The sequence below is a fragment of the Musca vetustissima genome, unplaced genomic scaffold, assembly GCF_032173495.1.
Source record: "Musca vetustissima isolate MV318-11 ecotype Yass unplaced genomic scaffold, APGP_CSIRO_Mvet_v1 utg4512, whole genome shotgun sequence".
NCBI lineage: Eukaryota > Metazoa > Arthropoda > Insecta > Diptera > Muscidae > Musca > Musca vetustissima.
Genome location: NW_026880922.1, coordinates 46,936 through 159,591, shown reverse-complemented (window position 1 = coordinate 159,591; position 112,656 = coordinate 46,936). Strand labels below are relative to the sequence as shown.

General features: G+C 36.2%; 2 protein-coding genes across 2 annotated transcripts; both read right to left on the bottom strand.

The window, feature by feature from the left end:
* Positions 1-4,392: 4,392 nt before the first annotated feature.
* On the bottom strand, positions 4,393-6,605 carry LOC133326873 (glutathione S-transferase 1). Its single transcript, XM_061535485.1, has 5 exons — positions 6,493-6,605; positions 6,374-6,422; positions 6,177-6,238; positions 4,809-4,950; positions 4,393-4,740 (listed from the first exon to the last, which is right to left on the bottom strand). Exons 1-5 carry the CDS (start codon positions 6,588-6,590, stop codon positions 4,405-4,407), a joined length of 687 nt encoding a protein of 228 aa, XP_061391469.1. The 5' UTR covers positions 6,591-6,605; the 3' UTR covers positions 4,393-4,404.
* Positions 6,606-31,540: 24,935 nt separating this feature from the next.
* LOC133326876 (uncharacterized) lies at positions 31,541-102,400 on the bottom strand. The gene is made up of 20 exons (XM_061535489.1): positions 102,293-102,400; positions 66,852-66,968; positions 66,103-66,560; positions 65,836-66,036; positions 65,498-65,787; positions 53,838-53,944; positions 45,732-45,933; positions 45,508-45,652; positions 45,247-45,436; positions 45,027-45,163; positions 44,886-44,963; positions 44,683-44,822; positions 44,528-44,603; positions 38,098-38,250; positions 37,223-37,964; positions 36,447-37,000; positions 35,764-36,188; positions 35,598-35,699; positions 35,422-35,525; positions 31,541-31,759 (listed from the first exon to the last, which is right to left on the bottom strand). The coding sequence occupies exons 1-20, from the start codon at positions 102,378-102,380 to the stop codon at positions 31,605-31,607; spliced, it is 4,464 nt and encodes a 1,487-aa protein (XP_061391473.1). The 5' UTR covers positions 102,381-102,400; the 3' UTR covers positions 31,541-31,604.
* Positions 102,401-112,656: the final 10,256 nt, after the last annotated feature.

Sequence of the window (112,656 nt, the reverse complement as noted above, 5' to 3'; positions counted from 1 at the left end):
CTATCGCATTTTCGTTAATACAAACAGGTTTATTCTTATGTAATTTCGAACCATATTAAACTAATTTTTTAAGGAAATATTATATTACTATATGTATATGCCCGAATGTGCCCACTTTAAAATGTCGAATCTACCCCAAAGGTACTTTCTATAGCTTTTTATACCCTTCACTACACTGTGGTACAGGGTATTATGTCTTTGTGCATATGCTTGTAACAGGCAAAAATAATCGAGATAGACCCATGGTTGAGAATATGCATAAAATCACTTTCTGAGTCGATTTATGCATGTCCGCCCGTCCGTGAACAAAGTACAGGTCGCATTTATGATCCGATTTGGATGAAATTTGGCACATGTCACTTATTTGGCCCAAGGACGAACTCTATTGAAATTGGAGAAAATCGGTTCAGATTTAGATATAGCTCCCATATATAGTTTCGTCCGATTTAATGTAAATGGGGTACCAAAGTCCCTATGTATCTAGAATGATGTGTGCTAAGTTTCTTGAAAATCTGTTCAGATTTAGATATAGCTCCCATATATAGTTTCCACCGATTTTAGGTACCAAAGTCCCTGAAAATCATTTGATTTGCACGAAATTTGATATAGCCTACTGAATTAAGTCTAGAAGGATGTGTGCTAAGTTTTGTGAAAATCGGTTCAGATTTAGATATAGCTCCATATATAGTTTCGCTCTATTTTAGGTAAATGGTGCACCAAAGTGACATAACGTATTGAATTAAGTCTAGAATGATATGTACACCTCCTATATATTTCCGTCCGATTTTAAGTAAATTGTGCTGTGAAGATCCACAGCTAGGCCGATTGACACAACGTACTGAAATTAATATAAATTAGTCCTTGGCAAGTTTGCTTCAAATCCGTTCAGATATAGATATATTGTAGCTTCCATATATAAATTCGGCTTATTTATGTCTGATTGAGATTAAATTTTAAACAGTGCAGCATACCGAATATCGTGAAGTTTGCTTTAAATTGATTTACACAAATCTGTCCCACTGTGCGCAAACGACTCTAAACTTGTCCAAATGAAATGAAATTTAGCATAGGTTCCAGAAAGACATAAAGATCTCATATTTAAGTTCGTTCAATTTCATGTAAAAATTCCTTCAAAAAGCGACGTCTTTTCGGATACATATGTAGAATATACCCAAAGTGGTGAAGGGTATCATATAGTCGGCCCAGTCCGACTTTACTACCTTCCTTACTGTTTTTTTTTTCATTTTTATAACCTTCACCACACTGTGGTACAAGGTATTATGTCTTTGTGCATATGTTTGTAACAGGCAAAGGAAATCGAGATAGACCCATCGTTCCTTTTGTGAATATGCATAGAATCACTTTCTGAGTCGATTTATGCAAGTCCGTCCGTCCATATATTTTTGTGAACAAAGTACAGGTCGCATTTATGATCCGAATTGGATGAAAATTGGCACATGTCACTTAATTGGCCCAATGAAGAGCCCTATTGAAATTAGAGAAAATTTGTTCAGATTTAAATATAGCTCCCATATATAGTTTTGTCCGATTTTATGTAAATGGTGCACCACATTCCTAATATTTGTTCAATTGAGACACAATAGTGACAAGTTACTGAATTGGGGCCAGATTGATGTATGCAAAGTTTTGTCAGGTATAGACTGATGTATGCCAAGTTCTGTTCAAATCGGTTCATATTTAGATATAGCTCCTATATATAGTTTCGTCCGATTTTATGTGAATGCTGCACAAAACTCCCAATAATTGTCCGATTGAGACAAAATTTTGCAGAGAGTACTGAATTAGGTCTAGATTAGCCAAGTTTTGTTCAAATCGGTTCAGATTTTGTTACAGTCCCATATTTAGTTTCTTCCGATTTTATGTGAATGATGCCCCAAACACCCAATATTTGTCCCATTACGACCAAATTTTGCACAGCGGTTTAGCATTATATATAGCTACCATATAGTTTTTTCCGATTATATGTAAACTCCCAATAGTTGTCCGATGGAGAAAAAATTGTGCATAGCGAATGCAATTGAGTCAAGAATAAAGTGTGTGTAGGATCGTTGAAATCGGTTCTAATTTAGATATAGGTCTTATATATATTTTCGTCCGATTTTATGTAAATTGTGCATCGAATAGCCTATGTTTGTTCGATTTACGCCAAATTTGTCAGATTTTATAAAATTGAATGTTGAGCTGCAAAAACCAAATGGTGTATGCAACGGTTGCTCAATTAGGTTCATATTTACATACATACATAATTTTGCTCGATTTCATGAAAAAACCACAATGAATCCAAGTCTACCGTTTGACATGCAATTTTTCATTGATTTCAGAATGATATGTCTATGGGTTTCATGGGTTCAAATATCTATGTAGATCACTCATTTAAAATTGAAAAAAACTTATATATGTGATTTTTATGTCTTTCTGAAACCTATGCTAAATTTCATTTCATTTGGACAAGTTTAGAGTCGTTGGCGCACAGTGGGACAGATTTGTGTAAATCGATTTAAAGCAAACTTGACACACGATATTCGGTATGCTGCACTGTATAAAATTTAATCTCAATCAGACGCCTATTGATTTTTTGGTATACAATTAACATAAATAAGCCGAAATTATATATGGAAGCTACGATATATCTATATCTGAACCGATTTGAAGCAAACTTGCCAAAGACTAAATTTCAGTACGTTGTGTCAATCGGCCTAGCTGTGGATCTTCACAGCATAATTTACTTAAAATCGGACGAAAATATATATAGGAGGTGTACATGTCATTCTAGACTTAAATCAATACGCTATGTCACAATTCGTGCAAATCAAATGATTTTCAGGGACTTTGGTGCACCATTTACATAAAATCGGGCGAAACTATATATGGGAGCTATTTGTAAATCTCCTCCTAATGATAGAGTGTATAAAAATAAAAACATCAGCTTTTCAAGTAGCTCGTTTCAGAAGTGATTCGAGTATTGGATAAAACGTTAGCGGTACATACCTGATGCGACTATTTATTGCTGCATAAATAAACGATCTATTTTTTTTAATCAGAACTCGTAGAATCTATATGAGTTATCGAACATAAACTCAAAAATATTTTACTCCCGTTATAGCTTTATTTTTCTATAGTTATTTATGTAGGTTGGTGTGGATGTTAAAGAATAAGATTCGCTGTTGTTAGTATGTATATAGAGATCATATTGTGTTTACAGTTGCCCACATCTGTAGTACTTAGTTCACCTAATTTGTAAAACAAATTTTGAAATTAAAGGAGTAGAAAAATGTTTCAAAAAGTTTTGCCCCATTTTTTATTTCAGTTGTGAAAAGTGTTTAATTCTAGGACTATACTACTCCGCTATAGTGAGCGATGCACTTGACCGATTAGTTCCTTAATAGCTTCTTCGCGACATCTTTTCCGAATCATGTTTTCCCGGAGTAAACATTTACAACATAAGATTCAAATTTTGTTATTAAAAAAATTGGTTCATTTGACCCGATATATATTGAGATAGCCATTCGAATTAGTTGGTCAACTCGCCTTCGCTATGGGAAATTTGCTATGTTCCACCCCTAAAAATAAAGTCTTTGTAAAATACAAATTTTGATAGGCCAAAAATTGTGAATTTTTCAAGCCCTTTAATGGGAGGTAGACAAAATCTTGATTTACCTCCCATATAAGGGAGGCCAATAATAAGCACTTGTGCAAAATTTTATGTACCTACGATAACACCTTATGTTTTTGGCTGACGTAAGGATCACATACACTCCATAGCCCGGTCCATGATGCAATAATGTATCAAAACAAAAACATTTGTTTTTGTCTTGATTATCCGTCAAATTTTTCTTTATAATATTTGAAATGGTTGGCAACACTGCACATCGAATTCAAGTAAAATTACCCATTTTGGCAGTTAATCGAGACATCAGCTGCGCTAAATGGACTACATATTAATTGTGCCATGGTCCGGACTATGGAACTTTACCTTAAATATTCTTCAAAAAATACCCTTTTGGACTTGGAAATCCACGCCTTGGTAGCACTTTAAGAAAAACAATTTTAAAGAAAATACATGTTAACAAATTTTTAAGTTATCTCCTTGTCCTTGAAAAAATATTCTTTTAAAAAACACACACCGTTGTAGGATATTTGCTTCTTTTAAAAGATTATAGGACCTTTGAAAAATTGCATATAATAAACGGGAGGTATGTTAGGATTTTAAAGATGTTACTTTAAAAAATTTCGTTTAAAATATCAACGTAGTTGATGGACCTTAAAAATCTTTCAAAAAAATATTCACGTATATGGTCTAATTTTTATTTTCACAAAAACCCTGGATATCCCAAATTGTATTATTACAGAAATCAATAGAAAAAATCAAAATCTACAGTCTCTTCACTTTCCAGCAGCTGCCTCACGCGTAGCACTCATAACACCTTTGATGCGTGTACACAATGCCTCGGCACCCTTAATATTAACCTCATCATAATCGGGTAATGTTTTCATGCGTTCCATCCATGCCACAGTCAAGGGATATTTTTCAGCGCTGACCGGCAGCAGCAAATTCAAAGTAACCAGAGTGGTATTAATCGAAATATCGGCCACAGTCATTTCATCACCAACCACATATTTTCCTTTTGTGAGGAATGCTTCCAAGAAACTATAGGCATTTTCACAGAGAGTAATTGTTTTCGGATTAAAATCACCTTCACCGCCATAAATGTTGCGGGCCTGAAAGGGAAGAGGGGAATTTTTTTATAATTCACAATTTTTTATATTTTCTTTGAAGAGATACTAACCACAATATCCTTGATTACTTGAAATAGCACACCATTCTCATAGTGCATACGATGATCAATGTGAGCTCGGGTTTTCAAATCCTTTGGATAGAGTTTGTCATCCTTGGCATATTTACCAACCATAAAACAGATAATGGCGTGACTGAAAATATAAAGAAAGAAAATCAGATCTGAACAAATATTCTTTAAAAAAAATTCAAGCCTTGGCGGGACCTTTAAAAAATATTTTAAATAATACAAGACCTTTAAAAATGGTTTCTTGAAAAATCCACGCCTTTTTGGACCTTTAAAAATATTTTTTAAAGAATCCACGCCTTGGTATGATGATTAAAAAATAATATTTAAAAGATCCATGCCTTGGTAGGATGATTAAAAAATAATTTTTAAATTGCGCTCAAGAACCTCAAAATACCGAAAAATGGGGGTGCCCTTAAATGGGGGCTACCAGAAAAGGTGGACCGATATTTATAATTTTCAGTAGAGATATTTGGTACCCAATAAGAACCCAATGTACCAAATTACAGCGAATTCGGTTGAAAAGCGAGCTCAAGAACCCCAAAATACCGGAAATTGGTGGGTACCCTTATATGGGGAATATGTGAAAAAATTTACCTATATTTATAATTTTTTGTGGAGAGATTTGGTACCTATTAAGAACTCAAAATACTAAATTACAGCCGATTCTGTGGAAAAATACGATAAAAACCCCCAAAATTCTGAAAAATAGGAGGTACCGTTATATGGGGGCTACCAGAAAAAGTGGACCTATATTTATAATTTTTTGTGGATACATTTAGTACCCAATAAGAACCCAATGTACCAAATTTCAGCGTATTCGGTTGAAAAACGCGCTAAGGAACCCCAAAATACCGAAAATTGGGGGGTACTGTTATATGGGAGCTATACCTAAACGTGGACCGATATATCCCATCTTCGAACTTGACCTGCCTGCAGACAAAAGACAACCCTATGCAAAATTTCAGCACCCTATCTCAATTCCTTCAGAAGATAGCGCGATTACAACAGACGGACAGACGGACGGACATGGCTAGATCGTCTTAGAATTTTACCCTAATCAAGAATATATATACTTTATAGGGTCGGAAATGAATATTTCGATGAGTTATAAACGGAATGACAAAATTAATATACCCTCCATACTATGGTGGAGGGTATAAAAAATCCATGCCTTGGTACATCTATTTAACACACATTTTTCTTCGGGTGTATTGTTATTATAATTTTGTGCATTCGACTCTCTTCGTCTGGGGGTTCTCTTTTGCAGATTTCTCTCCCTCCCGAAAGAAAAAAATCTGTTTGACAACAGTTCAACACATGTTCTGCTGATTGACACATTCGCACACTCACCTGTCAATGTACACTTCACCGTCGGTATCCACAAAAACCGGTATCTGATGTTGGGGATTTAACTGCAACAAAAAAACCAAACAACCAAAATATAAACATGAAGAAATGTAATACGATTTTTGTGGTCGGTTTTGCCCTTCTGGCGAACTATTATTTCCTGGGAACTCTTTGGGGCTGAGTAACCTCTACGTGCTTACCTTTAGAAATTCTTCACTCAGATGTTCTTTTTGCGAGAAATCAACAAATCTGAAATATGTATACAATATATAATTATATAAGTATATCGTGTGTTTAGCAAAAAATTCTGTTTGCATACTTCAAATCCAAATCGAGACCAATCAACTTAGCTGTTATCATGCAAGCCCTGGCCGGAGGACTAAATAGAGCATAGTACAGAGTTGGTTTGTTGCTCATTGTAGCTGTTTTTGTGTTATTACAAATGGATTCCTAGTTGTTGTTGTTTTTGTTAAAATCGAAACAACTTGGCGTTTGTATTTTAGCGACCGAGAACGTTCTAAGAGCTTTGAATGTTGAAATGCAACTGATTCGCAAACGAAAATGTGTTGGCACTCGCAGATGTTTGTATGCCACTATTCGATGGGATTCTATGAGAGAGAAAGAGTACATTGAGGCTCCCATTGGGAGCCAAAGTTTGGGTCTCTTGACAATACTCTTATCTATACTAATAAAAGAGTAAAGTGATTGACTGACTGACTGACAGATTTTACGATTCATCAACCCTCAGACGAAACGGCTGAAGCTAGAATCTTGAAATTTTGGTTGAGGGTCACTCTTGGTCCAAATGTGACAGGCTGGGTTTTTGGAAATTCGTACTATAACGGTACGAAAAGTACTAAAAGGTACTAAATGTGATACCATTTGTATTTGGCGAACCGGTGGAGCTAGAACTCTGAAATGTGGTTTGGTGGTCGTTGATGGAGTGTTTTTTGTTTAGAAATTCGAACTATAACTATCCGAAAAGTACGAAAATGTACTAAATTTGGTACAATTCTGTAGCATGTGAACGGATAGCGTTAAAAACTTGAAGTTTGGAGTGTAAATTAAGGTTGAGATGTAGGGTCCATTTAAGGAGATGGTTTTGAATGCGCTTACTCATGTGTACGAAAAGTACTATTGGTACTATATTTGGTACAAATTTAATCTATACTAATAAAAGTGTAAAGTGATTGACCGACTGACTGATTTAACGATTCATCAATGCCCAGACTAAACGGCTGAAGCTAGAATCTTGAAATTTTGGGTGAGTGTCACTCTTGGTCCAAATGTGACAGATAAGGCTGGGTTTTTGGAAATTCGTACTAGAACCTTACGAAAAGTACTAAATATGGTATCATTTGTATTTGGCGAACCGGTAGAGCTAGAAATCTGAAATTTGAATTGAGGGTCACTGATGGCGTTTAGAATAGATGTAGCAAAGGACTTTTTGGAAATTCGAACTATATGTATCGGAAAAGTACTAAAATGTACTAAATTTGGTACAATTTCGTAGCATGTGAATGGATTGATCTAAAAACTTGAAATTTGGAATGCGAATTAGGGTTGAGATGTATGGTCTATTTAAGAAGATGGTTGTGAAAGCGTGTACTCATGTGTACGAAAAGTACTACATGGTACATATTTAATTCGGAGGTACAAATCGAGCTGGAATACTGGAATTTGAAATTAAAATTTCCGTCGGAGTGTAGGATTGGGATATGAACGTAGTTTTGAAAATTTGTTACTTATGTGTACGAAAAGTACTAATCGTACTATAATTGGTACAAATTGGATTTGGGTGAACCGATAGAGCGGGAACAATGAAATTAGGAGTCAGGATCATTGTAGGCGTGTAAGATTAGGGTCAGAATTCAGTTTAACAAATTAATACTTATGGGTACTAAATGGTACTAAATTTGGTACACTTTGAAATTTAGATGAACCAATAGAGTTAGAATCATGAAATTTAGAGTCAGGATCACTTTTGAGGTGTAAGATTGAAATATGTAGGAAGTTTTAGAATTTGTACTAAAGTGTACTAAATTTGTTACAATTTAAATTGTGGGTGAAGCAATAGAGTTGAAATCATGAAATTTTGATTTAGAAGGTTAAGGTTGAGAATTAGGGTCGATATGAGGAGAGTTTGGAAAGTGTGTACTCATGTGTACGAAAAGTACTATGTGGTACTATATTTGGTACAAATTTGATTTGGAGGTACAAATCGAGCTGGAATCTTGGAATTTGAAATTAAAATTACCGTCGGAGTGTAGGATTGGCATATGAACGTAGTTTTGGAAATTTGTTACTTATGTTTACGAAAAGTACTAAATCGTACTATAATCGGTCCAGTTTGGATTTGGGTGATCCTATAGAGCGGGAACAATGAAATTTGGTGTCAGGATCACTGTATGGGTGTGGGATTGGGGTCAGGATTCAGTTTAACAAATTAATACTTGTGGGTACTAAATGGTACTAAATTTGGTACAATTTGAATTTTAGGTGAACCAATAGAGTTAGAATCATGAATTTTGGAGTCACTGTTGAGGAGTAAGATTGAAATATGTAGGAAGTTTTAGAATTTGTACTAAAGTGTACTAAATTTGGTACAATTTAAATTGTGGGTGAAGCGATAGAGTTGAAATAATGAAATTTTGATTTAGGATCACTGTGGAGGTATAGTATTGAGGTATGTAGGAAGTTTTGGAAATTCGTACTACTGTGTACTAAATTTGGTACAATTTGAATTGTGGGTGAACCGATAGCGTTGGAATCCTGAATCTTGGATTTAGGATCACTGTAGGGGTGTGGTTTGGGTTAAGTTGGCAGTTTTTGAGATTCATACTACTGTGTACTAAATTTGGTACAATTTGAATTGTGAGGAAACCGATAGAGTTTGAATCCTGAAACTTAGATTTAGAATCACTGTGGGGGTGTTGCTTTGGGTTAAGTAGGAAGTTTTGGAAATTCGTACTACTGTGTACTAAATTTAGTACAATTTGGATTGTGGGTCAACCGATAGCGTTGGAATCCTGAAACATAGATTTAGGATCACTGTGGGGTGTTGGTTTGGGTTATATAGAAAGTTTTGGAAATTCGTACTACTGTGTACCAAATTTAGCACAATATGGATTGTGGGTCAACCATCAGCGTTGGAATACTGAAACATAGATTTAGGATCACTGTGGAGGTGTAGGATTCGGGTATGTAGGAAGATTTGTAGAAATTGGTACAACTATATCCTAAATTTGGTACAAGAGGTATTGGAAATTCATACTACTGTGTACTAAATTTGGTACAATTTGAATTGTGGGTGAACCGATAGAGTTTGAATCCTGAAACTTAGATTTAGGATCACTGTGGCGGTGTTGGTTTGGGTTAAGTAGGAAGTTTTGGAAATTCGTACTACTGTGTACTAAATTTGGTACAATTTGAATTGTGGGTCAACCGATAAAGTTGGAATCCTGAAATTTGAATTTGGAATCATTTTGGGGGTGTAGGATCGGGGTATGCAGGAAGTTTTGTTAGATGTTTGAGGAGGGTACTTATGGAAATAATGTGCGCTAAATGGAAAATTTGGATTTGTGTGAACCTTTAGAGTTCAAATCATGAATTTTTTTACTAAATGGTACTCAAATTTAATTTATGGTCGATATTAATGTGTGGATTGTTTTTTGTGACATATGCAGTTTTTTTTTGAAAATAAAATAATATGTTAAGACCTGTTTAAATATTTCCTACATTCGCTAACGAAGTTGCGGGCATATGCTAGTATTGAATATAAATAAAATTCCCTTGAAAAGGAAACAAACCATAAAAAAATATTTTTATGCCCTCCACCATAGTATGGAGGGTATATTAATTTTTTTTTGTAACTCATCGAAATATTCATTTCCGACCCTATAAAGTATATATATTCTTGATCAGGGTAAAATTCTAAGATGATCTAGCCATGTCCGTTCGTCCGTCCGTCTGTTGTAATCACGCTATCTTCTGAAGGAATTCAGATAGGGTGCTGAAATTTTGCATAGGGTTGTCTTTTGTCTGCAGGCAGGTCAAGTTCGAAGAGGGGATATATCGGTCCACGTTTAGGCATAGCTCCCATATAAGGGTACCCGCCAAATTTCGGTATTTTGGGGTTCTTGAGCGCGTTTTTCAGCCGAACTCGCTGAAATTTGACACATTGGGTTCTTATTGGATACTAAATGTCTCCACAAAAAATTATAAGTATAGGTCCACTTTTTCTGGTAGCCCCCATATAACGGTACCTCCTAATTTTCAGTATTTTGGGGGTTTTGATCGTATTTTTCCACCGAATTGGCTGTAATTTAGTATTTTGAGTTCTTAATAGGTACCAAATCTCTCCACAAAAAATTATAAATATAGGTCAATTTTTTCGGGTAGTCCCCATATAAGGGTACCCCCCAATTTTCGGTATTTTGGGGTTCTTGAGCGCGTTTTTCAGCCGAATTCGCTGAAATTTGCTACATTGGGTTCTTATTGGGTCCTAAATGTCTCCACAAAATATAATAAATATAGGCCCACTTTTTTTGCTAGCCCCCATATAACGGTACCTCCCAATGTTCAGTATTTTAAGGGTTTTGCTCGTATTTTTCCGCCGAATTAGCTGTAATTTAGTATTTTGAGTTCTTAATAGGTACCACATCTCTCCACAAAAAATTATGAATATAGATCCATTTTTTCGGATAGCCCCCATGTAAGGGTACCCCCAATTTTCGGTATTTTGGGGTTCTTGAGCGCGTTTTTCAACCGAATTTGCTGCAATTTGGTGTTTTGTAGTCTTATATGGTAACAAATCTCTCTACCAAAAATTATTAATATTCGCCTCCTTTTTGGGGTAGTCCCCATATAATCCCCTTTTTTATATTAAAATAGTTATCTGATTTGTTCCGCGTTTTGAGTTTGGTTCTAAGAATCTGTTGTAATCATTTCACCTGCGGAGGATAGCGAGATAAAAAATTAGAACTTAAGGTTCGATAGCCGCATTTAGACCTAGCCCCTGTGTGGAGGTTTCAGAAGGAGTGGACCGATATTCCCCATCTTCGAATTTGAATTATCAATTAAAAATTTCTGAAATTTTATTATGGTTTACATAATCCGTTTTTAGACATGTCGGTATAGGTTCACGTTTTGGTATGTTCCCTTTATTTTCATTTTTAGTACCTGTCAGTATATCAATGGTGGAGGGTATCCAAAGTTCGGCTCGGCCGAACTTAACTCTTTTTCACTTGTTTTTTTAAATTCACGCCTTGGTAGGAGGATAAAAAAATCCACGCCTTGGTAGGAGGATTAAAAAATCCACGCCTTGGTAGGAGGATTAAAAAATCCACGCCTTGGTAGGAGGATTAAAAAATCCACGCCTTGGTAGGAAAAATATTCTTTTAAAAAATCCACGCCTTGGTAGGAGGATTCTTTTAAAAAATCCACGCCTTGGTAGGAGGATTCTTTTAAAAAATCCACGCCTTGGTAGGAGGATTCTTTTAAAAAATCCACGCCTTGGTAGGAGGATTCTTTTAAAAAATCCACGCCTTGGTAGGAGGATTCTTTTAAAAAATCCACGCCTTGGTAGGAGGATTCTTTTAAAAAATCCACGCCTTGGTAGGAGGATTCTTTTAAAAAATCCACGCCTTGGTAGGAGGATTCTTTTAAAAAATCCACGCCTTGGTAGGCAAAATATTTTTTTAAAAAATCCACGCCTTGGTAGAAAAAATATTCTTTTAAAAAATCCACGCCTTGGTAGGAGGATTCTTTTAAAAAATCCACGCCTTGGTAGAAAAAATATTCTTTTAAAAAATCCACGCCTTGGTAGAAAAAATATTCTTTTAAAAAATCCACGCCTTGGTAGAAAAAATATTCTTTTAAAAAATCCACGCCTTGGTAGGAGGATTCTTTTAAAAAATCCACGCCTTGGTAGAAAAAATATTCTTTTAAAAAATCCACGCCTTGGTAGAAAAAATATTCTTTTAAAAAATCCACGCCTTGGTAGAAAAAATATTCTTTTAAAAAATCCACGCCTTGGTAGAAAAAATATTCTTTTAAAAAATCCACGCCTTGGTAGAAAAAATATTCTTTTAAAAAATCCACGCCATGGTAGAAAAAATATTCTTTTAAAAAATCCACGCCTTGGTAGAAAAAATATTCTTTTAAAAAATCCACGCCTTGGTAGAAAAAATATTCTTTTAAAAAATCCACGCCTTGGTAGAAAAAATATTCTTTTAAAAAATCCACGCCTTGGTAGAAAAAATATTCTTTTAAAAAATCCACGCCTTGGTAGAAAAAATATTCTTTTAAAAAATCCACGCCTTGGTAGAAAAAATATTCTTTTAAAAAACCCACGCCTTGGTAGGAGGATTCTTTTAAAAAATCCACGCCTTGGTAGGAGGATTCTTTTAAAAAATCCACGCCTTGGTGGGAAAAATATTCTTTTAAAAAATCCACGCCTTGGTAGTAAAAATATTCTTTTAAAAAATCCACGCCTTGGTAGGAAAAATATTCTTTTAAAAAATCCACGCCTTGGTAGGAGGATTCGTTTAAAAAATCCACGCCTTGGTAGGAGGATTCTTTTAAAAAATCCCCGCCTTGGTAGGAGGATTCTTTTAAAAAATCCACGCCTTGGTAGGAGGATTCTTTTAAAAAAATCCACGCCTTGGTAGGAGGATTCTTTAAAAAAATCCATGCTTTGGTAGGAAAAATATTCTTTTAAAAAATCCACGCCTTGGTAGAAAAAATATTCTTTTAAAAATCCACGCCTTGGTAGGAGGATTAAAAAATATTTTTTTAAATTAAAAAATATTATTTTTTTTAAATTCCCCTCTAAGTCAAAAATAAAAAAACTCCGTTTCATATTTTATGTGTTTTTTCTTCGTCTCTTTATTTAGCAAATTATTGCAGTATAAGAAATTATACATTTAAGTTTTTTGTTGTTGTTGTTTGTTTTTCCTCATTTCAGTTAATTTGTTTTTGTTTTTTCTGTTAATTTTACATTAAGCTACATACATACATAGAATGTTCAATGTTGTTTTTAATGCTATGCTTTGTTTTGTTAATTTTTTTGTTGGTAATTAATTTTGTTTATTAATTTAATTAATTATTTTTTATTTTTTCTTTGTTAATATAATTTTTTTCTTGGTGGTTGTGTTTGCAAGTGATTTTTCTTGAATTTTGTTTTGTGTCGTCTTCTTCATCTTTTTCGTCATAGTTTTGAATTACTGGTTAATTTCTTTTCAAATTAGTTTTTCCTCAATTGGATTTTGTTGGGGGAAATTTATTTAATTTTTGTTATTAAATTAAATTAATTACATTGTTTTTTTTTAATTTTTGCCTTGCTTGATAATAATACCCAGGCATATACAATATATGTAGTGTATAAATTTAATAGTTGTTGTTGTTGTTTGTTAATTAATATTTAAATTAATTATTAATTATTTTTTTTTTTGCATCGCTTCATAAGACAAATTAGCGGTTTAGTTTGTTTAGCTATTTTTCTTCTCTTTTGTTTTGCAGCAGTTACAATATTTTGTGGGTAGATGAAGATGATGCCGGGTAGACGGGTTGGGAAATGAAAAACACAATTCCAAATTATTTAAAAAAATTTTGACTAATTTTTTTTTTTTAATTTCCTTTTTCTAGTTTTTGTTTTGGTATTACATTTTGATGATGATTGTTACATTTTTGTTTGTTTTTTTGTCGTTGATTTTGGTTTGGTTTCTTCACATTTAGTTTTTTGATGATAGGAAATATGTTTGTGTAATTGTTGTAGATTCAATGAAGGACACATTTTCTTTTGTTTTGTTTTTTTTTTTTTTTTAGTATTTAAGATGATGCCCATTGAGGAAGGTGCATCGCTTTGTTAGGTTTTATTTTTGATTTCTAATAATTGAAATTATTTGTTTTTTCTCTGAGTGTAATTGTCATATAAACATACGTTGTGTGTAATGGGAGTTTGAAATTGGAATAAAATCTTTTTAATTTTTTTATTATTAATTTTGGACGGAAAGGGACTTTTGTAAAGCATTGAAAAAAATTTGTTAATTATATTTCGTATACTAAAAACATATATATGTATATATTATTATCACATTTTATATAGATTGTTGGATGAAAAAAAATATATTAAAAATTTTAATTAAAAACGAAGGAAAAAATAAAATAATATACTTTTGTGAGACATATTTTAAAAGGGATATACATTAGATATTGATATATGTAGACAATAACATAAAATAATTAAAAGGAAAACAACTTCGAACTTCGAATTGTCACAAGAGACATTTGGGTTTGAAAGGTTTTTTGTAAATAAACCATTAATAGCTTCTGGGGAGAATATCCCAACAAAAAACTAAGGGAACTGATGAGGATCAGTGGCGAGATCCGAAATTATAGTCTTCCCTGCCTTAGCCCTCGGCGGACAATGCCATACATTCCCCACTAATAAATAGTTGTTTTTTTTTTATAAAAACAACAAACTGGGATTAAGCCTGACTATTTTGCAAAAACAAAATACAAATGGTATCCCAAATAACCCGCCAACACTACTTAATTAGCAATACCAACAACAACGTTATGTACATTCGTCACGACACATAGCAGTGGGAAATGTATTGTAGTTGTCTGTAAATGCCTTGTTGACCACGAAGTCAGGCGCCAACGAAACGAACTTCTCATTGGGGTCGTATCGCTGGTAACGTATGAACTTCGAATTGTCAAAGGAAAACATTTATTGTTTTGAAAAAATCTTTGCTACATTGTTTCAGGAAAAAAATATTCTTGTCAAATCCCCGTTTGTTCTTTAAAAATCCACCCATTCATAGCAATTTGGTACTTTATAAGAAAAAACCAGTAAGGGATGTTGTAAAGTCGGACGGGACCGACTATATAGGACTATATAGGAGCTATATCTAAATCTGAGCCGATATTCACGAAACTTAGCACACGCCATTCTAGACTAAACTAGGTACTCTATGCCAAATCTCATCTAAATTGAAAGATATATAGGAATTTTGGTACACCATTTACATTAAATCGGACGAAACTATATATGGAAGCTATATCTAAATCTGAACCGATTTTCAGGAAACTTAACGCACATCATTTAAGAACTAAATCATTAGGCTTTGCAAAATTTCGTGCAAATCGAAAGATATATAGGGACTTTGGTATACCATTTACCTTAAATCGGACCAAAATATATATGGGAGCTATATCTAAATCCGAACCGATTTTCACGAAACATCATTCTAGACTTAATTCATTACGCTGTGCCAAATTACGTGCAAATCGAAAGATATAAAGGGACTTTGGTATACCATTTACCTTAAATCGGACGAAAATAAATATGGGAGCTATATCGAAATCTGAACCGATTTTCAGGAAACTTAACGCACATCATTCTAGACATAAATCATTAGGCTGTGCAAAATTTCGTGCAAATCGAAAGATATATAGGGACTTTGGTGCAACATCCTTGTGCCAAATAAGTGACCTATGCCAATTTTCAATTCCAATTTGGATCATAAATGCGACCTGTACTTTGTTAACAATTTAACATAGACAGAAGGGCGGACGGACAGACGGACATGCATAAATCGACTCAGAAAGTGATTCTATGCTTATTCTCAAAAGGAACCATGTGTCTATCTCGTTTCCTTTTGCCTGTTACGAACATATGCACAAATACATAATACCCTGTACCACAGAGTGGTGAAGGGTATAAACAGCACCATTTGTATGAAGATAAAATTGAGTGGAAATTGCTACGATTTTTTCTATATAAGTTTCTGCACAAGAAATTAAGACTACTGTCATAGAGTTACTCAGTTATTTCGTTAGGAACATTGAGCAAAATCGGACACATATTTCATCTTTATTCTATTGACTGCATTTCTTTAACTCTAGAAGACCGGTAGGTGGATAGATAACCTTTTGTTTACATCGCCCGTATAGTGTAGAATAGAAGGAAGAAATGAGGTCTTAAATTTTTTGGAAGAGGTACTGAAAGCATATTATCTATCTACAGCTACATTTAGTATGGTTCGGCATCATTTGCCATTTCCTCTGAAAAGTTTGATATTTATGGTATTAAGGTACTCAGTGCTGTTTTACGTACGGCCACGTGTTCTGTAGTTTACGGTGACCTGAAAAATTAATTTTGTTAAACAAATGTGTGAAGTCAGGAACATTTTTCTAGGGCAGAAGTGCATAGAAACGCCATTTCATCATTCAATCGTGGCCAACACCAATACTAAGGCCTTGGAGGACGTCAAATAACGACCGTCATGCCTCCGAACAGTAGGCCGTGCATGAACTGATAAATCAAGCCGTGGACATTTCTTTCACCAGCTTTTTGGTCCATTGTATGAACACCTGGCGTAAAAAAAGGTTGGGTCACATTGGATCCTGCCAAATTTTGACAAATGTTAAAAAAGTCTCGTATCGCTACTTTAAAAACCTATATAAGATCCGACTGTAACGAATCATGAATTTACGTATATGAGCCCGAAACAAAGCATCAATCGATGCATTGTTGGTGGAATAACCATTTCGAGCACAATTTGTTTTTAGCTGTATATTTCATAGAAAGTCAAAAAAAGATCCTTGGTAGGATCTGTAAAAAATATTCTTTTAAAAAATGCACGCCTTGGTAGGACCTTTTAAAATTCCAAGCCATGGTATGAATTAAAAAAGATCTTAAAAAAATCAAGGTTTTTAAAAATTCACGCCTTGATTAGACCTTTGAAAATATTCTTTTAAAAAAGCATTGCCTTGGTAGGACATTCAAAAAATCCTCGCCTTTGTAAGTCCTCTATAAAATATGTTTTTAAAAATCCACGCTTTGGTAGGCCCTTTGAAAAATCCACGCCTTATAAGAAGCTTTAAAAAATGTTATTTTAAAAAATCCACGCTTTGGTAGGACCTTTGAAAAATTCTCGCCTTGGCAGGACCCTTGTGCTGGTGACGAATGATAACACCACTTGTGAGCGTTACCGGCCGAAATGTTGAGAAGATTATGCCAAAATTGGGCTAAGAGGATGGACCATTTGAGGCGCCATCTCGGTTAACATTTGCATGAATTAGTTATATTTTGTTTTAACTTTCCTATGAAAAGAAAAAAATCCTCTTCAACAATTTTTGTCGTCAGAAGGGGTCTTAATCGAAGTTGGTTGGAAATTGGATTTTTTTAAAAGCATTGCCTTTGTAGGACATTCAAAAAATCCTCGCCTTTGTAAGACCTCTATAAAATATGTTTTTAAAAATCCACGCTTTGGTAGGATCTTTGAAAAATTCCTGGCCTTTGTAAGTCCTCTATAAAATAGGTTTTTAAAAATCCACGCTTTGGTAGGACCTTTGAAAAATCCGCACCTTGTAAGGACCTTTAAAAAATGTTATTTTAAAAAATCCACGCCTTGGTAGGACCTTAAAAAAAGTTCTCGCCTTGGCAGGACCCTTGTGCTGGTGACGAATGATAACACCACTTGTGAGTGTTACCGGCCGAAATGTTGAGAAGATTATGCCAAAATTGGACTAAGAGGATGGACCATTTGAGGCGCCATCTCGGTTAACATTTGCATCAATTAATTATATTTTTTTAACTGTCCTATGAAAAGAAAAAAATCCTTTTCAACGATTTTTGTTGTCGGAAGGGTTTTTAATCGAAGTTGGTTGGGAATTGGATTTTTTTAACTTTTACCAACAGCTATAGGATTCTGGAGTATACCCAGAAACGAACTTACAAGCAAAATTTCGTGAAAACCTGTACATGAGATACAAGTTATAATGGACAGACGCTGGTCTAGAACCAATATCTCTTGGTGTTGCGTACTCATAGATATAGAATATAAAATGTGTATAATGCCATATTTTGTCATAATGCCAGGTTATAGGGTTCCGCCCTATTTTAGCAGCGCTTGCTGTAATATCAAACGTAAATGACTGTAGTTGTGCATTTCTGAAGGAAGGAAATTCATCCTTTGTATTTCGAATTTTATATTCGCATTTTCAAATCGAAGTATTTTCGGATCAGAACCCAGAAGAATGGTATAATAACAATGTGCACGGGATTTTGGTTATGGGGTGGGAAAATTCCTTATTTGAATTAAATCTCTTGATGGGTATAATTGGAAGCCAGAAGGACTAATTTACCATAGTTGAAGTTTTTAGTTATGGCGCAATGTATTTTTTGCTAGTAGCTCTAAAGTTCATGAAGAAAAATCAAAAAAAAAAAAAAAAAAAAAAAACTGGCGTACTCAAAAACAAGAGATCTATATTCTATGTACCTTTTTCTTGGATGAATGATGAAATTTCTATTGGGGATAAGAGGTTTTGGTGAGTATATGAAACCCCCAAAAAAGAAAAAAAATCGCCATAGGTCAACGATCGGATATATGGCGTGATCATTTTCACTACATGTACTTCGATTAAAGAAAATTAGACTTATAGAAGGTAGGTAGTTCTCCAGTAGTTCCATTTCCAACCGAAGTAGATGGTCTGTAGGTCAAGGCTTTGAAATATTTTTAATTTAAGATTATCATAATTATTGCAAAAATTGGTTGTTGTGTAAAAAAGGGAGGATTTGACCTCAGACACCTCAGTCCTGATGACACTGTGCCACAAATTTCAATTTTTTTTTTGATAATTAGCGGGAAATTTCAACAGATTATGAAATAGGGGCTAAAAAAAGAAGACACGTGGAAGGGGGGGGGGGGGGGCAATATTCCCCCTTTTCAAGAATTTTGATAATTTTCTATTTATGATTCCTTGAAATCCTTGCATTTTAGGTATATAGTGTCTTCGGCAATATTACTGATAAAATATCGACTCATAAAAAGGATCTTTTCGGGGTCATTTCTTTTTACACCCTTCACCACAGTGTGGTACAGGGTATTATGTCTTTGTGCATATGTTTGTAACAGGCAAAAATAATCGACATAGGTTCCCTTTAAGAATATGCATAGAATCACTTTCTGAGTCGATTTATGCATGTCCGTCTGTCCGTCCATGTATTTTTGTTAACAAAGTACAGGTCGCATTTATGATCCGATTTGGATGAAATTTGGCACAGGTCACTTAATTGGCCCAAGGACGAACCCTATAGAAAATGGGAAACATCGGTTCAGATTTAGATATAGCTCCCATATATATTTTCGTCCGATTTAAAGGGAAATGATGTTGCAAAGTCCCTATATATCCTTCGATTTGCACGAAATTGGGCACAGCGTACTGAATTAATGTTTTAAGTTTCCTGAAAATCGGTTGAGATTTAGATATAGCTCCCATATATAGCTTCGTCCGATTTAAGGTAAATTGTGTACCAAAGTCCCTATCTATCTTTTGATTTGCACAAAATTTGGCATAGCGTACTGAATTAAGTCCAGAATGATGTGTGCCAAGTTTCGAGAAAATCTGTTCAGATTTAGATATAGCTCCCATATATAGCTTAGTCCGATTTAAGGTAAATTGTGTACCAAAATCCCTGGAAATTTTTTCATTTGCACGAATTTTGGCATAGCGTACTAAATTAAGTCTAGAATGATATGTGTAAAGTTTCCTGAAAATCGGTTCAGATTTAGATACAGCTCCCATATATAGCTTCGCCGATTTAAGGTAAATTGTGTACCAAAGTCCCTATCTTTCTTTTGATTTGCACGACATTTGGCACAGCGTATTGAATTAAGTCTAGAATGATGTGTGTAAAGTTTTGTGTGAAAATAGGTTCAGATTTAGATATGGCTCCCATATATATTTTCGACCGATTTTATGTAATTGGTGCACCAAAGTCCCTATATAGGATACATCTTAGGATATATATGTTGAATATACCCAAAGTGGTGAAGGGTATCATATAGTCGGCCCTTTAATAAAGTCTGACTTTATTACTTTCCGTACAGGTTGAATTATGATTCCTTGAAATCCTTGCATTTTAGGTATATAGTGTCTTCGGCAATATTACTGATAAAATATCGACTCATAAAAGGGATCTTTTCGGGGTCTTTTCTTTTTTTTTGAGTTTTAGTCTATTCTGAGACCTATAGTAAAATGTTATGGCGAAAATTTCTGTAGAATATTCTGAGCAGCTTTAACAGTGTTTTCAATGGGTTTTCAATCACTCCTTGAAAAGGGGACCGAAAAGACCCCTTTTATGAGTCGGTTGAGGGTTAAAGTTGCATATCAAAATATTCCTCGATATTTTATCAGTAATATTGCCGAAGACACTATATACCTAAAATGCAAGGATTTCAAGAAATCATAATTCGAAAACCAGTGAGCGGAGCAGTATAGTCGAACGGGGCCGACCATCCGAAACCCTGCATAACTACCACGGAACTCAAATTTTCTGCGCATGTTTATTCCGAGCCTGGGCAATATTTCGTGATATTTGCTCCCTCTTGCCCGATTAGAGGTAAACAGCACCTCTTCCTCACACTGACATATCTTCCGAATATTACGAGTATTCAGTACAGCTCTTGTCCAGATTCCCTTCACCGCGGGTTGTGTTGTGATATTCGGCTTTCGTTTGTAGTCTATAGATCGACTCGAAAATAACACATTCCAAAATTATTATCTGATCATCACCGAAAATTATAGGCGATGTCCTTGACCATACCTGGAACCTTATGGAACATTTCAAAGCGATCCGCGCTATAGTTCCGCTCTCTAGAGTGATAATGGGTTACTAAAGTAACCCAGGGGTAAATATATACGCTATAGAATACAAATTTTGTAATTTTTCACACAATATTGACCGATCTTTATGAAGACAGGCATGCTTATTCTTTGGCCTGATCCCCTTCTCCATGGAAAATTTCACGATGTTTGGGCCATTATTGCGGCCTCTGGAGCGACCAGAAAAACCAACAAAAATTTAGTATTTGGTCCATTTCATCCCCTAAATATTAACCGATCTTCCCCAAAAACAATAGGGGTCTTCATTGGGCCGAACCCATCCTACATGCAAAATGTCGTGAAGATTGGTCCATAACTGTGTCCTGTATCGTGTTTACAAATTATAATGGACAGACGGACACACATGTCTAGATCGACTCAGTTAGTCGAGATATGACGACCGGTATACTTAAAGGTGGGTCTAGGACCAATATTTCGCCGCGTTACAAACTTTTGGACTGCACAAAGCTATAATACCCTGACAACATAGTTGTGTAGGGTATAATTATCAAATTTCTTGAAAATGGGGAAACAACCACCCCCCCCCCCCCCCCCCCCCCCCCCCCGGGCTTTTAGTTTATCTCCCGACGTAAACTTTCAAAACGCCGATACACGTGTCTTCTTTTTTAGCCCCTCTTTCATAATCTGTTGGAATTTCCTGGTAATTATTTTTTGTGTTGCACAGTATTATAGGAAGCCAAATGGGTCGTATGTAAAAAGTCAAACATGTCTTCTAATATGAGTTGTATAGGTATTTTTAATCTTTACTATTTTGTATTTTTTTTTTAATATTACGATCATGTAGTTTTATTTCTTAAACAAAAAATTAATTAATAAAATTTATAAGAAATTCTCTTAAAAATAAATTAAAAAAATAAAAATTTTATACTTTTACAGTGAACAACAATTATATATGTATGTATATGTACGACAATTACACCCATTCCGATTAGTGATCACATTAATGTTACATTAGCATTAGCGTTTTTTGGTTCGAAGGGAGCAAGGATTAACAGACAAAGAAAGAAGATCGTCGTTTACAAATATGTACTACAAAAGCCCAGTGAGTTAGTGATTGAGTGAGTGAGTGTGTGTGTAACAAACAGAATGCCCAAAAAAACGGGGGGGACTAACAACAAACACAATAAAGACTAGTGAGGAGGAGGAGGAGGTGTAGTTTCTTTTTTCTTTTTGGTTTTTTCGTCTTCATGCTCTTCTTTCATTTCATTTAAATAATTTTTGCTATAAAAAATTCGTTTTGTTTTTTTTTTGTTTTGTTTTGCATTTTATTAAATATATATATATGTGGTTGTGTATATAATTGTCTTACACTCATATATATATAGTTTCAGTTTGCCTTTTTTATATATATATAATATTTTGTTTTTGTTTTTTGTTTTTAATAGACTTAGTTGTTAATATGTATATATAATAGTATAACTAACACTACAACATTTAATATGTATCTCGTTTCCATTTATTATTTATTTTTTTTATTTTTCAATTTCATATATAAATAATAAAGTCTCTATATACGTTTTTTGTTGTTGTTTTGTTTTTTGTTGTTGTCAAATAATATGCAAGTGTATAATTATAATGCAATTGTTTGTATATAATTCATGTTTTTGTTCTTTTTTTCTTAAATAACTCTAGCACAGTTAGTGAGTAATGCAGTGAGTTTTTTTAATGTTATTATTTATAATATGTATATATTTGTTTTTTTTTGCAAAATTATAGGCGCTTAATTTGTTTTTGTTTTTTTCTTTCTTTCTTCTGCAAAATTTTCTTCCATTATCAGTTGCCAAAATAATAATAAAAAATTTCGAATGTACTAAAAATTTCCGAATCCAACTCATCTAACATAGCTGTTCCAGTTTAAACTGAGGGTTTTTTTGTCTAAATTCCCTTTTTAATTTTCAAAATATTTAGTTTTTTTCTCCTAAAAAAAATGTAATTCTATTTTTATTTTGTTTCTATAAATATTGACAGTCACAGGTTTTATTTTCTTTTTATTTATAAGTGAAGCTTGTGTTGTTGTTTTTGTTATTAAATAATTTAGCTACAATTAGTTGTGTTGTTGTTGCTGTGAGTGTTAGTGTCTCGTTGAATTTTTTTGTTGTTGTTCGTCCAATTGTGTTAAAACTCTTTTGAGAAATGGCAAATCACATTTGAGAAATTTTGTAACCTTAAAGGTTGATAAGAAGTGAGTTTTTGTATTTTGGGGGGAGGAGGAGGGGAGCATGAAGCCTAAATGTTTACAAGGAAAATAAATTTAATTTGAAAAAAACTTTAAAAAAATATTTGGGATTAAAAGAAAATCAGAAAATTATGTTTATACCCTACACAACTATGTTGTTAGGGTATTATAGCTTTGTGCAGCTCCAAAAGTTTGTAACGCCGCGAAATATTGGTCCTAGACCCACCTTTATGTATACGGATCGTCATAACTCGACTAGCTGAGTCGATTTAGACATGTGTGTCCGTCCGTCCGTCTGTCCATTATAATTTGTAAACACATTACAGGCCACAGTTATGTTCCAATCTTCACGAAATTTTGCATGTAGAATGGGTTCTGGCCAATGAAGACCCCTATTGTTTTTGGAAAAGATCGGTTAATATTTAGGGGATGAAATGGACCAAAAACTTTCTTGTTGTCGGTTTTTCTGGTCGCTTCTGAGGTCGCAATTATGACCCAAACACCGCGAATTTTTGCATGGAGAAGGGGATCGGGCCAAAGAATAAGCATGTCTGTTTTGATAAAGATCGGTCAACATTTAGCGGGTCAAATGAACCCCGACTTTTGTGTGAAAAATGACAAAATTTGTATTCTATGGCGTATATATTTGCATGTGTGTCCGTCCGTCCGTCCTTCTGTCCGTCCGTCTGTCCATTATATTTTGTAAACACGTTACATGCCACAGTTATGGACCAATCTTCACGAAATTTTGCATGTAGAATGGGTTCTGGTCAATGAAGACTCTTATTGTTTTTGGACCAATAACTTTATTTTTGTCGGTTTTTCTTGTCGCTCCTGAGGTCGCAATCATGGCCCAAACACCGCGAATTTTGGCATGGAGAAGGGGATCGGACCAAAGAATAAGCATGCCTGTTTTGATAAAGATCGGTCAATATTTAGCGGGTCAAATGAACCCTGACTTTTGTGTGAAAAATTACAAAAATTTTATTCTATGGCGTATATATTTGCCCGTGAAGGACCAAGGCCCGAGAAGTTTATAGTGTGTTCAAGAGGAGTGATTGACCTTTAAATTGATATGGTCGTATATACTCAGATGTGGGAGTTACACTTAAATATTTGCAGACATTATTTAGTAACCCAATACCAGACTAGAGGGCGGAAATATAGCGCTGATCGCTTTGAACATTTCCATGAGATTCCAGTTATGGTCAAGGACAACGCCTATAATTTTCGGTGATGATTCCATAATAATTTTGGGATGAAGTCGACCGAAAACTTAACTCTTTGTGCTATTTTTTTTTTTTTTTTGACTCAATCTAGAGGCCACAATTGAAAGCCCAACATCATAACATAACTCACGGTAAAGAGAATCTGGACAAGTACAGCCCTCGTCTACTGAATATTGCTAATATTTGCTGACCTCAAGAGGGTGCAAATCAAGAGGGTGCAAATAAAGCAAAGTTAGATTTTCGTGGAAGTTGTGTAGGGTATTATATGATCGGCCCCGTCCGACTATACTGCCCCGCTCACTCTTTTTTTTTTTTAGTGAGCAGACTTGTAAAATCCGATAGGATCGTCCATGTGATACCCTACACAACTACCACGAGACTTAAATTTTTACTGGTTCGAAATCTCGATCTTGTGAAAATTTTCGTGGCAGTTGCCCCCTATTTGTGCCTCTTATTTATAGAACCCTGTGAATATTTTGAAAATATCCGATCACATGCATCATGTAATGTAATGTAATAGTTCGTGTTTTTTAGATCATAAACATGAACTGTAGAGCGATTAGAAAAACGGACAAAAATAATGATGTTGGTCCATTTGATCCCACAAATGTTATGCGATTATCACCAAAAATAATCCTGAACATTAAAAATTTGTAATTTTTCACACAAAAGTCTTGGTACGATCATCATCAAAACAGTCATGTTTATTCGTTGAGCAGATCCCTTTTTCCATGTAAAATTTTGTAATATTCGATTCATAATTTGATCTCTAGAGCGACCAGACAATAATAAAGTTGTTGGTTAATTTGATCCCTTGAAAAACAATAGGTGTCGAATGTCGGTCTGTACTTAGTTTACAAATGATAATATATCGATATAATAAACGGTGGGTTTGGGACCAACAATTAGCTTAAACCTGTAACCTAGAATAGATATAACTCGGGGATAGTAAAGTCGGACGGGACCGACTATATGTACATATGTATCCTTCCTCGAAAGAACTTACTCATGTCTTTCTACAACCTATGCTAAATTTAATGTTATTAGGGCAGATTAAGAGTCGACTGCGTACCTTGGGACAAGTCTCAATGTGATACGTTATGCAAAATTTCGTGTTAATCGAACAAACATTAGGAGTTTTGTGCAACATTTATGTAAAATCGGACAAATATATATGTATATGTGGGAGCTATATCGAAATCTGAACCGATTTTCCCGAAACTTGCCACACATCATTCTAGACCCAATTCAGTACGCTATGCCAAATTTCGTGCAAATCGAAAGATATATAGGGACTGTGGTGCCCCGTTTACCTAAAATCGGACGAAAATATATATGGGAGCTATATCTTAATCTGAACCGATTTTCACGATACTTAGCACACATCATTCTAGACCTAATTCAGTAGGCTGTGCCAAAATTCGATATATAGATATATACGGACTTTGGTGCCCCATTTACCTAAAATCGGGCGAAACTATATATGGGAGCTATATCTAAATCGATTTTCACGAAACTTCATTCTTAACTTAATTCAGTACGTCATTCTAGACATAATTCAGTACGATATGCGGAAATTCGTGCAAATCAAACATTTACATAAAATCGGACGAAAATTTATATCGGAGCTATATCTAAATCTGAATCGATTATCTCGAAACTTAACACACATCATTCTGGACCTAATTCAGTACTTTGTGCCAAATTTCGTGCAAATATAGGGACTGTGGTGCCCCATTTACCTAAAATCGGGCGAAACTATATATGGGAGCTATATCTAAATCTAGACCTAATTCATTAGGCTATGCCAAATTTCGTGCTAATCGAAAGATATATAGGGACTGTGGTGCCCCGTTTACCTAAAATCGGACGAAAATATATGTGGGAGCTAGCTATATCTAAATCAGAACCAATTTTTTTCAGTAGGGTTCGTCCTTGGGCCAAATAAGTACCTTGTGCCACATTTCATCTAAATCGGATTATAAATGCGACCTGTACTTTGTTGACAATATAACATCAACAGGCATGCATAAATCGACTCAGAAAGTGATTCTATGCATATTCTCAAAAGGAACCATGGGCCTATCTCGATTCCTTTTGCCTGTTACAAACATTTTAAGCAACTCTACTACTGCTCATTACGATTGGAGTTTCTTCCACCTTACCTCTCTCTAATAAAAACTCAGAGTTGTATATAAATAAACCCAGAGAACCAAGTCTTCTAAAGGTAGAACATCCACTGTCCCGTTCTACTGTTTATAGAATATACCTAAACGATCTTCTATTTGGCCACTTGCAGGTTTTCAGCAAATAGGAGGCTTTCTTCTATATATGGAGACGGCCTAAAAGTTTTTCCTACGGTATTTCAGTAGCTAGAAAATAATATCATACACGGCTTTTACAGAGGATAACCAGAACCATATGTGCGGATTGTTTAAGAATATTAAATCAACAAATTTGTATTTTATCAGAATGTCCACTATATGGATGATGTAAAAAAAAATTCTCATAAACCATCTGCTATTTTCAAAGACCTGCAGATCGAGGAGATCACCAGATCCATAAGGCTCAATGACCACCAGATCCAAAATAGTGTATATTATAGAGTTGATAGGCCACCAGATTTAAAGGCTTTAATTTTTGTAAAATAAAAACATTTTTGGTCCAAAAGCCGTGGATTACTGTAAAAAAGGACCTTCAAGTTTTAAGGTTTAAATACTATCAGATTTTTTCAAGGAACGACAGACCCCATGACTGCAGATCTACCAGATTCAGTATAAGCCTGCATTTTTGTAAATCTTTTGCAGGAACATAAGGATCCCTAGGCATAGATTTGTATACCCTCCACCATATAATTTGGGTAGCAAATTTTCATACCAAAAATTAACAATATTGATCCACTTTTTTAGCATAGACCCTATGTAAGGGGCCTTCAAAATGTCAGTATTGTCACGACACGGGTTTTTAACATAAATTGATCTAATTTAATATTATAGATTCTTATTGGGTACCAAATATTCCTATCAATAACACTGTGGAACAAAATCCGGGTCATGGTCTGGGGGTGGAAAATGCCTATTGGTTGAGTGTATGAAAATTCCAGAAGGAAAAATACGCCATAGTTTGGAGATATGATGTGATCTTTTTTTTATGGCAACCCTTGTATGTTTTTTTTGGAGATCACATTTTTACAGTAAAATGTAATGAAGAATATGTTTGTAGAACACTTCGTCCTTCTAACTCGTATCCTTGTATATCTCTTTCATCCTTTATTTATTGAACCGGACTCCAATTATCACAAAATGCTTTTTTTCATCCTCGCAATATTCAATAAAAATGTTGTTCATGAGATTTTAGTTGGGGTCCTCAAAGATGAGAAATCGTTTTAATGGGATTTTCTCAAATTTATACGGGTTATGTTACAAAAAAAAAACCCCTATATGTATTTCAATATATTCAGTACAATTATTTATTTTCTTTATATTGAAGAACTGGCGAATTCGTCCGAATATGCGAATTATTCCAAAAATGCAAAAAATAACCAGTGAGCGGAGGAGTATAGTCGGACGGGGCCGACCATATGATACCCTACACAACTTCCACAAAAAGTTTGTGTGGTTCTATATCAGAGCTTGGGCAATATTTCGCGATATTTGCACCATCTTCATCGACTAGAGGTCAACAAATATTACTAAATATTACCCTTCTAATTAATTGTCCTTCACCGTGGATTGTGTTGTGATGTTTGGCTTATAATTGTGGCCTATAGATCGACTCGAAAAAAAGAACACAAAAATTAAGTTTTTGGTCCACTTCATTCCAATATTGGTTTCTGATCATCACCGAAAATTGTCCTTGACAATAACTGGAATCTCATGGAACATTTCAAAGTGATCAGCGCTATATTTCCGCTCTCTAGAGTGGTAATGGGTTACTACATAATATATGAATACATAGGCACCTGTACATATTTAAGTGTAACTCCGATATCCGAGTACATACGGCAATATAATTGGTATCAATTTAATGGTCAACCACTCCTCTTGGATATTCTATCTCGGGGCTATGTCCTCCACGCGTAAATATATACGCCATAGAATACAAATGTTGTCATTTTTCACACAAAAGTCAGGGTCCATTTGACCCGCTAAATATTGACCGATCTTTATCTTTAAAGATCCTTTAGTAAGGGTGAACTTGGATTTTCTGAAGGATCTATAAGTGTGGTCTTAATAAGAATAAAATTCATAAAGCAGATTTTTAAGAAGATTATTACAAGGGCTGTCAGAATCAATGGCTTTAATTTGATGATGTAAAAAAGTTTTTTCAAGATTCAGTTTCGATTTTTATAAGAATTTTTTTGTGGGTGCCACCAGATCCGAAAGCTTGGGTCTTTGTAAGAAGATGGGAGGACCCCTAAGTTCTCCGAGGATAAACAACTAACAAATTAGTTTTTTTTTTGTAACAGAGATATGATCAGATTTTTGGTCAAGATTTTTACAGGGGTCAATTGGAGTGTGCTTTAAAAATATTGTTAAGAACGACCTAATCCCTAATCGCAGGGATTTTCTGGAATCGCTATGTATAGATTTTTTTTAAGAAGATCCCTTAGCCAGGACCACAGTGAATTTTTTCAAGGATGTTTAAGTGTGGACGTAAGAACAAAAAAATGAATAAACGCCGATTTTTTTAGAAGATTATTTCAAGATCCATCAGATTTATAAGCTTTGATTTGTATAAACACAATTAAGAACCACCAAAGCCTCTTACCTGGTTATTTTTCAAGAAGTGTTTTTGAAGTACTACCAAATCCGACGGTTTGGTGTTTTGTAAAAAAAGTTATTTGGGTCAAGTATCTACAAACACATTTTCTTTATAGATATCCCGTTTAAAGATTCTCGACCTACTTTGGATATTTTGAAGGTTCTAGCCGCATTTATAGGCCAGGACGTAGATATATTTTTAATGTGGCTGATTCTTAGAAAATGTTCAATATCCGTCCATATTTTAATTTGGCCGCTAAATAGAAAAAGGCTAAACCATTCGGAAATTGCTCGAAAACTTGGAATAATTGTTGGTATTTTCTCTCCCACTTTATTTTGCGAAGTTTGGAATCTTGGAAACCCGTTTCTATATAAGAATTTGTATGAATAGACCAGATTGACTAGATTTTCACTCTGCGCCAAATCCTGGAAAAGACCCACGAAAAACACATCGACACATACCACCTATTTGTCGACTATAAAGCCGCATTCGACAGCCCTATCCGTTCAGAGGTGTTTAAAGCCATGTCGGCGTTCGGCATTCCTGCAAAATTAATACGGCTATGCACGATAACTTTAAGTGGCACAAGGTCAGCCGTTAAAGTAGGAAAGGACCTATCGGAGCCCTTCAATACCGAACGAGGATTCAGACAAGGTGACAGTTTGTCGTGTGATCTTTTTAACATCCTACTGGAAAAGGTCATACGAGACACAAAGGTGAACAGAAATGACACTCTGTACACCAAACAACATCAGTTACACGCCTACGCCGATGACATCGATATAATGGGTCGAACATTGCGAGCGGTAACAGCCACCTTTGAACAAATTAAAAAGGAGTCTGCCAAAGTGGGTCTGGCAGTAAACGGCGAGAAGACCAAGCTGATGTTATCAACGCGCAAGACGTCCAGTAGACTCGGACCAACTGTGGAACTTGAGAACTACAGCTTCGAGGTAGTTAAAGACTTTATATACCTTGGTACCGCCATAAATAAAACGAATGTCATCAGTTTTGAAATTCGGAGAAGGATTGTGATGGCCAACAGATGCTACTATGGTCTAAGTAAGCAGTTTAGAAACAAGGCCACCTCTCGCCAGACCAAACTCACACTTTACAGGACGCTGATACTACCCGTGCTATTATATGGATCAGAAGCATGGGTACTTGCGCAAGCAGATGAGGCAGCGCTTGGGGTGTTTGAGAGAAAAATTCTCCGAAAGATCTACGGGCCGATCTGCGTCGACGGTGAATATCGGCGTCGAATGAACCACGAGCTCTACAATATATACGCGGACATCGACATAGTCAGTCGTATTGAGCTGCAGTGACTACGGTGGCTAGGCCATGTTGTGCGGATGAATGAAGATGCCCCAGCTCAAAAGGCATATAAAAATGAGCCTACTGATGGTTCCCGTAGAAGGGGAAGGCCACGAATTAGATGGAAAGACCAAGTAGAAAACAACATTTTGGAACGTGGTCATCCAAATTGGTGGACTTGCGCACAAGACCGACGCACTTGGAAATCATTTTTAATCTCGACTTTTGGAACAACCGTTCTGTAACAATCCAGCTAAGTAAGTATGAATAGATCTCGTTTCGTTGAAAAGACATACATTCATTTCAGCCCCTACTTCTGCCCCCCCTTTAAAACATTGGATTTCTATCTTCATTTCGACAGAGATATGTATGTACCATGGTAACACAGAATATTTGATATGTATTTTCGTATTGCTTTTTATTCTCAGAAGAAAAAGATATTTTTCAATTTAAAATTTCGCCATTTCTCAATTAAGAAGAGTACTATTATGTGTCAAGAGAGAAGAGAGATCGAAACATTGCGAGGTGTCACATAAACACCACAAAGGTGTCCTGACACCTTTTAGGGATGTTTATAATCAACACATGGGACTCTCTCTTTTATTTGACTGTTTTTGTTTGTGTGTGTGTGTATCTCAATATCATTCAATTTGTTTAGTTAGTTTTGTGATTGTTTCAATTTAATATTTTTTTGTAATATATCCTTAGTTTGTTTTTCTATAATTTCTTTATATTTACTTATAAATAAAGTTGTCAGTTTATAAAATTTGTTTTTCTCTTTTTTGTTTTGCTTTGTTTTTGTTGTTGTTTTTTTTTTGTTATTTCAATAATATATATAGTTTAATTCATTATTTAAAAGCGTCTTTATACAAACATATTGATTACTTTTTTCCTTTTGTTTTCCCATGTGTGTGAGTGGGTCATAGTGTCTCAGTTTGTGTGTGTGTGTAGCTATGGCGTGGTTGTTTGGTAGGCTGCTTAAAAATTCGAGGTGAGGAAGGGTGTATGCACTTTTCTTTATTTAATAAGGATATTTATGTAATATTGTGTGTGTGTTGTGTATTTGTTGTTGTGAAAATATGTCTCTTTTTCTCTTGTTCTAGTTTCTATGTACTCTGTTGTTGTTGTTGGTTTTTTGTTGTTGTTGTTTTTTTTATTGTTGTTATATAGGCAAAGTAAAATCCCTTAAAAAATAAATGATAATTTCAACTATTCTTAAGTTATGCGAAACATCAACGCATTAACGTTTCAAAGTATGCCCGTCTCAACATTGTGAGCTGTCCCCAATGTATTCGGATCGAAATTCATTTTAAACTCGCCGGATATAACAATTTCCGATATACAGCCAACGATGCCGTTCGTATATCTTCGTCGTGGGAAATATACCGAGTCGGGGAGGCCACCTGTAAAAAAGGAGAGAAAGAGAGAGAAATGTAGATGGATGAGAGAGAAGCATGGGGAAGAGAGTTCGAGGTTGTGTTAAAGTAAAACTAAAAAAAGTTCTTCTAGCTATAGAATAGTTTAAATCATATTTTATCTCATATATACAGTGACTCCATCGAATAATCGGACAAGTGGTTGTCAGATATAATAATGCTATACATTTCCAAAAAATTGTCTAAATGTGTAGTTTTTTTGCTTTTATTTACACATTACTTACTTATATTTCTGAAGAATACAAAAAACTACAACTTTCCTAGTGATAACAGTAAATTTCGCCACAAAAACAAAATTAATTCAATTTATTGTGTTCAACGCAAAATCGGACAAAGCAAAGTATCAGTGTAAAAAATGCAAAAAATGGAGAAATTAATATTTAGTTGCATATTCTTTGTTGTCCAGAACGGCCTGTAAACGCTTCGGTATTGATTTGACCAAATTCTGGCATACCTCCGGCTCTATGGAGTTCCGCGAGTCCAGTAAAGCCTCCTTAAGCTGTACAAAGGAGTTAATTTTTTTTTTCATACACTCTCCTATCTAATTCTTCCCAAAGATGCTTAATTACGTTAAGGTCTGGGCTCTGTGCAGGTGTTTGTATAAGTTTGGGGCAATTATGGATCAACCAAAGCTTTGCAACACCTGATGTGTGCTTGTGATCGTTGTCTTGATAAAAGGCAAAGTTTTTCGCGATATCCAATTTGTCTGCACTTTGCTTTAAATTTTGCTTTAAAATGTTGAGGTAGACAAATTTGTCCATTTTGCCATCAATAAAATGCAAATTGCCTACTCCCGCACTCGACATGCAGCCCCAAACCATAACAGAACCTCCTCCGTGCTTAACAGTGGCTTTTATATTCTTATGATTAAATTCAGCATTTGACTTATCTTTCCATCTGATCCGTGCAAATTAAATTTGCTTTCGTCAGTAAACAGAACATTAATATAATGAAAACTATCAATAGTGTTTAACACTTTTTATAAAGTTCAGAATACATTTATATTAGAAAAACTTTTGTCCGATTATGCGATGGAGCCACTGTATATATATATATATATATATATATAAGCTCTTCTTGATGATATTACAAGACTCCTATTGATATAGGAGTTTTAAAAATGTTTTTCTGTCCTTAGAAAGGCTGAATAAGATCTTCTCTCTCTCTTCTATTTATAGAAAAGCTGAATACGACCTTAACACTTCTGTCTATAGGATAGCTGATTTATATCAGCTCTATATCAATGGAGGTTTGGTCAAAGTTCTTCTAAATATTAAAGCTCTTTTACCTATAAAATAACTATAAACTCTCCTCTATTTATATGAATCTGTCTAAAGAAGAGCTTTAAAAGTCTTCTTTATAAGAGCTGCAAACACTTTTCAATCTGTATATCGACGCCTCCGAACCATAGTATGCTAAGTCTGAAACCCGAGTTTTTCAGTAGAAGCTTTCAAATATGGAAGTTTCTTTAATCGTACGTGCCATGCTAAGTACATTTTTGCTTATAACTTTGGTTTGGATTGGCCGATGATTACCAAAATTTCAGTGAATGTAAATTAAGGACCGTAGTATCTAAAAACGTAAAGAACTTTAAAACATGGAAAGTCGACTTAGCATACTATGATTCGGAGGCGTCGATATAGAGACCTGTAAAAGCTCTTCAATATACAGAAGATCTTTTAAAGTTTTCCTGTGGAGCTTTCAGAACCCATTAATATATAAAAAATTGCAAAAATTATTCCCTCAAGCTTTTTAATGTTTAAAATCAGTTATTCAATCTATAGAAGACCAAAGCTTTTCTACGTAATGTAAAACTGTGGAAATATAACAGCTTTTATTCGTTTAAGAGAAACCTTGTCAAATTCTGTCAAGCTTTTTAATGTATAAAATAACTGCCAAGTACTTCAATCTATAGAAGACCTGTCAAAGCTTTTCTACGTACAGTAAAACTGTGGACATAAAAGTGATTTTAGGGCTATTCTTTTAAGAGAATACCTTTAATTTGTAAAGCTACCAAAGTTCTTTTATGAGCTTTCAATGCTGATCTATCTATCTAAGGAGCTGGCAAAATTTAGAACTGTCAAATTTCGTCTAAGGTTGAAACAGCTGTAAAAGCTCTTTTATATTTAGTTTTTTTAATTTTCCTCTAAAGAAGAGTGGTTATGAAAGCTCCCTTTTATAAGAACTGCAAACCATTTTCAATCTATATATAGACACCTGTAAAAGCTTTTCAATCTACAGCAGATCTTTTACAAATTTTCTGTGAAGCCGTTTGTATATTCAAAAATGTCAAAAGTATTCCGTCTATAGGATAGATGTCAGAATAACTGTCCATGTATAGAATAACTGCCAAAGCTCTTCAATTTATATAAGTGCTGTCAAAGCTTTTCTACGTACCTTAAATAGAAAAGCATTTATAGCTATTCTTTTAAGGAAAGGCCTTTTAATTTGTGGAGGAGCTATAAAGACTCTTCTATGAGCTTTAGCTTTTCTAGCTACAAAAGATCGGTAAGAGATATGGCGCGAACTGTCAAATCTCTTCTATAGTTAGAAATGCTGTAAAAGCTATTTTAAATTTTAAAGAATTTTTAAATTCTTCTCCATCTTTAGAAAGCTGTTAAAGCTTTTCTATCAAGCTTTTCTATCAATTAAATGTACAATAATGATGACAAAGCTTGTATATTTAGAGATGTGTTGTCAAAGCTCTTCTGTAATTAGAAGAACTATTAAAGCTCGTTTAAATTTAGAAGATTTGTAAAGCTTGTGTATAATTAGAAAGCTGTCAAGTATCCTTTGTTTTATAGAAGAGCCATTAAATCTTTTTATCCTATGGAGGAACTGCTAATGCTCATCTAATGCTCCTTAAACACTCTTTCTTTCGTAGAGTGTTTAATCTCGTATATCTTATGAAAAACCTTTAAAGCTTTTCTTTTCATCGAAAATCTATGAAAACTTTTATTTCTGTAGAGCCGATTTCTCAAGTGTTTTGTCGATAGAGGAGCCGTCAGGGCTTTTCTATTTAGAAAATAGATTTCAAAGTTTTCTTGTTTTATAGAAAAATCGTTAAAGCTTTAAACCTGTGGTCTTAAATTCTCTCTTCTATTAATCGAAAACCTATTAAAGCTTTTGTTTTCGTAGAGCAGCTTTCACAAATGTTCATCTGTAGAAGAGGCACCAAGGCCTTTGTATTTAATAAAGAGGTTCCAAAGTTCTGTTATTTTATAGCTCGCCTATCTTCTGAACGACTTTTAAAGTTCTTCTATTCATCGAAGAGCTATCATAGCTTTTATTTCTGTAGAACAGCTTTCACAAGTGGTTTATCTTTAGAAGAGCCGTTGACGCTTTTCTATTTAAAGAATAGATTTTAACGTTCTGTTTTTTTTTTGTTTATAGAAGAGACGTTAAAGTTTTTTTGGCCTAAGGAGGAACTGACAAAGCTCTTCGTCTATCTTCTGAGAGGCTTTTGAAGCACATTAATGTTTAGAAGAGCTTTCAAAGCTCTTATAGAGTTCTGTTCATAGAAAATTTAGTCATTCTATGAACTTCCATCTCGGTCTTCGTCACTAGAAGATCTTCATTTGGGTCTAATGTAGGTATCCTCTAGATTACCGTTATAGAATTTAACTTACCAACATATAAACCGGTATCCGTGTTTAATTGACGTAGTGTACCCGGCGATCTAAGGGTTATGCTCTTGCGACCATCTACCTCCAGATAGCCTTCTTGGTTATTTCTGGAAAAGAAAAAAAAACAAATTTGAAATGAAAAAATTCTCCAACATCACATAATCCCATTAAATCCTTACCTTATGGCCCTGACACGATGCCACAGACCATCGCTAATTTTGGTGGCATTAAAACGAATATCCACCTCACCAGAACCCAGATTGTAGCGGAAGTGCAGATACCTGCCAAAAGAAAGTTTAATTTCCATTCTGAACAAAATGTCCTTCCCTTCCTCTTTCAACTTACCCATCCTCTATACCCAGCGACAGATAATCATCCGAATCCTGATCCATGGTACCCACACAGGCTGTCCACAAAATGACACCATGTTCAGACCTCGTTTTTATTCTCAAATTCAAATCGATATTATTGCTAATAATTTGATTCATTGTATCCGGATCATTGTAATGGAAATAGGATTCATGACCGACAAAACAGGCACCGAAATTTTTCCTCACTCCAATGGGTGGGCGATTTTCATTCGAGGGTAAATCGAATTTACTTAGCAGACTCCAATCGGTGTGGGTTTGTGTGGGATCACCCGATGAGGGGAGTTTCTTTTTAATTTCTTCAAATTCTTGGGACTCGAAATCATCGTCGTCGTCGTCATCATCATCCTCATCATCGACTTCCTCATTCTTGCCTTCATCGTCGTTGTTGTTGTTTTTGTCCTCCAAAGAATTGTCACTACTGCTGAGATCGTTATCAGTGTTAGCAAATTTCCGATTATCTTCCAAGGAGGATTGTGCGGGATATTGTTGTTGTTGCTGTTTTTGTATAAACGTTGATGCCGATTGCAATTTATTTGAATTGTTTTCCTCATCAATGTCATCCTTATTTTTATTGTTGTTGTTATTATTGATATTATGATCCTGTTGCTTGTTATCCTCCTCCTGCTCTTCGGCACTATAATCATATTCGGTGATTACCAATTTCGGCTGTTTGGGCACATAATGACCCTTGGTATTGGCCATAATACGTTTCATGTCCTGAGCCAATTGTTTGCGCTGATAATCCTCGGTGCCATCATTTTCATCGAACAAGGACTCATCCATGACGAAAGTATCCTCACTGGTTGTTTCAATATTGGCTTCGTTCACGATGTTGTTATTGTTGTTGTTGCTGTTGCTATCCAGGCTAACATATTCACCTGGTGGCTTTACCTCCTCCTCCTCCGGCTCCTCCACGCTGTGCTGTTGTTCTTCACTTGAGGAGGTGGACGACGATGAGCCCGATGCCGCATTAAAATCCTGCCATTGTTCTTCCTCAAGTGCCACCGGATCTTCAAAGGTTAAAATGTCACTTCCGGTATTGGTTTGAAAGCTTTCGTAGTGGGTCGGCAAACGACTCAATTTATGCTGCGGTTTGTCCATGACGGGTGTCTTGTGGTGTGGATCCGGTTTCGTCGAATACAACGACGAGGAATATTGTTTTTGTTTGTAAGCCTTTCGTGTTGTTGTGGTCGAAGGTGTTGTTGTGCGTGCCGTGGTGGTTGTCGATGTTGTTGTTGTTGTCATCATGTGTTTACGTTTATTGCGGTTTGTTCGTTGTGATTTCATGTTGTTGTTGCTGCTCCTATCATGATGGCCATACTGGGCCACTTCCTTGGCCAACTGTCTTTGTCTGTTTTGTTCCTCTTCTTGGGCATGTATTGCAGCTTCTTGTTGTTGTTGTTGTTGTTGTAGCAGCTTTTGTCTCTGTTGTATTTGCTCTTGTTCTTGTGCCAGCTCCTGCTGTTCATGCATGGCCTTAATATCACGGAATATCATATCATCTTCCATTTCATCGGCCTCCTCGTCCTGTTCGTCCTCATCCTCGTCGTCATCGAGTACCACTTCATCGGTTTTCATTTTCTCCATAATACGTTCGAGGGTCTCTTGTGTCTGTAGGATATCCCGATTGATGTTTTCCATGTCTTGCCAATTCATTGTTGTTGTGGTGGTTGTTGTTGATGGGGTGGTGGTGGTGCTGGAAGTCGGAGCAGGGGTAGTTGTCCTTGTGGCTGTTTCTGTCATTGCACTTGGTTTCAAATTCTGCTGTTCCTGCTGCTGCATGGCTTTATAGCTTGTTTTGTGCCACAACAAGTGTTGTTTCTTGGCTTTCTTGTGGCTCTTTTGCTGTTGTTGTTGCTGTCCCTTTAATTCACTGTCCTTAACACTGAAATCATTGTAGCCCAAAGAACCAACACCCTTACTGGCTTTTACTTTTGATTGGATTTTTGGTTTCTTGTTGTTGTTATTACTGCCTTTCTTCACATTGCTGTTGTTGTTGTTGTTGTGGCATTGTTCATTATAGGCACTGCAACGACATTCATAGCCTTCCATTTGCGGCACACACTCCGCCAATGGACCACATGGCCTTGCCACACAAGCATGCGGACAATTGCCAATATTTGTGCCACCCAGCGCCTCCGATATTATCGACAATGGATGGCCATTTATTTCAATCTGTTTTAATGAGAGTAGCCCCCACCCAAAAATGAAATGTTATTAATGTGAATTGTTGTTGTTATTGTTTTTTTGTTTGTTTTCCTCTTTTGGGTTCATTGTATTCCCCGCCCACCCACACACACACACTTACCTTCTGTATGCAACCCACAAAGAAGGGTTTATTTTTCAAGTCCATGGGCAATTTGTCGATGTGATTTACACCACCCACAAATAAGTTCTCCGGCAATGATAAATGCCAAAAGCCATTTGCCGAAATTGTCATTACCTCAGGCATTTGGTCAATCTGGAAAAGTGCCAAAAAGGGATGGAGGGTTATTAGACGTTTAGTTAAATTGAGATAAGCGGTAATTTTATTGCAACATATTAAGCATATGCGGAAAGACTGTGGAGGATGGGAAGATGGTTGTAAATTGCAAGCAATATCCTAAGCAATATCCTTAATCCAATTCAAAATGGGATGGGGATTTTTCAATTTGCTGTTTGCTCCTTTTAATATTGTTGTATCGGAATTAAGTATGTATGAAATTAAAATTACGATTTTTTTTATGGTTTTTATGAATCAAATTGAATTGTTTTTGCAAAATAGTGAGGCTGAATCCCAGTTTGTTGTTTTTATAAAAAACAACTATTTATTAGTGGGGAATTTATGGCATTGTCCGCCGAGGGGTAAGGCAGGGAAGATTATAGTTTCGGATCTTGCCACTGATCATCATCAGTACCCTTAGTTTTATTTGTTGGGATATTCTCCCCAGAAGCTATTTACTGCTTCTTTACAAAAATGTTGACGACCCCCGCAAACCTATAAAGGACCACGATGTGCGAATCTGCACTTGGAAGTGCGCACGTTGTACAGAACAGGCGCAGTGTTCGCTTTGGCGGATGTACTCAAGATTCCCCAGAACCAATAAGAGATTATGGTATAGAGTGTATACCACCTAGCCAAGATGAGGTCATAAAAGCAATTAATCGGCTCAAGAACAACAAAGCAGCAGGAGCCGATAGGTTACCAGCTGAACTATTCAAGACTGGGGGTCAGATGTTGGTAAGGAGCATGCACCAGCTGATTGGCTAGAGGAAAGCATGCCCAATGATTGGAACCTCAGCATCCTGTGTCCCGTGCACAAAAAAGGAGACAAGACGATATGTGTCAACTATAGAGGAATAGTCTCCTTCCAATCGCATATAAAGTGCTATCCAGTGTGCTGTGTGAACGATTGAAGCCAATGGTCAATGAAATCATTGGACCATAGCAATGCGGCTTCAGACCTGGCAAATCCACCATTGACCAGATTTTCACTCTGCGCCAAATCCTGGAAAGACCCACGAAAAACACATCGACACATACGACCTATTTGTCGATTATAAAGCCGCATCCGACAGCCCTATCCGTTCAGAGGTGTTTGAAGCCATGTCTACGTTCGGCATTCCTGCAAAATTAATACGGCTATGCAGGATAACTTTACGTGGCACAAGATCAGCAGTTAAAGTAGGAAAGGACATATCGGAGCCCTTCAATACCGAAGCAGGATTCAGACAAGGTGACAGTTTGTCGTGTGATCTTTTTAACATCCTACTGGAAAAGGTCATACGAGCCGCAAAGGTGGACAGAAATGGCACTCTGTACACCAAACAACACATGATACTCGCCTACGCCGATGACATCGATATATTGGGTCGAACATTGCGAGCGGTAACAGCCACCTTTGAACAAATTGAAAAGGAGTCTGCCAAAGTGGGTCTGGCAGTAAACGGCGAGAAGACCAAGCTGATGGTATCAACGCGCAAGACGTCCAGTAGACTCGGACCAACTGTTGAACTTGAGAACTACAGCTTCGAGGTAGTTAAAGACTTTATATACCTTGGTACCGCCATAAATAAAACGAATGACATCAGTTTTGAAATTCGGAGAAGGATTGTGATGGCCAACCGATGCTACTATGGTCTGAGCAAACAACTCAAAAGCAAGGCCACCTCCCGCCAGACCAAACTCACACTATACAAGACGTTGATACTACCCGTGCTATTATATGGATCAGAAGCATAGGTACTTGCGCAAGCAGATGAGGCAGCTCTTGGGGTGTTCGAAAGAAAACTTCTCCGAAAGATCTACAGGCCGATCTTCGTCGACGGTGAATATCGGCGTCGAATGAACCACGAGCTCTACAATTTATACGCGGACATCGATATAGTCAGTCGTATTGAGCTGCAGCGACTACGGTGGCTAGACCATGTTGTGCGGATGAATGAAAATGCCCCAGCTCAAAAGACATATAAAAACGAGCCTACTGATGGTTCCCGTAGAAGGGGAAGGCCACGAATTAGATGGAAAACCAAGTAGAAAACAACATCTTGGAACGTGGTCTTCCAAATTGGTGGATTTGCCCACAAGACCGACGCGCTTGGAAATATTTTTTAAGCTCGGCTTATGGAACAACCGTTCTGTAACAAGCCAGCTAAGTAAGTATGTAAGTCAGTCTGGTTGGAATTCAGATCCTCTAAAGGTTATATTTTGTTTGAATATGCGATTCATTCTTTGACTTTTAAGGCTATATTTTCTATAGGCGGACGTTGACGTCTCAAGGCCACACACATTATCGAAAATAGCTTTTCCTTATATATGAAATTACAAACCATATTAAAGAATTATTTTTAAGACAGCGCCAAAAACATATAAATAAAATAATATAGCTCTATCTCTATATGGCCGAATGTTCCCCACTTTAAAATTCCGAATCTACCCCAAAGGTACTTTCTATAGTTTTTTTTTTCATTTTTTCTACAAACATTATACTTTTAATTATTTTTCTAAAAATGTATATTGTACTTAACGACGTTTTTATAAAAATATCCTGACAAAGTAGTAATAAAAAAAAAATACAGAAACCCTGCATCTAAATAAGCTTATTAGTTAGAGATTTCAAACTTTACGACAGTTTTTTATTCTGACATTTGATAAAGATATCGATATCGGAATCTCCATTGCCGAAGATGCTCCAATGCCGAAGCTGTCCAATCTCCCCAACAGTAGAACCTTTGTATGTATTCAAAATGCTAACATGCTTGAAATGAAATGTGATGACTCCTAGTTAGAGTTCGATAGAAACAAGTAAACATTTCGTTAAGTTCTGGTGATGCTAACTTTTTCTAACCTCCAACATGAGTTGAGAATGTTATGCAATTCTACCTTTTTGGTATGCAGATTTGACAACCAATGGGAACTCAGTTGGTTGTAAAAAGTGTGGGGTGAATACTCAAAACTAATTAGAAGCCTTTTATCCTCTAAGGAACCCGAAACGGCTTAAAAATTCGTCGACTACCTTTAAGTGTCAAAAAAAAGTAAGGAAGGTAGTAAAGTAGTACGGAGCCGACTATATGATACCCTCCACCACTTTGAGTATATTCAACAGATGCTTCCTAAAATATAGATAAATCCATAAACATGTTAATATATACTAAATTTTTAATTTGGACAGATATAGAGTCATTTGTTTACAGTGGGAAAAATGGGAAAAATTATGCAAGTCTCAATCGGACAAACGCCATTCTATGCTTAGTTTCGGACGTTGTGCAAAATTTCGTGTCAATCTGACAAACATGAGGAGCTTGTGGCACCACTTACTCAAAATCGGACAAAAATACATATGGGAGCTATATTCCAATCTGAAACGATTGCAACAAAACTTGACACACATTAGGCTGTTCTAACTGTTCAGTATGTTGTGCAAAATTTTGTGGCAATCGGTCTTACTTTGGGTCTTTCGTACACCATTTACTTAAAACGAACGAAACTATATACGGAAGTTATATCTAAATCTGAACCGATTTCAATGAAACTTTCTACACGTTAGGTTTTACTAATTTCGGTACGTTGTGCCGAAACTAAACAAGGGAGCTATATGTAAATCTGAACCGACTTTTTCCAATTCCAATAAGGTTCGTCCTTGGGCCAAATAAATGAGCTGTATCAAATTTCATCCAATTAACATAATAAATGTGGCCTGTACATTGTTTACTATTTAACATGGACATGGACAGACGGACGGACGGAAATGTATAAATCGACTCAGAAAGTGATTCTATGCATATTCTCAAAAAGAACCATACACAAAGACATAATACCCTGTACCACAGTGTGGTGCCAGCAAAAATTTTCCTTTTCATAGATCCTCGAAGGACAATATCAGCCACTGCGATTGTGAGAACCTGTCAGCCTGCAGATGTCATCCCTTTAGGTTGGTTAGTTTGTGAATAGTATAATTTCCATGGAATTGCATTCGAAGGCTTGCAAAAGCTGGGCAGTGGCATGGGAAATGTTTCAGCCAATTCCGCTACCTTACCCAACGTTCTTCACCGGTTGTTTCCCTCGCGTCCAATCTTGTGTTGGGCCCTTGAGATGTTCTGTGAGAATACCTGTCAGTCTGCTAGACAAAACTAAATTGTGGGTCTATTTTGCCCATGACCTCATTTTTTGATATATTGCGGTAGAAGGTTTGCCGTTATTCACACCTATAGTCAGTAGCACTTCTGGCGAATAAGTTGACTATTTCATTGCTATTATTCCGGTGCCCATTCGTATTCGTATAAGACCGGTCGCGAGAAATTATTTATGGTTTTTACTGTTTTGGAAGTTATTGCTTTTAAAGCTTGTTTACTATCTGTCATGATATTTATTCTATATTTTAAACTTAACCAGTTAATACACTCCGTTATAGCTTGAACCTCCGTATAGGGAATCAGTTCGTCCCAAAAAAGCCCCAGCCTGTACTATATTTTTGTGTGCGGTATTTGTATCCGGTGTCGATCAACACGTTCATTGCTTTAAGTCTGAATATCAATTGGGTGTATAAACCATATGATACCCTTCACATCTACCACGGAACGCTAACTTTCTGCGGATTTTTATTCCGAACCTGGGCAAAATTTCGTGATATTTGCACTCTCTTGCTGGTTAGATGTCAACAGCACCTCTTCCTTACACTGCAATAACTTGCGAATATTACCAATATTCAGTATAGTATTTTTAATTACTTATCCAGATTCTCTTTACCGTGGATTATGTTGTGCTGTTCGGTTATAATTGTGGCCTATAGATCGACTCGAAAAAAAAAAACACAAAAGAATTAAGTTTTGGGTCAACTTCATCTCAAAGTTTTTTTGACCTGGTAATCACCTAAACTATAGGTGTTGTCCTTGACCATAACTGGAACCTCATGCAAAATGTAAAAGCAATCAGCGCTATATTTCCGCCCTCTAGTGTGGTAGTGGTTTATTAAATAATATCTGAATACGTAAGCAACTGTAAATATTTAAGTGTAGCTCCAGCATCCGAGTACCTACGACAATATAATTGGTATCAATTTAAAGGTCAACCACTCCTCTTGGATATACTATCAACTTCTCGGGTCTATGGCCTTCAGGAGTAAATATATACGTCATCGAATACACATTTTGTAATTTTTCACACAAAAGTCAGGATTCATTTGACCCGCTAAATATTAATCAATCTTTATCAAAACAGGCATGCTTATTCTTTGGCCGGATCCGCTTCTCCATGTAAAAATTTGTGATGTTAGGGTCATAATTGCGGCCTCCGGAGCGACCAGAAAAACCAAAAAAAAAAAATAATATTTGGTCCATTTTACCTCCTAAATATTAACCGATTTTTACAAAAAACAATGGGGGTCTTCATTGGCCAAAACCCATCCTAAATGCAAAATGTCGTGAAGATTGGTCTATAACTGTGGCCTGTAACGTGTTTACAAATTAAAATGGGCAGACGGACACACATGTCTAGATCGACTCAGCTAGTCGAGATATGGCGATCGGTATACTTAAAGGTGGGCCTAGGACCAATATTTCGCGGCGTTATAAATTCTTGGGGCTGCACAAAGCTATAATACCCGGACAACATAGTTGTGTAGGGTATAATAAAAATTCTATATAGTTAGGAACTTCTGGATATTAATACAAATTTATTGTAATATATAAAACACTAAAAACATATGTTCTATGACAAATAAATCGAGAAAGACGAGGTGGCGTATACGTTGCGACAGTAGTTATACTCACACTATCTGCCAGAGCTTATTTTGTCGGATGGGCTATGGCCAATGAAGACCCCTTATTGTTTTTGGTAAAGATTGCTTAATATTTAGGGGATGAAGTGGACCAAATACTTAATTTTTATCGGTCTTTCTGGTCGCTCTAGAGGCCGCAATTATGACCCAAACATCGCGAATTTTTTTTATAGAGAAGGGGATCGGGCCAAAGAATAAGCGTGCCTGTTTTGATAAGGATTGGTCAATATTTAAAATGTTCCATGAAGTTCCAGTTATGGTCAAGGGTTACTGAACATAAGTAATAATTGTCGGCCTCTAGTTGGTCCAGATGATTCAACTATCGAGAAATATTGCCCAAGCTCAGAATATAGATCCACAGAAAGTTAGTTTTTCGTGGAAGTTGTGTAGGGTATCATATGGTCGGCCGACTATACTGCTCCGCTCACTGGTTAATTTTGTGGTGAATTCTAATTTAAAATATTATAACGCAAGTATTCCTACCTTCAATACGGCCAAGCGCGCGGTTCGAGATATTCGAATGGTATGCCATTGGCCAATGGACAAAGGATATTCGCTCCTAAAAAATATAAAACAGAAATAATAAATTTTAGGAATTAAATCGACAACAGCCATATGAATATATCGTGATAACTCACCTTACAACGGCAGGGCCATTGCCCAAATTAAATGAGAACTCCACATAGCCGTTGTTCAAGGATAAGGCAATAAAATCACCATGATGTTTTGGTCCCGAATACATGATAAGGCCATCCGCCTGTTCGGGTTTTAAAATTACCTGGAAATTATGGAAAACAAATTAAAGTAATAAAAAAAATTCAAGAAAATGTTAGCAACTCACATTCAATTCCAGCCATATTAACACACTATCACCCAAGGGGGCATAACGCAAAAATGAGGAGCCATTAAATGAAGGAACCTGGAAAATGAAAAATATTTTTTATTAATAAACCCCTAATTTAAACCTTTGTTTATAAAATACCTGTAAATCCATGCGTATCTCACACAAATCTCCCACAAAACCTATGGGACACAAACACACGGCACCCTGATCGGAGGGTAGGCATTTGCCACCATGTTGACAGGGATATTTGAAACATTTGTCGGTAATACAATCCTCTGGGGAAAAAAGAGAATTACAATTGTATTTGTGGATTAAAAAAAAATATTTAAAAATAATTTAGAATAAAAAATACACTTACGTATATCAAAACCCTTGGTTACATCTCCCACCGGATGTTCCTCAAACTTGTATTCATGATCATTTGCAATAAAGTGGCGAATGCAACCCAAAAAGCCCGATGTAATTGGTAAACGATTAGCCAAACCTGTGATATTGCCGGTGCCACCCAAGAATACAGGTTCACGGAATGTTATGCGTGAGAATAGGCCCTAAACAATAAAAAATAAAGATATTTTATTAATATTCCTCTCTCTCTCTAAAGATTCCCGTACAAACTTACAGTTGATCTACCCTGAACCTTAGTGCCATGATTCAACACCAACCAAGCATCCCAACGATGGCGATAAATTACCACTGAATTCCATTCATTTAACAGTATCGTTTCACGGGAACGAACACTGCCTGCACCACTGCCACAATCAAACCTGAAAGCGGGGCATATGAAAGTCAATTTCTTCAAGTTCTCAGAAGATAATTGTTGTTTCTTTCTTCCCGTCAACTTACCAAAATTCCACAAATCCTTTATTCAATAGCAGTGCCATAAAATCTCCCGTCAAATCATCACGTTCGCCACTCAGTAAAATAATACCATCAAACGATTCGGGACGGAATTCTATACGTAACTGAACATGCTTGTAGGCGCCTTTTAGTGCAGGAAATGCCAACCATGAATGTTTGGAAAATTTCGGTACTCGTACTTTGATGTCTGAAAGAAAATGCGAAATGTGTTATAAATTATTTGGTGTACCATAGTGCGTATGATCTTTGTCAATACTTATACGCCACACATACATACTGAAGTAAATACGTAAGGAAATGTTGGAAATATTCAGAAAATAAAAGAAATAAAAATAGAGCAGTTTAGAAGAACGAGGTCACCCAGCAAGCGAAAATGAGCTGGTTTTTCTTAAGACCAATATAAAAAATTTGGACCTTGATCACGATTTTGAGAAGCTGCTGATGTACAAAAAGGTCTCCCCGGATGACCTTTTTTATAGACCTTAGAGATTCCCAACTCTATGGAGCATGTGCTTCATTTCTATTTTACCGAGGCAGATGTCATGGTTCATCGCCCAAAAAAATCCCATTGTAACGTTGTACCAGTATAGAATTACGCAAGATGGATTGTACATCTTAAGTTCTATTGACAAGAAACGAGGGAATGGGCACATGAGACCCACTAAACCCTTTGGGATAATGAGGGGACAGGAAAAATCACCAAAATCTTATGGGGCGACCCAAGTGAAGACAAAACTAAGCAAATCCTAAAGAAATAATCCGACTGACGGGTGTTCTGACGGGACACCTCGGCCTGAAGGCACATCTACCCAAGATTGGATGCGAAGGAAGTAACGAGTGCAGAGCGTGTGGGGAAGACAGTGAAACGCTGGAACATTTCCTATGCCATTGCCCAGCATTTACATGCCTTCGGAGACAATTCTTGCGAAATGACACTCTTCACGGACTAAGCGATCTGAGGGGGTGTGAATGGAAAAGACTGAAGTAGTTCGCAAAAAACACGGAGTTCCTAGATTCATAGGTAATCAAAACCAAATGTTTTTCTTTATAATATACACTTTCACTAATTCTTGATTTGTAATTTCTCCGCACATCTAGAGCGCACAACAGGCCTCATATGGCTTAAGTGTATGTCCTTCTCATGTTGGACTTGTGGTGGTATCATCCACCCCTCTTTTCAACCTAACCTAACCTCACCTAGGTTCTATTGATCAGCAATTAACACAAAGCGACCATCAACTTGGGATTTTCGAGTTCCGAATTTAGTGTAGATTTTCTCGAGGAGTTGGAAAACATACACGTCTCTGAGATCTGAAAAGTCGGTGTGAATGGGACGTAATGAAAGCCATACATCCTCGCAATACCATCATAATTAATCAATGGTGCACCAGGGCGTATGACTACCAATACAAAGTATACGCAACCAAAAATACTTCAACACGGAGCTAGATTTCAGGGCATAAGGTGTATGTCGATTTTTGGCTTCCAATTTCTTTGGTGAACACTTATTTCCTGACTATTCTGTTTTTTTCTTTTTTCCGATTTTATCTTTTTAACTGTCCTCAACACATTAGGCATGTCGAGAAATCCCCGCCATTCTGACTGGACAATATGAAAAAGGATTTATAAAAGATATAATCAAAAGTATGATTTTAGCTAATCTACTGAAAGGAGTGGATTCCCTGATAAACTGCAAATTTATGAGCCACTGACTGATGGTGTTGAGGTTCCATCAATTGCATTTTCGATACGTCAGCCGTCGATACCATAACGACTATCTATTCAGAACCCGCAATTGGTATAGATTTTCTAGAGGAGGTGGTAAAAAAAAACACGTCTTAGAGATCACAAAAGTCATTGTGAAGCGATTAGCACATCAGGCCAATTGGCACATCAGACTTCGAATATAGTCGAAAAGAAATTGATGTATGGTAAGCAATTCTTTATGGTTACATGGCACACACGCTATACGTTGGGGCAATCGAGTCTTGTGACGTGATCAGCTGAATGGAGTGGATCCCAAAGACCTAAAAACTGCAAATTTATGAGGCACTGGTTGATGGTGTTAAGGTTCCATCAATTACATCCTCGAAAATCTAAATGTCAATACCATCTATTAGTATCAGGTCCCAAAACCCTCAAAGAAGAAACGAACAAAATGTTTTCTTGTCACTGGCGAATTCGTTAGAGGATGGTTTAGCGAGTTCGCAATAGAACACATTCTTAAGGCCGTTTACTTGAAAATAATATGCAGTTTGGGAAAGTATGACCGGTGGGTAAGACTTATGGGCATTGTAAGTTTAGACAAAATAAAATTATGAAATTCTTTATTTAAAATATCGTGTTATTCAAAATTAACAAAGGAATAAGATGAGAAGGAGCGACAAGGATTATCATATTGAAATTTTAAGAAGATTGTCTGCAAGAGCAGGATCATTGAAGATAATGAAGAACCTCCCGGTCAAATCTAGATTATTAAAATACTATCAACTTGATACCATTTTACAACCCAAGTGAACGACTTTCACCAAAATATATATAAGAGGTATAGAATGCCGGACAAGGTTACACCTTTCCGTACTACCAACATCACTATCGAACTAAATATACTTTCGTAAAAAAAATTAAATTAATTGAAATAAAGATCTGTTTAGTTTTGCGATTTAAAAATTGTACCTCTTTAAATAGCATATATTTTTCTAAGAGAACATCTGGGCGTATGACTACTAACACAATGTATACGTCACCATGTACCCCATATTTATACCATACAAAAATATGTTGTCTGTGTATTATGGCTTTGTGTGACCCCAAAATGTTTGTAAAGTCAAGACCCACCTTTTTTAGTACACCGATCGTCATATCTCGACTTGCTGAGTTGGCCTAGCCATGTGCATCCGTTTGTCTATCCATTATTCTGCTTTGTAAATACGCTACAGGGATCAGTTTTGAACCAATCGTCACAAAAATTTGCCAAAGGTTCGGGCCAAAGTAGTACACTATTGTTTTTGGTAGTGATTCGTTAATACATAGGGGATGAAGTGGACCAAAAAACTTGATATTTGTCTGTTTTTCTGGCTTCGAAATTGTACATGCAGCCCAAAGAGTTTGTAACGCCGCGAAATATTGGTCCTAGACCCACCATTATGTATACCGATCGTCATATCTCGACTAGCTGAGTCTATATTTATATGTGTGTTCACACTGTCCGTATTATGTCCATTATAATTTGTAAACACGATACAGGCCACAGTTATGGACCAATCTTCACGAAATTTTGTATATAGGATGGGTTCTGGCCAATGAAGACCCCTATTGTTTTTGGTAAAGTTCGGTTAATATTTAGGGGATGAAATGGACCAAAAACTTTATTTTTTTCTGATTTTCTGGCCGCTCCAGAGGCCGCAATTATGGCCCAAACATCGCGAACTTTTACATAGCGAAGGGGATCGGGCCAAAGAATAAGCATGCCTGTTTTGATAAGGATATATAGCGGGTCAAATGGAATTTGGCATAGCGTACTGAATTATGTCTAGAATGATGTGTGTTAAGTTTCTTGAAAATCGGTTCAGATTTAGATATAGCCCCTATATATATCTTCGTCCGATTCAAAGTAAATGGTGTACCAAAGTCCCTATATATCTTTCGATATACACGAAATTTGGCATAGCGTACTGAATTATGTCTAGAATGATGTGTGCAAAGCTTCGTAAAAATCGGTTCAGATTTAGATATAGATCCCATATATATTTTCGTCCGATTTAAGGTAAATGGTGTACCAAAGTCCCTATATATCTTTCGATTTTCTCGAAATGTCTAGAATGATGTGTGCAAAGCTTCGTAAAAATCGGGTCAGATTTAGATATAGCTCCCATATATAGTTTCGCCCGATTTTAGGTAAATAGTCCACTAGAGTCCCTGGAAATCTTTTGATTTGCAAGAATTTTGGAATAGCGTAGTGAGTTAAGACTAGAATGATGTGTGCAAAGTTTCGTGAAAATCGGTTCAGATTAAGATATAGCTCCCATATATATTTTCATCCGATTTAAGGTAATTGGTGCACCAAAGACCCTATGTATCTTTCGAGTTGCACGAAATTCGGCATAGCGTACTGAATTGCATCTGTAATAATGTGTGTGTCAAGTATCATGAAAATCGATTCAGATTTAGATATAGCTCCCATATATATTTTTGTCCGATTTAAGGTAAATGATGTACCAAAGTCCCTATATATCTTTCGATTTGCACGAAATTTGGCATAGCGTACTGAATTATGTCTGGAATGATGTGTGCAAAGCTTCGTAAACATCGGGTCAGATTTAGATATAGCTTCCATATATAGTTTCTCCCGATTTTAGGTAAATAGTCCACTAGAGTCCCTGGAAATTATTTGATTTGCACGAATTTTGGCAAAGCGTAGTGAGTTAAGACTAGAATTATGTGTGCAAAGTTTCGTGAAAATTGGTTCAGATTTAGATATAGCTCCCATATATATTTTCACTACTTTCGTTATTTATATTTTTATGTTGATCTCAAATATTTGTATTCCTCCTGTCAGTTTAAGGCCAAGTTGTAAAAGCTAATTTCTATTCCCCCTTAAATTTTTATGTTTTTGGGTCTTGAACTGATGTATTTTTTTATTTTGGATCTTCAACTGATATTTTCCTTAATAATTTTTTTGTTGAATTTAATATTTATTCTAATATATCGAATTATCGAAGTATCGACGATTTCGCCCTGTATTATAGCTGCCATGAAACGAGACATGAATTTGGCTGCGGATTTATGGTTAGCAGGAGAATAAAAGACCTTGTCTCCAGATTCACTCCAGTAGATGAGCGAATTGTTATAATCCGTATAAAAGCGAAGTTCTTCTACATCAGTCTCATTTACGCCCATGCTCCGACCGAAGATAAAGATGAACAGACCAAAGACATATTTTACGAGCGCCTAGAAACAGCATATGACCGTTGCCCTGGCCATGACATTAAAATTCTGCTAGGAGATTTTAATGCAAAAATCGTAAGGGGAAATATCTTTGGCTCCACCGTCGGAAAATTCAGCCTCCATGAAGAAACATCGGACAACGGCATGATGTTGATTGACTTCGCGGCAGCAAAAACATGGTAGTTAGCAGCGACAGATTCAAGCATCAAGCAACGAGAAATCAAATTGATCATGTTGTGATAGACGGAAGGCATTCATCCAGTGTTTTAGACGTCCGATCGATCCGAGGAGCGAATATCGATTCGGACCATTACCCTGTGGCAGCCAAGGTACGCACCCGTCTTAATGTTGCAGCAAAGGTGCGATCTAATACAACACGGAAACTCGACGTCGAAAAGCTGCAAACACAACAGGTAGCCGAGGCCTACTCCGCTCAACTTACCCATCTGCTTGAAGAAAGCACTTCTTGTCCCGATAATAGTATAGAAGAAAAATGGCAAAGAATTGCCCACTCCCTACAAACTGCAGCAAAAGGAACAATTGGGTACCAAAAACCACCTTCAAGAAACCCATGGTACGATCAGGAGTGTCGTAATGGCCCCCCTGCCTACGTCCCTGCACCTAGCTAAGATGAGGTCATAAAAGCAATTAATCGGCTCAAAAACAACAAAACAGCAGGAGCCGATGGGTTACCAGTCGAACTATTCAAGACTGGTGGCCAGATGCTGGTCAGGAGCATGTACCAGCTGATTAGCACAATTTGGCTAGATGATGCATGCCCAATGATTGGAACCTCAGCATCCTATGTCCCGTGCACAAAAAGGAGACAAGACGATATGTGCCAACTATAGGGGAATAAGTCTCCTTCCCATCGCATATAAAGTGTTATCCAGTGTGCTGTGTGAACGATTGAAGCCAATGGTCAATGTCATCATCGGACCATACCAATGCGGCTTCAAACCTGGCAAATCCACCATTGACCAGATTTTTCACTCTGTGCCAAATCCTTGAAAAGACCCACGAAAAACACATCGACACATACGACCTATTTGTCGACTATAAAGCCGCATTCGACAGCCCTATCCGCTGTTTAAAGCCATGTCTGCGTTCGGCATTCCTGCAAAATTAATATGGCTATGCAGGATAACTTTAAATGACACAAGGTCAGCAGTTAAAGTAGGAAAGGACTTATTGGAGCCCTTCAATACCGAACGAGGATTCAGACAAGGTGACATTTTGTCGTGTGATATTTTTAATATCCTGCTGGAAAAGGTCATACGAGACGCAAAGGTGAACAGAAATGGCACTCTGTACACCAAACAACACATGTTACTCGCCTACGCCGATGACATCGATATAATGGGTCGAACATTGCGAGCGGTAACAGCCACCTTTGAACAAATTGATAAGGAGTCTGCCAATGTGGGTCTGGCAGTAAACGGCGAGAAGACCAAGCTGATGGTATCAACGCGCAAGACGTCCAGTAGACTTGGACCAACTGTGGAACTTGAGAACGAATAAAATAGATAAAACGAATGACATCAGTTTTGAAATTCGGAGATGGATTGTGATGTCCAACAGGTGCTACTAAGTTCTAAGTAAGCAGTTTAGAAACAAGGTCACCTCCCGCCAGACCAAACTCACACTTTACAAGACGCTGATACTACCCGTGCTATTATATGGATGGAGACAGCTCTTAGGGTGTTTGAGAGAAAAATTCTCCGAAAGATCTACGGGCGTCGACGGTGAATATCGGCTTCGAATGAGCCACGAGCTATACAATTTATACGCGGACATCGACATAGTCAGTCGTATTGAGCTGCAGCGACTACGGTGGCTAGGCCATGTTTGCGGATGAATGAAAATGCCCCAGCTCAAAAGGCATATAAAAACGAGCCTACTGATGGTTCCCGTAGAAGGGGAAGGCCACGAATTAGATGGAAAACCAAGTAGAAAACAACATCTTGGAACGTGGTCTTCCAAATTGGTGGACTTGCGCACGAGACCGACGTGCTTGGAAATCTTTTTTAAGCTCAAGCCAGCTAAGTATGTAATTAATATATCGAATTGTCATTCCAAAGCCTTTAAAATTCCAAATAATTTAATAATCCCCTTTAAAAAATAACTATTTTTCTACGAGTACCGCAGGGCGTATGAGAGCTAACACCATGTATACGCCACCACTCACCCAATTCTGGCTGCTATTTAAATACTACTTCCACTACATTCATTATTTATTATTTTTTATATTCTTCCCAACTGTTTTTTTATTCCTTCCTTCCATTCCAAGGCCAAGTTGGAAAAACTAATTTCTATTTTTATGCACATTCAACATAATGCAGTAAAACGAACATTAATTCATGGACTTAGGTTGCAATTCTGGTTTTTTGTATTTCATTTTTAATTTACAGTTAGTACACCAAGACAATAGTTGTTATCCCATGTACACAGCGAGTAAACACCCAAAGAATTTACAGAGCTTAGTTGTTGCTTTGCTTCTTCTTAGGAAGGACAATAAAGGAAATGTATAATTTTTACAGTCTGTTGACGTACAGCCAAACTTCGTAGTGCCGTAGTCCAAAAACAAACAAATGGTAGTTTGTTGTCGGAAATATTTTTGTAGACATTTTAATATTAGTTCATGTTTATGGACATGGACACGGATGCGAATGCGGATACATGAAAATGACGGAAGTCATAAAACAGGGGCCGCCACTACACACACACACATTGGTCAAGGTTCCTTGCCACACACAGGGGCAGCAATGTCATTGTCTACAATAACCTTGACTTGTCTTTGGTGATGACTCAGTTTTTATTTGAATTTTAGTAGGGTCGTGCGCGTTGTTGTTGTTTTGTTGCAGTTGTTATTTAAGATCAAAAACATTGTCCAAGTGTCCTTTTGTGTCTGTGTGCGAAGCAGAAGAGAAACGACGAGGAGACCATTAATGTGACACTGACAAAGTAAAGTGAAAATCATTGTCTTCTCTGGTAGGTCATGAATTGGCCATAAATAAGTCTATTGGACAAGTTTTTAGTTTGAAGAGGTGTATAAGGGCACACACACACACACACACAATATAAAAAATGTGTGTATGTGTGTCATTTAGAGAGTTAGCCTGCATTTGCAGGTGCTTTACTTACCCTCCATACAGTTGTTGCCGGTTTTACCAAAAGGACATAGACAGCGGCTGCTTCCATCCGATGATCGTTCACACATGCCCTCAATTCCACATTCTAAATTACAAATTCTGAAAGGAAATAATAGGAAACATTTAATAGTATTAAGCGAAAATTTTTAATTTTCTCTGGAAATTCTATGAAAATCACAATGTCGATGAGGAAAAAAATAAAATTTTTCATCAGCAATGAGTTCAGATTTTCGTGATTTTCTTATATTAAAATCTGTATAAATTTAGTATAAATGCAGAACTCTTCCGAATTATTTACAAAAATATATAGTTATGCCAAATACGTAACAAACCAATGAGTCGGGCGGGGCCGACCATATGATACTCTACACTAAAAATCGAACATTGTGTGGTTCCATATCCTGAACTTGGGCAATATTTCGCGGTATTTGCACCCTCTTGACCGACTAGAGCTCAACAAATATTAAACATATTCAGTACAGCCCTTCTAATCACTTGTCCAGATTCCCTTCACCGTGGGTTATGTTGTGATGTTCGGCTTGTGTTTAGGCCTATAGATCGACTCGAAAAAAACACCAAAAAATAAGTTTTCGGTCCACTTCATCCCAAAATTATTATCTGATCATCGCCGAAAATTATAGGCATTGTCGGTGACCATAACTTGAACCTCATTGAAAATTTTAAATAGATCAGCGCTATATTTCCGCCCTCTAGTAATGGGTTACTAAATAATGCATGAATACGTAAGCACCTGTAAATATGTATGTGTAAGTCCCGCATCCGAGTACATACGACAATATAATTGGTATCAATTTAAAGGTCAACCACTCCACTTGAACATACTATCAATTTCTCGGGTCTAGGACCTTCAGGTGCAAATATATACCCCATAGATTACAAATATTGAAATTTTTCACTCAAAACCCGCTAAAGCAGGCATACTTATTCTTTGGCCCGATCCCCTTCTCCATGCAAAAAATTCGCGGTGTTTGGGCCATAATTGCGGCCTCTCGAGTGACCAGAAAAACCGAAAAAATAAAGTTTTTGGTCCATTTCATCTCCTAAATATTAACCGATCTTTTCCAAAAACAATAGGGTCTTCATTGGCCAGAACCCATTGGTCTTCATTGGTCCATAACTGTGGCCTGTATAGTGTTAACAAATTATAATGGACAGACAGACAGACGGACGGACGGATGGACACACATGTCTAGATCGACTCAGCTAGTCGAGATATGACGATCGGTATACTTAAAGGTGGATCTAGGTTGGGGCTGCACAAAGCTATAATACCCTGACAACATAGTTGTGTAGTGTAAAAGAATTGTTAGGGATGAAAGAACCGGTTTTCTAGACTTTTTCACCGGATATTGGGATAATAAAATCGATAATAAAGCTGATTCGTCCAAATTATTTACAAAAACATAGATAGATATACCAAACAAGTCAAAAAAAAAAAAAAAATAAAAAAAATAATAATAATAATAATAATAATTATAAATAAAAAAAAACAGTAAGGAAAGTTCAAAAGTCGGACGGGGCCGACTATATGATACCTTTCACCACTCTGGGTACATGCAAGACATGTTAATATCTACATATAGAAATTCCGCATACATCAGTCGGGACCTAATTCAGTACTCTGTGCAAATTTTTTGCTCCTATCGGACCAATATTGGGAGTTTGGTGCACAATTTACTTTAAATCGGACGAAACTATATATGGGAGCTACTTCTAAATCTGAACCGATCTCAACAAAACTTCGCATTCATCAACGACCTAATTTAGTACGGATAAATATTGGCAGTATGTTGCTCCATTTACATAAAATCGGGCGAAACTATATATAGCATATTTAGATATAAATCTGAACCGATTCCAACAAAATTTCTCATATTTTGTTGCTTTAGTCGGACCACTATTGGGAGTTTGGTGCACTATTTATATACATCGGAGCTATACCTAAATCTAAATCGATTTCAACAAACCTTGGCATATAACTATCTAGACCTAATTCAATACTCTGTGCAAAATTTTGTCTCAATCGAACCACAATTGGGAGTTCAATAAGTTAAAATGGGACGAAAATATATATGGGAGCTATATCTAAATCTGAACAGATTTTCTCCAATAGGGTTCGTCCTTGGGCCAATTAAATGACCTGTGCCAAATTTCATCTAAATCGGATCATAAATGCGATTTGTACTTTGTTAACAAAAATACATGGACAGACAGACGGACATGCATAAATCGACTCAGAAAGTGATTCTAACCATATTCACAAAAGGAACCATGGGTCTATGTCGATTATTTTTGCCTGTTACAAACATATGCACAACGACACAATACCCTGTACCACAGTGCGGTGAAGGGTATAAAAAGGGGGTTATAAGGGGACCACCCCTAAAAGGGGGCGAATATTAATAATTTTTGGGATGGGAGGTTTGTTACCATATACGACTACAAAAAACCAAATTACAAAGAATTTGGTTGAAAAACGCGTTCAAGAACCCCAAAATACCGAAAATTGGGGGGTACCCTTATATGGGGGCTATCCGAAAAAATGGACCCATATTTATTATGTATAATGGAGAGATTTGCTACCTAATAAGAACTCGACGTACTAAATTACAGTCAATTCGGTCGAAAAATACGATCAGAACCCCCAAAATACCAAAAAATTGGGAGTACCGTTATATGGGGACTACCAGAAAAACTGGAGATATATATACACAACTGGGGGTACCCTTATATGGGAGCTATCCGAAAATATGGACCCATATTTATAATTTTTAGTGGAAAGATTTGCTACCCAATAAGAACTCAAAGTACCAAATTTCAGCGAATTCAGTTGAAAAACGCGCTAAAGAGCCTCAAAATACTGAAAATTAGGGGGTACCCTTATATGGGAGCTATGCCTAAACGTGGACCGATTTTCTCCAATTTCAATAGGGTTCGTCCTTGGGCCAATTAAGTGACCTGTGCCAAATTTCACCCAGATCGGATCATAAATGCGACCTGTACTTTGCTCACAAAAATACATGGACAGACAGACAGACAGACGGACGGACATGCATAAATCGACTCAGAAAGTGATTTTATGCATATTCTCAAACGGAACCATGGGTATATCGATTATTTTTGCCTGTTACAAACATATGCACAAAGACATAATACCCTGTACCACAGTGTGATGAAGGGTATAATTAAGGAAGAAAGATCGGTTTTCTAGATATTCGGAAAAGAAACCATCTTGTAAAGAAAATTTAGCGCCTTTCTTAATTACATTTCTAAGCATTAAAAACGGGTTTATTAACATCCGACTTAATCCGACTTTTGTTCATAATAAAGCATGTATAATGAATTTTTTGAAATTTCCAGATATAGGGTTTTAGTGACATGATACGGTAAAATGGAGACCATAGGACATTAGAACCTTAAAATATTGATAATTCGTCTTTGCGGACCCCACCTAAAATCTTATGAGCCCAATTTTTGTAGGATTCAATGAGGATAAAAAATCTTATCTTATGATAAATGAAGTCCAGTTCAATAAATTCAAGACGAAAAGGACACACAAGGAATCGAGTTAGAACATTTTTATTATGGACAGAAACTGTACTGACCGCCTTCTTTTTGAACTGGGAACTGGAAGCAAAGGCAGATTGGGAAGAAAGAACACAACAATAATAACTGCCACAACAGCAAAGTTCCGATTTTTCTATATAAAAATAAACAGCCTCAGAGCAATGAGGAGGAGATTTTTTTTCACGAAAAATGTCAGTCTCAGTTCATAGAGGAAATGACATTTTATTATGGAGAAGAATGCCAATCTCAGGTCATCGGGAAAATTGCCAGTCTCCATTCTCACTCTGGTGATATTTTCCTGCCGGAAAATTGTCAGTATACATTTTTTGACCATTTGTGGGAGAGGTACTAGAATGAGAATTGGAGTCCAGTTCAATAAATTCAAGACGAAAAGAAAACACATGGAATAGAGTTAGGTTAGGACGAAATGTTCTACAAACAAAAACATCATTCGATTTGACTGAAGGAATATTATCTCAAAAAAATACATTCAATAGCTAAACGAAATCATGATATTGAGCTATCTCTTCATCTATCTCTTCACTATAGGGTTGCTAGCAAAAAATATTTCGCCATATCTCTGAACTACACTAAGGTCATTCATACCAAATAGGAATTTTACACCCGCGGACCATGCCCTCATTTTGTCTCACAGTCTTTTAAAAGGTTCGTACGAAAGGTGGAACATTTGCTTTCCTACTACATAGCTCTGTTCATTACAGGACAATGTAGGTTGACTATAGTTACCCATACATAAAATGTATTGAAATATTTGCGAAATGTGGTACTGCCGAGGTAGAACTTCTAAATATGTATATTTCTGGGTTGACCGAGCAAATGGATATATCAACGTTTTGACGGTGAATGAGAATGGATCCAATAGGATAAGGAATGATTGCCTCAGCTCAGCGGACATATTCATAATGCCTCCGGTAACATGGCAGTGAGTCTTTTCAATCTGGTCAGATGCTTTCCCTACAATCATATCCATAAAATAACCTCTGAATGCCATATTTCTTAATCAGGTTAAAGCAAATCGGTAAGAGTTCAGAGATTTCATCTAACGTCTCAACTGAGAACTGTCCAATACTTCTGATGTTCGGGTAGCAGAAAGAAATTTCCAATACCAAAACAATCACAGCGTTCGATATATACCTGTTGGTCGACTACACGAATGTAGACTAAATTGCCTGGAGCGGCGACGAAATTAGCAAATGAGCGTGATGAGCTTTGCTATAATAACCCCAGTGACATTTAAGGGAACCCCCCCCCCCATTCTCGATTTGAATTTTTTAAGATTTTCAATGGGCTGGTAAATCAATACCAATGCTTGTTAAGGTTTGTAACTTTGCACATATATAATTGAAGATTAAAAAAGAAGAAAAATAATTTACAAAAAATTTTTGTTATTGTTTTGTTGTTGTTTTTTGTAATTAAAGAAAAGTCCTTATTTTTGATGGCGGGCATGATAACTCCTCACTGGAACATCGGAATCCGAAAATTCCAACGGTGTTAGAAAGAGTACATGTCTGGCTCTCGTATGAACTAGGATTATTGACTTCGCTCTAAAATTAACAAAACGGTGGACCTTTGAAAAAATATTTTTGGAAAATCGCCGATTTTTGACCAAAAACCAAATTATAAAATAAGGAAGATCTTCACCGATTGGCTTTATCCTAGTTCATACGAGAGCTATACACTCCCAGAGAAACGATGCAAAATTTGGAACCGATTGGATTATTAGTTTTTGAGTTATCGTGCCCGCCATTCGCAAAAAAATGTTTAGAGAAAAACGCGTTTAAAGTTTGAGAAACCCTTTAGCCGTCACTTGATGCTGACACACTAAATCGGATATATCTTCAACAGTTCTTGAGATTTTCACTTGAAATTTTGTAGAGACGTTCTTTAATCAGTGTAGATTCGAATTATATCAACAAAAATTTTGACCCCGAGAATGGGGGGGGGGTCCCCTTAAAGGCACTGAGGCGACAGACAGAACCGAAGACGATCTCGTATCTTGGATCTCTTCAGGCCCATGAAAAATTATCACAATTTACGTCGGAGGATGAAGCGCATCCCAGTAAATTGTGGTCAACGGCGAACACATTAAGGAACGATGGAATTTTGGTCTCATTTACCGGCACCTAGGCAACAGAACTGAATATATGTGCAAAATATGTTAGCTGGCAATATATAGAGCACCCCGAGAGCGATTGACCGAAGAGAAGAGTATTGTGTCGCAGGGCCAAGAGGAATCACCACAATTCATGTTGGAGGATGAAAACACTTGGTAAATCATCCAAAGAACTAGGACCTGATGGATAGTAATGTTAATGCAATGGATCCAAGAGTAGAGTTGCTGAGCAATACTCCCAAATTTGTCACTAGCCAAACTTATAGTTACCGATGTCTGGAAAATGGGCATCCTATACTAAAATCTGTTCATATACTAAAGTCAGACAAGGATGTTAGGCACCTTGAATGACCTAACCTCTAGCCAGGTTTGAAACGTTGGATCGTTAACTATATGTGTGGTCGCTGGTCTTACTAGGAATTCAGAAATAAAGGTGATAATATAATATGTTCGGAACTATTTTATCTCCGCCTTCGTGACATTCCAAACTGACGGCATTAAAATTATTGCTTCTACGCTTATGGTGACTGGGCTATGGGTCTATCCCATTGACATTGACCAAAATTGATTTAAAAATGCAAAGAATTGAAAAATATGTTTGTCGGCAATGAAATCAGAAACAGGGACAAATTTGTTGGGGATCTGATAAATGAACAAATATTCAATTCTATCAAAGTGTAGCCCAGAAGACTGCACCAGGGTGTCATCTGGTGTAAGTCGTGGAGATACCCAGATAGAGTCTTCCTGTGCCTGTGTACGCCGAAAATTATGCTCACGATCTATAAATAGAGATTCAATGATACTAAGGAAAGCCTTCAGATCTATGAGCCTATAGAACAGGGTTGAATTGTATTCATTCTGCTTCAGTTGAGAAGAAAATTCAGGAATAAAGGATGAGTACAATACTTGAAGGATATCCGCCACCTATAGCAACAGAAGAGATACTGCGACCATCTAAAGTTATTTTGTCATCATTGGTGGAGTCTGCGTAGAATGTGGTAATGATACGCTACAACTATTTTGTTGCCCATGTCATTAAGTAACTGGGTTTACTTAACCAAGTTTTTATTATGGACTGAAACTGTATTGGCCGCCTTCTTTTTGATCTGGGTACTGGAAGCAAAGCCAGATTGGGCTGAAAGAATGCAGCAATAATAACTGCCACAACAGCAAAGTTCAGATTTTTCTATATGAAAATAATCAGCCTCAGAGCAATGAGGAGGAGATTTTTTTTCTCAGGAAATATGTCAGTATCTGTTCACAGAGGAAATGACATTTTATTATGGGGAAGAATGCCAATCTCAGATCATCGGGAAAATTGCCATTCTCCATTCTCACTCAGGTGACATTTCCCTGCCGGAAAATTGTCAGTATACATTTTTTGACCCTTTGTGGGGGAGGTACTTGAAGGAGTGGACCGATCTTCCATATCTTCGAATTTGACCTAGATTTGATAAAAATACGACGATGTGCAGAGTTTGGGTCAAATTGGATTTTTAAATATGGAAAATGTTGATCCTTTGTGGGGGAGGTACCAGAAAGCAGTGGATCAATGTGTCCCATTTTCGGACTTGACCTATTTTGACCCATTTTGTGGGGAGGTATTAGAAGGAGTGGGCCGATCTTCCATATCTTCGAATTTGACCTAGATTTGATAAAAATACGACGATGTGCAGATTTTGGGTCAAATTGGATTTTTAAATATGGAAAATGTTGATCCTTTGTGGGGGGAGGTACCAGAAAGGAATGGATCAATGGGTCCCATTTTCGGCCTTGACCTAGCATTAGTAAAGATAATAGGTTTTGCAAAAGTTGGTTCAAATTTCAGCAAAAGTTTGATTATTTTATGGGGGAGGTACCAGAAGGAGTTGTGCGATATTCCACATCTTCGATCTTAATCTATGTTTGGGAGAATTTATTACGATGTACAAAATTTGATGAAACCGGTTACACCCTTCCAGAGTTATCGTTCGCACCAGCAAACCAGGCAGACAGACACAAAAACCGACGGACGGACCGACCGACATTTATAAACTGGCTTTAAATTGTGTGAAAAGGAGTTGGTCTACAGAAACACAGGTTCTAATATTTCGATGAGGCACATTTTGTCTTATCAAAGAGTATATACCCTCATATTCCCCATCTTCGAACTTAATCCATGACCCTTCCAGAGTTATCATTCGCACCCGCAAACCAGGTAGACAGACAAACAAACAGACCGACATTTGTAAACTGGCTCCAAATTGTGTGAAAAGGAGTTGGTCTAAAGAAACATAGGTTCTAATATTTCGATGAGGCACATTTTGCCTTATCAAAGAGTATATACCCTCATAACCCTTAAGGCTGAGGGTATTAAACTTATTTCTATGGAAAAATTCTAACTTTAGTTCGCTGAGGAGGAGACATTTTTCTGTAGGCATATTTTTTGTCCCGATTAACTTTTGAGAGAATTATTATTATTATTAGGAAAATATTCCTTCTCATTTCAATCAAGAGAACATTTTCCAGTAGGAAAACTATAAACCAGGATTCTTCATGAGGTGACATTTTCATATAGGAAAAATGGCAGTTTTAGTTCTTATGTAGCCGACAGCGAAGTGAGGTTGAATATTTACCATAGGAAAATGGACTCAGTAAGCAGAGGACTGATCCTGCAAAGGATGGCAGTTTTAGTTCTCATGTAGGCGACAGCGAAGTAAGGTTGAATATTTACCATAGGAAAATGAACTCAGTGAGCAGAGGACAGATCCTGCAAAGGATGCTCTGGTCAAGGACTGTACAGAGGTACTTTGCTTCCAAAGAAGGTTCGAAAGCCTCTCAAGCCTAAGGACATTTTACGATATTTTGCGAGTATAACTTTTTTTATTTTTTGCTCGTTTGGCCCAAGACCCAAGTTTGAAAATCAAGAAACAGCAAAATGAAATCATTTTATAAATTTGTTTCAACTTGTATAATAAAAACAAATTTCGAATTTCACTCGCACACCATCAAAGTTCAAAGGGTTCAATATCCTATTTTTGTAAATATTTGTTTTTTTTTTTATAATTTCTACCTTGTTTTTGTGTAAAACAATTAATTGAATACTTGTGGTTGCTTTTCAAAACACACAATAATAACAACAACAAAACAAAACCTAAATTAAATAAAAGCAAATCAAAACACAATATTAAATTCTAAGAACTGTGATAACAAAAAGAAAGAGGATTATGAGATTTTGTTGTTGTTCTTCTTCTTCTGCGTCGTCATCATCATCGTTTTCGATAAAATAACCAAAAACAGTAGCAGAAGAAACAAAAAAGAAGCAAAGAAAAACAAATGAAACAACATGAAATCTGATGCTGCTGCTAGTGCTGTTGAAAATACCATTTAAACAAATTAAGTTTTATGAAGGCATTTTTACTATAGGACAATACATGCACAAACGTTATGTGCAGCTGTGTATGTGTCTTTGTCTGTGTGTACTTTTTGCTCAGTATGATATTAAATGCACTTTGACCTTTGTTAGTTCCACTTAAATGCGATGATATCTCAGGTCAAAGTAGAGGAATATATGAAATGTAGTTTTTTTTCAAAGGTTACAAGATTACATAAGTGTGTGTGTGTGTGTGTGTGTAATATTTACAGAGAAAAAATGTGAGATTTAAGTGAACTATGAAAAGAATTGTTTTTTAGAGGAAAAGTAGTTTTTTTCCTTTTGTATATCAACAGAAATGTTTTTGAGTAGTAGACATCAAAAATAAAATGAAAATTATATTGAGAAATTGTATTTAAAATTAAATTGATTTTATTATATAAACTTTTAAATGGCTTTACTAAATCTTGAATCTGCAGAGAATTCGTTTTCATGAAATATTTGTCATCTAGAAAAATGTTTAAACCATCTTATTTAAAGTCTCAAATTTACGATATTACATTATAGGATTAAGGTGACGTATACGTTGTGTAACTAATTATACGCACCTCATTTTGTTGCTATTCGGACGCGTTGGAATAAGAAGAATGAGAGGAAACTATATAATAAGTCTTTACTAAAATTAATTCGAAATTTATGAAGAAATGTGGGGACAAAAGGCTGTCAATCCGGTAAATACTGACTTGTGTTTTTATAGCCTTCACCACACTGTGGTACAGGGTATGTTTGTAACATGCAAAAGGAAACGAGATAGACACATGGTTCCTTTTGAGAATATGCATAGAATCACTTTCTGAGTCGATTTATGCATGTACGTCCTTTCGTCCATCCGTCCGTCTGTCTGTCCATGTTATATTGTAAACAAAGTACAGGTCGCATTTATGATCCGAATTGGATGAAATTTGGCACAGGTCACTTATTTGGCCCAAGGACGAACCCTATTGAAATTGGGAAAAATCGGTTCAGATTTAGATATAGCTCCCATATATAGTTTCGTCCGATTTAATGTAAATGGTGTAACAAAGTCCCTATATATCCTTCGATTTGCACGAAATTTGGCACAGAGTACTGAATTAGGTCTAGAATGATGTGTTTTAAGTTTCCTGCTAGAATGATGTGTGTTAAATTTCGTAAAAATCGGTCCAGATTTAGATATAGCTCCCATATATATTTTCGTCCGATTTAAGGTAAATGGTACACCAAAGTCCCTATATATATTTCGATTTGCAAGAAATTTGGCATAACGAACTGAATTGAGAGTAGAGTGATATCTACCAAGTTTCGTGTAAATCGGTACAGATTTAGATATAGCTCCCATATATAGTTTCGTCCGTTTTTATGTAAATGGTTCACCATTGTCTCTATATATCTTTCGATTTGCACGAAATTTGGCACATAGTACTGAATTAGGTCGAGAATGATGTGTTTTAAGTTTCCTGAAAATCGGTACAGATTTAGATATAGCTCCCATATATATTTTCGTCCGATTTAACGTGAATGGTGCACCAAAGTCCCTATATATCTTTCGATTTGCACGAAATTTGGCACAGCGTACTGAATTAGGTCTAGAATGATGTGTGTTGAGTTTCCTGAATATCGGTCCAGATTTAGATATAGCTCCCATATATATATATTCGTCCGATTCAATGTAAATGGTGACCCAAAGTCCCTAGATATCTTTCGATTTGTACGAAATTTGGCATAGCGTACTTAATTAAGTCTTGAATATTGCACGTTAAGTTTCGTGAAAATCGGTTTGGATTTACATATAGCTCCTATATAAATTTTCGTCCGATTTATTGTAAATGGTGTACCAAAGTCCCTATACATATTTCGATTTGCACAAAATTTTGCATAGTGTACTGAAATGAGTCTGGAGTTATGTGTGTAAAGTTTCCTGGAAATCGGTTCATATGTATGTATAGCTTCTATATATTTTTTTTTCCGATTTTATGTAAATTGTGCACTAAAGGCCCAAAGTTTGTCCGATTGCCATACAATTTTGTACAATAAACTGTAGTTAATATAAGTTAACCTCTGTCATTCTCATTAAAATCGGTTCAGATTTTGATATAGCTTCTACATATATATTTTCGTCCGATTTTACACAAAATTGACACAAATTTAGGTAATTTTCTCCCATTGTAAGAAGCAACCCTATATCTGAACAAATGAAAAATTTAGTATAGGTTGCAGAATTCGACGTCTGTTAGCATTCATCTGTTGAATATACCCATAGTGGTGAAGGGTATCATATAGTCGGCCCAGTCCGACTTTATTACTTTCCTTACTGGTTTTGTTGGGATATTCTCCCCAGAAGTGTTTTATTGCTTCTTTACAAAAAACCTTTCATTCCCAAATGTCTCTTGCGACAATTCGAAGTTTATTTATTGTAGTGTGTAGAAAATACAATAGTCGAAATTACCGGCCCAATAAATTTCTTTTTTACCTTCATGATTTGTTTTGTTTCATTTACTTTAATCTTCTTATTCTAATTTTTATTTCTTGTTCTACTTACTCGCTTGTTTCAGCTGAACTTAGATTTAATGATATGTTTGTTGATAGTTGTTGTTGTTGCTGCTGTTTGTTTGTGCCACTTGTGGCAGTTGCATAATTCGTAGATGCTGTTTGTGCCGCTGTGGCAGTTTTCAATAAATTGTTGTTGTTATTGTTATTATTATTGTTATAACTACTATAGGTATTGTGATACTGGGCTTGTTGTTGTTGGTGCTTCTGCTGTTGCTGCAACTGTTGGTGATTGTTGTTGTTGTTTACTTGTGCTTCCATTTGATGGTGCTGCTGCTGTTGCTGCAATTGTCGTTTTTGTTGTTGTGGCTGTTGATGATGTTGTTGTTGTTGCTGCTGTTGTTGCTGCTGTTGTTGTTGTGGCTGAAGCTGTTGATACTGCTGATATGTTAAATGACTGATTGGCCTTAAATTCAATTGATTATTATTAACATCATCATAAATGGACATATCCTGCTTCGCATAATAATCATCCAGCTCATCTAGATTTTCATTTGGCAACGTTGCCTCCGTTGTTGTTGTTGTCGTGGATGTGCTGGTTGTTGTTGTTGACTTTGTCGTCGTCGTTGTTGTACTGGGTGGTAATGAGGATCTGGCTTGATTTTTATTAATCGCTTTGTGATTATGATGTAGCATCATGGCAATTGGCTTTGCTGTTGTGATCGCCGCCCTCTGATGTTCATAAGGCTCATCGTCGTAATCATCCTCGCTTAGATCACGATCCAGGCCACCACTATCCAGCTCACCACCCTCATTTGATATGTAATAATCATTGGAATTGATTTTCTCCCGCTGGGCCATTAGACCCAAATCATCCGAGATATAGGAGGATTCATCATCACCATCGATAATGTCCTCATCGGAGTCTCGATTAAATGAGGATGAGGAGAGACCACCGGAGGAACCACCAGCACCTCCGGGAGATTGGCTGTTGCCTATGTGATTATCATCGGCATTGTCATTGGCCAATTTGGCACTAAACGATGCTCCTTTTTGATACAGCACATCTTCGTCAGATTTGCTGTGGCCATCACTGCTGTTCGTTGAATTTATCACTGTCATAAAAATCCATCACGACCATTAAAGCGAGGGAGAGAGAGAGAGAAAAAGGAGTAAAAAAGAGAACACACGACATGAGTTCGTGATTGTAAGTCATATCAATGATATATCAAAAGGCCATCTAAAGGGGGTTGGCGAGCGGGGCACAGCGCGGAATTGAATTATATCCAAATGATAGTTAAGGGATATGGATAATGGCGTGTGTGCTACACACGTCCTCCCCTCCCCAGCCCCCTTAGAGCATGACGACAAACAACTTCGTATTTGTATTTTATTGTAGTACCTACCTTGACAGCTATAACCATTTTTATTGAGTTCATAACCTTCGATGCAATCACATTCGTACATGCCATCATGTATTTCATAGCACAATTGTTCGCAGGGGCTCGTGTGGCCACAGTGTCCTAGAAAGATACCAACAACAACATGAAAATAATCACATGAAAGAAATCGACATCAACAAAAATGTTCTACAGCAGTTCCGAAAAAAGCAACGGAAAAAAACAAGGAAATAAAAATTGATTGCCACAAAGTAGTAATGGGAGAGCTAGTAGAGCAGCAAAATTCAAAGGGGAGTATTTAGAGGGGAAAAAACAAAAACGGAGTTATAAAAAAAGAAAAACTAAAGGATATAAAAACAAGGATTTTTTAAAGGTCCCATTAAACCGAAGATTTTCAGAGAATATTTTTTAAGGGATACCAACAAGGCGTGGATTTTTAAAAGAATATTTTTTGAGGGATACCAACAAGGCGTGGATTTTTAAAAGAATATTTTTTGAGGGATACCAACAAGGCGTGGATTTTTAAAAGAATATTTTTTGAGGGATACCAACAAGGCGTGGATTTTTAAAAGAATATTTTTTGAGGGATACCAACAAGGCGTGGATTTTTAAAAGAATATTTTTTGAGGGATACCAACAAGGCGTGGATTTTTAAAAGAATATTTTTTGAGGGATACCAACAAGGCGTGGATTTTTAAAAGAATATCAAACGATTTTTTAAAAAAATCCTTCCGGCGCATTTTTGAATAATATTTTTTTAACGTCCCTCAATTGTCAATTTTTAAAAGTTTTTTTCCGAAGACCCTCTGGGATCAATTTTTAGAAGAAATTAATTTTACTATAGCGTGCATTTATTTAAATTGTTTTTTTTTTAAGAAAATAATTTGTTTTATTATGTTCTTCATTTGTTTGTTCACAATTTCTACTTTAATGTAATTTGTCCTATAAATTACCACATTTTTCCCATGTCTATATACATTAACAATTAAATCCATCACGATTCATTTAACCTACATGTCAAATGGTTATACTACCACACACACATTCACCTACACGTGGCCGTGTGAGTGTGTCTGTGGGTTTTTTGACAGGTGTCCATTTACAATGAAATTTATCCATATTTAGTATTCCGATTCGCTTTTTGTGTCTCATTTATCTATTGGTATATCCTCCCTCATCGTTCAGCGCCCACCCATAACTGAACCGAACCGATCCGAACAGATGTAGCGACAAAGGTGAGCTACAACTTGTCTCCAAACAAATGAAATCTGTAACACATGTCCAGTTGTAATCTTTGACAGTCAAAGACCAAATAAAGAAATGTTCGGAATACTTCATTGGAAGAAGGAAAGAGGGCGATGTTTGCAGAGACCAGGTGCCGGAGGTGGTAGCATTGCTGGTATTGCAAATTTAGTTTCACTTCAGGCAAAGTTTCTCGGGGATGTACAGCAGCAGCATCATAAGGACGACAGAACAGACATAAAGACTGTGATAAATGACAATACCAGTTGTCCAACAATGAAGGAAGACAACATCACTATCTTTCTCTCGGTGCGGGTGGGTGTGTGTGTGTGTGTGCGAGATTAATGATGTAAAACTCCTGTCTCCGACTGATGTCGTATTGTTCGCTGGCTGGCTGGTTGGTTGGTTGAATGGTTGTCGGACTACTGCTGATGTTGTTGCTGTGCCTCGTCACACTTCTGTTTCCTGCATCTGAGTGTACAGCCAGAAACGGTAGTGACACACATCCGCCCTGCAGCATCCATGACACTGGGTTTGTGGAGCATTTTAAGATGCTTCAAAAGAAAAATTAATTTGTTTGATTTAATTTAAACACATAGCACGTAACGTATTACGGAACGTAACGTTATTATTTAAATGTTCGTTTGCTTGTTTGTTTTTCCATTCAGGGGAAAAATGATTCGAAGTGAAAAGGAAATACCTACATTTAAATAAATGTTAATGGAGTGCCAGAAAAGGGGTTGAGGCATTATTTGAAAATTAAATAAAAAAAATAAATTAAATAATACATTAACCTTTGTGGTATCCATCAAAAAATATACTTTTAAAAATCCACGCCTTGTTGGTATCCATCAAAAAATATTCTTTTAAAAATTCACGCCTTTGTGGTATCCATCTTTTAAAAATTTACGCCTTGTTGGGATGTCTAAAAATATTCTTTTAGAAATTCACGCCTTGTTGGTATCCATCAAAAAATATTCTTTTAAAAATTCACGCCTTTGTGGTATCCATCTTTTAAAAATTTACGCCTTGTTGGGATGTCTAAAAATATTCTTTTAGAAATTCACGCCTTGTTGGGATGTCTAAAAATATTCTTTTAGAAATTCACGCCTTGTTGGGATGTCTAAAAATATTCTTTTAAAAATCCACGCCTTGTTGGGATGTCTAAAAATATTCTTTTAAAAATCCACGCCTTGTTGGGATGTCTAAAAATATTCTTTTAAAAATCCACGCCTTGTTGGGATGTCTAAAAATATTCTTTTAAAAATCCACGCCTTGTTGGGATGTCTAAAAATATTCTTTTAAAAATCCACGCCTTGTTGGGATGTCTAAAAATATTCTTTTAAAAATCCACGCCTTGTTGGGATGTCTAAAAATATTCTTTTAAAAATCCACGCCTTGTTGGGATGTCTAAAAATATTCTTTTAAAAATCCACGCCTTGTTGGGATGTCTAAAAATATTCTTTTAAAAATCCACGCCTTGTTGGGATGTCTAAAAATATTCTTTTAAAAATGCACGCCTTGTTGGTATCCCTCAAAACATATTCTTTTAAAAATCCACGCCTTGTTGGTATCCCTCAAAAAATATTCTTTTAAAAATCCACGCCTTGTTGGTATCCCTCAAAAAATATTCTTTTAAAAATCCACGCCTTGTTGGTATCCCTCAAAAAATATTCTTTTAAAAATCCAAGCCTTGTTGGTATCCCTCAAAAAATATTCTTTTTGAAATCCACGCCTTTGTGGTATCCATTAAAAAATATTCTTTTAAAAATCCACGCCTTGTTGGTATCCCTCAAAAAATATTCTTTTAAAAATCCACGCCTTGTTGGTATCCCTCAAAAAATATTCTTTTAAAAATCCACGCCTTGTTGGTATCCCTCAAAAAATATTCTTTTAAAAATCCACGCCTTGTTGGTATCCCTCAAAAAATATTCTTTTAAAAATCCACGCCTTGTTGGTATCCCTCAAAAATATTCTTTTAAAAATCCACGCCTTGTTGGTGTCCCTCAAAAATATTCTTTTAAAAATCCACGCCTTGTTGGTGTCCCTCAAAAAATATTCTTTTAAAAATCCACGCCTTGTTGGTATCCCTCAAAAAATATTCTTTTAAAAATCCACGCCTTGTTGGTATCCCTCAAAAAATATTCTTTTAAAAATCCACGCCTTGTTGGGATGTCTAAAAATATTCTTTTAAAACTCCACGCCTTTGTGGTATCTATCAAAATATATTCTTTTAAAAATCCAAGCCTTGTTGGGATGTCAAAAAATATTCTTTTAAAAATCCACGCCTTGTTGGGATGTCAAAAAATATTCTTTTAAAAATCCACGCCTTTGTGGTATCCATCAAAAAATATTCTTTTAAAAATCCACGCCTTTGTGGTATCCATCAAAAAATATTCTTTTAAAAATCCACGCCTTTGTGGTATCCATCAAAAAATATTCTTTTAAAAATCCACGCCTTGTTGGTATCCCTGAAAAAATATTCTTTTAAAAATCCACGCCTTGTTGGTATCCCTGAAAAAATATTCTTTTAAAAATCCACGCCTTGTTGGTATCCCTGAAAAAATATTCTTTTAAAAATCCACGCCTTGTTGGTATCCCTGAAAAAATATTCTTTTAAAAATCCACGCCTTTGTGGTATCCATCAAAATATATTCTTTTAAAAATCCACGCCTTGTTGGTATCCCTGAAAAAATATTCTTTTAAAAATCCACGCCTTGTTGGGATGTCTAAAAATATTCTTTTAAAAATCCACGCCTTGTTGGTATCCCTGAAAAAATATTCTTTTAAAAATCCACGCCTTGTTGGTATCCCTGAAAAAATATTTGTTTAAAAATCCACGCCTTGTTGGTATCCCTGAAAAAATATTATTTTAAAAATCCACGCCTTGTTGGTATCCCTGAAAAAATATTCTTTTAAAAATCCACGCCTTGTTGGTATCCCTGAAAAAATATTCTTTTAAAAATCCACGCCTTGTTGGCATCCCTGAAAAAATATTATTTTAAAAATCCACGCCTTGTTGGTATCCCTGAAAAAATATTCTTTTAAAAATCCACGCCTTGTTGGTATCCCTGAAAAAATATTCTTTTAAAAATCCACGCCTTGTTGGTATCCCTGAAAAAATATTCTTTTAAAAATCCACGCCTTTGTGGTATCCATCAAAATATATTCTTTTAAAAATCCACGCTTTGTTGGTATCCCTGAAAAAATATTCTTTTAAAAATCCACGCCTTTGTGGTATCCATCAAAAAATATTCTTTTAAAAATCCACGCCTTGTTGGGATGTCAAAAAATATTCTTTTAAAAATCCACGCCTTGTTGGTATCCCTGAAAAAATATTCTTTTAAAAATCCACGCCTTGTTGGTATCCCTCAAAAAATATTCTTTTAAAAATCCACGCCTTGTTGGCATCCCTGAAAAAATATTATTTTAAAAATCCACGCCTTTGTGGTATCCCTGAAAAAATATTCTTTTAAAAATCCACGCCTTTTTGGGACCTTTAATTGTTTTTGTAAATCCATTTTTGTATTTAATATTTTAAAAACTTCTTGCTTGGCGTTTCTCGAAAATAAATATATTTCAAATAGAAAAAAATCTGAATACATGTCCTTATTCATCAATAGTGTATCTTATTTCTGTGGAAACCTCCCCTGCTTTTCTTCCTTTCTTGAATTAATTTGCGTTTGAATTTCATTGGGTTTTGTAACTAAAATTTCGATTAAATGAAACCTGAACTACAAACAAAAGTTCTATACAATTACTAAGTAAGCTGATTTTGCTATGAAAATCCAAAGCACACAAACACCCGCACAACCATTTACGAGATTAAATTCAAACTCAAACCGCACTCACACACAAACATACACAAACACACAGAGAGTCGTGTAATGTGGTTTTTGGTGATTTAAGATTGCTAATTGTGAATTGTAAATTGTGTCAGATTAAATTAGGAACACAGATTGTCAGATTGAAATTGAAAATCCACACAAAATGAAAATGACCTCAACAAGAGCAATTTTCCGAATAATAACAAAACAACTCTACAACAACAACAACCAATTAGATGACAACTAAAAACACTAGACACTTTCACATAAATAAAAATTAACATTTTCACACAAATTCCTACTTATTTGGCAAAAATACATACATTAACACAAACACACATAGTCACATACACACACATATACATAGTGATACTGGTATCTGTGTAGATATTTGTTTTTGTTTATTTATATATATTTTAAGCACTACTAACAAAAGTGTTACGATATATATTTTTTAAAGATTATCCTAGTCTTAAAATTTATTCAGTATATATTATACCCTCCCCCTCCACTTTCACAGTCTCTCTTCTTAGTCATCTCTGTCACATAGCATGCTGACTGGCCGAACGACTGGCACTTTCATTTGCATTTTCCATTTTCTGTTTATTTAACAAACTGACACGAAACATTTCATTTTCTTCTTGATATGATCTACTGGTAGCAACAGCAGTAGCATCGCCCCCACCACCACCATCACCGACACGACCAACAGTCCATTGCATTGCATCCGGAAGCCACAAGAACAACAACAAAACTTATACGGAATAAGAAAAACGAAAATGTCAAGTAAAATGTCCTGCTACCAACGGGAAATAAACAACTTAAGTGTCACATACAGAACACATGTTAAATGCATTGTAAATAGTTCCAGTAGGCCAGGCGGAGGGTTGGCTAAGGCAGGGAGTGTGATGAGCAAAAATGTACTCAAAAATATATTATATACAAATCAGAGCTTTTAAGAGCTTTAATATTTTTTAGACATCCCACCAGGGTGTGGATTTTTAAAAGAATATTTTTTTGAGATACCACCAAGGCGTGAATTTTTAAAAGAATATTTTTTAGACATCCCACCAAGGCGTGGATTTTTAAAAGAATATTTTTTAGACATCCCACCAAGGCGTGGATTTTTAAAAGAATATTTTTTAGACATCCCACCAAGGCGTGGATTTTTAAAAGAATATTTTTTTGAAGACATCCCACCAAATATTTTTTGGCGTGGATTTTTAAAAGAATATTTGCGTGGATTTTTAAAAGAATATTTTTTAGACATCCCACCAAGGCGTGGATTTTTAAAAGAATATTTTTTAGACATCCCACCAAGGCGTGGATTTTTAAAAGAAGATTGTTTGAGGGATACCATCAAGGCGTGGATTTTTCAAAAGAAGATTGTTTGAGGGATACCATCAAGGCGTGGATTTTTCAAAAGAAGATTGTTTGAGGGATACCATCAAGGCGTGGATTTTTCAAAAGAAGATTGTTTGAGGGATACCATCAAGGCGTGGATTTTTCAAAAGAAGATTGTTTGAGGGATACCATCAAGGCGTGGATTTTTCAAAAGAATATTTTTTGAGGGATCCCATCAAGGCGTGAATATATTTTTCTTTTAGAAAATCTACTTTTCTTTTAAATATCTTTATTTTCTCCTGATATTCTACCACCATCCTCCCAACCAGTTGATATCTATTTACCTTTGGCAAAGTCAAATGCATTCTACATTCATTCGCGTTGGCCCCTAATGCCTCCATTAATGTAACCCCATATCGGATTTGGTTTTGCATGTAAATGCCGTGTGTTTCGATGTTATTTACAATTCCATACATTATCGTTAGTATTTCGCCATGTTACGGTGTAATACTTATAAATGGCAAAATGCATTGTCAAGCCATACAATAATCAACATCTCTACAAATGAAAGCGTGTACCAATACAAAGACACCAGAGCCCACATATACATACCCCCAACTATTGCCGTGACCATAGCTCATAAAATACAATTTACTTGTATAATGACTTGCAGGATATATTTGTATACTCACACACACACACACGAATGCACACACTTACATTCATATTGCGGATACAATAGCATTTTCAACATTTCGTAATATTAAATCACATGAAATGTCACAACGATATGCTATGAAACGAGAAAAAAGCAGCGATAGGACCTCATGAACGTCGGAACCAAAACCCAACCGAAACCCCATTCGAATCCAAAGCATGTAAACAATTTACAACAGTTGCTTTTGTGGCAATTCTTTGGTAAATGCAGGCGCAGACATGTAATAGAAGGCGAGGATGGGGTTTCAGCAGGGACTTGGGGTGTGGGAAGAATATTTGAAGGACATTGTTGGATATCAGCAATAGAATCAACCAGTTGGCCGCCTGTCGACCATCACACCCCACACTCCAGTCCCCAAACCCACATATAATCAGTAACACCCGTATATGCGTATTTACATTATAAAATTGACAAATACAAGGATATGCAGACACATACACACATGTACAACATGTTAAGAAGATTTATGTGTGACAGTATGTGTGATAATATAGACGACTTACATGTGTATATGTGTTTATAAGTGTGGATATGTAACAAATGTTCAAGATTGGATTTTATTCTCTCAATACCCTTTTGCCTCCCTCACGTCATGGTAGGGGGTTTAGTGCGTGTGTGTGTGAGTATTGATCTTGAAGGAATTTGTAGAATATAAACACTTGAATTTTGCATGTGTGTAAGTGAAATGTGAGGTGAAACAATTATAATGAAATTGTTAAGGGGTTTTATGTTAAACCTTCTTTCTTCTTCCTTAATTATATCCTTTCTGTATAAAATGTATTTACAAGTGTTTAGCAGGTGGTATAAAAAATCGAAGCATTAGTAGGATGATCTAAAAAATATTTTTTTAAAAATCCACGCCTTGGTGGTATCTCTAAAAAATATTTTTTTAAAAATCCACGCCTTGGTGGTATATCTAAAAAATATTCTTTTAAAAATCCACGCCTTGGTGGTATCTCTAAAAAATATTCCTTAAAAAATCCACGCCTTGGTGGTATATCTAAAAAATATTCTTTTAAAAATCCACGCCTTGGTGGTATCTCTAAAAAATATTCCTTAAGGGAACCCCCCAAATTCTCGATTTTAATTTTTCAAGATTTTCAATGGGCTGGTAAATCAATACCGATGCTTGTTAAGGTTTGTAACTTTGCACATATATAATTGAAGATTTAAAAGAGAAGAAAAATAATTTACAAAAAAATGTTGTTATTGTTTTGTTGTTGTTTTTTGTAATTAAAGAAAAGTCCTTATTTTTGATGGCGGGCATGATAACTCCTCACTGGAACATCGTAATCCGAAAATTCCAACGGTGTTAGAAAAAATATTACATGTCTGGCTCTCGTATGAACTAATTATTGACTTCGCTGTAAAATTAACAAAATGGTGGACCTTTGAAAAAATATTTTTGAAAAATCACCTATTTTTTACCAAAAACAAAGTTAAAAAATAAGGAAGATCTTCACCGATTAGCTTTATCCTAGTTCATACGAGAGCTATACACTCCCAGAGAAACGTTGCAAAATTTGGAACCGATTGGGTTATTAGTTTTTGAGTTATCGTGCCCGCCATTCGCAAAAAAAATGTTTAGAGAAAAACGCGTTTAAAGTTTGAGAAGCCCTTCAGTCGTCACTTGATGCTGACACAATAAATCGGCTATATCTTCAAGAGTTCTTGAGATTTTCACTTGAAATTTTGTAGAGACATTCTTTAATCAGTGTAGATTCGAATTATATCAACAAAAATTTTGACCCCGAGAATGGGGGGGGGGGGTCCCCTTAAAAAATCAACGCCTTGGTGGTATATCTAAAAAATATTCCTTAAAAATTCCACGCCTTGGTGGTATCTCTAAAAAATATTCTTTTAAAAATCCACGCCTTGTTGGTATCTCTAAAAAATATTCTTTTAAAAATCCACGCTTTGTGGCAGCCCTCAAAAAATATTCTTTTAAAAATCCACGCCTTCTTGGGATCTCTAAAAAATATTCTTTTAAAAATCCACGCCTTGGTGGTATCTCTAAAAAATATTCTTTTAAAAATTCACGCCTTAATGGGATCCCTCAAAACATATTTTCTTTTAAAAAATCCACGCCTTGTTTAGATTTCTAACAAATTTTCTTTTAAAAAATCCACGCCTTGGTTAGATTTCTAAAAAATATTCTTTAAAAAAATCCACGCCTTGTTGGCAGCTTGAAAAAATATTCTTTAAAAAAATCCACGCCTTGTTGGCAGCTTGAAAAAATATTCTTTAAAAAAATCCACGCCTTGTTGGCAGCCCTCAAAAATATTCTTTTAAAAATCCACGCCTTGGTGGTATCCCTCAAAAAATATTCTTTTAAAAATTCACGCCTTAATGGGATCCCTCAAAAAATATTTTCTTTTAAAAAATCTAAACAAATAACAAATTTTCTTTTAAAAAATCCACGCCTTGCTTAGATTTCTAAAAAATATTCTTTTAAAAAATCCACGCCTTGTTTAGATTTCTAAAAAATATTCTTTTAAAAAATCCACGCCTTGTTTAGATTTCTAAAAAATATTCTTTTAAAAATCCACGCCTTGTTTAGATTTCTAAAAAATATTCTTTTAAAAAATCCACGCCTTGTTTAGATTTCTAAAAAATATTCTTTTAAAAAATCCACGCCTTGTTTAGATTTCTAAAAAAAATTCTTTTAAAAAATCCACGCCTTGGTTGTATCTCTAAAAAATATTCTTTTAAAAATCCACGCCTTGGTGGTATCTCTAAAAAATATTCTTTTAAAAATCCACGCCTTGGTGGTATCTCTAAAAAATATTCTTTTAAAAATCCACGCCTTGTTGGTATCTCTAAAAAATATTCTTTTAAAAATCCACGCCTTGTTGGTATCCCTCAAAAATATTCTTAAAAAAAAACACGCATTGGTGGTATCCACGTCTTTATCGGTATGCCTTATTTTGAAAAAAATGTATTTTTTTAAATCTTTCCTCCTACTTTCACATTTTTTTCGGGAAACCCACGCCCTTGCTGGCGTTTTAAAATTCGATTTACGACAACATGACATGAAAATTTAATTTCATTGCCAGTCATCAGTTTACGACAATGTTGCAGTGCGTCGAGAAACTTTGTCGACGGCTATAATCATTTCAATTCGGCATGATGGTTAAACTCTTGGCTAAGCATTACGAATGTGTCCTGAAATGGAGTAGGTTTTTGTGTATAAAACAAGAACAAAAAAACGACAAAGAATGGCAAGTGAAATTTAAATCTACCCACCATCACATTGGCCCCCCTCAGCGATTGCGTGAGTATGGGCTCGCTCGACACACACACACCCTGTCTGGCCGCCGTCATCATCAACAGCGCTATGTTGTTTAACATGCGACTCGCATGAGAATTCTTTTCATTCGTAATGCATGTGTAGTTGTAAAGGATATACTATGTCTTTTGACATGCTTTTTTGTATGGTGGGGAGAACACCCCCTCTCCCCTATGTTTTTTTGAATGTTATTTTTGTTTGGTTGGGTGTGCATTTGCAATGTCGAAAAATGTTACATATTGAGACATTCATTTCATGAATTTTTTTGTTGGATGATTTTGTTTTTTTCGGGGTGATCTTTGCCATGTTTAAATTGTAAGAAAATAAAACGCAGTGAAATAAACAAACGAAAAATGTGTGAATTATAATGTAATTTTTAGTGGTTATTAGTCGTTGTCACGCTCTTTTTTCTGACTAAGTCAACAATAAAAAAATATATGGAAAACGTCATGTAGTGGCAATTACGCTGTGAGCAGAATATTTTTTTGGTATTTAAATTTCCGTGTAGAGAATAAAATAACTAATGGAAAATATTTACATGAAATTTTGGTATTTTAATTAAAGTATTTTTGATGAACGTATTTTATTCTTATTAGAATATTTAGAGGGCAATTGAATAAAGTGGGGGAATAGTAGGCACAGAATATTCGAAATTAGTGAACTTTTAATTTCCCATTAGTATAAATAAATTAAAAAATGAATAAAGGGCGCTGTTGAACAAAAATGTTGGAGATGTATTGTTTTCTTTAACATAATTTATTCGAAACGAAAACATAACACAATTTCAGACAATAACCAGTGAGCGGAGCAGTATAGTCGGACGGTACCCTACACAACTACCACGGAACTCGGATGTTTGTTCCGATTCCCTTCACGGTGGGTTCTGTTGTGATGTTCTCCTATATATTCGACTAGAAAACACAAAAAAAAAAAATTAAGTTTTCGGTCCACTTCATCCCAAAATTTTAATCTGATCATCATAGAAAATTATAGGCGTTGTCTTTGACCATAATTGGAACTTCATGGAAAATTTTAAAGGGATCAGCGCTATATTTCCGCCCTCTAATGAGGTAATGGGTTACTAAATAATATCTGAATCCGAGTACATACGACAATGTAATTGGAGTCATTTTGAAGGTCAACCATTCCTCTTGGATACACTATCAACTTCGCGGATCTATATGCTTCACGAGTAAATATATACGCCATAGAATGCAAATTTTTTCATTTTTCACACAAAATTCAGGGTCCATTTGACCCGCTAAATAGTGACCGATTTGTCAAAGCAGGCATGCATATTCTCTGTCACAATCCTCTTCTCCACGTAAAATTTCGCGATGATCGGGTCAAATTTGCGGCCTCTAAAGCAACCAGAAAAACCGACAGAAATTAAATATTTGGTCCATATCATCCCATAAATATTAACCGATCTTTAGCAAAAACATTAGGGGTCTTCATTGGCCAAAATCCTTTTTATATGCAAAATTTCGTGAAGATTGGTCCATAACTGTGGCCTGTAATGTGTTTACAAATTATAATGGGCAGGCGGACGGACGGACACACAGGTCTAGATCGACTCCGTTAGTCGAGATAAGACGCTCGGAATACATAATGTTGGGTCTAGGACCAATATATAATACCCTGACAATATAGTTGTGTAGGGTATAAAAATTCCCAATTGTAATCATCTTGAAATTTAATGATCAGATGATAGGCGAATAAATGACATAAGAGGTTATGGTCATTTATTGAGGCCCACAACTATGTTGTAAGGGTATTATAGCTTTGTGTGACCCCAAGAGTTTCTAACGCCGCGAAATATTGGTCCCAGGCCCAAGTTTTAGTATACCGATCATCATAACCCGAACTGGTGAGTCGATCAAGACTTATGTGTCCGTCCGTATGTGCGTAGTATTTTGTAAGCACTGTACAAGTCACAGCTATGAACCAATCGGATCGGCTTAAAAATATCCCATATTGTTTTCGGTAATAACCAGCTAATATTTAGGGACCAAAAATTGTATTTATGTCTGTTTTTCTAATTGGACTGTAGGCCGCAACTATGATAAGTATGACTCTTTTTATGAGAATCGGTGAAATGGACGCAAATGGCGTATTTATTTACTACTGAAGTTAAAAGTATATTCTAGAGGAGTGGTAGACCATTAAATTGATACCACTTATATTGATGTACGTTCTCGGATGGGGGTGCTATACTTACATATATTCAGGGGTCTACGTATACTAATATGTATATATTTAGTATTCCCATTACCACATCAGGTAATGGGCTGAAATGTCGGGCAGATGGATATGAAACTTTGCATAAAGTTCCAGTTAGAGACTTATGTATGACTTTGTGTATTTTTTCAAGTCGTTTAATAGGCCACAATTATAAGTTAAACATAACACGGAGGAGGGGTTTTCGAAAACTTATTGGAAAGGTCAGTCAATGATCGTCAATATTTTGCGGGTCAAACCAAGAACTTTCTGTGTAAAATGAAAACATGTGCATGTTATAGCGTAAATGTTCACCCCAGGAAAAAATATTCGGGAAATATACCAAAAATCTTCCAAAATACTGAAAATGGGGCAGGACCTTCATATGGGGCTATGACAAAACATGGAACTATACTGAACAAGCAGCGTTATTTATCGAATTCTACGCAGATGTGTGCCAGCATTCAAAAGTTTGAAATGCAAAAGTATAGATTTTTCGATTGGAAAAATGCCGAAAATTTGGCGCGTACTTCATATGGGGGCTATACTATAAAATCGAAAGAATATATGGAAGCTATAACTGAATCTGAGCCGATTTTCACGAAACTTAGCACACTCATTCTGGACCTAATTCCGTGCGCTATCCTATCGGACGAATATATAAAGTGCCGGTCACGTAATTAGCACACACCTGAAGGGAAAATTGTTTTGGAATATTTGGAATATTGTTTGGAATATTTTTTAAATAGTTTTTTATTGAAAGCGCTTATGTGTACTGTACTGTAGATCAATTAAGTGTGAGAACAGACAATTATCACGGGAAATGTGTGATATATAACGGTATTTATGAAAAAAGTCAAATTTTGGGGGGGACACGTAATTAGCAGATCTTGGAATTTTTAAATTAAATGTCGTTGATATTAAAAAATATATATTTATAATGTTTTGTGAAGAAATTTGGTACCCAATGTACTAAATTTCAGCGAATTCGGTCGAAAAACACGCCCTTAAATTTTTTTGTGGAGAGATTTGCTACCCAGTACGAACTCAAAGTACTAAACCCACGAAAAATGTGCTCAAAACCCACAAAATACTGCAAATTGGCGGGTACCGTATATAAGGGCTACCAGAAAAAGTGGACCTATATTAATAACTAGGGTGATTAAAACAGACAAACGGACATTTTTAAATCTTCTTAGAACAATGATCAAAAATATATATACTCGTAATGCGAGCCGATATATTTCATTCTCAAACCTGACGTCCTAATTCTTTTCCCCCTCCGAAGATAACATGTTTAAACAGATCAGAGATTGTGACGACCAAAAAGTCGTTGCACTCATTTTTGCCCACACCATGTATTTTTCTGTTGTTTAATAAATAAGAAAATATTCTAAAATCCCTGCATTCTTCTTTGTCGCGGTCAAAAGAAAACAACAAAATACAAAGGGTTACAGTTATTCTCCCGCATCACAGCCATTGGTTGTGATGATCACAGCCAATGTTGTTGTGACAAGTTGATCAAAACAAGTTCCCGTTATCCCACGCCAGAACACGTGGTTGGGGCTTGCTATAAAAGGCAGATCAACGAGTGAGAAGGGACAGTCAGTGCCGGACAACGACAGAAGACACATCCATCCCAGGTGAGTGATACATTGTATGACAATTCTTATAGCCGTCCTAGGGTACTTATCCAGGTCCCTATCCCCAAAGAAGTCCTTCCGTGTCCTTGCTTGAGTACTTATCCAGGTCTCTTGCAGTCTAATCCTAGCCTAAGTAGAATCCTTGCGTATCCTTGAATAAGTAGAATCCTTGCGTATCCTTGCCTAAGTAGAATCTTTGCGTAACCTTGAATAAGTAGAATCCTTTCGTATCCTTGCCTGAGTACTTATTAAGGTCTCTCGCAGTAGAATCCTTCCGTATCCTTGCTTGAGTACTTACTAAGGTCTCTTGCCGTAGAATCCCTTTCGTATCCTTGCTTGAGTACTTATTAAGGTCTCTCGCAGTAGAATCCTTACGTATCCTAGCCTGAGTACTTATTAAGGTCTCTCGCCATAGAATCCTTGCGTATCCTTGCTTGAGTACTTACTAAAGTCTCTTGCCGTAGAATCCTTTCGTATCCTTGCCTGAGTACTTATTAAGGTCTCTCGCAGTAGAATCCTTTCGTATCCTTGCCTGAGTACTTATTAAGGTCTCTCGCAGTAAAATCCTTCCGTATCCTTGCTTGAGTACTTAATAAGGTCTCTTGCCGTAGAATCCTTTCGTATCCTTGCTTGAGTACTTATTACGGTCTCTCGCAGTAGAATCCTTTCGTATCCTTGCCTGAGCACTTATTAAGGTCTCTCGCAGTAGAATCCTTACGTATCCTTGCTTGAGTACTTATTAAGGTCTCTCGCAGTAGAATCCTTTCGTATCCTCGCTTGAGTACTTATTAAGGTCTCTTGCCGTAGAATCCTTACGTATCCTTGCTTGAGTACTTATTAAGGTCTCTTGCCGTAGAATCCTTACGTACCCTTGCTTGAGTACTTATTAAGGTCTCTTGCCGTAGAACCCTTACGTATCCTTGCCTGAGTACTTATTAAGGTCTCTTGCAGTAAAATCCTTACGTATCCTTGCCTGAGTACTTATTAAGGTATCTCGCAGTAGAATCCTTTCGTATCCTTGCTTGAGTACTTACTAAGGTCTCTTGCCGTAGAATCCTTTCGTATCCTTGCTTGAGTACTTATTAAGGTCTCTTGCCGTAGAATCCTTACGTATCCTTGCTCGACTACTTATTAAGGTCTCTTGCAGTAGAATCATTACGTATCCTAGCTCATTTCCCCAATAGACCTACGTAACTGGAAAATCCGAATCCCAGTGAGAGTATCCTGTTGTGAGAGTACTTACCCAGGTCTCCAACTCCCAGTATCCCAGTCCATTCCCCACCAGGAGTACTTATCCAGGTCTCCATTTCGAAGGACGGCAAAAGTTACCCACCTAACCTCGGACAGACGTCATCCCTGTAGTTTTAAGCAAGATCTAAGTTTACTTTGTAAATACCTCTATTGCGTACGAAATAAACATTATAGAACGTAAAACACTCGTCTTTCTCTTTCTCTCTCGCACACAAACAAATTTTCTGTTACGAACCGTGGCCCCGGCGAGCTTACTCCAGCCTAAGGGGAAACCTGTCGTTACAAGATAAATCTGCCGCCTAAAAATTATTAATATTCGCCCCCGTTTTTGGAGGTATTAAAAGGAGGAGGATATTAAGGTAGGGTACACTTATATGGGAGCAAGAGACAACTCTATGTAAAATGTTGGCTATTTTTCAATTCGTTTAGAGACTAGAGTGATCACAGGCGGACATACCTAAGTCGCCATCGAATTTTACGGGTTTTACGGGTTTCTGGCAGACATTTTATATTCCATTTAATATACCATGGATTAGGCGGCATAGAAAATGTTTTTCCCCAAACCGATTTCATGGAGTATTTTTTGATGTAGACTTCGATATGGCTTTCATAAAAATCGATCAAAGTTGATGAATCCGTCCGATCAACCCGAAATTTAGTATAGTATAATATTTCCGATTTCATAGCATTTAATTCGTGTATTCGCTTTACACGAAATCTTTCACATATTGCCATATTTTCTTTACAACGCGTTCGGTTAAATTATATATTTGGATTTATGGTTTATAATATGTTCTCCTCGAATTGTATCTCCATAACATTACGAACCCTTCCCTGATTTCTATAAACATCTCTAAATCTAAATCCCATACTATAACCACCCCACCACCACCATGGTGGCATAAATATGCAAATTAACATTTCCAGGTTAAAATGCCATAAAGAAGAAAAACACAACAACCACAAAAAACGATAACAAAACATTATATTAACAATTAAAATTTTATGATGCATGGAAGAGAGAAGAAGAAGAAGAAACAGTAAGCAAGGATTAAGGCGAATCATAAATACAAAAGGAAAAAAGATAACAGTTTTTTAATAATCAGCCATTATTGCAAATACCAGCAAAAAATGAAGGCATTGCGCATAAAAACCAAAGAACACAACAACAACAAAAACTTTTTGGCAGGAATTACAAAATGTTGTATTTTAATCCTTGTCAAGCAGAGATTTTCAACCCTAAATACTGTAAACTACCAAAAGAAAACTTGCGGAGGGGGTGAGGATGAGGGGGCTTGCTGGTGAAATGGTGGTGTTGCTGATTTAACTCATATGTCGGCATTAGTCACGCCAGATGTTTTATAAGTTTGTTGCTGTTTGTTGGTTTATAATTTTCGTGAGGGTGGGTGGGTGGGTGTTTGTTTGCGTGGGTGTATGTGTGTGTGACTGTCAATGTATGGGAGCCAAAGGCAAATAAACTAAACAGAGTTTAAACTACTGCCACAACACACTTTACATAACATATGTAATGATGATGATGATTCCAGTTGTTGTTTTGTAATTTTTGTGTGTGTGTTGGTTTTTTATGTTTTCTGGTCGAAAAGTTGGAAGAAAAGTTTGTTGTTGTTGTTTTTTTTAAGGCCAATCTAGTTTTTCGTTAGGGGTTTAAATTTTTATGAAACAGAAAAAAAGTTTCGTTATTTTTTTATTCTTCCCCCCACAGTTGTTAATGACGATTAGTTTTTGGTAATCCTCAAAAATAGCAAGAGGTGGGTGCATTCAAATTAGAAAAACATTTTGAAAAAAAAAAACACTAAATAAATACACAACTACTTCTACTACTTGGAGGGGCGTTAACATTTAATGTGTCAAACCAACAACCAGAAAAGGTATAGAGAGAGAAAGATAATTTGAAAATTAGTGTTAATTTTTAATGAACTCAACGAACAACAATCATTAAGACGAATAAAGTCAATGTGATGAATAAAAGGACGGGGGAGATAGAGAACATTTTGGAGGACTAACTAAATACACTGCTGGCAAAAATGTCAATACAGAAGAGATTGTTAGTTTATCTGTATTTATTTGCAGTAATTTAAGGGAACCCCCCATTCTCGATTTTAATTTTTCAAGATTTTCAATGGGCGGGTAAATCAATACCAATGCTTGTTAAAGTTTGTAACTTTGCACATATATATCTTTGAAGATTTAAAAAAGAAGAAAAATAAATTACAAAAAATTTTTGTTATTTTGTTGTTGTTGTTTTTTTGTAATTAAAGAAAAGTCCTTATTTTTGATGGCGGGCATGATAACTCCCCACTGGAACATCGGAATCCGAAAATTCCAACGGTGTTAGAAAGAGCACATGTCTGTCTCTCGTATGAGTTAGGATTATTGACTTCGCTCCAAAAATTAACAAAATGGCGGACCTTTGAAAAAAAAAATATTTTTGGAAAATCGCCGATTTTTTACCAAAAACCAAGTTAAAAAACCAGTGAGCGGAGCAGTATAGTCGGACGGGGCCGACCATATAATACCCTACACAACTTCCACGAAAATTTAACTTTGTGTTATTTGCACCTTCTTGAAACCCGACTAAAGGTCAATGAATTTTACTAATATTCAGTAGACGAGGGCTGTACTTGTCCAGATTATCTTTACCGTGAGTTATGTTATGATGTTGGGCTTTCAATTCTGGCCTATAGATCGACTCAAAAAAAAAAAAAAAAAAATAAATAAGTAACACAAAATGTTAAGTTTTCGGTCCACTTCATCCCATAATTATTATCTGATCATCACCGAAAATTATAGGCGTTTTCCTTGACCATAACTGGAATCATGGAAATTTTCAAAGCTATCAGCGCTATATTTCCGCCCTCTAATGTGGTTTTGGGTTACAAAATAATGTCTGAATACGTTAGCAGCAGTAAATATTTACGTGTTACTCCCACATCTGAACACATAAGACCATATAATTGGTATCAATTTAAAGGTCAACCACTCATCTTGAACATACTATCAACTTTTTGGGTCTAGGTCCGTCAGGGGCAAATATATATGCCATAGAATTCAAATTTTGTTATTTTTCACACAAAAGTCAGGTTCCATATTGACCGATCTTTATCAAAACAGGCAGGCTTATTCTTTGGCCCGATTACCTTCTCCATGCAAAAATTCGCTTTGTTGGGGCCATAATTGCGGCCTCTGGAGCGACCAGAAAATCAGACAAAAATAAAGTTTTTGGTCCATTTCATCCCCTAAATATTAACCGATCTTTTTCAAAAACAATAGGGGCCTTCATTGGCCAAAACCTATCCTACATGCAAAATTTCGTGAAGATTGGTCCATAACTGTGGCCTGTGTCGTGTTTACAAATTATAATGGACAGACGGGCGGACGGACGGACACACATGTCTAGATCGACTCAGCTAGTCGAGATATGACGATCGGTATACTTAAAGGTGGGTCTAGGGCCAATATTTCGGCGTTACAAACTTTTGGGGCTGCACAAAGCTATAAAACCCTGACAACATAGTTGTGTAGGGTATAATAAGGAAGATCTTCGCCGATAGCTATACACTCACAGAGAAACGTGTAAAAGATGGATTTTCATGAATGGATTTTTCGATTGGGTCATTAGTTTTTGAGATATCGTGCCCGTCAGGAGTGCCCAGAAGGAGTGTAGCGACGGGACCCACCTTTGTATTTGTTGTAGGTAAGGTAAACATATTGAGATGAGAAAAGTCTGGATGATATTTGGATATTCCGCTTTATATGAGATTTACAAATTCTCCATTTGTGAACGAGGTACCAGAAAGGAAGGACCGATATTTCCCTTCTTTCAACAGTATACAGGCTTGGTTAAAATAGTTTGTTCGCTTGATGTTGTAAAATTATTCCAATCGCAATTTTGGCCATTATTTGGCGAATATTCCAGAAGGAGGGGCCGATATTCACCTTCTTCGAACTTGATTTAAGCTTTGATGCATTTCCAAACTATTCATTGTTTTGTGGAGGAGAAATGGACCTAGTGGTCTCATCTTCGGACTTGATTTAGAATTGGTAGAAATACTACGATTTGCAATGTTTGGTTCAAATCGGATATTCTGTGCGATAGATATTGGATTTATAAATTTTTAAGTTTTGCTATTTTAGATAGATCTAATAAAAATATTGCGATGAATTAAATTTGGATGAAATTGGATATTCCGTACTAAAAGGAGTGGACCGACCCCATTTTCAAACATTACAAATGCTTGATAAAAAATTTCTTTCAAATAATCACTGCCCTTACAGTCAAAATTCAAATAATAAAAATCTTAAGAAGAAATTTGACCCTACCCATAAATGTCTTTTGTAATAAAGCCATATACGCTCGAGTTGTGAAGCATATGTTCCCATCTTGTTGAAACCACATATTCTCCTAGTCGTATTATTATATTGCAGGCAAAAAATGGGTTATAATATGACCATAACGCTACGAATTGGTGACAATCATCACATTGTTGTTTTCGAAGATGTAAGGTCAAACCAGTGAATTTTTTTGGATGTAATGAAGAAAGTCATCCATTCGAAAAAAGTCGTCCACTTCGAGAAAGGAAATTTGTTTTCGAAAAAAACCCTGGATGGCTTGGGAGATTCGGAACAAAGGTACAGGGGTCCGAATACTCTACAACCGAATGTAATAGAGACAACAGAAGGAACAATAATACTCCTCATGAGAGCTCACTTCCCCTCGAACATATCAACATCCATTCAAATCAGCTGGCGTATACTCTAAAATGCCCGGAAGCCAGTGAATTCTTCATACCGTGGTCCGGCAAGGCAAACTATGCAACACCAAAACCCTTTCGGCCAATAAGCCTAACTGCCTTCTTACTCAAAACTATGGAACGTATTTTCGACATCATGATAAAGGGCAACATACCCAACGATACGCTAAAGTACAAACAACACGAGTACGTAAAGATACGATCAGTGGAAATCGCTCTACACGATGTGATAATCATATCACCCTAGACAGAAAACTTAAGGGGACCCCCCCCCATTCTCGGGGTCAAACTTTTTGTTGACTTAATTCCAATCTACACTAATTCAAGAATGTCCCTGCAAAATGTCAAGTTAAAATCTCAAGAACTCTTGAAGATATAGCCGATTTATTGTGTCAGCATCAAGTGACGGCTGAAGGGCTTCTCAAACTTTAAACGCGTTTTTCTCTAAACATTTTTTTGCGAATGGCGGGCACGATAACTCAAAAACTAATAACCCAATCGATTTCAAATTTTTTAAATGGAAATACCATATACGGGAACGGGTAGAAAAAGCTCACAAGTATAAAAGATCTGAAGGCTCTAAATGTGGTTTTAATCCAATATGATATAACATACGTCTTGAGCTTTTCACCATTCAAAGCAGCACTCTTCAACTCGTGTATACGGCTGGTGTTTACTCGTAAAAAAGCCGGACAAGAAACCAGGGTAGTCTTCATACTCATGTCAGGCAAGGCAAATTATGCAACACCAAAATCCTACGGGCAATAAGCCTACCTTCTTTCTTACTCAAAATAATGGATCGTATTGTCGACATCATGATAAAGAGCAACATATCCAACGATACGCTAAAGTATAAACAACACACGTACGTAAGGGGAAGATCAGTGTAAACCGCTATACATTACAACCTCGTGTAGAGTGAGAAGAAAATGTTTACTTTAGCTGTATGCAATGATATCGAGGGAGCTTTCAATAATGTCGACACTTACCTTAGAGTCACTTCGAGTTTACCAGGCAATCATAGCCTAGGTCAGTCACATGCTAAGGAATAGATGCAGCTTACAAGACGTAAATATCAGGGACAAAGTACGATAAGGAGTACAACAGGGAGGGAATTTACCACCGTTGCCGTGGGTCACAACTATCAATAAATTGTTAAGGACCTTAACTGAGGAGTGATTTGAATCCATTTGCTATGCAGACAACGTTATAATACTTCTGAGGGGAAATAACCCTAACTTTGTGGGGCAATGAAAACAGTGGATATTTTCCATATTCGAACCTAATATATGTTTGGAAGAAATATTACGATGTGTAAAGTTTCGATGACACCGGTTAGTCTCTTCCAGAGTTATATTGTACCCCACTCAGACAGACGGACGCACATTTCCAAATTGCCTGAAATGAATTTGACCCAATGAAACATGGGGTTTAAAACCGTTATTTTGATGAGGCAAATTTATATGGTAGCATTAAAACTTCCTACATATTTCAATCTTACACCTTAACAGTGATCCTGACTCCAAATTTCATGATTCTAGTTCTATTGGTTCACATAAAATAAAATTGTACCAAATTTAGTACCCATAAGTATTAATTTGTTAAACTGAATCCTGACCCTAATCCTACATCCCTACAATGATCCTAACTCCAAACTTCATTGTTCCAGTTCTATTGGTTCACCCAATTCCAAATTGTACCAATTATAGTACGATTTAGTATTTTTCGTACACATAAGTAAAAAATTTTCAAAACTACGTACATATCCCAATCCTACACTCCGCTGGTAATGTTACTTTTAATTTTCAGGATTCCAGCTCGATTTGTACCTCCAAATCAAATTTGTACCAAATATAGTACCATATAGTACTTTTCGTACACATGAGTACACGCTTCCTAAACTCTCCTCCTATCGACCCTACTTCTCAATCTTAATTTGCATTCCAAATTTAAAGTTTTTAGTTCAATCCATCCACATGCTACGAAATTGTTCAAAATTTAGTACATTTCAGTACTTTTCGGATACTTATAGTTCGAATTTAAAAAAGTTTTTAGCTCTAGTCGTTTCATCTGGCCGTCGATGAATCGTTAAATCAGTCAGTCAGTTAGTCAATCAATTTACTCTTTTATTAGTATAGTAGTATTAGTATAGATTAAATTTGTACCAATTATAGTACCATATAGTACTTTTCGTACACATGAGTACACGCTTTCAAAACCATCTCCTTAAATAGACTCTACATCTCAACCCTAATTGACATTTCAAGTTTTTAGCTCTATCCATTCACATGCTACGAATTTGTACCAAATTAAGTACATTTTAGTACTTTTCGGATAGTTATAGTTCGAATTTCCAAAAACCCTTTGCTACACCTATCCTACACTCCATCAGGGACCACCAATCCAAATTTCAGAGTTCTAGCTATACCGGTTCGCCGAATACAAATAGTATCATATTTAGTACTATTTAGTGCTTTTAGTACCGTTCTAGTACGAATTTCCAAAAACCCAGCCTTATCTGTCACCTTTGGACCAAGAGTGACCCTCACCCAATATTTGAAGATTGCAGCTTCATGACATAAAGGAGGAATAGCAACTATTGTCTTAGAAAAACAGCTCCCATTTTAAACCAGTAAGGAAAGTAGTAAAATCGGACTGGGCCGACTATGATACCCTTCACCACTTTGGGTATATTTTACATATGTATCCTAACAGACGACGCGTTTTGTTATAAATCTATATCTGAACCGATTTCAGGGAAACTTGCCAGAGACTAATTTATATAACATCAGAACGTTGTGTACATCGGCCTAGCAATGGATCTTTTCACGAAGCTTAGCAACATCATTCTAGACTTAATTCAGTACCCTATAACAAAATTCGTGCAAATCGAAAGATATATAGGGTCTTTGGTGCACCAATTACCTTAAATCGGATGGAAATATATATGGGAGCTATATCTAAATCTGAACCGATTTTCACGAAACTTGGCAGACATCATTCTCGATCTTATTCATAACTCTGTGCCATATTTCGTGCACATCAAAAGATTTCCAAGAACTTTAGTGGACTAAAGCTATATCTAAATCTGAACCGATTTTCACGAAACTTTGCACACGTCACTCCATACTTAATTTAGTACGCTGTGCCAAATTTCATGCAAATCGAAAGATATATAGGGACTTTGGTGCACCATTTACCTAAAATCGGGCGAAACTATATATGTGAGCTATATCTAAATCTGAACCGATTTTCACGAAGCTTGGCAGATATCATTCTCGATCTTATTCATAACTCTGTGCCATATTTCGTGCACATCAAAAGATTTCCAAGGACTTTAGTGGACTATTTACCTAAAATCGGGCGAAGCTATACATGGGAGCTATATCTAAATCTGAAACTTTGCACACATCATTCTATACTTAATTTAGTACGCTGTGCCAAATTTCGTGCAAATCGAAAGATATATAAGGACTTTGGTGCACCATTTACATAAAATCGGACAAAACTATATATGAGAGCTATATCTAAATCTGAACCGATTTTCACGAAACTTAGCACACATCATTCGTGACCTTATTCATTACTCTGTGCCAAATTTCGTGCAAATCGAAAGATATATAGGGACTTTGGTGCACCATTTACCTAAAATCGGGCGAAGCTATATATGGGAGCTATATCTAAATCTGAACCGATTTCAATAGGGTTCGTCCTTGGGCCAAACAAATGAGCTGTGCCAAATTTCATCCAATTCGGATCATAAATGCGGCCTGTACTTTGTTTACAATTTATCATGGACAGACAGACGGACGGACGGACGGACATGCATAAATCGACTTAGAAAGTGATTCTATGCATATCCTCAAAAGGAACCATGGGTCTATCTCGATTATTTTTGCCTTTTAGAAACATATGCACAAAGACATAATACCCTTTACCACAGTGTGGTGAAGCAAGTGAAAAAGCGGCAAGTCCGGCCGGGCCGAACTATGGATACCCTCCACCATAGATATATTGACAGGTACTAGAAATGAATAGATTGGGAACATACCAAAAAGTGGATCTCTTCCGACATTTCTAAAAACGGACTATGTAAACCATAATACAAATTTTAGAAATTTTTAAAGGATAATTATACCCTCAGCCTTATGGCTAATGAGGGTGTATACACTTTAACACGATGAAAATGTGCCTCATCGAAATATTGGTTCTAGACCCCATGTTTCTTTGGACCAAATCCGTTTCAGAAAATTTAGATTTCATCCAAACTTTGCCAATCTTATTATTTCTTCCAAGCATAGTTCAAATTCTGGAACTTTCAATCAGGGGCTAGGTTTAAATGCGGCTATAGTTCATTATCGAACCTTACGTTCTAATTTCGTATCTCTCTATCCTCCGCAGGTGAAATGATTACAAAAGAGTCTTAGAACCAAACTCAAAACGCGGAACAAATCAGATAACTATTTTAATATAAAAAGGGGGTTATATGGGGACTACCCCCAAAAGGGGGCGAATATTAATAATTTTTGGTAGGGAGATTTGATACCATATACGATTACAACATACCAAATTGCAGCAAATTCGGTTGAAAAGCGTGCTCAAGAATCTCAAAATGCCGAAAATTGGGGTTACCCTTATATGGGGGGCTATCCGAAAAAATGGACCTATATTCATAATTTTTTGTGGAGAGATTTGGAACCTATTAAGAACCCAGTGTACTAAATTTCAGCGTATTCGGTTGGGGGGTACCCTTATATGGGGGATATCCGAAAAAATTCACCTATATTTATAATTTTTTGTGGAGAGTTTTGGTACCAATTAAGAAGTCAAAATACTAAATTACAGCCAATTCGGTGGAAAAATACGATCAAAACCTCCAAAATACTGAAAATTAGGAGGTAACGTTATATGGTAACGTTAGGAGGTAACGTTATATGTTGAAAGGTCACTTTTTGGTATGTTCCCGTTATTTTCATTTCAAGTACCTGTCAGTATATCTATGGTGGAGGGTATCCAAAGTTCGGCCCGGCCAAACTTAACGCTTTTTCACTTCTTTCTTTTCAGTTGAAAGTCTGACATTGGCCAAAAGTGTATCGTTAGACTATCTCTCAATGCATAAAAATGATATAACCTACAACCAAAATGACGATTCTGCATCATATCGTGATTTTACAGGAAATAATGTTGCAAAAATTATGAAGAAATTTGAAGAGAATGGAGCGGTTACAAATATTATGAGGCCTGTGCATCATCGTATCCCTCGTTCCGTTGAAGATATCACTGCTGTAAGTGAAAGGGTTGCCGAAGACGATTCCTCGTCGTTCTCAGGAATTAAGACTGTCCCACGGCACATTATACCGTATTTTGTATTTAGATCTTCGCCTACATCCAAATAAAGTCTAGCTCACTCAATAACTGAAACCAGCTAACCAATCACGACGTCGTTGGTGGAATGAATGCTTGAACAGCATTTCTAAGGAATTTTTTATATTAATAAACAAAATTATCATGTTTGGGGATCTGAGAATCCTCAAGTAATTGAAGAGAGGTCATTACATCTAAAATATATCACTCTTTGGTGCGCTCTATGGTCTGAGGCTGTGATGGGACCTAACTTCTTTGAAAACGACTATGGAACGACTGCCACCGTCAATTCGGATCGTTATGATTTGCCTGCTATTGAAGAATACTACTTGGAGAATATGTGATTTTAACAAGACGGAGCCACAGGAAATGAAGAACATGATATAAAGGGTGGCGTATACATTTTGGCAACTATTATACGCACCATATTATCAATAATATTTGCACTCCTGAAAATTTAAAATCTTCCTCCAACAGGGGTTAGTTTTCACACAAATACCTCGGGATATTTGTCAGTACGTGGCTTCATTTTTTAAAAGAATATTTTTAAAGGTCCAGGAAAGGCGTAGATTTTTTAACGAATATGTTTAAAGGTACATGAAAGGCGTGAATTATTAAAAGAATATTTGTTAGAGATTCAAAAAAAAAAAATTGGACTTTTAAAAGAATATTTTTTAGAGATCCAAACAAAACGTGGATTTTTAAAAGAATGTTTTTTTGAGATTTTTTGAGAGATCCCAAGAAGGCGTGGATTTTTAAAAGAATATTTTTTAGACATCCCAAGAAGGCGTGGATTTTTAAAAGAATATTTTTAGACATCCCAACAAGGCGAGGTTCGATTATTAAAGAATATTTTTAGACATCCCAACAAGGCGTGGTTCGATTTTTAAAGAAATTTTTTTTTGGTGATCCTACTAAAGGTTCGATTTTTTAAAGAATATTTTTTTGGTGATCCTACCAAAGGTTCGATTTTTTAAAGAATATTTTGTTGGAGATCCCACCAAGGGTTGGATTTTTTAAAGAATACCCAAAATACCGAAAATTGGCAGGCACCTTTATATGGGAGCTATGCCTAAACGTGGACCGATATATTCCATCTTCGAACTTGCAGACAAAAGACAAACGTATGCAAAATTTCAGCACCCTATCTCAATTCCTTCAGAAGATAGCGTGATTACAACAGACGGACAGACGGACGGACGGACATGGCTAGGTCGTCTTAGAATTTTACCCTGATCAAGAATATTTATACTTTATAGGGTCGGAAATTAATATTTCGATGAGTGACAAACGAAATGACAAAATATACCCTCCATACTATGGTGGAGGTTATAAAAATGAGGATAATGTTCAAGTTAATTTGAATTAAGGCCGTAAATGCAAATTAAGACTATCGTCTGTCTAGGCTATTATATGACAATATTAATTCATTTATATTCGGAATTAATTGTGAATTATGATATTTATATATAAATAGGTTTTTGCAAATTGCTACCACTTAATGTCAAATTGACCCACTTAACAACGTATAAATTCAGTTCATTTTTTGTAAATAAACTCTGCGAAGTAGAGGCTACAGGGGGTTTTCATTTCATGTTTTCTATGGAAATAAAATAATTCAAACCACCATGATCAATATTATTGTTGGTTATAAGTTTTTGTCATATATACATATATTATTTTTTGTTGCTTTGTTTTTCGGTTCGAACCAATTCCTGCTTCTATTGTACGGGAATGTTGTATTGGCCGGGCTATTTAATGCACACACACAGAGTGTGGGTGAGTGTTGACAAATCATTTATTCTTCAACTTTTCTCATTAAAGGCAATTTCACAGTTTGTGTTGACCCACACAGAACAATGGTGGCAAAAACAAAAAAAAAAACCGATATTGAATTATTGCTAACGAAACCAATAAAAATCGAGTGGTTGGTCGGTTCATTTGGCCAAATATGGTTTTTGTTTGGCCAATATTTTATCAGACACAATCAGCCATCCAGCCAGCCAACAGAAGTGGTGACAGCGGCAGTGGCTAATGTTGGCATCAGTGGCAAGTGGAAAATTTTTATTTATGAAAGGGGTGTAATTTTTGCTCTCCAATAACAAAACATAAAATTGTTGACATTTCAAGTAGGTGGTGGTTACATGTCAAATGTCAGAACAGAAAAACATGTTTTATATTAAAAATAATTTTTTAACACAAAAAACTGATCGGTGGTGGCAGGAGAAACAAAAGAAAAAAATGAAAATCAGGTGAATAAATTTCATGTGCCAGCAACATCAATGTAAACATTGGTTGGGAAAACATGTTTTATGGTTATTACATACATAATTGATGGCTAAATAGCCGAGCCGGGTACACTTGCAAACACCTGCTCTTATACACAAACGTACGCCACGCTTACCCGCTCATCAAATAAAAAAAAAATACAAAATAATAATAATGACAAATAATGAATTTATTGGCTGTCATTTGCATGGCAACCAAAATGACCAGAGATATGTGTGTGTGTGTATGTCTGTCTGTCACTGCTAATATTTGTTCGTAAATTGGAACATCGATTCCATGACAAGAGAAATATGTAGTAGGTGGCGAATACAAAAACGCACAACCTGAAATAAAAATTGTATTCTAACCTACTTGACGAAAATGTAAGGACACGCACTTGTCATTTTGTTTTTTTCATAAAATTTCATACTTATGTCATGTCGTTATGGAAAATATTTATGTAAAGAAAATAAACGGAAAAACTCGCCCACTTGAGTTTTTTGTGTCAAGAAAAATGAAAACAATTTGTTGTTCCGAGAAGTATGGAAAATTTTAATATTCCAATAAATGGTATTGTGTAGGAAGTATTTTGAGAGCTAAGTGGCGTATGGTTAGGTTCGGGATGTACGGTTGTTGTAACAACCGTCCACTCGGAAACTATGTCCATTGTGATCATCCTTTATGTATATATGTACCTATAAAGAAAAGAAAAAAGGTAGTGGAAGAGTAAAGAGAAAAAATAGTGAGAAAGAAGGGGGCGGAAGAGAAATTATTTTAGCCAAGTCAATTTTTTGACAAAGCCTAGAATTTGGTTAGGGTCTATTTTGGAGAAGAAGACTAGATTATCAATTTCATAACTTCCAAACTGTTTATGTCTTCTGCCGATCAGCGATGAACATTTGCAGAGGATGTGCTCAATTGTTTCTCTGGGACTCTCCACTGGAGTCCCACTTAGAAGTGAAAGATCTAATTTTGCAGTGACCAGTTATGATCCCCACAACGATTTTTATCCCCCTCTTATTGTGTTCCAGCAGCTAAGACGTTCATTTACGAGAGAATTCAGGCCATATATATTTAGAGATTCTGCAAGCAGGTTCCCTTAGCCATCTGTTACCGACTACCTCGTAATGGAACGCACGGATTCTGCCAAGGAAATAGCTAATGGGGGGTTTCACAGATCTCTCAATCAGAAGACTGGACGACTGTGATCCCCCTCGAGCAAGCTCGTCGGCTATCTCATTCCCTTCAATGTCGTTATGACCTGGAACCCAGCATAATCCAACTATGTGTCGTATATCATTCAGAGCGGTCTTACAATCATGAACTGCTTTTGAATTTATAGTATGCGACTTCACCACTTTCAGGGCCGCCTGACTATCTACATAAATAGTCACCGGTCCCGTAATGTCGGCATTAAGTGCTTTTACTATATCGGCCGCTTTCGTGATTGCTAGAATCGCTGCTTGAAAAACGCTACAGTCATTGTGGAGTTTATATGAGTTCTGTATACCTAATTCCCTACAGTAAACGCCTGCGCCAGTGCCTTCCTCCATCTTCGACCCATCTGTGAAGATTGACAGACCTGGCAGAGGTAGGGAGCCACTAGTCCAGGATTCCCTACTAGGAAATTCAACTTTGTTGTCGTTAAAGTCCCTATGGAGGGGAATATAATCAGTGATATGACTATCTCCCCTAAAAAGGTCATAACCTGGCGTTATGTTTAGGTTGCTGGCATGACCATAGTTCAGCGATTTCAAGGCATCTGTTTCTCGGAGTCTCAGGGCACACCTGACCGCCTGGAATTTGATCAAAATATCCAATGGTTGGAGATTCAAGATTGCATTCAAGGCTGCCTGTGGTGTACTTCTTAATGCTCCGGTGATCAGAATTGAAGCCGATCGCTGTACTGAGCTCAGTTTTGTTCACTTTTTGTTCACCCCCGGCCACCAGACAAGACAACCATAAGTAAGTATGGGTAAGACGATCGTCGTATACAGCCAGTGTATAATTCCGGGTCTTAATCCCCAACTCTTGCCTATGGAATTCTTGCATGAATAGAGTGCCAGCAATCCCTTCTTGAAGCGTTCCTCAACATTCCTATTCCATAGTAACTTGCGGTCTAGGATAGTGCTAAGATATTTAGCTTCGTCAGAAAGGGTTAAGTCACTCCTCCAAGTGATGGCAGACGGAAACTAGGAATTTTGTGCTTCCTAGTGAAGAGCACAAGTTCGGTTTTAATGGGGTTTACCAAGACTTTTGGTGCAAACCCTATTAGACAGGGTTGAAAGGGCACCCTCCAGGATGTCTGATATTGGCGTTATAAACTTACCCCCAGCCAGCAAGACTACATCATCGGCATAGGCTACCGCCTTTATCCTGAGATGATTGAATTTCATAAGTATCTCATTTATCACCAGAAGGCACAAAAGGGGGAAAAGTACTCCTCCCTGAGGTGTGCTTCTGTTGACAGATTTCCTCACGGAATTCTCTCCTAAGGATGAGTTGATAATTCTGATTTCCAGTATTCCATCAATCCATTCCGTAAGGAGTGAGGGGATACCTATGCCTACGAGAGCAGAATGGATGGCCTCTAGCTTCACATTGTTGAAAGCTCCTTCGATATCGAGGAATGCTGCCAACGTGTAGTCAGAGGACTCCATGTTCTTCTCGATGCATCCAACGAAGTGGCGTATACGTATTGACAACAATCATACACACTATAGTACAGGGACGTAAGCAGGGGGGGGCCGCTTGTTCCGCTAAAAATAATCCTGATGTATATGAACGTGTTGTCGAAGATCCGAATAGCAAAATGTTCTTAAAAATGTTGCACATTTCTCACTTGTTGGTTAAGTTAATATTCAAAATTGTCGTAATTGAAAACGTACCATTAAATCCAGAAAAAGTCACTGTTTGGTGCGAGCTCTATGGTCCGTAGATGTGATTGAACCTTGCTTCGTCGAAAACGGCGATAGAATGACTGTTACCGAAGTGTTATGGTCATATGAAAACCGAATTTGTTGCCTGATATTGAAGAATACTACTTGGAGAATATGTGGTTTTAATGGAGAAGCTGGTATAAAGGTGGCGTATACATTTTGGCAACTATAATACGCACCATAGCAGTATGCATTATATAAAACCTCCGTTCAACTGGGGTTAGTTTTCACATAAATACCTTGAGATATTCGAAAGGCGTGGGTTTTTAAGAGGATATTTTAAATGGTCCATGAAATGCGAGGATTTTTCAAAAAGAATATTTTTAATGGTCCTAGAAAGTCGTGAATTTTTAAAAGAATATTTTTAATGGTCAAAGAAATGCGAGGATTTTCAAAGGTCCATGAAAGGCGTGGATTTTTAAAAGAGTATTTTTATAAGTCCAAAAACGGCGTGGGTTGTTAAAAGAATATTATTAAAGGTCGAAGACAGGCGTGGATTTTTAAAGAATATTTTTAAAGGTCTAAAACAGGCGTGGGTTTTTAAAAGAAAATTTTTTAATCATCCCACCAAGGCGTAAATTTTTAAAAGAATATTTTTAAAGGTCCAAGACAGGCGTGGATTTTTAAAGAATGTTTTTAAAGGTCCAAGAAAGGCATGGATTTTTAAAAGAAAATTTTTTAATCATCCCACCAAGGCGTGAATTTTTTAAAGAAAATTTTGTAAGTGATTATTTATACTCTTTCGAGTCGAGCTTAAGCTCGAAACGCGTCGCCACATAGCCCAATATGCCTGATGAGCCGCATAACCAACGGCGAAACGTGTCGCTTAATGGTGGGTACGTAGGTTCTTCTCCTGGCTTTCCTTTTCATTGCAAAACTTAGATTATTAAGCTCGACTCGAAAGAGTATAAATAATTCATTTCAAAATTACTTTCAAATGATCACTGCCCTTACAAGGCAAAATTAAATATATATATGTATATAGGGCAAGGACTTTGTAAAAGAATATTTTTTTTAGAGATCCCACCAAGGGTTGGATTTTTTAAAGAATATTTTTTTAGAGATCCCACCAAGGGTTGGATTTGTTTAAAGAATATTTTTTTAGAGATCCCACCAAAGGTTGGATTTTTTAAAGAAGAATCCAAAAAAGGTGGATTCCTGTTACACCAACTATTTACATTTATTACAAACCTAGGACTTCACCTAACACAAAATCTATGCTAGTGTTTATTTTACTGTGGTGCTCCGATGCATATAACTGTTCTCATAACGTATACGTCATGGCTTCAATGCTGGGATTTATTTTCATAGTCGTTATTATAAAAAAGCCGACCGACGAGAGCAACAAAATAAGCAGCTTTACGATGGCGAGGAAAATGAGAAAAGTGCAGCTCATTAAAGTACAAGAACAAAAAATAACGAAACCAGTGAGCGGAGCAATATAGTCGAACGGGGCCGACCATAACATAACCTACAAAACTACCACGGAGTTATAACCTTCTGCGGATGTTAATCCGAGCCTGGGCAATATTTCGTGATATTTGCACCCTCTTGTCCGATTAGAGGTCAATAGCACCTCTTCCTTACACTGACATATTTTCCGAATAATACTAATACTCAGTACAGCCCTTCTAATTACATGTCCCGATTGTGGGCTATAAATCGACTTGAAAAGTAAGTTTTCGAATACAAATGTTGTAATTTTTCTCACAAAAGTCAGGGCCCATTTGGCCCACTAAATATTGACCGACCTTTATCCAAGTAAAATATCACGATGTTCGGGCAATAATTGCGGCCTCTGGAGCGACCAGAAAGACTGACAAAAATTTATTATTTGGTCCATTTCATCCTATAAATATTAACCGATTTTTACCAAAAACAATTGGGGTCTTCATTAACCAGAACCCATCCTACATCCAAAATTTCGTGAAGATTTGTCCATAACTGTGGCCTGTATCGTGTTTACAAATTATAATGGGCAGACGGACGGACGGACACACATGTATAGATCGACTCAGCTAGTCGAGATATTATGATCGGTATACTTGAAGTTGGGTCTAGGACCAATATTATAATATACCCTGACAACAGAATATTTTTTAGAGATCCCAAAAAGGCATGGACTTTTTAAAAGAATATTTTTTAGATATCCCACCAAGGATTGGATTTTTATACCCTTCACCACACTGTGGTACAGGGTATTATGTGTTTGTGCATATGTTTGTAATAGGCAAAAGGAATCGAGATAGACCCATGGTTCCTTTTGAGAATAAGCATAGAATCACTTTCTGAGTCGATTTATGCATATCTGATGATGTTAAATTGTAAACAAAGTACAGGTCGCATTTATAATCCGATTTGGCTGAAATTTGGTACAGCTCATTTATTTGGCCCAAGGACGAACCCTATTGAAATTGGAAAATCGGTTCAGATTTTTGTCCGATTTACGGACTTTAGTCCCTGCAAATCATTCGATTTGTACGAAATTTTGCATAGCGTACTGAATTAAGTCTAGAATGATATGTGCTTAGTTTCGTGAAAATCGGTTCAGATTTAGATATAGCTCCCATATATAGTTTCGCCCGATTTTTAGTAAATGGTACCTGAAAATCTTTCAGTACGGCATAGCGTACTGAATTAAGTCTAGAATGATGTGTGTTAAGTTTCGTGAAAATCGGTTCAGATTTTGATATAGCTCCCATATATAGTTTCGCCCGATTTTTGGTAAATGGTACACCAAAGTACCTGAAAATCTTTCGATTTGCACGAATTTTGGCATAGCGTAATGAATTAAGTCCAGAAATACGTGTGCTAAGTTTTGTGAAAATCGGTTCAGATTTAGATATAGCTCCCATATATAGTTTCGCCCGAGTTTACGTAAATGGCGCACTAAAGTCCCTGAAAATCTTTCGATTTACACGAATTTTGGCATTGCGAACTGAATTAAGTCCAGAAAGACGTGTGCTAAGTTTTGTGAAAATCGGTTCTGATTTAGATATAGCTCCCATATATAGTTTCGCCCGATTTTTGGTAAATAGTGCACCAAAGTCCCTCAAAATCTTTCGATTTGCACGAATTTTGGCATAGCGTACTGAATTTAGTCTAGAATGTTGTGTGCTAAGTTTCGTGAAAATCGGTCCAGATTTAGATATAGCTCCCATATATAGCTTCGCCCGATTTTTGGTAAATGATGCACCGAAGTCCCTCAAAATCTTTCGATTTGCACGAATTTTGGCATAGCGTACTGAATTTAGTCTAGAATGATGTGTGCTAAGGTTTGTGAAAATTGGTTCGGATTTAGATATAGCTCCATATATAGTTTCGCCCAAGTGCACCAAAGTCCGCATATATCTTTCGATTTTGGGATAAGGTGCTGAATTAAATCTAGAATGATGTGTGCAAAGTTTCGTGAAAATCGGTACAGATTTACATACACCTCTATACATATTCCCGTACGATTTTAAGTAAATGGTGCACTAAAGATCCATAGCTAGGCCGATTGACACAACCTACTGAAGTTAATATAAATTAATCTCTGATAAGTTTCCTTGAAATCGGTTCAGATATAGATACATATGCTGAATATACCCAAAGTGGTGAAGAGTATTTTTTTTTCACAGATATCAACAAGGTTTGGATTTTTTAAAGAATATTTTTTTGGAGATCCCAACGAGGCGTAGATTTCTGTCACACCCATATTTGCATTTATTACAAACCTTGGACTTTACCTAACACAAAAACTATGCTTGTGTTTAGTTTATTTTACTACAGTGCTCTGGTGCGTATAAATATTGTCATATCGTATACGCCACGGTGTCAATGCTTGGATTTATTTTCATAGTCGTTATTATAACAAAGCCAACGACAGAGTCCCACCAGATTGGATTTTTTAAAGTTTTTTTCACAGATATTTTTTTTTAAAGAATATTTTTGGAGATCAACAAAATAAGTTGCTTTACGATGGCGAGAAAAATGAGAAAAGTGCAGCTCATTAAAGTACAAGAAAAAAAAAACAAAACCAGTGATCGGAGCAGTATTGTCGGACGGTGCAGACCATACCATACCCTACACAACTGCCACGGAGTTCTAACATTCTGCGGATGTTTACTTCGAGCCGGGGCAATATTTCGTGATATTTGTACCCTCTTGCCCGACTAGAGGTCAACAGCACCTCTTCGACTCAGCTAGTCGAGATATGACGATCGGTATGCTTAAAGGTCTAGGACCAATATTACGCGGCGTTACAAAATCTTGGAGATGCACAAAGCTAAAATATCCTGACAACATAGTTGTGTAGGGTATAAATACAACTAACCCAATAAAAAATCTAAGTCAAGTGCCTCAATGGACCTCTGTGTAAGTGGGGGTATTATACAGAAATTTACCACCTCGTTATAAAAAAAAAACGAATAAAAACTACAACGAAAATGCATAAAATAAATAAACACGGAAAGGAAAGAGGAGGAGGAGAGAGGACCTGGTGTAAGTCTAAAGGTTAGGGTAGATTTTAAATTGGTATAGTACACAGTAGATAGAAATATATATATACGAGACAACACAATTCAATTACCTTGAAAAGCAGCTTCCATGGTAATTTCCGCTTCGGCACTTTTGGCCGTTGCCAAAATAGTCACCAAAATAAAACCATGCATCAGCATGTTATTATCCTTTCGACTACGTTTCGATGCTGATGATGTCCCCGCCATTCTCCAATGATGTTTTGTCAATGCTTGACGATGCCGACGATAATGATGACAAGTTGTGCAGAGAGTGCGAGGGCTGGGAGCTTCCCAATAAGAGAAGTGGAAACTGCTTTTTGAGTAGAGTGTTAATGACAGCCGTCACAATAATGATGTTAATGCCACCACCCGTTTATAATATTTCCAGAGGCTGTGTTTATGTGTATGCAGACCCTGTGTCTACTGGTCGTTTTGTTCCTTAGTTGTGTGTGTGTGTGTGTGTGTGTGTGTGATAGAGAGATGCTTTGCTTTTGAATAAGGCAGAGTGTTGTTGTTATTGTTGGAGGGCACTGTTATGATCTTGTTCTTGTTGTTGTTGCTTGTAGTCCGAATAAAAATTGTGATGGCGCCTATGGTTCGTTCGTTGGCAAAAAAACAAAATTGTGCTTGTTATAGGAATTGAATATGGAATGGATGAAACGACAATGTCCTATACAATGTGGTTGCTTGGTTGGTTGTTGTTGTTGTTGATATGTTGGCTTGTTTGCTTGCAACAGGCACTGCGAAGAGCTGTTACGATGATTGATGTAGTCGTATCGTGTGATGGCTCTTAGTTGTCGTTCTACTACTCTCCTTTTTTTACAATTGCATTCGTTAGGCTTGTTATGTTGTAGTAGTAGTAGTAGTGGTGGTGGTAGTGAGTAAGTGGAGATATATGGGTTTTGTTGTTGCTTTTGATATGGTCTGGTATTATGTTGCCTCGTTGTTGGTGTTGGGTGTGCGTCTGAGCTTGGTTGGGCGTATGAATGAATTGCAGGTTGCTGTATGACAGATAGACAGTCAGTCAGTCTGCCTGGCTGATTGTTGAAGTGCCTTCACTTAGAATTGTTTTTTTTCACTCTCTGTGTTTCACTCTCTTCTCCTTTTTTTTTAATGGGAATTTGGATTTTTGTCGTTGGTGTTGGTTGACTATTGCAGGCTCTGTGTGTTCGTTGCTGTACGATAATATGGTTTGATGCTGTTGTTGTGGTTGTTTTTTGCTGCTGATGTTTCTGATGCCAAACGAAACGTTGTGATAATTGCTGATAACGTTGATTTAGTTATGTCTGTGTGTCGCTGTGTTAGTAGCGTTATTGGAGATATGTATGGCAGGCGGGCAGGCAGGCAGTGGAACTTTTGTTTTTATGCTGCTGTCGTTGCTGCTGACACGTATCTGTGACTAGGTTCCGGATGTGATGATGTATTATATGTATGTGTATATGGGTGATGTTCCAATGATTACAAAAAGAGGACCAGCATCAGCAAAGTAGGCATTAAAGCTGTTGAGATTTTTCTGTGTCAATTGTGGGAAATATCTGAGTGATTTTTTTCTCGTTTTTTTTTCACTTCTGGTCTTCCTTTAGCAATTACATGTGTCTGGCAAAGACAACAAAAAGTTGATGTTGTTGTTTTTTCACAATTTTTCAATTATTGTTGTTGTTGGTGGGCCACTCTCCCCTCCACAAAATTTTAGTTGCGGATAAGTTTCGCTGGTCCCTCCGACAAACTCTCTCCGCCAAGGTCTTGGTTGAACGAAGCTGCTGTTTTTCTTGTTATTATTGCCAGTTGTTGTTGTTTTTGTTCGTTTGTTTGTTTATATCCTTCGAGCTCAACAAATAAAATAAGTTGAAACGAAACAACAACAAAAAAATACAAACTTTTTTCCCTTTAATCCACAAAAGACATGCCTCAAAGGCCAAAAGGAAATCTGTAAAGACAAGAACAACAAAAAGTATAGAGAAAGGAAAAAATTAGCGAACATAAAAATGCTGGAAGAGATACAAAAACACACACATACAAATAAAGTAGCATAATAGCATTGTTATAAAAGTTGTTTTTGTTTTCTCTAAAAAAATTTTTTTTACACCATACAACAACAATAAATATTTTACAACAAGGGTCACAATTCAAGATTTAAAATTATTTTTTTTTTTCGCACATTCTATTTAAGCTATGAACAAAAAAAATTCTCTCAGACACTCTTGGCTACAAAAAAAAGAAAAGAAAAAAAAAAACAAAAAACGGATATTTTCCTAGCTTTTCAGGTTTTTCAGTATTTCTCATATTTTCCTATGTTTTTTATTTCATTATTGTTATTCTTATTATTTTGTTTTTTTTACACTTCGTTTACCGCCTGCCGCCTTCAATTCAATTAAATTACAAAAGCAAAAACCCTTTAAATTGCCCAGAAAATAGATGAAGGTCAAGTTGGACAGTTTCTTTGTTTTCAAGACCTAAGACAACGCCTCATTAAGACCTTTCTCAAAGTGAAAGGGATTTTAAAAATAATTGGATGGCTGAAAATATTTCTGATGCGTTAGATAATTAATTGGAGGTTACATAGAGGAAAAATGGTCGCAGATTCGAATTTTTTTACCCAACTGAGGAAAGGTTGGAAAATGGATGACAGATCATGATGAGTATGACATGAATTGGCGGAATTTCGTAAAATTAAATTTTAAAGATATGACAGGGCTTGGTGATAAGACTTTTTAAAAGAGGACAATAATGTAGAAATCAACCACAAAGCAATATAAAAGTCTCGGTCGATTTCTGGGGCATTTTCGTGCAACAAGATATTAAGGTGTGAAACATATTTTTTTGGGCAGGAATACCTTTGGCAATGCTCTTGATAATCCAGAAGAGGAAAATCGCCATGTACCATTTTTTAGAGTTATGATGTGTTTGAAGCTATCGGACGTAGTTTTTGAGTTTATTTTTCTTCATTCAAATCGGAATATTTTGTCCACTTAACTTGACTCTTTGCAAGTCAATTTTGTCCTTATTTCCTTGATCCGCAACCTAAAGGCGGGAATTTTTTTGACACAGAAGTGACAAATAAAATTTTGGATTGGGTTCCAACACACAATAATTCAATATTCGAATATTTTCATAGCCCATTTACCCGATCTTTTCTCAGAAAACTTTATATCTATGGACATAAAATAATTTTAATATAAATTGAAGAGAAAAAATCCGAGTTTAAAAGTTTTTCCGACCCGCATCCAATATTTTTTTTTCATATGGCAATAATGTTCGCTAGCATCGTAAATAACTTTTGCTAGCTTTTTCAGTTGTCGGCAAAAACTGAAAAATTGTTCGCAGTTTTCGCAGTGCCATTGTAAACTTTTAATTTATTTGTTGTTGTAAGGGCGCAGAAAGAATTCAATGATTGTTTTCTTTCGTTAAACATTTTTTTTGCATCCCTATTCATGGGATACCAATCCTGATTTCAAAAATGTTAACCTTAGATTTAAAACCCCAATTGTTGTACCGATTTTAATCCACCGAATTATGTTATATGCATATAATTTATTATGGACTTATCTCAAATTTTGGAACTACTAATTTTCTGTTCATTTCTTTAAAAATCCACGCCTTAAAAAAAATATTCTTTAAAAATCTACGCCTAATGAAAACCTTAAAAAAAATTCTTGTAATAATCTACGCTTAATGGAGACGGTGAAAAATTGTTCTATTATAATTCCACCCCTAATTGCGACCTTGAAATAATATTCATGGGTAGGTTCTCGGCCCGGGTAATATTTTTATACCCTTCACCACACTGTGGTACAGGATATTATGTCTTTGTGCATGTGTTTGTAACAGGCAAAAGGAAACGAGATAGACACATGGTTCCTTTTGAGAATATGCATAGAATTACTTTCTAAGTCGATTTATACATGTCCGTCTGTCCGTCCGCCCGTCCTACCGTCTGTCCATGTTAAATTGTAAATGAAGTACAGGTCGCATTTATGATCCGAATTGGACGAAAATTGGCATAGGTCACTTATTTGGCCCAAGGACGAACCATATTGAAATTGGAAAAAATCGGTTCAGATTTAGATATAACTCCAATATATATTTTCGTCCGATTTAATGTAAATGGTGCACCAAAGTCCCTATATATATTTTGATTTGCACGAAATTTTGCACAGCCTTGTGATTTAGGTGTATAATGATGTGTGTTAAGTTTCCCGAAAATTGATTCAGATTTAGATATATCTCCTATATATATCTTCGTCCGATTTAAGGTAAATGGTGTACCAAAGTCCCTATATAATTTTCGATTTGCACGAAATTTGGCACAGCGTAATGAATAAGGTCTAGAATGATGTGTGTTAAGTTTCATGAAAATCGGTTCAGATTTAGATATAGCTCCCATATATATCTTCGTCCGATTTAAGGTAAATGGTGTACCAAAGTCCCTATATATCTTTCGATATGCACGAAATTTGGAATAGCATACTGAATTATGTCTAGAATGATGTGTGCAAAGCTTCGTAAAAATCGGGTCAGATTTAGATATAGCTCCCATATATAGTTTCGCCCGATTTTATGTAAATAGTCTACTAAAGTCCCTGGAAATTTTTGATTTGCTCGAATTTTGGCATAGCGTACTGAGATAAGACTAGGATGATGTGTGCAAAATTTCCTGAAAATCGGTCCAGATTTAGATATAGCCCCCATATATATTTTCATCCGATTTGAGGTAATTGGTGCACCAAAGATCCTATATATCTTTCGATTTGCACGAAATTTTTCATAGCGTACTGAATTGCGTTTGTAATAATGTGTGCTAAGTTTCAGCATAGGACCTACAAGGGAGCAAAAATTAGGCTTAAACTCTATATGTATTTACAAGCATTGACCTTTATCAAGAACCTGGAATGCCAAATTTCCCAGTAAGAAATACTGTTTAAACTCCCCAAAGAGGCTATATCAAAAAATGAACATAATTTCAAAACTTCGAACAAAACAAAGTGGGACCACTTTTATATAGAAGATTATCCAAAATACCAAAAATAGTGAGCGACTTCTTCATTGGGGCTATGCCAAAACATGGACCTATATTCACCTTTTTCTACATAGAAATATGTCCGCTTATAAAAACCCTGAGTACGAAATTATGTCTCCGTTGTTGGGCAAATGTGACTAGAAGTGTCAAAATACCTAAAATGTCAAAACATGGACCTATAATGATCTGCGCAGATATATGCCTGCCTCCAAGACATCGAAATGCCAAATTAAAGCTTTTTCGGTTGGAAAATGCGCCTACAAACCTTAAAAGTAGGGTTGCCAGTCTGGCTGGACTTGCCAGGATTGTCCAGCTTCTATGACATTTGTTTATTTTCAAGCTAAACTGATATTTTATATATTTTTAACATACATTGTAACTACTCCTGGCAGGATGATGACAGCGAAAAGGCGACATATCCATTCATCCTTTCGTATTACCAAATGTTCGGTATTTTGCAAATTACGTTTTTCAACCACTGTCATTTGGAATTTTGGATTCTCATTGGGTAGCCCCAATATACGGTTCATCCCGATTTCAGTATTTTAAGTAAACACAAGTCTTTTAATTTTAGTCTCATGGGGTGTCTAATCTTCCTAACAAAAATGTACCCGATCGGCTTTCGGAATATGATAGCTTTGTGCAGCCTCAAGAGTTTGTAACGCCGCGAAAAATTGGTCCTAGGCCCACCTTTAAGTGTAGCGATCGTCATATCTCGACTAGCTGAGTCAATCTTGACATGTGTGTCCCTCCCTCCGTCCGACTGGCCATTATAATTTGTAAACACGATACAGGTCATAGTTATGGACCAATCTTCATGAAATTTTTCATGTAGGATTGGCTATGGCCAATGAAGACCTCTATTTTTTGGTAAAGATTAGTTACTATTTATGATATGGAACGGACCAAAACCTTTATTTTTCCGTTTTTTGGTCGCTTTAGAGCCCACAATTATGCCCAAAGAATAAGCATGCCTGTTTTGATAAAGATCGGTCAATATTTAGCGGGTCTAATGGACCCACACTTTTGTGTGAAAAATTCTTAAGGACATATACACGACCTTTAAATTGATACCAATTATATTATTGTATGTTCTTGTATGTGGTGCATTCGTATTCAGATATTATTTAGTAACCCATTACCACACTAGAGAGCGGAAATATAGTGCTGATCGCTTTGAATTTTTCCATGAGGATCCAGGTATGGCCAATGACAAAGCCAATTTTCGGTGATGACCAGGTAGGGAAAGAAATTTGGACAAGTAATTAGAAGGGAAATATGTCAGTGTGAGGAAAAGGTGCTGTTGACCTCTAATCGGCAAGAGGGTGCAACTATCACGAAATATTGGCCAGGCTCGGAATAAAAATCCGACTATACTACTCCGCTCATTGCTTGTTACTTTTGTGGAGCGGAAATTGGGTGGAATTTTTATACCCTTCCTCACACTGTGGTACAGGGTGGTATTATATCTTTGTGCATATGTTTTTCGTTTTCCGATTTAAGGTAAATGGTGTACCATAGTCCCTATATATCTTTCGATTTGCACGAAATTTGACATAGCGTACTGAATTAAGTCTGGAGTGATGTGTGTTACGTCTCTTGAAAATCGGTTCAGATTTATATAAAGTTCCCATACATATTTTCGTCCTATTTAATGTAAATGGTGCACCAAAGTCCCTAAATATCTTACGATTTTTTAGGTATAGCTCTAGTATATATTTTCCCCTTTCCCTTTATATATTTCGATTTGCACGAAATTTGGCATAGCGTACTGAAATAAGCCTACAAGGATGTGTGCTAAGTTTCGGTTCAGATTTATATAAAGCTCCCATATTATTTTCGTACGATTTAATGTAAATGGTGAACCAAAGTCCCTATATATATTTTGATTTGCACGAAATTTGGCACAGGGTACTGAATTAGGTCTAGAATGATGTGTGTTAAATTTCGTAAAATTGGTTTAGATTTAGATATAGCTCCTATATAATTCTTCTTCCGATTTTATGTAAATTGTGCACTAAAGACCCACAGTTTGTCCGAATCGAATCCTCTTAAATAATTTACTGATTGAATATCTTTAATGGTGACCTAAGCATTGGATGATGATTGCAAATTGCTGGTTGGTTTAAACCAACCATCGTGAGAAACCAAAGTGTGTCTAGAACCAATAGAACGTTGTATTGCAATCTCTCATTGAAATTTCTAAAAACAAACTGCTATTTAACGAGTCGAAGATTCGGGACCTTCCCATGTAAAATTGACATTGAACTGTATTTGATAAATTCCTCATATATTTCTACCAGAAAATTTGTGCCTTCTTTGAACTTATCACACTTTCGAACTATGTTATCTTCTCCCTTTTCAAATTCAACAAAAAAAAATCCCTAAATCGATTAGAGAACTGTTCTAATTGAGACATTTTTCTCCTGAGGGTATATCTATGTACCCACAAAGGGACAACTCCAGTTTTCTATTAATATTGCTTTTGAAATCAGCTTCGCCATTTCTTATCCTTCTCCATGTATATTTAACTTCTTCTAACAGAATTTTCTTTATCGGTGTATCCTCCTTCTTCTTGTTTTTTTTTGCTATTTCCCCCCGAGGAAAGGGAAATTAAATTTTTTGTTCTATCAAATGTTTGTTGTGTCCACATATACGGATGATTGGTTGGTTCGTTGTTGTTGTTCTTGTTTTTTATATCTAAGCAAATTGATTGAGATTGACAATTTACTCAAAGTAGCAGTAGCAGTAGCAGCAGCATAAAAAAACTGAAACCAAAAACAATACAAAAGGAATACTGGATACGATGACGATGACATATTTTTTTACAAACTCACTTTCCTCTCACTTTTTTAAAAAGACATTTTCTCAAATTGAAAGGAAAAATGTTTTAGCCAAAAAGATTTTAAGTGGAAAAAATAACTTTTTCAATAAATCGAAATAATATTTGAAAGGGAGACAAAAAACGAAGGAGAAATATAAGAGTTTTGGGAGAGGAAAATGTTTGTCATGATTGATGAGGGTGTTGCAATAATAGGGAGTCAGTGAACTTTTAAAAATTATATTTTTTCTTTGGTAGCGAACATTTGATACGCCTTGAAAGGAGAAGACTTAGAAAAATAAAATGATTATTATGGATGTGTTGGTGGAGAAAATTGAATATTCATCTCAACCTAAAGACAAAGAAATAAATTTTAACCAGTAAGGAATGTAGTAAAGTCGGGTATATTCAACATATGTATCCTTGGTAAACCGATTTAAAGCATATCTGACACACGCTATTCGGTATGATGCACTGTTTATAGTTTAATCTCAACCAGACACTCATTGATTATTTGGTGTACAATTAACATGAATAAGTTGAAATTATATATGGAAGCTATGCTATATCTATATCTGAACCGATTTCAAGGAAACTTATCAGAGATTAATTTATATTAACTTCAGTACGTTGTGTCAATCGGCCTAGCTATGGATATTTAGTGCACCATTTACCTAAAATCGGGCGAAACTATATATGGGAGCTATATCTAAATCTGAACCGATTTTCACAAAACTTAGCACACGTCTTTCTAGACTTAATTCAGGACGCTATGCCAAAATTCGTGGAAATCGAAAGATTTTGAGGGACTTTGGTGCACCAATTACGTAAAATCGGGCGAAAATATATATGGGAGCTATATCTAAATATGAACCGATTTTCACAAAACTTGGCACACGTCTTTCTAGACTTAATTCAGTGCGCTGTGCCGAAATTCCTGCAAATCGAAGGATTTTCAGGGACTTTGGTGCACCATTTACCTAAAATCGAGCGAAACTATATATGGGAGCTGTATCTAAATCTGAACCGATTTTCACGAAACTTAGCACACATCATTCTAGACTTAATTCAGGACGCTATACCAAAATTCGTACAAATCGAACGATTTTCATGGACTTTGGTGCATCATTTACCTAAAATCGGGCGAAACTATATATGGGAGCTATATCTTAATCTGAACCGATTTTCACGAAACTTGGCACACATCATTCTAGACTTAATTCAGTACGTCATGCAAAAATTCGTGCAAATCGAATGATTTGCAGGGACTAAAGTCCGTAAATCGGACAAAAATATATATAGGAGCTATATTTAAATCTGAACCGATTTTTCCCAATTTCAATAGGGTTCGTCCTTGGGCCAAATAAATGAGCTGTACCAAATTTCAGCCAAATTGGATTATAAATGCGACCTGTACTTTGTTTACAATTTGACATCAACAGACGGGCGGACGGACATGCATAATTCGACACAGAAAGTGATTCTATGCATATTCTCAAAAGGAACCAAGGGTCTATGTCGATTCCATTTGCCTGTTACAAACATATGCACAAAGACATAATACCCTGTACCACAGTGTGGTGAAGGGTATAAAAATCGGTCAAATTATCTGAAGATCTTGTTTAAAAATTTGCAATCTGTATCTTTCTCACGTGAATAAATATTTTTATCGTGTTTAGCAGAATCAGATATAATTATGGTAAATATTTCAGACGTATTCAACTGTTCTTCATAATCTACAATTTAAACGAATATTTTTAAATGTGCATAGATATAATTTCATGTCTTTCATGATTTCATGTCTTTGGAACCCCTATCTAAAATCTTATCAACGACATTTTTGTAGAATATTTGGAGGTCAGAATATTTGGTATTTTATCAAGAGAAAAAGGAAGACACGGACTTCAAATATATAAGAAAAATATGGTTTTCTCATTCCATTTGACTGAAGACATACCATCTCAAAAATAACCTGCGAATGGTTCTTCAGGATTCCTAATATACTCCCCAAAATCTTGTTAAACAGTGTTATATACCCCGTACCTCGAATTTGATGATAGCAATACCTAACAGAGAGTCTGTTTGGATATAGTCTCCATAAAAAGGTTCCGCCGCATTTTATTTATTTAGAAGTTTTTAGGCGAATTTTCGAATTGAAGAGGATGTCATTTTGCATTCCGGGATATTGTAGGGCGAACAAAATACTAGCGGAATATGCTCAATATGGGTTTATCTTTAGGCATAGTATTCACATCAAGGTTCCGCCAAATTTACGTATTTTTATTGACCAAGCTTCTGTGGCAAAGAATCATCATAGGTCTACGTATCATCATATCACTCTATATACAGTGCGCTGCTTCATATAAAGTATTTTAATTATAACGTCCAAACAAGTTGGCTGTAATCCTTTCGCTAAAAGAAGTCCTTCGCCGAAAATAACGTATTCCCAGAAAAATTGAAACATAAATCCATGTTTTGACATAGCCCCTACATATAGACTTTCCGCCTCATTTTTTGGTAATAATCTTTTTAATATTCCTAGGATCATTTTCAAACCGAAGTGACTGTAATTCTGGCATTCCGGATTCATGGGAGTA

Coding starts and splice junctions, on each gene's coding strand:
- LOC133326876 (XM_061535489.1), bottom strand. CDS start 102,380: ATGCTGATGCATGGTTTTATTTTGGTGACTATTTTGGCAACGGCCAAA. Junction 65,788..65,835: donor AGCAGCAACAACAGCAGCAA/CAACAACAACAT, acceptor CGACAATTGCAG/CAACAGCAGCAGCACCATCA. Junction 35,526..35,597: donor CATCGTGTCAGGGCCATAAG/GTAAGGATTTAA, acceptor TTTCTTTTCCAG/AAATAACCAAGAAGGCTATC.
- LOC133326873 (XM_061535485.1), bottom strand. CDS start 6,590: ATGAGCAACAAACCAACTCTGTACTATGCTCTATTTAGTCCTCCGGCC. Junction 6,239..6,373: donor TGAGTGAAGAATTTCTAAAG/GTAAGCACGTAG, acceptor TTTTTGTTGCAG/TTAAATCCCCAACATCAGAT. Junction 4,741..4,808: donor AAGTAATCAAGGATATTGTG/GTTAGTATCTCT, acceptor CTTCCCTTTCAG/GCCCGCAACATTTATGGCGG.